Genomic DNA, 144,179 nt, shown 5'->3' on the forward strand with positions numbered 1-144,179 from the left:
GGGGTTCTGGGGAGGTGTTGCTTCCTTGAAAGAATAAGGGACAGATGTGAGTTGAGTTTTGAGTTATACGGAAAGAAAGGTATAATCAGAGTGTAACTTAAGAGGTTGTTCAGTAGTGTAGCCAGTTAGGAAGATACTTATATCAAATGATATTCTTTTCCTCTCCTCTCCTTTCCCTTCTATTTTTTTAAAATTTTTTAATTTTGTATTCACCGATATCATAAGTATGCTTTGTGTATCTGAAGTTTCTAAGTTATATACTCAATGGGGTTGATGCTTCTGGGTTGGAAAGTTCAGGAGCGCTAGTCATTTGTTCATCTTCATCTCTCTCTTTGCTTAGCAGTCAACACACTCTACGCAGAGAACACCTTTTCTTCTTCTTCTTTTTCTTTTTTTATTAAATTCATTTTTATTTATTTATTTACTTGTATTTGCTCGCATTCCTTTGTCTGACTGGGCCAAATGACGGAATGACGCATTAATCTCTGACGCGGATGCTTGACAAGGAAAAGGGGACGGAAAGGAATCCAGCTAAAAATGGAAGAAAATTGAAAGATTCAATGAGAGAGGGGGGATAAATGCTGATCTATTGAATACTACGAGGATTAAGAAATCTATATCAAAATCAAAGAATGGTCTAAAATGACCGCACAAGAAATGTCTCCTACTTAAACTTGTCCTCGATTCGAGCGGGCATTACCTGTCATGACACACATCGAATGGGATAATCCTTGAACTGGGGCCTGCTCTTCTAACCATCACCTTCCTTTATATCCTCACTTTTTTCTTCTTTCTGAACGGAAAAACATCGTTAGCAATTTAGCACGATTATGTTAATTTGAAATTCGATAAACACTTGCTTATCTGCCCCCCCACTCCCCCAAACCAAAAAATTATCATTAGAAATTTAGCATGCCTAAGAGCATTAGCATCAGGTGTGCCAAATGCTACATTTTTAGCATTTGGCACACAAAACACCAAAAAAAACCTCCCACATCAAATGTTCTAAATGTTTAACATTTTAGCATGGATGAATGATACTGTTCCAAATTTGGAATAGGACAAAAATGGAATAATCTTTTTTAAAATTTTTTAAATTCTTCTCTCTCTCTCTCTCTCTCTCTCTCTCTCTCTCATATGTGTTTTTCCCTATTACTCTCAGCCTCTCCTCTCTTCCTTTGCCACTCAGCCTGTCTCTCTCTCTCTCTCTCTCTTCCACCCTCTAAAATGTGCTGGGGCCACCAGTGTCTCTCATCGGGCCGCTGATCTTGCCATTATTTTTTGTAGCAGTTGTTGTATGGATTTTTTTTTTGGTTACTGTGGGATGGATGGGGTAGGTTGCAGTGGGTCTTCGACAGTGGTGGGTTTGCGAATACAGTGAGTTTGGATCTAGTGGTGGGTTCAATCTCTCTCCTCTCTCATTTTTTCTCTAACTCGGTGGTGGGTGGTGGTTTTGGGCTAGGCTTGGCTAGCCATTGGTGGTGGGTTGCATTGCAGTTTGTGGGTTTATGTTTGTAGCTTGGGGTTGGGTTGATTTTGGTGGTGTTTTGTATTTGGGTTGTTTTTGGTGGTTGTGGTGGTGTTTTGCTGGTGGTTATGGGTGGTGATCACGGTGGTTTTGGGTTGTGGTCACGAAGGAGGCTTGGGTGATTGGATTCTAGTTTAGAGAGAGAGAGAGAGAGAGAGAGAGAGAGAGAGAGAGAGAGAGAGAGAGAGAGAGAGGGTTTGGGTTTAGAGAAATTAAATGATTTTTTTTTTCTCTGTTGTTTATATTATTTTAATATGTTGTAATGTTAAAATAGAACATTTGAAGTAAGGTATATTGTAAAATGATGTGGTAAAATAGATGAGAAGATTTTGGTGTGTTAAAGTGCATTTAGTACAACACAGCTAATGCTAGTGTTCTTATGATGAAATTTATAGAATATTTTTGGGTTTTGTATAATGTGTGAAATTCTAGAAAGATGTGCTTTTACTATGATATTTTGGAAGATTCATTAAACCATACCCTGTCATTCACTCTACTCTGTTCTCCTCTTTTCCTCTCTCTCTCTCTCTCTCTCTCTCTCTCTCTCAAATTTGGGGAAATTAAAATGAGAGGTTAGGCGGGGTAGGAATAGATACCCCTCCAAATCCCTTTAAACCATTCCTCATCCCTCTTAAAAAGCATCCAAGCAAGGTTCATTAAACCATACCTCTCCTATTCACTTTACTCTTCTCTCTTCTCCCTCTATCCAAGCAACCCATGGTCATCCGTGTGCATGCTACCAAGACCATCGCAGCCCCACATGGGCACATTGCTTAGGCCATGGCAGCTCCGTGGGCATGCTGCTGCTTGTTCACTCACAAGTGTAGGAGATCATAGCAATATAATTCTCAGAGTACCAATGTCGAACCACAAAGAGCGGAGTGAATTCAAAGACAATGTAATTAAACTACATTTTTTGTAAAGATGAAAAATAATGTTTGCTAGGTGATTGTTAACAATTAAATAACGTCTGATTTAAATTAATATTTTAAATACCAGGGAATAAGTGTGTTTCTCTATATCGATATGAAATTCTTTGTAATTTAAGAAAATATATATTTCATAATTTATTATTCTTAGACAATGAAAAACCTATGATTTAGTTGAACTGAGACAATTCAAGAACACATGATAGCTCAGATTAATAATGTGGTTAAAATAGTTTTCAGAAAAACCTATTCACTTTAAAACCCTAATAAGTATTTAGAACCCTTAAGACAAAGTTTTATGGCTTAATCACTTCTAATACTAAACTAACAACTTAGTCCTAAATACGTGTTTAGCCATGTTTCATATTGCAAGCAAGATTAATTGCAATCTAAAGCATGTAAAGAGCAATATGAAAATACGAAAAATAAAACAAACCACACAAAAACACCAAGACTTGTTTTCGAAGAGAAACCCGATTACCTAGGTGAAAAAATCTCTTTGCTGACCACCCATTGGAAAACTCCACTAACATGAATAGTTGTAGTATATGGATGACTATAAATCCTTCAAGTCTATATTTCTATGTGTACTTGAGCCCTCTAAACTCCTACTAGCAACCAACTTCCCCGAGTCTTTTCTTCATCTAGCTTACTGGAGTGGATAGGTGCAGTACAGAGTACAGAGATCGTGCAACTCGTGACCAGGTCGCGCCTTAAGGTCACGTGGTGTCATGAGGTGCATGACTTCACTCTTACCCAAAACACCTGCCACATGGATCTCATGGCCATCTTGGTCGCCTCCTGGTAGTCTCTTGGTCACGATATCTTTGGTTGATGCATCTTCCAAACTTGAAGGAGATGCTCATTTACTCTACCCCAAATTACATAAAAGCTCAGGAAAAATACATTAAACAATAGAATGTATTACAAACAATTTTTTGTCACTGAATAAAGCCAACATAATAAAATGGACTTCTCTACCATTAATTAATACTTTCACATAAATACTGACTTTGAATCTTTGATGATGTGGAAGTTTAAATGAAAAAAATGTTCTAAAATACACCACATGGCAGAGTCTCATGTTCTCTCACATGAGGTCTATGTATATAATAAATAAATTAGCTTGTAACTTGTGCATATGTACATGATTTTTTATTTATATAACAAATCAATTTCTAATCCTCAAAACCAATTATCAAAGCCCATTAACAAACAACATTTCTGAAGAGGTTGGGAAATAATCCCAAAAGGGGAAAAAAAAATCAAAATTGAAATTCAAAGAAAAATCGAAAGAAATAAATTATTTTTAGAGAGGTGATTGGTAACATACACAAATGCACAAAGAGAATTTGAGGAATAAAATTTGGTGTAGGGGAAGAAATCAGTACCTATGAATTTCTGTCTTGTTTATTCAGATAGAGTCGACCATGTATGTGAAGGCCGTACAAAAAATTTAAGAGCTAAATCATTAAAACGTGAGTGATATAAAATTTAAATAGAATGATGGTTTGTTTTGGAGCAGAGTTAAGAGAAAAATATATAATTATATTGAGTGAACGGTGAATAGTACAAATATAAATACGTTGAAGAAAATGGAGATGTTATAAGTAATAAATTTTCTCATAACAAAAAAAAAAAGCGTAGGAATTTTTCAACAGACTTTTGGATACTTACAAACATGCAAACTAACAACTGTATTCCAATTTCCACCCGCTACTGCACGCAAAATAGGACAAACCTACAAAATTGCAAATAAAATACTGGTTTAAACCAAGTTGTAAGTTAATCAAAGAAACTGACGTGATAAAAAAAAAAATATTAATATCATGTCTTCCGCATGCAAGACAAATCTAAACAATTGAAAAAAAATATTCCAAAACATAATTTTTACTTATTTAGATTAAAAATAGAACAAGAAGAAATCCAAACTCCAAAATTATGACTTTCGGTTTTAAACTGATTAAAAAAAATCCAATTTTAAAAGAGTATGTTACATTGGTTTTGGTCCCCGAGGGTCGTGGATTTATATTGATGGTTAAAGTAGTCACTTATTTGTATAAATACTACTGTTGATGATTGGAAACAATAGTATAGAAGTACAGATGAGATGAATAACGGTATTTTTTATGGTTCTTTTATGTTAAACTCCTTGTCTTTTGCACTAAATAACTCACTTAACATAAAAATTAAAATACTTAAATGGGGTGACACAAAATTAGACTCTAATTGTAGAATCTAATTAATTTTTTTCTCAGTTTTATATATATATATATATATATATGTGTGTATATATTTTTTCTTATTAACTATTCTATGAGAATATATATTGGTTGCTTACTAGTGAGTTTTGTGTGGCCTGATTTATTTGCCTTAATATTCTTTTAAAACCAAAATTTTAGCTTTTAATTTTTTGCTTTTCGTAGCTTTTAACTTTTTGTCACGAGCAAAGTTTTGCTCCAAATTAGTCAAGAGTTATCTTTTTCAATTCATTATGAGAAAATTCATAAGACTATCCATAACTATTATTTAAACAAAGTCATGTGACTAAATTACACATTAATTATCTTTTCAATTGTCACAAATTATTATTTCTTCTACTTTTCCTTCGCTCTTCAAAACACTCACACCAAATTTTCAAAAAATGAATAATATATTCATTAGGAGAAGTTATAGACTTATGGTGTTCTCTATTTTTTGGGGAAGTACTGTAGCTAAATGGTATTTTGTTGTGTTCTATTTTAGAGAACTTAATATGAATGCTTTAGTACCAAATTCAACAAAAGCTTTTACTTGGAGGTTTCCTACATTGCCAATGGGCCTTACGAGAGAGAGAGAGAGAGAGAGAGAGAGAGCTTGTATAAAACCTTATAGTATTTCTAAGATATTAAACCTTATATTATTTCTAAGATATTTAAGGTTTAAATCTCTTCTTCCCATAATAACTACACATTATGAATAAGAAATTGAGTGAAATGGAATATATCACAGCCTTCCTACTCTATTTAAAAATATTTTTAAAATAAATAAAAAAGAAATAATTTTACTGGCAATACACTTCAGATTTGATTTGTCTTTTTCTTGAAACAGAAATAAAATCTATGTTTCCCCTTTTATTTGACTAGAATAAATGAAGTGATTAAAATAGAACGAGCTTTATAAAAATCCCTACCAAGGAAATAAATGGATATCTATTAAAAAATTTATTTCATTACATATTATATATTTACCACTTTTTGCAAATGTATTCAATATTTGCCATTTTTTTGTATGTTTACAATGTAAATTTACATTGAAAATACAATGTAAATATATAAATTTTTTTATTTTTAATGGCAAATGGTAGCTTTTTGAATTAATCAAATATATTTAGAGTAATTATAGTAAACCTATATGTGGTATAGCCCATATTTACGTTACTTCCCCCATGGTTTGAAAGGTGTCACTTTATCCACATGAGATTTATTTTGTTTGTCTACTGTAACCCATCTATGTTAAAAATTAGAGAAAATATGTATTTTTGTTCTTTTTTATGTCTTCCCAAAACAAAAAATACATACAAAAATAAGAGATAACAAGATAATAAAAAAAAATGAAGGGTTTTGTAAAAATCAAGAACTTCCAACCGAAACATTCATCCAACCAAAATTAAAATCGTCCTACCAAGACAATCATGCTCATGAAACACCACATTTTCCCAAGAAACAAAGAGGTTCAACCACCATCAAACCCAAGGAGAGAGAGAGAGAGAGAGAGAGAGAGAGAGAGAGAGAGAGAGAGAGAGAGAGAGAGAGAGAGAGAGAAAAGAGATATTAACAACACCAATAGCAAAGGTGCACGATAGAGTAAAGGCATAAAGTTGGTTTCCAAGGGGATTGCAAGAAATATTGCAGGTGGAGATTGTTAAAACTTGAACTCGAATGTGTAGCCTCCATTACCAAAATGAGAACAACTTAAGTTGTATTGAATGTTGATTAAGCTGCACATGCTTGCATTTTAAGAATAAAATTGAATTTGGCTACACCTGGCATAGCTGATTTCATACAAAAAATACAAGTAGAATACAATTTTCAACCGATAGTGCAACTACTTACAAATTGGTATCTAGCAAGACTAGCATGTCAATATATCATCCTTAGAACCATACAATGTAATTGTACTAGATGGTAAACCATGTTCACAGATTCCTCTCCAACCTCCGCTCCCCCCTTATGCTCCAACTTCCCAAGCGGCACCAACACAACCTTATACCCTTGCAATTTATGCTCGATTCCTGAACAAAATACTGAATTGTTTCAGAAAAGAAAAGGAAAAAAAAAAAAAAAAAACTTTTTTATTAATGACCCAGGTAAGAGAAAGAGGAAGAGACAGAGACACAAGTCAAATAAAGAGAGAATTTTGATTTTTCAGGTTTGTGGGTTTTTTTTGGTTTGGCTTTGAAATATGAATTTTTTGATGTATATAAAATACCTAGGAAGCACGGGTGTGGCTCCAGGGGGAGCCGCACCCGCACCCGACACGCACGAACGTGCTATGCGGTTGTCGACGCGGTTGCACGTGCGTCAGTGGTGAGTCCTTTTTTTTTTTTTTCTCGTTTTTCGATTTAGGTCGAAATACATGTTTAAAAAAATAAAAAATAAATAAATAACCTACAAACCCAGGTCACCACCATGTCACAGGTCGCCATTTTTCTTCTTCTTCGTTTCGCACTGGTCTTTCCCTCTTTTAATTTATGTTTCTACTGTCTTCTTCTTCTTCTTCATTTCGCACTGGTCTTTTCCTCTTTTAATTTATGTTTCTATTGTCTTCTAGAGTCTAGTACTCTTTTTAGGTAGGGATGGCAATTTTTGCTCGACCCGCGGATACCCGGTCCGGCCCGATCCTAATGGGCCGGGTTTTACCCGGTCCGATTAGGAATAGGGTCGGGTATGGGTTTAAAAAAAAATCCGAAGCGGGTTCGGGTCGGGTTCGGGTTTTATTAAAAAACCTGAGACCCGGCCCGAAACCTGACCCGTGTAAAACCCAGTATCCTGAAATTACAAAACTACCCTATATATATACCTATAATCTAACCCTAACTAATCCCTCATTTCTTCACTCTTCACTCTTCAGCAGCCTCCCTCCCTCAGTCTGACAGTCCCTCATGCCTCCCTCCCTCCTTCAGTCCGACCCTCACAAGCCTCCAAAGGAAAACAAGCCACCTAAAGACTACTCCTCCGGCTCCGGCTACCCTCCCTCTGCTCCTGGTTAGGCAGCCCATTCGCGTCTCTGGTATCGTCGGCGTTTCCTCCCGGAACCAATCCGAACGTCGTCGCCTGCTTCAAGATCGCTGATCAGGACGGGAGTGGCTTGATCGACGACAAGGAGTTGCAACACGCATTGTCTTCGTACGATCAGAGCTTCAGCTTAAGGACCGTTCATCACCTACTCCAACCGCAATCACTGAGGATCTTCCAATCTTGGACTTTCGGTTTTAGAGGTGTGAATCTATATCTTCTTCTTCTTCTTCTTTTTTTTCTTTTTTTCTTTTTTTTTTTTAATTTTTTTTTGTGATTTGGATTTTGTCTTATACAGGTTTCTATCAATATTCTTGGGCCAGTATTACAGGATATAAATGGATTTGACAAAGAAATGAGGAATTACGAAACAAAAAATAAAAATCGAATTTTATGTTTAGTTACGGCCATTGGAGAACAGTAGAGTTAAACATTTTTAGCCACTGTGCAGAGGCGATTGTGGTAGAATTTGAAGGAGCATCCAAAAATGTATAGAGAATTAAGTTGGATCCAAAGAAAGAGAATGTCTTGCTATTATTATTATTATTATTCTCTATTCTCTCTTTTGTTTCAAAGGCCAATAAGAGTTTTATCTTGATCAAAAATAAATAATGCTCTTGTACTTTCTGGCCCAATCCCTAAACGGGACCCGCGGGGCCCGTGGCCCCGGAAAAAAACCCAGTATCCTAAATGGGCTGGGTCTGGGTTACGGGTCTTGCCCCGTGGGTCGGGTTCGGGTATTGAAAAACCCGGCCCGAATCCGACCCGTTACCATTCCTATTTTTAGGTTTCAACTTTTAGTCTTTTACAAAGACCACACGTTATTAGTTTTGGAAATGACAAAGAAATTATATTAAAAAAAAAAAAAAAAAAAAAAAAAAAAAAAAAACCTAAGCAAGTGTCAGACTAGGTAGTACATACAGTGGTATATAATATATATTAATGCTTATTTATACGAACAAAAAAGAGGTATTATTATTAGGAGAAGTAATTGTTTACAATATTTTTACAATAAATTATATGTTTAAAGTTTTTATTTGTTCTAATTTGAATTTACAACTAAAATTTAATTTTTTGCCCATCAATATCTACTCATAATAACCTGTCACTTTGAATATGTTATGAAAATATTGTGAACATAATATTTCTCTATTGTTATGCATTCACTTTATTATCTACTATTACTCTTAAATTGGTATATGTTTACCATTATATGAAAAAAATATGTTTAGCAATATATAGAAAATATAAATAATAATATATTTAATATTTTATTAATAACCGTATCCTGCTGCACTTGTACCCTACTTTTTCAAAAATGGCCAAGTCGCCGCACGACACCTACACCCAAACCCAAATCCACACCCATGCTTCCTAGTAAAATACACAAAAAATAAGACCCAATCCAATTGCTATGTGCTAAGATTTATTTTGGGTTTTTCGTTTGATTTTGTTGCATTCTTGTAATTGTTGCTACGAGTTTTGAACATAGGTTTTCAAATATTAATTTTTACAAAACTCTTACTTTTTGATCTTGTTTTCTCTTACGTTTTTATTATTCTTATTATTATTATTATTTTTTTTTTTATAGAGGAGAGAAACATAAAAGAGGTGCAAAAATACATGTTTGCCCATGTTTTTAATAGAGGTGGGTTACGGGAGATAAATGGAGCAAATCTCAAGTAGGTAAAGTAACAACTTTTAAACCACAAGTAGGCAACGAGAATTTGAGCCAAACCACAAGTGGGTTTACTATAATTTACCCAATATATTTCTTGCATCCTCATAGAAGAATAATTGTCAATTGGGATTCTTTTGACCACACTCTCATGGATTATTTTCTAGAACTCCTATTCTAGCTAAACACCAAGGACGGAGCCATTCTTTGGCTTTGGGGGGCAATGGCCCCCCTAAATTATTTATAGTAACTGATCTAGAGACTAGAATCCCAAAATACAAATTAGCAAGTTCAAAAAAATTAGCCCAATCACAAAATGACCAAGAGAAAAGCTAAAGAAAATTTAGCCCAATCAAACAACTTTAGACCCAGCCCTTGAAAAATTTAAACAAAACCAATATGAACTCAATACCACAACAGTATCCCAAAACCATTCCATCAAATTCCAAAAAAAAAAGAAAAAAAAAAAGAGCAGAAAGCTAATCAAAGATGCTTGTGAAGGCGTGACTATGTGAGGAGGCAAAGTGAAAACATCAGCAATTGGTTAGAAATAGGCAAAGTGGGTGACCAATTCAATGGTATGTTGCAACTTGTGAGCTTGCATCTCTCTCTGGTGTCTCTGTTGTTGTTTTCTTTTATTCCCTAGACTTTTCTTTCTCTATTTGAAATTTGATAGCATTTCTTATGTGAGTAATGAGTGGTGGGGCTTTAAAGACTAGAGGGACTCCCAGAGTGTGTCATTGAATATGTGGTGTTAGTGTGTGTGGTGTGTTACGGACTTAAAGCATTCCCATTAAGGATTGCATATGCTAAAAGATGTTTTTTTTAGCATTTATAACCCCAAAAACTTGCTCCATCAAAGATTGCATATGTTAAAAAATTTGCAATCTTGCTACAGTGAGCTCTTATTTTTGAGACCGCATTGTAGCAACATGCTATCATTTTTTATTAATTTCTTTCTCTCTCTCTTCTGTATTTGTCTCCTTCCCAAATCTCTTCTCACTTCTCCTCTGTCACTCCATCTCACTCAAGCTTCTTCCTCTCCCTCTCACCATCTCAGCCAACTCTTTCACCACTACAAATTTTTATTATTTCTTTCTTCCTTTTCACTTTCTCTCGTGCTCTCTGTCCCTCTCTCCTTCTGGTGTCTCTCTCTCTCAAGCAAGCCCTCCATAGCTTGCCAAAACATGCCGCCGTTATTCTCCAAACCCATATGCTTTCTCCTCATCACCATCATCGCTGTTATCTCCATCCCCACTGTCCAATCCGAATACAATTCCTCCACCATCAGATTACCCTCCGATCTCTGCACTAACTCCAGACCCACATGCCACCGCCAATCTCGTGCTCTTTGTCCACTCCTTACTCTTTCTTTCATTTTCTCTCCGCCTCTCTGTTTTCCTTTCTCTCTGCATCTCGACTTTGTGGGTCTTGGGTGTGGCCGGGATGCGATGTTGGATGTGGTTGGGCTGTGGTGGTTTTTCGTGGATCGTGGGTCTCTACCGTGGTTCGTGATGGGTCTCTGTAGTGGTTTGGTGAGTGGGTTTTGCGATTTGATATCAGTAAGTTTTAATTTCAGTGGTTTTGATTAATTTTGGTGGGTTCTTGATTTCGGTGGTTGTGTTTGTGGGTTGATTGGGGTGGCTTTAGGTGCTAGGTGTGGGTTGATTGGGGTGGTTTAGAGATGGGTGTGGGTTGATCGGGGTGGTTTTAGGTCTTTGTTGTGATTTTGTGATTCTTTGATTTGGATGATTCTTTGATGGCTTTGGATGTGGAGTTTTTTTTTTTTTTTTTTTTTTTTTTTTTTTTTTTTTGTGTGCTGTTGTTTTTAGTTGTGGCGATGGTGGGTGTAATGGTGGTTGTGATAGGTGGATATGGTGGCCAGCGGTGCTAGGTTGTGAAAGAGGGACACAGAGAAAGAGAGAGGAAGAATAAAAAATGATAAAGAATGAATATTTAAATGAAGTTAAAAAAAAATAGAAGTTTTGATATAAGGGATATTGTAAAGTAGTGTGTTATATGTTATAAAATTGGGTTTTGAGATGATAAATGCTAAATTTTTTAAAAGTGTTGATAGGAATGCTCTTACAGTGCGTGTGGTGTGTTATAGTGTGTGGGGTTATTTTATTTTATTTATTTTATGGTATTATGTTCAAAAAAGCAAAGTAGCGCTATAGTAGTAGTTATTAAAAAGCAATAAATAATAGTTAGTGAACTTTGTGTTTGGTAGAGTTAAAATCCACTATGGTTATTCATTTTTAATTTTTAACTTAATTAGTTGGTTGATTAGTTAAGAAACTATTGGAATTGTAATGGGATCAACGTTGTTATTCAAGTATGATCAACATAATTACTCAATTAGAATGTGATTTTCTAATGGACTCTTTGATAATGTATATTGAAAGGGAAAGAGAGATGCAAATTTTATATGTGATTTTTGGGATTTAAATAAATGCCGAGTTCCATCATGAAACAGATGACATAGATTGAAGTTCTAATGTATTAATAAAAAAAAAAATTTGAAAAATGGTTATTTTGTATTTTGTATTTTCTCTTTTATTGATATTTTTTTAAATATTGAATGGTAGCTTGGATTTTCATTTATGTAGCTTCTTGTATCTCCCACAATTTAGTGTGCGTTTGACTAGAGCTTATTTTTAGTAGCTTTACTTACAAATAATGTAAAGCAAAAGACTAAAATGACACTAATTACACAATACATGATCAGTAACACTAATTACATTCTTAACTAACTCAACAAAATTCAAAGTCTCCAAAGAGCACCCCACATTAATTTAATTCATATTAAGGACTGTAAAAAGCTTAATTAGAAAGCCACTCCACAATATTATTGGAGTATTGAGTGGAGTACAATACATGAGACAGAAGATTTGAATTTGATTATTACAACCGAACCTCAAAAAATGATTGTCCTATTTTGTACTTTTTATTAAAAAAAAATTAGAAAGATTATTATGTACAACTTGATTAGGCCAAGTGTAACATGGAATCCTTTGACCTCTGTTTCACGCAAATACACACTCTAAAAAAAAAAAAACAAACAAACAAACATACAAACATATATATTGTAGACCCTTGCATTATTGTTCAGACTAGAACTCTAAATTAATTATTGCGTAGTGTCGTAGTTAAAAATTAATATATAAGTATATTGACTTCAGTTTTCATTACTTTTTTATTATTAAGAATGTTAGGACATATGTGAATTACGTTAGGAACATATGTCAGTATAGAATTGGCTAATCCTTTGACAAAACGCATTTTACTTGTAATTGGGTAGATCTAGGATGTGTTTAATACTTCAAGGAATAAGGTTTCAAGTTCAAGTGTTAAAGCCATGCAAGTTTGTCCAAGAATCAAGTGAAGAAGTGTTGGATTTTAAAGCTGGACAGCTAGTATCTATTGAGGTTTAAAAACCTGTTTCAGCTCGATGCACGACAGCTGTTCAACAGATAGGGTATCTATCGAGATTTATGAAAATCAGTTTTTTAGAGCCGATTTCACTCCAATCTGTGAATAGATGTTTGGGCTTTCTTTTCTCACAGCCCTAAACATATAGAATGATTGTTTAAAGGGTCGTCACAGCTAATGCAACTTAATGCAAAAGTTTTTCACAAGCATATTGTGAATCAGAGACATATGCCCTAGTTCATCTTTCTATTCAAGAAGCTGCTGTGTTTGTACATCGTAGGGTTTTGTAACCAAGGAGCTTTGCGATCTTCATCATGTTGTTGAACTGAAAAACTTTGCAGCCAACATTTTTCTCAAGTTGGTGAGTAAGCTACATACTGGGATCCGCGCATCGAATTGGTTAGTCACGTACTGGGAGTCGTGCATTGAAAAGGAGAGATTGTCATTACAGAAGAAGTCCAATTGGGTATTGGAGTAAGGGTTCTTCTGTAGGTTGGTATAAGATACTGAGATTTTTTTACTTGTAACCACTTGTTGTGATAATAGTGAATTCTCGGGAGTGGTGACCTTAAAATCACTCGGTGGGGTTTTTGTCGTGTAGGTTTTTCCCATTCATAAACAAATCACTGTGTCAATTTATTTTTCACTGCATATTAACTTAGTTGGTGATTTGTTTATGCTACCACACTTATTGCATGCTAATTGAATTAATTAATTAACTTGACTAATTAATTGGTTAATTTATCATAAAGGGTCAATACATTCTTGGCTTGTCAAAGAAGACAAAAATTGACATTCTATAATTTTTAATTAGGACAAATTGCAACTTATCTACATGTGGTTTGACCAAAATTTAAGTTACCTACTTGTGATTTGAAATTTGACATTTTACCTACCTAAGGTTAGTTCAGTTAGAGTTCCATATCCCACTTATGTTAAAAACATGACTAAATATGTAATTTTTCTCAGCTTTTAAGTTTCTCTCCTCCAAAAACACAAAAAACATAAAAATACAAGATCAAATGAGATTAAAAAGAATCTAGTAGAAAACTTGCATCATGAGATTTTAAATCACAGGTAGACAACTTAAATTTCGGTCAAATCTCAGGTGGGTAAAGTGTCAAATTTTAAACCATGGGTAGACAATTTAAATTTTGGTCAAACCACAGGCAGGTAAGTTGTAATTTACCCTTATAATTATATATTAATGTTAGTTCTGTAATTAATATTTCAACTGTAATATATATATATATATATATATATATATATCTTTCTAGACATGATTTGGTTTTTTAAAGAAAAAATACAGATTTAATCTCTTATGTGATGCAAGATTTAGTTGAGTATCGTAAGTAAATTAAAGAAATAATTAATTCATTGAAATTAAACAAAAAAATAGATAATAAAATAAAAGGAAAACTTACCTTAAGTTATATGATAGAAGCAAATTGTGTTAGAGAGAGGAATATTTTTTTTTTCTTAAAAATCAAAGATCAAAACTTTAAAAAAATAAATAATACAATTTCTTCAAAATGTTGGTGATAGAGCCTTCATTTGATTAAAGTTCTTGGAATTTTGATGCTAAAGTTTCACCTAGAGCAAATTATCTTAAAAATTCGGTAATCAATATGGATTTTGAAGTGTGTTGAGGTACAAATTTTCAGGCCTTAATTTCATTAGCCCACTCACAAAAATACCCACACAAGCCTATAAATTATTTTGAGCTCACATAAATATTCCCCATATATATTGCCCAAATATTCTCCATATTATTGGGCCTTCACAAATACTCCATACACAAAGCCCATAAATTGCCTTGGGCCCTCTCACAAATATTACCCATTATAGCCCACATATTATCCAACTTGGGTTTTCACAAAAATACTCACTATATTGGGTCACAAAATTATACCATCTCTATAAAAAGCTCAAAAGCATTTACCTTGGGGGAAAATCCAAAAAAAGCCCATTGCTACACGACACTCTTACAAAGCCCGTTGCTAAATGGCACCCTAAAGCCCGTTGCTACATGGCACTCTTACAAAGTCCATTGCTACATGGCACCCTAAAACCCGTTGCTACACGGCACTCTAAAAGCCCGTTGCTATATGGCACTCTTACAAAGCCCGTTGCTACACGACACTTTTACAAAACTCGTTGCTACACGACATCTTTACTAAGTCCGTTACTACACGACAATATTTTTACAAAATCTTACAAAGCCCAAATAATAATTTGGCAACTATTCCTACAAAAGCCCAAATCTATTTTGGCAATTATTTCACAAAGCCCAAAATACTATTTTTGGCAAAAACAATTTCTTTATGCTCAAAGCCCAAATATTAATTTGGCACCTATTTTATAAAGGCCAAAACTATTTTGGCAACTATTTTACAAAGCCCAAAATATTATTGTGGCAAAAACAATTACTTTATGCTCAAGACCCAAATGTTAATTTGGCACTTATTTTATAAAGCCCAAAACTATTTTGGCAACTATTTCACAAAGCTCAAAATACTATTTTTGGCAAAAACATTACTTTATGCTCAAAGTCCAAATTTTAATTTGGCACTTATTTTACAAAGCCCAAATATTAATTTGGCACCTATTTCATGAAGCCAAAATTCTATTTTGGCACATATTTACAAAATGCAAATATTATTTTGACTCTTGTTTTACATATACTAAATCCCACCCTCATGGGAAATATAATTATTCATCCCTCAAGAAATACCTCTCTTACAAGATTTATAAAAGCTCATGAATATCACCCATGGCAAAACTCTTCATTTTGTAGTGATAACCAAGCCCAAAGGAGCTCAACTACAAAACCCAACTGAGCCAGCCCAGCCCACACACAAATCCCAGTCGCTGGAGGTCACGTGAGTTGACCAGAAATTTCAGCAACAACTGAATAGTTGGAGCCCCTTCCCATTAGGTCCCAACTTGTCCAATAAGATCAGAAGAGGACACGTGTCCCTCAAGGGTTGAATCCTTCCTCCACAAGCTGAAATCCCATCATTTCTTATGTGACATAAAGCTGAGAGACACTTTGTGTTTTCAAATCAATATTCTTAATTTCGTTCTATGTTTATTTTTCCTCACATCAATGATTAAACATAAAACTTTAGATTTGCTACTAAATGATTTGTGAGGGAAAAAAGAAGAAGAAGAAGAAGAAGAAGAAAGAATTTAGCTGTGGCTTGGGATGGACGAAGAAGCATTCCGCTGGTTTCTTCAAGGCTTGCATTTGTACTTTGTAAGTCTGTAGAGTTTTCAAACTGGTATAGTGAGATGACTAAATGAGACTAGGAAATATAAAAAGGCGAAAGCATTGGAATGTGGTATCACGTGGGATGGTGGCTGGACTTGGGAGTGGAGAAGCTTCATGATGTATAAAATTATAAATACACCAATATATTTGTTTATTTGGAAGAAAACCCAAATGTGAATAATTTTTTCCTCAATAACCATTCTGATCATCACTTTATTATGATTTTCTTTTTTGAAATATTGTAATAAATAAAATTCATTAAACTATATCATTTGGCTTAATAATAGTCATAAGTAATATCATTGTTTCGGCTATCATCACAAAGATTTCTGGAAAACAATACAAACTGATATTTTAAATACTAATTTTTATTTAATTTTTTGTTGATTGATATTTTCCAAGAAAACATTAATGCTAAAACAAAAAGAAAGTTAGTAATTTAATGTTTCATATTGCAATTTTTAGACTGGAATCTTAATACGTAATCAAAGAGGTTACAAAAGTTTTTTTTTTTTTTTTTTTGAGAGTGAAGAGGTTACAAAAGTTATATTTGTAAAACATTTATATTAAATAATAAGTCATAATCAATAGTTTTCCCAAACATCGTACGGGCTAGCGGCTAGTGTGTGTATATATATATAAAATCAATATGGTGGCAGAGGTGTGGTATAATCACAAACATGAATAGCACTACAAAAGATACAGTTAACAAACTATCACTTGAACTCTATGTACGTCCCATTTTTCACACAATAAACAATCATAAAATAAGATAAAAGAGAATAAATCTCTCGAACTGCATAAATAAGTAGAACTAAATTTCAAAATTTACATTTAGGGCAGCACCATTATAAAGTTATTTTGATGATTTTATTTTTTATTTTTTAATACTAAAATGTTGAATGAGCTGTATCATTTTCCTGATATAACTACAAAACGCGGGGGTATTAGGCCGCGTTTGTAAATATGCTAGCAAGGAAAAATACTTTTTCTCTTATATTGTTGTGGCAGTTATCAATCGTATGTTTTTTTGTTTTAGTGATGCTAGGGATAGTTCTACAAATTTTGTCACTAAACCTTATAAATTCCTATAATAAAATTAAAAAAAAAAAAAAAAGGCTAGTAGTATGCCGGTGCATTTAATTAAAAATTTTATATGAAGGAAAATCATATGTTAAAAATATTTTAAAATTTAAGTGAGCCATTTGAGACTTTAATAAAGTTTTATATTAATTAAATTATTGAAATACAAACATATATTGAGTTATTTGTTCTAAACATGCCATATAATGGATAAGTTTTATTATATTTGAATATAAAATTATGAGTGGGCCAGTTAACTCAATTAGTAAAGTCTCTAATGATGTGTATAAGAAATCTGTGGTTTAATCCCCATCTATACCAAAAACTGATTGGTGTCTTTGTTTGATGATAGAGCTATTTTCAGGAGCGGACATTATAGGTTGAAACTCTCTAAAAAAAAAAAAATTATGATGATTGAAAATTTAATAGCTTTTTATTTGATTAATAATTTGAAAATATTCTTTATGTTATAACATGCATGCCAAATATCATGCCAATTGGACTCTATTTACTATTTAATTCATAAACCCATCTTTGATGCAAAATTTTAAACTATAAAAACTTGAACTTCAAACATTTCATTAACGACATAGTTATTGATTTTTTTTTTTTATTGTTTTGGGAATTTATAGGCACGGATAATATATGAAGATAATGTAATCTAATGGTAAATTTGACAAATTTGCATCCAATAAAAAAATTAAGTGGTGTAATATTGTTTAAAGTTGCACCACCTAATAACTCTTTATTTGATTAATAATTTGAAAATCTCACTGTTGAATTACATATTTTTTATGTTCTTAACCTGTATGTCAAATCTTTTGCCATTCAGAATTTATTTACTATTTAATCCAAAAACTCATATTTGATGCATTATTTTATACTATAAAATCTTGAACTTTAAATGTTACATTGGTAACATATTTATTGAAATTTTATTGCCTTAAAATTTTGCAAATATGAAAAATATATAAAGATAATGTAATCCAACAATGAATTTGTCAAAATTCACAACTAATAAAAGAAATATTAAGTGGTACATTGATTAAAGTTACATCACCTAATAAATTTTTATTTGATTGATAATTTGAAAATCTCACCATTAAATTACATATTCTTAACACGTATGCCAAATTTGATTCCGATCAAACTTTATTTAATATTTAATCTATAAACCCATCTTTGATACATAATTTTAAACTATAAAAACTAGAACTTTCGACATTTCATTGATAACATAATTATTGATCTTTGATTGTCATGATATTTAGCAAGCATGAAGAATTTATGAAGATAATGTAATCTAACGGTGGATTTGTCAAAATTTGCAATCAATACATTATTTTATAATGTGGTATAGTATATAATTTATTATCTAAAATTTATTGAATATAATTTGTTATCCTTAAAAATTGAACTATTTCTAAAAGTATTTTCCATCTCTCTACCACTACAAATATATCATTCTATTGTTTTTTTTTTTTTTTTTTTTTTTTTTTTTTTTTTGAGAAAACTGGGTGTGTTTGATTGATATTTTTCTTTTTTGAAGTGGTTTTTATCATTCAAACTTTTGTTATAGTGTGTTATGTTTTTTTTTTTTTGGGAGGGGGGTGGGGTACAACTAAACTTTTTTCAATTTGAAATTAATTATTCAATTTCCTTATTCTCTTAAGGAGATTATAATCACATTTTTTTGGGAAATAATGTGAGCTAGAAGAATACTCAAAAATAAATGTATAGTTGTAAGCACCAAATTATCCAAATCATACTACATAATAGAATAATATTATATTATTATATACTATATATGTCATAGGATTATAGGATAGCATCTAACAATTAAAAAAAATAACAAATTAAAATACAACTTAATTGCATCAACTAAAAGTAGAGTTCAACACAAATATTTATCAACTGAAAATAGAAATGCAATAAAGAATTAAAATTCTACCAAAAGAAATTAAAAAATAAAAATAAAGAGAGGGAGATAAAGTATTCACCTTTTTGTGTGGGCAAAATATCAATTGAATGGAAGAGAGAATACCAAAATTTTATAGTATATAAAATGGGTAGAAAATGAGTCAAAATAAAAGGAAGATAAAAGGATGAGGGAATTATAACATTAAGGTATAGAGTAGTGGGGAGAAAAAATGTAAAAGTGAAGGGAAATGTAATTGTAAGGTGAGAAATTAATAAGGAGAAAAATAGTTAAAAATGAGAGAGAAAGTGTTAGAAATATGTGGATGATGTGGCCATTTCAATAATAAATACTATGCTTCAGTTTTTAGATATATATATATATATATATATATATATATATATATTAATGGTGAGCTAAAAATCAGACCATCTCCAGTTCGTCCATATAGTTGTCCAGGACCAAAAAGGTTAACCCAACATAAGAAGGTTGTCCACCGCTAGGAGGTTGTCCGTGGGTATAAAGATCGTCCATCAGGGGAACACCTAGACGACCCCTCAACACTTAGAAAATTTTTAGAATGGATTTACGTATAAAAGCTTATAATTTGGACCACGTTCTACTATTTAAAAGTATGAGCAAAATCCTTGTTCATCGTTATAACTTCCCACTAAGTTATTAACTTCTAACAGCAGTTGTAAAAGATAAGATTAAACTTTCTAACTTTTATAGTACTTATGGAAGTTAAGTTTGAGCCTTCTAACTTCCATACACATTGAGGAAGTTACCAAACAAGTAACCACTCCAAAACTCACTATATAAGGATTCATCCACATCAAATGAAAGTAAGTTTCCACGACCCTCAAAGTTGAAATTCTTGAGTTCTAGAGAGAAAACTAACTTAAGTATCGGAGGGTTCTTGGCCGGTTCACTCCAGTCACCTTTGATTTTGTGTTTCTTTCTTTTCAAGCCTTCCAAGTAATCGCTAGCCCATTGAAACCTGGAGCATTCAGTCTACTGATTTTTTGTGTATCATATATATATATATATATATATATATATATATATACACACACACACAGATTATTGTTTTTACTTCAACTATTTAATTAGATAGTTAATGGATGTCCTAAAAGTATTGGTTTAGAAAATAATTTTAGAAACTTTTTATGAAAAAAGAAAAAAAAAACTGACTATTTTATATTTCTCATAAAAATTGTATTAAAACTATTATAAAATAATTTATTAACAAATGGCGAAAAGCAACTATTAACACAACTCTTATATAATATATTATGTATCTTAAGATCAAGGAAGGCAGTAATGAGTAAACGATTTTAATAAGTTCATAATATTATAAACGTTAACAAAAAAAAGAAAAAGAAAAAAGATTTATAATGAACTTGGATGTCTTTATTTTAATGGACCCGTAATAGAATTTTTTTTTTTTTTTTTGGTGTAGTTGATCAAATTTATATTCGTTTTACAATAGAAATTGAAAAAAAAAAAAAGGAAAAAAAGAAAGAAGAAAAGTTGATAACCATAATTAAACTTTAATAAAGGATAAGTTTAATAAGTTCTCTCAAAAAATTTGATAAAGGAAAAAAAAGGAAGAAGAAGTTTATATATACATATATATATATTGAGAAAGAGGGATAAAGGATAAGTAGATAAAAATAATTAAATTATTGTTGCACCAATTTGGTGCAAACAATTGATATGATATGGATTATTATTATTATTAGTTTTTTGTAAGTGAAAAGCATTTTTAGGTCCTTCTGTTGAAAATGTAAAGCATTTTTTTTTTTTTTTGGTATTTAAAATGAAAAAAAAAAAATGGTGGTCATATATTATTATATCCTCAGCCTCGCGCCAAAAATTTCAAAAAAGCAAAATCAAAATTCTCTGAGAGAAGTGAGAAGTGAGAAGCACAGAAATGTTGTTCTGCTACGATTCACAGAAACAACCAGACCTTGAAGAAGAAGAAGAAGAAGCGAATAGAGAAGAATTAGCACAAGTATGCTGTGAAGGTCACCGATCCACACTGAATCTCCAAAGCCAACAAGGCGAAGGAGGAGGATCTATTTGTCTCCTCTGCTTCTCCAACCTCATCTCCAACCCTCTCTCTCCTACTCTCCACGTTTCCTACGCTCTCTCTCAAATCTCTCAATTTCTCATCTCCTCCTCCCATTTTCACTTCCTCGTCTCTCCTCTCCTCAAAGCTCTATCTTCCTTCGACGATCAACCCATAGCCAATCAGCTCATAAATCTCATCCTCAAACTCTCATCCGAATCCGAATCCTTCTCTGCTCATTTCGTTGCTACACTTTCCCACCACCTCGCTTCCCGCGCGTTAGCCTGGACTCGACCCCAACTGTTTACGGTATTTTCAATTTTGCTTTTTACTTGATTATCTGCCTTCTTCTACTCATTGATTCATTGTATAATATAATAATATAACTAGATGCTTACACATAATAGAAAAAAAATTCAATAATAGTAGTGATTTTTATAAAGTTAAATTGGATACATACATGCCTCAAAATTAGACAACAATAATAAACTAATTTGAATTTTGATTGTGCTTCTTTGACTTTAATTATATATATATAATATGATGTGTTGCTTATTATAAAAAAAAAAAAAAAATAAAAAATTATTTGATGTGTTTTAGATGATGTGCTAAAAAAGAATGCAATAAGAAATATAACAAATAAAAATTATGCATTAGGATCTTAAAATAAATTTATCAATGGTTAGGGTTAGAGGAAATGGTAAATGTAATTATTTATCTAGTAATTCTAACACTTTCTCTTGACTCCCCTTCAATTTAAATGAAAGGTAGGATGAAGACAAGGTTTAAATTAAGGATCTCGTGCTTTAATACTATGATAAATTACAGATTGTAAGTTTAAATAGTGTAGAAGAATTGTGGGAATTTAATTATTTAAACATTACTGACTGACCCACACTCCATTTCTATGAATAGCTTCACTGCTTAGGGGTTCTTTTGAACTGTGAGACGAATAATCTGTACGCCCACATCAAAGATAAATATGGCCTTGTTTCCAATCTTGTTGCAGGTCTTCAATTGCCAAGGTAATAAACAAACAAAAAAAGAAAAAAAAAAAAAAGCAGCCTGGAACTGGATTTGTGAGAATTTTTTAGTATTATACTTAAAAAAAAAAAAAAAAAAAAATTCCTTTTTATGACAGTGAGGAGATCCGGGGGGAAATCCTGTTTGCTCTGTACAAAGTTTCTATCTTCCAATATGCATCAGAAGATGGTGATGGAACTGATGTTTTATTAGCCTTTTGTCCTAAGCTCTTGCACCTGGTGGTGGATGCCCTCATCAAGACCCAAGTTGATGACGTCCGATTGAATTGTCTAGGTTTGTCATCTCTTTCTTCGTTTCTTGCACATTCAATTTCTTATTTCCTTTGGGAACTCTAGCTGGAGAGGTAGCAAGATGTGACCAGTCCACCATTTTGGTCAGGATCAAATGCCAAGAGCCTTTTCGATTTTGGTGTTATCACTAAATCATCATGATATTATTAGATGGTGATGTGAAGGTCTTTTTAGTTTTGACATGAATATTTAACATGGCACAAAAGCAATTTTATTTAATTTTTCTTTGACACATTTCAAGTGGGTTTGGGAGGATTTAAACTCTAAATGTCTCCGTTGGAAACACTGGAAAGTGCCATCTTACCTAAAGGTCATTGGCAAGCATTTGATTTAACTGGCTCATAAACAAGTAGTAAGTTTCATCAAAGACATCTTTGAAGCCATAACAACAGGATTATAGGATCTTGTGTATTAAATGTTAACGTGATTTTTGAGATACTAAAATTTTTCAAGCTAGCTCTAAAAACTCGGGTGAACTCCAGAAACTTCTGGTCCATATATTGGACTCAACTATAAGGCAAAACTTGTTGAATACTATATAGCCACAAGCAGCAGTTACTCTTTGACACAAATGAAAAACTCACCAGTCCAGATGCTACTATATCATTGTTGAGTCATGATCATTTCATTTTCATCAATATGATTGTTTCTTTCAACTAACAGTTTTCAAATCATTCTTGCTTAGCACTTTTGACGGTTTTCGCTCAGAGAGGGTTTTTCGCTAAGGTGAATGCAAATGAGGCAAGCAGCATTGTTCTATATGAAGCAGATAACTTCATGCAAGGACCAGAAGATGGAAAAGATGGGCCTCGTTTGAATATCATTTTTGCTGAGGCCATCAAAGGTCCATTGCTTTCGTCAGACAGACAAGTCCAACAGAGCACACTATATTTACTGTTTCATTATTTGTCTTGCGAAGGTGCTTCAAGACAGCAGACCCAAGTCCTGGTGGAAGAAAATATTGCAGATTATGTGTTTGAAATACTTAGATTGTCAGGTGAACTTACATTGCATATTAATTCAAACAAAAAGCAAAAGGTACTCTGCATAATTTAACATGAATTGTTAGAGTAGCTGCTGTAACCAGAGATGCTGCCTTTTAAACAGGCAATGATTGATCAAATCAAATCAATTGTTCAGTTCGTGGAAAATTTTGCATATCCTGTCTAGTCTGCCTCAATATTTCTCATTAAAAAAATTGTTCTTGGAAAACTTGATTCTAATTATATTATTTTCCAAATATCTCCTAGCTAAATGAATTAATGTGTATCAGCCTTGTGCAGTTTGTATACTTTTTAGGTCTCTATATATATATTTTTCAAATTTTAAAATATTAAAAGTGAATTTATTGTCCTGCAAACTCTAGTTTTGTGGTAATGACTTTCTCTATTGACGAACAGAATATAAGGATCCAGTTGTCAGCTCTTGCATTCAGGTACTTGATCTCTTGTCAACAGCAGAGCAAGCTTTCAAACAAAGGCTGCTTGTTGGGTTTGCAACTCTGATTCCAGTAGTACATTATGTAGCTGAAGTTCCTCTTCATCCTGTTCAAAGTCAGACTCTAAAGCTCATATGGAACTATGTTTCTGATTGCCTGGGGATGTTATCCACTTCTCAAATAGAAGAGTTAGTTCTTGCTTTAACAGGGATGCTTAAAAAGCATACCGAGGGGAGGATGGGCATGCTTCCTGAGACATTTATACTGATCTGCTCAGTCTTTGTAGCTCTAATGAAGTTTTCTTCTTCCCACGGGACACCAAATCTGGCAAGACCAGTGCAAGAAGCATCTAAACATGCTGTTTTAGCCTGTCTAGACATCTCTGAAAAACATCCTGGACAACTTTTGCATTCCTTATACCTACTTAAAGAGGCGTATCTGTATGGTCATGAAGAAAGCTTTGCCGAGTCCTGTAACATGGAAATACGAAATTCTGTGGTGGACGTATGCACAACACATTTATTACCTTGGGTTGTAACAGCCATCAATGAAATGGAGGAGGAGATCGTCCTTGGGGTGCTGGAAACTTTTCATTCATTACTGCTTCAGGATTCTGATATCCAAGCAATGGAGCTTGCAAAGACCCTGGTTTCAACATCTTGGTTCAGTTTCTCATTTGGATGTCTAGGCTTATATCCCACGGAAAAAATGAAATGCAGAGTATTTCTGATGCTCAGTTCACTTGTGGACGTTCTTCTGGGAAATGATTCTGGGCAACCCATTAGAGATGCTGCCTTATATCTTCCATCCGATCCTGTAGATATGTTATTTTTACTTGGGCAAAAGAGCTCTCATAATTTGGAATTGTCTTCTTGTCAGTCTGCCATTTTGGTGATATTATATACCAGTTCTTTACATGATGAAAGGTTATTGAGCTCTTGACACTTCATCTCGTTCTTATACTCATATTTGAGGAGGTGGCACCTTATGTAACGGGTATATGCAACGTCTTTATCACATGTATGTGGGGTCCATGAAAGTGGGTTCTATAAGCATGCAAGAGGAGTTTTGCATACATCTGTTGCATAACATATTTCTGTTTTAAGAATATACTTGTCATCTTTCTTTCCTTACATTTTAAGTATCTTCTTTTCCAGACTTGCAGATGAGAAATCGGTTTTAGCTTCACTAGAGCAGTATCTTCTAGTTAATAGTAGTGATTTACAATCTGGGGCTACCAATTCACTGGCACTGATGCGAGTGGTTAATCTTTATGGTCTTTTTCGGGGTCTTGCCAGCATGTCCTCCCAAATTCCATACAGTTTGAAAGCTGAGAGGATCCTATTCCAGCTATTGACTGAAAATGAATGGGATTTGCCTTGTGCAATAGTTCACTCAGTGTCTTTAAAATGGTTGTTTCAACAAGAGAAAATAAGCAAGCAATTGTCTTATCAGGTTCTGCAATTCTGCAGGAGCAATATCTCAAATGGGACTGACATCATCGTCCATGGAAGAAATGATCGAGTTCTAAATGCACAAGCATTTGCAGAGCTAGTAGCATCAGGAGATAACTATGGAGCAACAATTTTGGTTTGCTTGTTGATACAGCTTGCCAAGGATGAAGGCCAAGAGCACGACATAATTTCAGTGGCTAATCTCATGCAGATTATTATTAACATCTTTCCAGCTGCTTCAGACCAATTATGTTTGCATGGCATAGGGAAGGCAATCTACACTCTTTATTATGATTCAAGCTATGCATCTTCCCCAACAATATTAATGGCCACCTCAGTTCTGAGTTTTAACATTTTAAGTTTGGTGCAGCCTGAAATTCTTTCTGATGATGAATATTGGCTTGCAGTGACCATGAAGGTGAATAATTTAACTTTGACCAACTCTAGTTTGCTTGCAGTTGTGTGAAATTAATCAGAAAATACACTTTATTTTGTAGTTAATGGACTACTTTAACCTCTCAGAGGTAGCAGATAGGTGGAATCATCAAAGTCTCTTAGTAATTGGAATATTTTCCCTGATTTTGTACCACTCCACCAATGGGATACTTGTAGAAACTGCAAAAACTATTATGTATAATACTTCTCTGGTCTCTGCAATCAACTGTGCTGCCAGCTTCATAGGGCCTGCATTGGTTGATCATGATGAGGGAACAAGCAAAGGAGAAATTTTGATATTTTTGCTTTTACTAAATTACTTCTCTTTAAGAAGGTCAGTACCTCCCATTTAATACATTAGTATGATTTTATGTTGTTGAAACTAACATTTATTTTTTGGTTGCTCTAGTTTGCCTGTTGTTCTACCAGGGTTTATGGACTGGCAAAAGTTCTTTGATCCACCAAATGGGACACAGCCACTGTCATTCACTGGCATCTGTTGCCATGACCTATGCAGACTCATGCATTTTGGGTCTCCTCTGGTCAAACTTGTTGCTTCCTACAGCCTGTTGGAGTCGCTTACCAGATTATCAGACCAACGATATAAAATGCAGTTGGAAGTGAAATGTACCATGGGGTACCTCAAGTCTGTAATTGCTGTGTTAGAAGGCTTAATTTTTTATAGCGATCTCAGAGTGGCTTTGAACTGTGGCCTCTGCCTATCAATAATTTTGGGGTGGGAAAAGCTGGACATGCAGGAGACAACAATGATTGAAAAGATCAGTTGTAGGCTGATTGTAGAAGAGTTGGCAATGTCTTTGGCGGCTCCATGCTTAGCATCAAAATCTTTTATTAATCATCACAAGCCTGCAATTCATGTGGCTGTGGCATTGCTAAAACTCCAGAAGATTCCTGAGTGGATGAGATCCATTTTTGATGCTACCTGCATATCTGGCATAGTTAAAAACCTTTCAGCTAGTAATCTAAGCACAGAGATTGTATTTTTGTTTCGAGAGCTACTGAATTCAGGGTTCCTGAAGACTGAACAAATTGCTGATCTGCATCGGGTGCTCCAGGTGACAATTCCTTGTTCTATATCATGTTTTTCTGTTCCTTTTGCTTTTCTTTGGGTTGTCTTCTTGGTTCAAAGTGCACTAATCAATATACCAGCAGCAACAACAAAGCCTTAGTCCCAACAGACTAATTGCTGTTGTTCACATGTATTCTTTTCTGCCATTCAATTCTATAGAAATTTTACTCTTTATCTCCTCCTTAATTAACACGTCCCATTCTATGACTTCTACTAGTTTTATTATAGTTCTTCCTCTTTCATTCACTCAATTTGAATCAAATTACTCTTCCTCACTAAGGCATTATTTGCTATCCTTTGCATATGACCAAACTATCTCAAGCGACTCTTTGTTATCTTTTCATCAATGGGAGCCATCCCTATCTTTAATTGATTTCTTCATTTTGCATCTTTTATATATTTTCACCATCTATTGTTTCATTTTCATTTCAGCTATATTTGTTTTATGAAAGTGTTGTTTCTTAGTAGTGGGATTCATTCAAATATAGCTATCGGTCTTATAGCAATCTTGTAAAACTTTCCTTTTTTACATCTATCCTGCTCCTGTCACATGATTCACATGCTTTTATGCTACACACTTATTAATATATCATTGAAACAAAATGATTAGTTGTTCTTTTTGTTTTACCCATAACATTTGTGCATTACCATGGTTTATTTGGTTTAACTGTCACTATTGTCTCGCTGTCATTATACCTTAATTTTAAGACTTGATAGCATTCAACTCCTTGAAAGTTGAGATCAGAAGGAAAAAACAACCAAAGATATTGTAATAAAAAGGATGATAGCTAACAACTCTAATTACATATTTATGATCTTGTTGATATTGCAGGAATGCAGAAAACATAAGTATGCTGACAATACTAAAGATGATCGAGCAGATAAGCATATGAAGAAGATGGCTACCACCCCACATGATTTGGAAGAAGTTTGTGAGTATCTCATTCACTTGATGTCATCCGATTCATCTCTAGATATGGATTCTAGAGGGTTACATTGCGGGAATAAGAGACTTTTAGAAGAGATAGAGTTGTTTTTTAGGACCTTAACATTGGAGGATGACGGCTAATGAAATCGTATTAATCCATTTTGCTTTTACTTGAATGAAGATTTCTCATTTGATCTTTGTGGCACTATAACCTAGGGCACAAAAGGGGTGTAAGGAGCAAGGTGCTAGCCTTTGTGAAGCAAGCCTGCATCTAATAGAGTACTAGCCTCATCACACGTGCTTTGTGCGTGTGATGCAGTTTTTTTTTTTTTTTTTTTTTTTTTTTTTTAATTTAAATTTTAGATAAGTTTGTTTTGAAGACATGGATTAGTAGGAGTGCCCTATTTGTAGGCATTTTAAGTCGAGTTGGAAATATATTTTTACCGAATTGTCCTCAAGATTTAAGAGTATTTCTGAACCATACAATATACAAATTGAATGAATTTTTGGATATCCAACTTATATATATATATATATATATATATATATATATATATATATACATATGTGTGCGTGTGTTTCATCTATTAAAAATTTGCATCTATTTTTATTTTTCAAACAAATAAAAAGGATAAATTTTAGAGATAAGCAATATTTGTACATATATATATATATATATATATATTTTTTTTTTTTTTTTTAACGTGTGTTTGAAAGTGAAGTGATATAAAGAAAAGTTTGGGTAGCAAAAATAAGGTGAACGTGTGGGGGAAAAAATGCTAAATTTTAGAATTTTTTTTTTAATATTTTTAAATTGGAGGTGTTTTACTTTTATTTGAATGAAAAAGAATAAAAGGCTAAATTTTAGGAAATAAAAAGATGAAGGTGAAGGGAATTTTTTTTTTTATTTTAATTTTTTAAATTTTAGGAGTTCTCTTTTTAAATTTAAAATGAAACTTATGATCTTATTTTTAAGAGAAGTTATCCTTCATTAATGAAGGTATTTTTGAACCACGCAAAAGTCTAGTTCAAAGAGGGGAATCCTCTTATATATAGTACTAGACTTATCATAGGCACTTTGCATGTGCAATAATGCTTTATTTATTTATTTGTTTTTATGGTTTAGTGTTATAATGTTTAAAAGTGATATACTGTATTTAATAAATAAATAAAGGTAAGGTAACATAGAATAATGTTTAAAAATGAAATAGAGATAGTGTCTTAAGTTTTAGGCGGAATGAAGAAGATTTAATAAAAAGCCTAAAATATAATTGAAGTATTTGAATTCAAAAGGACAACAAATACAAATAAGAATCAGACAATTGAATACGGGATAAGAATGGGTAGTTTTTATGTGAGATAGTGGGTTTTTTTTTTTTTTTTTTTGGTACGTGAATAGTATTGCTTTTTTAACCTTTTTTGTTTTTTGTAGAAAAAAAATTAAACCAAAAGGTATGTTATTTTAGAATTTGTATGAAGATATTTTGATATACCAAAAATTGAAGACGAAACAGGAGAATTCTCTTATTAGTGTGTGTATATATTTCCCCCTTCGTTTTGGATTAATGGGTTATGGACTTTAGAGATTCAATATAGAACTTATCAAAAACTAATCATTAAAATTATTTTAATTACCCAATTACATTTAAAATTCAAAATTATGTAAGATAAAAATGATATTTATTTGTATGAATCGGTCATTTTGAGATGATTGTGAGTTACAACACAAGTCAATAAGAAATTGACCTTTTTTTTTTTTTTTTTGAGAATCCAATAAGAAATTGACCTATTTATTAATTGTATTAAAATGTGTCAATCTACTTTAATATAAACTCATTTACACTAAACACTAACTCACAATAAACTATGTCGTGTTTGCGAGTCATGTCAAATATTGTCATCCTTATTATATTAATTGAAGCAAACTACTCTTTCAGTCCTAATTTGTTTGCTCTTTATTCCATTTTGGAATGTCTCAAAATATTGTTTTGTTTCTAAAATTAAAAACCATTAATTTACTAATGTTTCTATTATGCCTCTACTTTATTTTCAATTTTTTTTTTTTGATAAATAAATTTAAGAGTAGTTTTGGAAACTTATACATTTTTATACAGCAAACAAGACAATAAATGATGTTTCCTTAAAAAGTTAGATTTTTGAAACAGAACAAATAAATTGGAACGAAGGAATGGTAATTTAGGTTTTTTTTTTTTTTTTTTTTTTTTTTTTTTTTTTTGGAGAAGGTAGTAATTTAGTTGGTTAAGAGCATTGCACCAATAACAAGGTTGCAAGTATAATTTATGATGTTCATAATCATACTCATGCATCTTAAATAAAGTTCCAATTTACAATTCCCTAAGTGCAGCTGGCATAACCAACAATCTGATATTGGCTTCTCTTTTGATGGCCCATAAAATTAGGATTTTTATTTTTTATTTTTTTTTTGTCTTTCCTTAGTTTTCTTTATTTTTGATGGCTAAACAGTAGGCCAACTAAGTTAAAGATCACATAGCCTCCCATTCCATTCCCACTTCCATTCTAGAAATGCGCCTGTGAAAGGCTAACTATTATTTTAGGAATTATTGTGTATGAGAAGTTCAATGCTGGTTATCTGCTAGATTATTGATGTACGACATTTCTACGTGACCACTCCAAATCATAGAATCGCACATCCTACATAGCAAAGTGGTGAATTTTCCTTGGTCTTGACGACCATCAATGTAGGTGCCTCCAATATCACCATTGTACATTAGAATAAAAAGTTTCAACAAAGAATTGTAATGGGAACTATGTTGACCCGACTGTTTTGAGCTAGGTTGATGGGACTATACTTGTCAAAATGTGAACTGTATCGTGAATCACTTTTTAATTTTTTTCTATATCATTATCATATTGTATATTGTAAAATACACAAAAAATACCCAATAAAATTTAATTATATATATTAATTATAAATTTGTAATATATTTAAATTAGGACTAATTAAACCATCACTTATGTAATAATATTTAACAAATATAGCTAAATAACTCAAATTATCACATGTTTGATTATCAAAAAAAAAAAAAAAAAAATTAACACATGTTTATTTTATAACATAAAAATCCAAATTAATTAAACTCAAAATTAATAATATATAACATATGATCCAAAATAATACTTTCTTTTCATCATATTCATCATCTTGCCTAATTTACTCTATCTAAGTCAATGTTATCACCATGTTCATTATCTTGTAAAATTATTTCTTCATTCACATTTTATTCATCAACATTACCATCTCTTCTTGTTCTTTTATTTTAATAATTTTTTCTTTATATTTCTTCCTCGCATTTTAGCTTCTTATAGACTTATAACTATAATATCAAAAATAGAAATAATTATTTTATCATTTAATGCCTTATTCATAGTATAGAAAAAAAATTGTAATTATAGAAGCGAAGAGTGTGTAGTCTAAATTTTGTAGGAGAAAGAAAGAAAGGGGAAGAAACTCATGAACGAGTTATTTTATTGGGTTTGGGTTCAATCAAATAGTACTATAATTTTGTGATAAAAACAAGTCTAATAACTTGTTAGACTCAAATAAAAGCACAAATTAAATAAATTAACAAAAAAAATCATTTTTAAACTCACATGTGTATGTGTCGTATGATACATACGATTTTACGATATGATGTGATTCATACGATACATATGTACCGTACGACTCATGAGCAGTTACGATATAGTAGAGTTTTTTTGTACACGATTCGATATGTTTCACTTATCATACGATACTGACAACTGTAGATGAGACTACTAAATTAAAAGTACAAATTGCTGGGATGTGGGTCTAGATGGGTTGAAACTTATTTTATTGGCCAATGCTCATGTGGCCTAATCAATCCCAATGACCTGATTTTTTTTCTTTAACAGATTGGGTTGATGAAGAATCATGTATCTAGGTTAAAAAAAAAAAATGTAAGGAATAAGAGAGAGAAAGAAAAACATTCTATTAATTAGATATAAATAAAGGTGGAAAGCATTTTTTTTTTTTTAGAAAAGAAAGCAATAAATATTTGATTGTAGTTTTTTTTTTTTTTTTTTTTTTAAATAAAAAAACTGTAAAATCTCTTTTAAAATTACAGTGTAAAAAAACGTGTAATTGCAAAAGTTACCGTAGGGTTAAACTTGACATGAAGATGGGGCTAAGAATGATAAGAATTTTCCATATTTGGTAGGACGAGTTGGCAGGTCCTAGAAAAGCGTTTTGGGCTAAATGTTATGCAAATATTAGGCAGCTGTTAAATAACGTGTTTGGGCGGAGGGTAGAATTTTTCCATTTCAAGTGGGTAGATACTATCTGAATCTGAAATATGTTATAGTAAGTGTTATTATTTTCATAAAAAATTGGGTAAATTACACTCACACCCCTTGAGTTTTGGGCTAATGCTAACTAGGTATATGAGATTTCAAAATTAACCACTTTAATCCCTAAAGACAACTTTGTCCCTAAACATTGTTAGTCATTCGTTAGCATTTCTCTCTTCTCGGTAAATCTCTCCTCCTTCGTCCCTCTCCCTCTTTCTAACCTTATGGCTTGTTTAGAAGTTTAGAGAGGGAGGAGAGTAGAGGGGAGTAGAGGGGAGAAGAGTAGTGGGGAGGAGAGCAGAGAGGAATGATTATCCTCCACCTTATTTGGATGTTTTTAAAATTAGTAAGGGAGAAGTGAGTAATTAGTCTTTCCTCTTGTTTAGATGTTTTAAAAATTAGAGGGAGAGGAGAGGAAATAATTTAAATAGACAAATTTACCCCTATTTGAAAATAGACTTGCAACATTGGTCTATAATTAATTTGTTAGATTAAATAATTATTTAATCAGCATTCTCATCCCATTAAATACCACTAATAATCCTTCTCAAAAAAAAAAAAAAAAAAATACCACTAATAAAATTATAAAACTACTATGAACTATTATAAAATAATTTTTATTACCTCAAAAAAAATTATTATAAAAAATAAAAAACCTCCTCCAATTTCCTCAACTTTCTCGAGAAACAAACAATTTCCACAGTTTCTCACTCCCCAAACACCCATGGCAGCAGCCACCTTCCACCCCAAAACCCAAACCTACACATCCCCAAGACCACCGATTCACCTTGACCAAACAAAATCAAAACTGATAATCAATCAATCATACATATATATGCATGAATAGAGAGAAAAAGAGACTCTTTGAGCCACGCCAGCGCAAGCGAGGGCGAGCTTGCTTTTGAGAACTACGCAATACTCATCGGAATCAACGGCAGCCATCGGAAATTGATTTGACAGCAGATGAAGGAGTTCGTCGAAGTTGTCTAGTTTCGACGAGGATGATTCCACCTGCGTTGAGCTCGTGTGTAAAGGGCCCGAACAATATGATTTGTAGAGAGTGGGTTTGGAAAGGCCTCCCTTTGGGCGCTGAGTTTCGGTATGGTCCCGGTTTCATGAGCGATCATACAAAGATGAGTTTGGACTGTATAGCAGAGCCTTGCATTAATGTAGTTTGAAAAGTTTGACCCCTTGGAATTAGTCCGAGGAGCATTACATTCTCACCATTCCTCCTTTTTCTTCCTTCTTTCTCCGGGGGCCTTCCCCCCTCCCCCCCTTTCTCCTCCTTTTTTTCCCTTTTATACTAGTATTCGATTTCCCTTCTTCATCTACGTGTTAGTTTCTCCTTGTTTGGGGGCAATTACTCGTCCTATCAATTTTCACGTCAGAGTGGTTGGGAAAAGCTGGATAGCATGGTATGGGGTATGGGCTTGTCAGGTGCTGGGCTCCACGTTATGGTGTTGGCAGCTTTTTAGCTTGTACTACTCTTGTACTGAGTTTGTCCTTTTCTTCAGGCGTTTTGTGAGGCGTTGAGCGTGATGTTGTCCTCGGCTATATTATTGGGCCGTCAAGGGGTTCTCCTCATACCTCCTCGGCAATAGGGCTCCTCGGCTTGGGCTTTGGGCCCTTAATGTGAAGTGGGCCGGGATTCCAAATCTCAGGCCCCACAGTGCATATTTATATATCTTTGCAAGCTGCGAGTTCTCTCATGTTCCTTCGCACCCATTGCTGCATTCCAAAGGTCTTCATCAATCAATCAGGTTTTTTTTTTTTGCCGCAATATTGCCAATCATCAGTCCAAATCCATACCCAACCAAAACTATTTTCCAACCAAATTCAACACTTCGTTCAGAAATTGAAGGCGAATGTGGTGAAGAATAAAAAAAAATCCATCGTTTCTTTGATAATGGATTTCCACACAAACCTAAATTTCCTTTTAATGAACTGTTTTTGAATGTGTCAAATTGTTTCCCTTGTGGTATTTATTTTTTTGATAAATATTTCCCTTGTAGTATAAAACCAATGAGATTGTTACGAGAAACATTGAACCATTCAAAGAAAGTAAGTTTTGCTAGTTGCGGTAGAATCTGCTCCTAGAGTCTATTTTGAGAAAGGTCTAATGATTCTAACATTGTAAAATTCCCTAAAGATGGTGGGATATGTCTGTCTAGATATTAGACATCTCTGAAAAACCAGAGCAATAAGCATCCAAACATGTTGTTTTAGCCTGTCTAGATATCTCTGGAAAAACATCCTGAGACAACTTTTGCATTCCTTGTACCTACTTAAAGAGGTCATGAAGAAAACTTTGCCGAGTCCTGTAACATGGAAATACAAAATTTTTTGGTAGACATATGCACAACACATTTATTACCTTGGGTTGTAACAGCCATCAATGAAATGCAGAAGGAGATCATCCTTGGGGTTTTGGAAACTTCTCATTCATTACTGCTTCAGGATTCTGATATCCAAGCGATGGAACTTGAAGAGATCCTGGTTTCATCATCTTGGTTCAGTTTCTCATTTGGATGTATAGACTTGTATCCCACAGAAAGAAGAAGAAGAAAAAAAAAAAAAAAGAATTTCTTATGCTTAGTTCACTTGTGGACGTTCTTCTGGGAAATGATTTTGGGCAACCCATTAGATATGCTGACTTGGATTCAGATCTTCTAGACTTCCTAAGGTACTCCACCAATATATTTCCTTAAATCATAACTGTAAAGTTGTGATTTACAAATATGTATTTTGTTGGCTTTTATTCCGTGCCAAATTTGATTGTAATTTTATTCAATCTTGTGTACCCTGTATTTGTTGTGGGATGTGATTGTAAGGGTTGTGTGTTAGAGAGAGAGAGAGTGTGAAGACTCAAACAAGTGAAGCCAGAAGACTTCTCGCGGGTGTCTCGCGACTAAGCTTTCCGCGAAGTGAAGCATGTGCTTTGCACATGACTGGAATGCGAAGAGTTTGTACAGATGGAGATATCTGTGTTTTGCGAGTATCTTGCGGGTAAGGCCTTCCTGCGAGACACCCGCAAGACATTTTGTTCTGCTAGTCTGTACTGCCTGATACACACTTTCTGTACCCTCATTATATATACCCATATTACCCACAAATGTGATAGAGAGTTTCAGAGAGAAAACCCTATCTAAAACACTTGAGAGTTAGAAATTGTTATACTAACAATTCTCTACACATTTGTTTGTGGAATTTCCTCATCTCCTACCTTTCCATTTCTATATCATTGAGAGGTCAATAGCCCAAACACTTACCACACCTTTTGAGAGTGTCCAGTGAGGTTTTGGTGCTGCTGGGAAACATTGGAAGAAACCAAAGATGACATATACAACATGGAGCTTGTTGCGGGATCCAGAGAGCTAGATAAGACACGGTTCCGAGAAGCCTTGTTGGAGTAGGAGCTTGGAGGGCTTAGATACAGCGGGTAGATTAGGCTTGGAGGGTCTCTTGCTAACCCATGTATTCCAATTGATTGTCTAGTAAATCGATTTCCACTTGGAGGGCGATTGAGAAGTTTTTCGACGAGTTCTTCGGTTTCCTCTTCGATAACACGTCTCGATGTTATCTATGTTTATATCTCTCTTCCCTACTCTTGTTCATTTTATTTTACTGCTGTGTTGCTTGAAATATGGATTAGAGTTGCTCTCGTGTTTATTTGCTTGTGTTTATGCTATTCTGCACTTAGTATTAAGTTAGTGTAAAATCAACCGAGCCATAATTTGAATTGGGGGTCTAAACAAGCTCTTGTGTTTTTACACATTTCGAGCTTTCAATAACCACTCTTTTATGATTTAAGGGTCTAGATTCTGTCATGTCAACATTCTACTAACAATATTTTTAAAATAATAAAATAATGTTGCAAACAAAACAATTAAGATTATTGTTATTGGAATACTGTAATGGGAAAATCTAGACCATTAAATCATTAAAGAATGATTAAAATTTAAGGAAATCTATTTAGTAGAGCACTTTAGGAAATCCAGAGGATCTGAATCCTGTTACCTTATATCTTCCATTTGATCCTGTAGATATGTTATTTTTACTTGAGCAAAAGAGCTCTAAAATAGTTTGTGTTGTTTTGTAGGAACTGGCTTGAAAGTAGAGACCATCTCTTCTTTGTATGTTCTTTCACTAGAAGAGTTTGGGATGACGTGAGGAAGCTATGTGTAGTTTCAAATGCTCAGTGGGAAGATTTTATTGCTTGGGGGCCCATAGAGTTAAAAGTGAATCTAAGTTGAATTACCAAATAATAAAACTACATGTTGGAAAAATTAACCAAATAATTACAGCAACACGCAATGGAATATTTTACGTTTCTCTCTTTGTGCAAATTCAATGGGTTCCAAATAAACTAGCTAAACACAATAATTCAATATAAACAGAAAATTTAGCAATGAAAAAAGATCTCACCAAGTGGGTCTCAACATCTGAGCAAATGGAGAGGAACTTCAAGCACCAACACCAGTCAACACAAAGCTCTCTTCGTCTGGAACAACATACTGAAATTTCATCAAAATTGGAATTGATTTGACCTTCCAATTTCAGCTTCAAAGTAGTTGGTTTGCACAAGAAAATTTCAGGTTCCAAACTCACACACTGATTCTTTTTGTTGTATTGAATAAGGTGTTAGGTGTTGAGGGCCTTGTAGTTGAATCGGCATCTCCCCATGCACAAAGTGCTTGGGGGTTTAGGGCGAAAGCGTTCGAGCTGTGGAGTTAGCACTATATTGTAATTATCTCTAAAAGAAAAAATTATTGTAAAGCCTTTGAGGGAACATTCACTCATTCAGAAATCCTTACAGCCCAGCTTCTCTCCACCACCTTACAACAATACCACAATTAGCTTATCAATACCATTAACAAACCATGGATGACCTGCAAAATATTAATCACTGCCAGTGCCACCCCAACACTTCCAACACCACAATATTCAACATATGCATAACCCTAATGAGACCCGACATAGTCAATGCTGGGCCATCTACATGAAAGGTATGCTGACACTGAAGTTTGCAGAACCATCATACTTACCCTAAGGGATTAAATTAAACAAAGAAAGACAAGCACAGTTAGAAAGCTTCTATTTAATCATTCCGTGTAATCATCAAGAATACAGGAGCATCTCATGAGCTAATGGTTAGTATTAGAGTGAATTTATATACTAATATTCTGCAATAAATTTTGACAAAAGTTACCAGATGGGAAATAAAAAATATCTTCAGTTTGACCCTATTCGACCCAAACAACCTTCCATGCACCATCCCTGACAGCAAACCACACTATGCTACAATCACAGCAGCAAAGATGGTCTACCACAAAGCTTGAACTAGGCTGCTTCCACCGGTAACACATTCCACAAAGCATAGGGCACTATGATGTAGTAGATAGAAACAATTTTAATTTAATTTATTTATTTTTAGAAGTTAATTCCATTTTACTCTTGTTTTATTAGATTTTATTTTTGGTCTTATTAATTAATTAAGTTATTAATATTTTATTTTATTTCTTGATAATTCAATAGTTGGGGAGGAGAATTTGAACATTAGTCGTTTTCCTTTGGAAACACCAAGAATTGCCAATTAAGCTACAAGGCTCTTAGAATTTTTTTTTTGATTTGTTAGAGCTTATTTTTATAATTCAAAAATTAGGTTTTTGACCCAAGACAATTAGGATTAGGTAGGGTATAATTCTAGTAGTATATAAATACTCTATTGTCCTCTAATGGAGAAAAGTTTACAATGAATAAATTTTCAGTTGGAATTTTTTCAATGACTTTGATATTGATTCTAAGTAACCCAAGGTAGTCAAAGGTGAAAGGCAACCTTAAGGTGCAAAGGCCTTGTATTGCCCAAGGTGTGAGGCGACAAAAAGGCGCTAGCCCAAGTAAAGCAAGGCGCTAAAGTCTTAATATATTTATTATACATATAGAACTTAAATCATATGTACCTAGTGTGTTGAGATATTATAATGAAGTGTTTTTCAATGTGTTGCATGAAGAAATTAGGTCTATCAAATTATTTCAAAATAGGGTTATCATGGTTTAGGTTGTATTAGTTATTCTAACAATAGGTTTTATAACGAGCTTCTATATAAATTAATTAATCTAACAAAAAGTTTTACATCAAACTTCTGTAAATTAATCTAACTAACAATAGGGTTTATAACATGCCTTTTTAAAGTAATAATCTAATAATAGGTTTTACAACAACCTTATATAAAAAATTTAAAATTTATAATAAATAATAAATAAATAAATAGAACTGAGGCTCTCGCTTTAGCACCTTTTTCATGGCTTAAGGTGGTCGCCTTGCTAGCCTAGGCTCTAAGGGGAGTGCCTCACTAAAGGCACCTTGCCTCGCCCCAGCGCCTAGGCGAGCGCCCGGCTCACCTTCGACTACAACTAACCTAACCTTAACTGCGATCATAGGTGCTGATTCCCAATGTTATTTAATTTTTTCTATTCATTGTTCTCCTCACCACTCCCTTCTGGCCTGCTTTCCTCCTCCAATCATCCTCATTGAGATTGAAAGTAGTGAAGCATAAATACAATTAAAAAGCTTCTTTCACAAGTGAGCAGTGAATTTTTCCAGGGGCGGTTCTTCCTTGAATCACTGGCATAACTTTTAGAAACAAAAGGGAGGGATATCGTTTCTCAAAAAAAAAGAAAAAAGGGAGGGATATCAAATAGAGAAGCAGAAAGAACTTCTGATAATATTACATCCTGAAGTTAAAAGAAAAGGATTCCAAAGATCAAATTTGAAAGAAACAGCTTAAGAACTATTAAAAAAAAACATTTTACTTGTGAAGTTTCCAATCATCTTTCCCTGAGTCCAATCTCCTTTTCTCATCAAAGTCAGATTTTTTAGGGTAAAAAATCAATCTTACTCGCAGAGATGCATATCACCAATATATATACAAATATAAAAGTAATATCACCGACCATATGATGCAGGACAGCCTAGGCTACACCACCTAAAGGTTGTTTGGAATCACCACCAATGTAAAAGCATTTTCATGAAGAAATCTTTGATTAATAATAATAGTATGACTACAAATAAACCATCTGGAGATTTTATAGAGCTTCCAAGAAAAAAAGAGATAAAGATAACAACTATTCCTAGCTCAATTCAAACTACTAATCCAAACTTATATGAACTCAAGTCTCAAACTGAATAAATAAAAATTAATATTTAAAATAATCCAGTGAAAGTTGGATGAAAATATAAAATAAAATTCTGTAATTATTTTGGTTGTACTCCCGCATCAAAATGCCACCGATCAATTTTATAACATAAGCAAAAATATTTTTTTCTGCTTCTTCAGAAAATTCTTACCTATGGGACAACATTAGTGACATTGGTAGCACAATTTCTCTCATCTTTAACATTACTAGCCAGTTACAATTACAGTGCCAAAAAGACATTGACAAATGAAGGAAAGAATTAATCCATTATGAAGTTTTCTCATGCACCAAATAACATAAGTTGCAAAAAAGTATTCTAGTCCATCAAGGAGAATATTTATCAATTTATCATACAAAAAGCATGCCTCTTTCAGGTCTGATACCTGAACAACTGCACTAATTCTGATAAAGGGATCAGCTAGCATACCTTGGTTTCATTCTACTATGGCTTCCTTCCATTGTATTCTGAGACTAAATCAATGAGGTTATGATAAGTCCATGTTTTCTTTTCTCTAGCTCGAGTTTCAAGGGAGCAGTAGACCTCTTCACATTTTCTAAGGAAACTCCCCTTTCCAAATGCAGTTAGAACCAGAGGATCAGTATTCATTTCCACAACACCATAAAGATGGCCCATCCTTCTCCATGCTTCAATAATCTCAGTTCCATCAAAACCAAAAGTAATTGCATCAAATAGAATTCCAACTGTGACCATATCAGGCTTCACATGATGGGGTGGCAATTGGGAGAGCAATGCTCTCAAACGCGTGAAGTCTTTCATTTTCAAATAAGCTAGCATGATAATATTTGCAACAGTTACATTCCAAGAAACTTTCGCTTCTTGCATCTCCTGAACAATGGAATACATACCTTTTCGGCTTAAAAGACAAGCATGAGAAAGGAGACGCAGACACCAAACAAGATCAGTTGCGCCAAACCTTGATGAAACATTAAGTCCCAAGTCATCTAATCTTGAAAACATATAGTTATCAATATAAATTTCAGCCAATTTCCTTATCAAATCATCTTTTAAAGGGTTTTTTGAGTTCAAAACTCTTCTATAAACCTTTTCCATCTTATCCAAAATCCCAAATCTTGCATAAGCCTCAAGCATTGCAACTAAGGTAGTTGACTGTAAATACATCTTCTTTGAAAGCATTGTTTGACACACTCTTTCCATTCTTTTGAGCAACCCAGCTTGCGAAAACTCTCGGATAAGCAAATTATACGTAATGTGGTCAGGCGAACAACCATCCAATTCCATCTTCTTCACACAAATAGCTATTTCATCATACATTTTATATCTCCCATAAGCTTGAATCAACCCATCATAGCTATCAGTTTCCGGTGCCAAATTATCATCTTTCATCCCATTAAGGTAAAATAAAGCATCATCAAAGTTTCCTTTTTTTGCAAAACCATGAATTATCACATTGTAAGATCCCAAAGAAGGTTTTAGACCATGTCTTTTCATCTCTTGAAATGCTGACAGTGCTTCTTCGAGCATGCCCTCTTCACCTAACAGCCCAATTATCTTATCATAGTAGAATTCATTAATCCGCAATTTCTCAATGTTCTTCCACATATCAAACACCTATTCATATATTTCAAATTTCAATTAGAGATATAAACTACGAATCCCAAAATGAAGAGTACCCCAATTCTTGCATGGCTGCTGAGAAAATGAACGAAAAGAAAGAAAGATATAACATTTTAAAATTGAAATCCTTTATTAAGACCTTAGGAAACAAATTCTCACTTGGTTGAGCCTAATAAAATCATGGATTGAGTAATTTTTCACTTAATAATAAACAAACACAACGAAAATCATAGAACCCAGGTTTTTTTTTTTTTTTTTTTTCATGTCTGCTTTCTCAACTACCAAAGATGAGATACATAAAATCAATAACCCTCAAAACCTCCAGTAGCGAAAATTTCTGAGTCAGTGTGTGTGTGTGTGAGAGAGAGAGAGAGAGAGAGCGAACCTGAAGAACTTCAAGAGATCTAGAGGCATGTATAAGAAATTTGACAACAGCCCAGAACTGGTCTTGAGTCCAATCCCCATAATCTGTGAGTATTTGTAGAGGGCATGAGTTGGTGTTGCTGAGCTTTTCAAGTAAATCTCTAAGCCTCTGGTGCTCATTGTAATTGTACTTTTCAACAAGAAGGGAAGTGGGCCTTGTGCCATTTGAAGGTGGTGGTGGTGATGAGTGGTGGAGAGATGATAAACAAGTTTGATTGGTGACGAATGTGAATTTGAAGGATTGTTTTGTCAGTGTGGTTTTAGGGAAGATGAGGGGACTGTTGTTACCTGAATCAGAATTGGGTCTCCATCTGAACGCTATTTTGCACTGAATATCAAGGGCCATGGTTACCAGCTATCATTGTCTCCCATATCTCAACCTCGTTTACTTCTTTTTTTGCTCTTTGCTTTGGGCCTTTGGCAACGTTTCTATTCGTTTGCAGAGGGTTTTTTTTTTTTTTTTTAAATAACTATAAAACCCATTCTATATTATAAGTTAAACAACGCTTCAAACTTATTTCATTTCTAACAATTCGAGTTCAATGGACTCGATTTACCCAAAAAGCTGACGTGGACAAAATAGGAAACTGAGTTTATTGAACTCAGCGAGTTCATTAAACTCGATTTCTATGTATAGAAACCGAGTTCAATAAACTCGGTTTCTACACATAGAAACCGAGTTCATTGAACTCGATTTCTATGTCTCATCTCATCTGACGGTCACGTGGGTATTGAGTTGGAAATTAAGCCTATTGGACTCGATTTCTATGAATGGTCCCCGGCCCTCCATGTGTTGCCGTGGGTCCCAACTGGGACTTGTTTTCCCTCTTTGTCCGTGTCACTATACACCCTCAAACTCCATACACTCTCAAACTCCACTTTCTCAGTAACTCTTCACTCACTACACTCATCTCACACAACATCTTAGGTATACAATATTGAGATTATTTGCTAGTTTTTTTTTTAAAGAAAAATTTAGAACATATTAGGAAAAGTTATGTTTTTTTTTTTTTGTTAGTGTAAATATTGTGATTAATTTATTTGTTGTAGTGATTAATTTATTTGTTAGTACATAGTGATTAATTTATTTGTTAGTATATTGTGATTAGTTTTTTTTTTTTTTTTTTTTTTTTGAGAGGGTGATTAGTTTATTTGTTAGTATATTTGTTGTAGTGATTAATTTATTTGTTAGTATATAGTGATTAATTTATTTGTTAGTGATTAGTTTATTTGTTAGTATATTGTGATTAATTTATTTGTTAGTGATTAATTTATTTGTTAGTATATTGTGATTAGTTTATTTGTTAGTGATTAATTTATTTGTTAGTATATTGTGATTAGTTTATTTGTTAGTATATTGTGATTAACTTATTTGTTAGTGATTAATTTATTCGTTAGATATTGTGATTAGTTTATTTGTTAGTATATTGTGATTATTTGCTAGTTTTTTTTTTTTTTTTTGAAATTAATATTATGATTAATTATAAAAAGTGTAATCACGTTCATAGTATGACTCATGTTATGTCCAAAAAACTAGTCATATCTTGAAATTGGTTTTGTTCAATCCTTTTATTTTGATAGCTTGCATTTAATCATGACAAGTGAAGCTATTTGAGTTTTGACATTAGTGCTCAATTGAATGATGAACTTGATTACTTACCGCCAAACTAATGTCTAAGTATTTGGACACATTTATATAAGATCATGAATCTACTTAAGAAAAAATATCTATAATGGATATTGTGAGGCCCTTGTGGATATTGTGATGGGAACATTTAGTGCTAAATATTGTGATCAATTGTTAGGAATATTTAGTACTTTTAGGTCTTTATCATTGATATGAAATGGATTATGAGTTTGATACCTAAGATAGTATTTGTAGTCTTTTTACCATAAATTATTTCAAGATATATTTATTTAAGATTTGTAACAAAGATTTCAATGGATAGCTGGTTGGTATATAATATTTTTGTTCATCAGAACTTATTTGAATGGGTTTTGAAAGTCATGCCCCTAGAATGATTTGGAATTTTAAAAGAATATGAAATTGGTAATGACTATTTTTGTATGTGACCTGAGGTGAGTATATACAAATTTGGTTGAGATTAGTATTGTTGGAATTTCATACGCAAAGTTTTGTGATTGATGTTGATTGAGCGGTATAAATTTGTCACTAACACCATTGCACTTGATGATCTATAGGTTGACAATGATCCATATAAATATATACTACGGTGGACCCCTTAGCAATGCCAACCCTTATGACGGATTGATGTTTCAAGGTCCGGGTATCCAGTGCTACTATATGATGATACGCCGTAAGCTAAAGACCCTGAATGATTTAAAAGTAAAAATTATGGAAGAGTTGCAAGTGAACCTTGCTTTGCATGACATACATATTACTTTCCATTCTCCACATAAAGTTCTCAATCAATGCATTAATTACAGATATATGGCAATAACGGAGGACAAACATGTGAAATTCATGTTTAGTAAGATGCAAAAATGGGAAAATGTAGCAGATTTTGAGTGTGCGTCAGTTTGCAGCCGCGTGCGGAAGTCGGCGTAGAGGAAATTGTACAAACAACTACATCTCTACAGTTTGCAGTCCTAGATGATCGATGCACCACATTGGGAGGCTATACACCCTCTTTTCAAGAGACACCAACAACAATTAAGAGCGAACCTGGAAATAGATATGAAGATCAATTTTGTACACATTGAGGCGAATCCTCTACAGTTCCAGTAGTTGAAGATGAAGACAAAGACTGTATTGGGGAAGATCTTGACGATAGAGATGAGTACGAAGAGAGGATTGAGGGAGGCGACTTTGACAGGGGTGTTGATGACCATGAAATTACTCTCATTCCTCATGTTAATGATATAAGTGAATGTGATGAAGATGATGCAGACGCTACTGTTAGAGTTTAGCATGTTACAAATGCAACCCCCGTTTATGAACCTCCTGCCTCATCATTTTATGAAAATACTTGGGAAAATATGGTTGATCCTAAAGTTGCTCAACAAGCATTTGGTTCTTCTTGGAATGCGGACATGAATTTTGCGAAAGGGTTGATTTTTGCGAATAAAGAGGCGGTGAAACGTGTATTAACAATTTACGCCGCAAAGCATAACAGAAACGTTATGACTAGTAGGTCGACCAGAAGTAGATTGTCTGTGAAATGCGTCGATGAGTCATGCATGTGGTACGTTGGGGCAGTTGCGAAGCCTGAACATGGACTATGGATGGTCACATCTTATAGGGGTCCTCACAGTTGTATACCCCTTGCCACGGCCCTTGATGGTAGAATGATGGATTGTAATTTTCTTGCAGTAGAATTTGTTTCATTGTTGCAAGAAAAACACACGGTAACAATTTATCACCTCAGAGATTTCATTAAAGGGAAGTATTATGGGCATAAGCTTTCTTACTATAAGATATGGGATGCAAAACAATGAGCTATTGCAAAGATATTTGGGGATTGGAAAGAGTCTTACCAAAGGTTGAGAAAGTTATTGTTGGCATACTTGGATCAAGAAACTGGCACGCGGTACTGGTGGCACACCATACCCAGGGACGAGTTCGGTGATACAATATTGCGCTATGTATTTTGGGCTTTCGCTCCATGCATTGAAGGATTCAGACATTGTAAGCTAGTGATCAATATTGATGGGACTCATTTGTATGGTAAATATCGAGGGGTGTTGTTGATTCCAATGGCCACTGATGCCAACAACAAGGTTTTGCCTCTTGCCTTTGCCGTTGTGGACAAAGAGTCAGGGCCTAGTTGGGGGTGGTTTTTAGAACGCCTCAGGATCTCACTGGAAGATGTGATAGCAGATAAGGACATTTGCATAATTTCTGACCGACATAAGGGTATTCAAAACGCAATTGCAAATTGGCCTAGAGATGATGATGGATGACTATGAGTAGTTCACAGATATTGCCTTCGACTTGTTGCTAGCAACTTCAACACGCATTTTCAAGACGCCACTTTAAAGTCATTGGCCTTGAAAGCAGGGTATGCTACTCAGGAAGCTAAGTTTGAGTTGTACATGCAACCTATCAAGGAAGCTGAGATCGAGGCCCTTAGGAAGAAACAGAGAACCGAGCGGCAGGAAAGTGAACCCGACTCATCCATCATGCCATACACATATCTAATGAAAGAGGATCTAGACATGTGGACCCAGCTACATGATGGTGGATACCGTTATGGGGCTATGACAACCAATGTCTCGGAGTGCTTCAATGGAGTACTCAAAGGTGCCCATGGCCTACCAATTGCTGCAATGGTTGAATTCACTCATTGCAAACTTGTGGCGTATTTTTATGATCGACACAAAGAAATTACTTATGATCTCTCACAGGGCAAGGTATGGAGTAAATATGCCTTAAAAATCTATGGACAAAACCTACAAAAATCTCTTAGCCACCAAAACCTACAAAAATCTCTTAGCCACCAAATAAATGCGTTTAATTATTTGAATGGTATATATCAAGTAATTACTGCATACAACATCCATAGCTTTGGAGGGGGACACCATAGTCATGAAGTAAACCTAATGGCCAGAACATGTCGTTGTGGAAAGTGGCAAAATCGAAAGATCCCTTGTTCACATGCAATTAAAGCTCTTTAGCACTTGGGGCAAGATGCAACTACATATATTGACCCATGTTATAGTTTGGACAATGCCATTCGCACCTACTCACATGCATTTGTGGTGCCAAAGTCAGAGTCATTGTGGAGGGATGTGGAAGGTCCAAAGTGGGTGCCTGACCCAAACTTGTTGCGGGCCAAAGGTCGACTTGTGGCGTCTAGGATACGGAATGAGATGGATGGGGTCCGGCGAGAACCAGGAAGCCGAAGGCCAGATTTTGATTTGAGGGAGATTCAACAAAAGCAGAGTTGTGGACTGTGTCATCAACATGGGCATAACCGTAGAAGATGTCCACTTTCTCGTGGGGTTTCGACAAGCAGTAATGATCCAAACTAGGTAAGTGATGCTTTTATATAAAATGCCATGATTGTATCAATTGGCCAAGTTGCGTAGATTAGTACGTATGTTTTGGCTTTTGGTATTTAACGACAATATTTGAATTTTTGTCAGGCATGCAGATACTTGATTTTGGAATGGCATTGTAGATGTAAATTGGGGTTCTCTTTATTGTGTATTTGAACTTACTACTGGATTGTATTGGCATTGACCTTTATTTTGTTTATCACTGAATGAACTTGTAATCGAAGTATTTTATATCCAATGTAGCTGTTTCTAGATTGTGATATTATGAATGTTTAATTTTGTCTTTCAATTAGTTGTTAATTATTTCCATTCTAGCTAGAGACTACATAGATGGCAATCCCAAAGAAATGGACATGTATTTTAACACAAGTAGCTTAAGCTTGAAGGTGCCAGAGGGTTCAAAAGAAGTGTTGGTGAAGAACCTTTACTTATCCTGTGATCCTTACATGCGAGGCATTAAGGCCAAAATCCCAGATCGCCTTTTTTATTCCTTTGCTCCCCATTCAGTAAGCTCATGCTCATAGCTCACTGACTCATTGTCTTTCTCTTGCATATATGTTGTATAACTCTCTTGCTTGACATGGCAATGGATACACCTTTAAAGGCACGAAATTATGTATTACTAGCAGAACAATAAAAATAATTGTACAAAAAAGAGCTGATGTTCTTCTATAAGCCTCGAGGAATCGATGCAAGTGATGACAAAGATTCAAGAACAAATATGCAAGGCACATCAATATGGAATTAAAATGAGATGGTTGATCAATCGATATGGTTATAATTGGCAAAATATCTCGAAATATTGCATTAATTAAGCACAAGGATGTGAGACTTGTTAAAGGCACAGGCCAATTCCAATAACTCCAGTAGTAGAAGTAGAACTAAGTTCCATAATTAAATCTTGGCCATTCAGAGGATTGGCAATCAGTTTAATAGGAAAAGTAAGGGCTACTTCAAGGAAAAGAAATAGCTTTGTTATAGCAGCAATAAACTATATCACTAAGTGACTAGAGGGAAAAGCATATCATCATCATGATATAAATGAAAATGTGATTTTTTTTTTTTTTTTTTTTTTAAAAGTTAAAAACTTAAACTACATAGCTCTTAATGAAGATGTGATTTAGTTCCAAAGAAGAAATGATCATATATTACTTTGGTCTACCACAAACTGTAACTGATGATAATGGCTTGGCTTTCAATTGGACGAGAGTACAAACGTTTACCCAAGAACGTGAGATTACAACAATTATTTCTATTCCATATTATGTATTCTTAAGCCAATGGTCAGGTGGATCAACAAACAAAATTATAAAATTCAGCAAAAAAAGAATAAAACAAAATTATAAATAATAATATAAGGAAAGTTATAGACAACATTTGAACCAAAATTGGCTTTTGTCAGAAGTTATTAGGGTTTATCTCACGTCAAAGCAATTGTGTATAAATATTGCAGGCTCCTACTCCAGCATTTTGAGGAGGTCTGCCCCCAACATTTTTGGTCTTGCTCAGTGGGTTTCTTTATTGCATCAGGGTGGCCAAGACTACATACAAATGTCAATCTACCATTTGAACATTACCAGGACTACACAAATGTCAATCTACCATTTGAACATGGTAATGTTCACCATCTAGCCACTTCAGTACCTCAGAAATTACGAAGAAAAGTTTGAGGACCGCAATGATTTATATGGCAAGAACCAAGCTTCTAAAGACGGCCTACAGAGAGACAGCTAAATGCAGGAGTGTTGATTCTGAGCCAAAGGTCATACAACGAGAGAAAAGAATGCATGAATTAACATATTGCTAGTGAACACTTGAAAGTGCAGAAATATGTAAAAAGGGGCAAAAATGAGCATGTTCTGTAAAGATACACATATTTATCGTGAACACATACAAGCCTATCTTTAACTTGTACCACAATTTACAACATCGATTTTAAGTGGTCAGCCTCTCATTTCCTCCCAATGTAGATTTTTCTCTGTTAGCTTTCTGATATGCAACTAGTGTGCTTGTGTTGTATGGGAATGAGTGGAAATAATGAGCTTGGTGGTAGATAAATCAGAAAACTCCTTATGCAAGCCTTGTCACCTTCCCTCTTCATCCATGGTATAAACAGGTATTTGCCACGATTTGGTGTTCTTCTTTGGGTCATCAGTGAGGCTGAGTACAGTTTCATCCTCCTTGAATGTTTTAATGGATGTTTTGGCTCCCATTATGATAACCCTCTCAACAATGAACAACTGGTAGTTGTTCTTAATCAAAGGATCCAGAATCCAGCTATAGTTTGATGAATATGGCCATTTGTACCTGCAAACACGGATCAACAGGAATCAAGGTCAGCAGGTCTTGACATGACAATTTGAAGCCTCAAGAAATCTGATTTTGAGCCAGAAGTACCGCCAAATAACTTCAGACAAAGACTAACAGTACAGGATAACAAAAAGTAAAATTAACACCCCCCCCACCCCCCCCAAATTTCACTATTTCCCCCCCATGACAATAAAGAAAAAAGAATCTAAAACCCCAGAATTCAGTTAAAAATAAAAATAGAACATGCTTTTTCCTTCTATATATATTGATAGGTTTTTAATATATATATATAGGACAATGTTTATATTCAAACCAGTTTGGAGGAATACCTCCAAACTGGATTATGTGGCTCCTTATGAATATATGCTGTCAATAGTAGAATTACTGAGCATGATTTTACATGGCCAATCTCAGATATATAGTTAAGGTTGGACCACGAATTCACAGGGAGAAAATATACGTGATGTTAATGCATAAGAAAAAATTATGATGAAAGGTGCATCATACATGGTTTCTAGAACACCAGGGCAGGCTTAAAGGTGTTCGTCTTAAAAAAGGAAAGACTTATCACATTTGTGTAACGAAAGCCTAGTCAATCTTATCCACCTACGAAGGCAATATATTGTGATTTATTTCTACTGCCACAACTCTGCCAGATCCTCCAAGATGAACTGCCTCAAGATATCACATAACATCAATGATTGGATTTATGTTTAGGACAGAACATATTCTCTGCAGTGAAAACTCTTCAAGACCTTAATGTGCTTGAGAGACAGAGTGGGGGGCACACTGTTTACCTGACAGAGAGAGGGGAAAAAAATCCACGAGTCCTCTCATTGGAAGCAATAAAAATAGTTCGTCCAGGTGGGATCCCCTTTTTAATTCTACGTTAGATAAACTCAGGACGTGTATCCCTATCCAGATGGGGATGCAGGCTTCTTTCAACTCCAAATCTGTCCTTGCTGTTTTTTATTTTATCACCACGACGAGCATGGCATATTTTAAGACATGTACTTTTCAATTCTAACACTTCATATGGAAGACAGGGAATGGCGAAATCAAATAGCCTGAATTAATCTCAGGTGAATGTACTGAACAAGATACTGCACATTTCAAAAAGCAGTTAGCAGTGACATCAAATTGCTCAGATGTATATACATCAAGGAAGACCCAATCAAGTTTGATATTTAATACCCAGACAATGTTTGAGAAGAAAAGGAAAAAAATTTCCATCAAGGGGGAAAAAAAGTCAACTCACCATGAAAGACAGCTTGCAGTTCGGTTTATGAGCAAGAGATTTGAGTAGTGACTGTCCTCTTTAAGATCAACACGATTAATTCCTTCCACGTGGGCAACTCCCCTAGGTCCTAGCTTCATACTCGTAGATAGTACTTGATACCATAGTTTTGAATTGTCTAAAATTACAGGTACAGTATCAGATATGAGGTCCATATCATACAAAGAGTCCATGGCACAAGAGCTTGCTGCCCACCTACCAAATTAAAGGAAGCCAGTTCAGATTGTAGATCGATTTACTTTTCTGATTGATAATTACTGTATACATTAATAGAAATTAAAGGCAAACTGCATGTACAAAACCAAACCTAGAAGGCATCTTTTCCAGAACCTTCCAAATTCAAAGCAGATAGAAAAAAGAAAAAAAAAAAAAAGAAAAAAAGAAAAAAGCAGGGACAATTACATTCATTTTATAATTCATTTGTTACAAAAAGTGGGGGTAGGAGGATCCTCCTCATAAAGAAGACCAGACAATGCCTCTAAGCTACAAGGCTCTTGGCAGCAGGGAAGATAACATATTGATAACAGCAAAGCATTTTCTTCTGAAACCAAAAGACAAAAGAAGTCTCATTGAACTCACCTTTCCTTTGAACTTCTGTTATCGGAATGATGAAGGATTCCTTTCTTGTTATGTATAGGATTGATGCACATCCTAGAAGGCATGACAAAAGTTCTGCAACAAGAAACAGAGGTGAACAATTCGGCAACATTACATGAAATTACTATATTCCCACATCATAAATATCAAGTTAGTGAAGAATTCCATGATAAACGACTCAGTACATCGAGAACTACATAGCATAGGAATGTACAAAATTGCAGCAAACTATTAAAATCAGAATAACAACTATGATAATATATGCTGCCGTTTGCAGGACACTCAACACTACCAAATTCCAAGAATGAAATTCCCAGAAAACTTGTCCTAATTAACCATAATGACAGCATATCTTGTAAAACCAGCTAGGACAAAGTCTGCAACTATACGAAACTCAATTTGGATGGGTAAAGTAGATTCATTTACATGATACAACTAACCAACCAGGCAAAATGTAGGTACAGTTTTTTTTTTTGATAAGTATAGGCACAGTTTTTAGTTGCAGTAGCTTAGGTTCCCCAATTGAATTCAATCACATGGTTGTATAGAACAATACAAAGAAAAGAAAAAAATCAATATTATCTTTGCCAATGCAACTACATGGTTGAATTAAATTGGAGAACCTATGCAACTGTAACTAAGATTTATCCTAACCAAAATTGACTCTGTTCAAATTATTTTCTAAACACATTGAACTCATCCAAATTAGAAAGGCTCATACACTTTTTACTGTTAATTTACCTAAAGATGAACAATTTACCACAGCAAAGCTAACATACTTACATACTCAAAGAAAATTTTAGCATAAAAGTGTGTTTTCCCACATCATAACAGTCTCTTTCGCCACATTTTCTCAGGAATCAAACAGGTCATAGAACCCCAAACCCAGCAATAAAACACAAAACAAAGACAAACCCAAGAACCAAAACACTCAAAAGCACACACCTTTTAAGAAACATGGCTTCCTCAAGGGCACATCTGAGGCTGGACTCCTGGTGACCCAGACCTTCGCAGGACCAACTGCAAGACCAACAGCAATCAGGATGCCTAACAACTTTTGTGCCCCATTTCTGCAAAAACACGTGCCAAAGAAAGCAGGATTCATTACACTAGAAGTCACATAGCCAAATCACAATTGAAGGATAGTTGATTTTTAGAAAGTAACAAGGCAAGGATGTGCAGCTTATAATTTTATGTACGGGTGTGTTTGGATAGAACTTATTTTGCTGAAACTGAAAACTGAAAACTGAAAACACTGTAGCAAAATAATTTTTAAATATGTGAATAGTACTGTGGGACCCATTTTTAATGAAAAAATTGATAAAAAATGAAATTTGTGGGTCCATGAACAGTGCATATGTGCACTGTTCACGGCAGAAAGTCCACTTTTGCGGTTACTGTTCATTGAACAGTAACCGCAATACTCAAAACGCGTGAAAACCAAAAAAAAAAAAAAAAAAAAAAAAAAAAAGAGGAAAACGCAGCAAACGCAGGAAAACGTGGATCCAAACATACACTACGTACATTTACATTTCAAATACAGAATCCAACAAGAGTTGAAATTTGTGACATTAATTTCTTGGTGGAGACAGCATCTAAATCTGAATACAAATCTCATTTTCCTTGAGAAGAGCAAAGATCCACTATTTCTTTAACTAAGAAGACAATGGTCCCAAAAGAATCAAGGAAACACAAGACCACAAGCATTTTGACTAATGTCACTCAGTAAATCTAAAAATTAAACAAAGACTGGACCAAAACAGCCCTAATCTGCTAGGGAACATCATTAGACTTTAAGACTTGCCCATTAATGGTGGATACTAAAATGTTGAAGTGGTAATTGGCATAAAGAAACATTATAGCCCTCTTGTAAGTTAACCCAAGTTTTAATTGGCCCCCTCAAGCTTTAAATTGATAATCAAGCAACTAAATTTTTACAATTGTTTCAGGTACATTGAAACTAAGTATAGTGGATTAGTAAAGGGTTCCAATTTAAACTTAATATAGTAATTCTCAAAAATAGGGAAACATAAAGCTCTTAGAGCAAAGTTTTAATTGACTGCTACAACTTCGTGCAGAAAAAACTGCTTACAATGAGAGAGAAAGAGGGAAGGGGGAAGGGGGGTGGGGGGTCCTTCATAGTTTAGGGCTGGATTTGAAGTAAATACTGAATTTAAAAAAAATTTAATTACAACCCTAAACTTCCTAAATTGTTTCACTTTGCCTCCTCAGTGAGTCACTATTAACTAAAAGTAATGGAAACTCAAGTGAACTAGCCTTGAAAATTATCAGGATACTAAAAAATCTGAAACATAAAACACCGAAAGGCGAAAGTATTTTAGTGCCAGAAAACCACTCACAAGAAAATGGTTTCTTTATTAAAATGTGTCTCTTTATTAAGGTTTTTTAAAGTTGCTTCGATACATATTTTGGTCGTAGAATACAATCAAATATTCATATGAAGCAAACTTGAAGTCTAAATAGGTTGTAAACACAGATTGCATGAATTTCTTTTATTTTTAGTTTAATGAGACATACTAATGGTCAAAATTGCAAAAATTTAATGGCATAAGTTAGGAATTGGTGCAATTGAAAATTTAAGGTTTAAACAGCAAGGTCAAACTTTGGGGGTTTTCATGTAATTATTTCACAAAAATTTCTCAAAACTTACAAGAGGGCACGATCCTCGCAGAAACTGTTGTCCACTTCAATGAACTTGGACCCAGCCAAGAGTTGCATCACTAGCCTAGAAGTCACAATAGGTGTATTTCCAAGCTCCATCACAGTCCCACGGATTGATGCAAGAATAACACGCATCACAATAGGTGTATTTCTGCTACCCCAAGAACCCGCATGATACACTTCATTATATATTGATTCTCCTCGGACTCTGGAAATTTGAAGGCATTAAATAGGTTGATCATCAGCTCAACAAAAAATGGAGCAACGTCATTTGCAGTATACCTAGATCTTCCCCCCTCATCCTTGACCAGCAACAGTTTCTCAATACAACTTGCAGCATAAGAATGAACTAAATTTGATTCCGCAACAAGGAACCGAACCAAATCTTGGAAAATCTGAACTATAACATCCTTTGATATTTGATTCCTGAACATTGTAAAGAATTTCAGTGCACCTGCCTTAAGCATTGGAAACCCATTCACATCCTGACCCTTGACAACACCGGCACAATAATTGAAGCAAAAAAACTCTGAACATCAACAAGATCTGTCGAGACCAAACTACCCCCAGCCTTCTTAGTAGCAAGGGAGACAACTAAGTATATGGCACAGTCCTTATCCTTCCAATTTGTAACTGGGTTTGCAGCAAGCGAAGTTAACAAATGCTGAATCTGTGCAGAAACTATCTCGGTGACCTGTTGCTTATAATTGGTCGCAATCCCTTTAAGAAGCTCACACGCAATTCTCCTCCTAGTATCAAGATCACTACCCTCAATATCCCTCCGAATGAACTCAACATAATTCATTTCCAAAGAGTTCCTCGTCCTCCTCCCTCAACCTCACCTTTGGTACCACAATACTCTGACAAATCTGCTGTATCACTCCCTCACCTGCATACAAAGCATGGTGCACACTCGTGCTCACTGTGGTCAAAAACTTAATCACATTCATATAATGTTGTTTCTGCAACTGTTTTTAATATTTTAACTTATACATTTTCAAATTAGAAAACCCAAATTTTATTTTGTTACAATGAATAACAAGGTCCTATAAAAAAAAAAAAAAAAAAATGAATAACAAGGTCCTTTCGCTTATCAAAGAGACAGAGACACATTACCAGGAGCTTGAGAAAAACCTTTTGGTACATTTGATGCCCTTTCGATGTAATTTAACCACTATATATTTAAAATCATTTACCATTATATCTTTGAAAAGGGCATCAAACATACCAAACGGTCTTCCTCAAGCTCCTGGTAATGTGTCTCTGTCTCTTTCATAAGAGAAAGGACCTTGTCATTCATTATAACTTAATGGGCCTTGAAATTTGAAAAAGTATAATTTAAAATATTAAAAACAGTGGCAGAAATAACATTATATAAAAGTAGAACTTCATAGTGGGCTTCTTCAGCGTACCAAGTATATTGGAAATCTTACACAATTGATCTATTTTACTGCCCATTCTATCATAATGTTATAAGGTCTCAATTCATAAGTGATTCTTTTGGTAACCCAAGTGCAGATTCAACACCCCCAAGCATGCCCGCCTTCACCCTCTCTACTGTTGCATTTGGGATGTTTTCTTGATAATAAAAATTGTTCAATAAAGTTACCCAAAATAAATCCGCATATACCTAAAAATATGGACAGTTGCATACATGATTCAACAAGATACACAAGCATAGAAAAAGTTTTACACAATTTCTTGCTTCTAAAATTTTAGAAATATGGTAAAAACCATTTAGGCATTTACTGTTTTATTATGCATGGCAGAATTTATAAGACTTGCAAGTGATGTGAAGCAATATATTATAAAATCAATAGTATAAAGCGACATATTATGGGAATTTAACTGACAACATTTTAAATGGGTTTATATGTAAAAATTGGGTCTCCATAAGCATCAATCTCTACAATTTACTTTAAAAGGGGATAATTACAATCACCACTCACAGAGGTACCACGTGGAGTCTCAGATTTTATTTTCGAAGTTTGAATTTCTGATTTTTCTAGATTTCACTTTGGAATTCTAGTTTGCTCAATTCAGATTTCAGCAACAAAACAAGATTATAACAAAGAAAATATAATAGGATTAAATTTGTAATAAGCAGACATCAATTTCTAAGCTCAAAGAGCTCAAAAAAATTTAGATATCAAATATCATAAAGTAGATGAGCAAAGGTTGCCTACAATGACTCAAAGAACTGTTAGTAACCCTAGAATCCTAATTCCCAAGTCTTTATATTTTATCTAACAATTAAATCATAATCATAATCACATGACCCAAGGAACAGACAGATGTATATTATCAAAAATCCAATCACAAACTTCAATGAGATACATAAACCCAAGGAACTTCCCTAAAATCCAACCAACAAGTATATTATCAACATAGGGCCCAATTTATTTTCTAGATGAGTTCGGAGTTGGTGCTATGGTCCATGAAGACTATATCTCTCCAAAAGTAGCAACAAAATTTCCATTATACATAGGCATATAAAAAACTTGATTCTCATTAAATCATATATAAAATATAATACACAATATCACAAGAACGCAGTGTAAAAATCACTAAAGGGGGAAAAAACCCACAATCCCATAAAATCTGTCGAAGATGGTAATGGTGCAGGAGGAATTACCTCTATTAACGGCGCATCAATATTTTCGGCCTCTTTAGGCATTGCATACAACTTGATTCTCATTAAATCATATATATACAATAGATAGTGTGTATCTTTTCTGGCATATCTGTGATCATAAGAAGGCAATTAGATGATGATAGAAGTAAAAAAAAAAAAAAAAAAAAAAAACCTTTGCTTGCCTAAAAATATATGATAAAGAAAAGAATTCTAAACTTAGGAAACCACAACCTCTCCCCAACCCCTTTCTTATTGAACAAACACACTCATCACCAAATTATACAAACAGAAACTAAACTTTATCACAAAATGGATGTTCAAATTTTATTAAACCCATCAGCTAAACCACCCAGTTCATATTCCTAGATCCAAATTATGGCATAACATACCCAATTACCTATAATCCAACTTACCCAAATTATGGCACAACATACCCAAGTCATCCAATATATTACATATAGCCTAAAATAAACAAATTGAAAACCCAATAACAAAATTCACATACACATTCAGGTGGGGTGTTGATCCTAATGCATTTTATGCTTATGCTGTCTCGTATAGTGTCTGGTATGTGGGGGATGGGGTATTGCATTTCCTTGGTGAGGCTCCTTGCGTTGCTGCAAAGATGGAGTTACAACCAAACAATGGATTACATGAATTCCAATACCAACCATAACAGTAGTTACTCAATATTCATTACATTAAATGACTTGTCATACCATGGGGCCAGCCTTGTGTCCTACTTTGTGACCACCTATCCCACAAGGAGATGCTTTTGTTGTGCGTTTAGATCGACCTTGTGTGGGTGACTGTAACCCAACTACCTACTCATTCTTAACATGCACAACTGGCTGTTTTGCTTGACTCCCAATAACTGAAGATCCTACAACTGCGGGGGAGGATGGTGTAGCAAATGAAATGTGAGTGAGGCCCGTAGTCATGGGATCTATATGCAGTCTAGGAGTGGGCATGAATGACATGGAGTGACTATGGGGTGGTACATGGTCTATATGACCAATGTTGTACGAGGGGGATTGAGTGTGCATGACATGAGGGGTCTGACTAAAATCAGGGCTGAGATCAAAGGATGGCGGAGTAAATGAAAGATGAGCGGGGTCAAAAAATGTACGTGGGGTGTGTGAAGGGATCTCGGGGGTGAAAAGATGCATGAGCAGTGGGTAGAGGGATCTTTAGGTTAGAAACTGCATGAGCAGTACATGGAGGGATTTTTAGGGAAGGAGATGCATGTGGAGGTGGAGGGAACTTTGGGGTAGGAGATGCATGTGGGGGTGGAGGGGGATCCGACCTACTGACAACCTGATGGGATGCAGCACGCTGACCATGGCTATGGCTGGCACAAGTTGAGCTCGTGCTTGGTCGTCCAGTATCTTTTGGTGCTTCTGGATTTGCCCCATTGGTCTTTCCAACGTTGGGCAGTTATACAGTGAAGGCGTTCCACTGTCTTAAGTACAGTTGAAATATGCTTGTACTCAGGACTGCCTACTGTATAACGTGTCAATAGCTGCTTGTGACTGGTAACCTGAAAGTAAATAAATACAATTAGTACATCTTACTCAAGTTCCTGATACGCAACAAAAATTGAAAAGAAAGGTTGAAGCAATTACTATAATAAGAAGTGAAGCCGTAATGTGGTCGACGAACCTTTAAGTCACCCTACTGTACCAATCGAAGTATGGATGAGTAGGCGACATATCACCCTCTAGTCGTGCTCCATGACATAGAGATCGTGCTCAACTATTCCATACTTGGATATGACCATAATGTTTGTCTCTCCAATTCACCGCCATCTTCCCCCTCAGGTCTATGGCATGAAAGGCTTCGTCAGTATCAACATTTGGGGGGATTTCTTGTACCATCCCGAACTGACGAACAACACGGTCTAGTGTATGTTTCTCTACTAGCCAGAAACATACAAGCGGTACCCTCGCCGTCCATACATCCCTTCCTGCGACATAGAACACAGGCAGGCGGACTAATTCAGCTTCATATGGTTGCCACACCACCTAAAATAGCCAAATAAAAGGGCAGCACATTATGCAATGTTCCATATCTATGAACTCTTTTACATTTATAAATACAATAGTCATAAACAATAGAAGAAACACAATTTCGGTACCTGCTTCGAATGCATACAATCTAAAAGCTGACGGTACCGAACCAGACAGATTTCAGCGGGGCTATTCAAGGTGCTCACAACCCACACGGTCCTACAATTAGGAAAGAGAGAGTCAATACTTGGAATTGAGAATTTGAAGTAATCAACAACAATAAATGATGGGCAATCGTAAATTTAATATTACATACCACTAAGTTTATACTAATAAATGATTATCTAAACATATGATTAGTGGTGGAGTTAGAAATTAATAACACTTATATTATACATCAATCATAACATATGACCTCAGTGGTTGTAAAACGATATATAAAAAAATAGATAAAAATCCTATTAATGAGTCAAAATTTGAAGAATATCAAGGTTAAAATTTTATTTTCTATGTCTAACAATGTGTTTAAAATTATGGATCTATTTCCAATAGAGAATCGGTCAAGGAATAGACTTACTTAATGGACAGTGGAGAAGGTGCAAATGGTGGGCCATATGCACCATCTGGTGGGAGGTCCATCCTTGGGCACAAAAAAGGGAATCTGACCCATGCCCAATACTGAACTAGCAACAAGGCCCCACCAATCTGACTGGCACCTCTGTCGGTTGCCCTGCATAACTCTCTATACAACCATGCAAGGCAAGCGCTCTCCCAACTGTACTGAGGTGGATTGCGAAGGTCCCTCAACATCTGCAACCACATCGTATGCACCCTATCGCCAGACTTGTCGGTGAAAATTGTGTCTGCCAGGAGTGCTAGAATATAACACCGTGCATATTGATGCACAACCACCTCTGCTGCACCATCGGGCAACCCTTGGTCAATTTTTTCTAGTAGCTTCTTAATTTGGATCCTTTGTCCTTTAAGCACAGTATCATTAGTAGCAATTCCAAGCATACTCTGACATTCAGCAGCCCATGTCAAGTCAGTTGTTCCAACAATTGCCTCACCATTGATTGGAATCCCCAAAAGAACCTCCACATCTTGTAATGTGATTGTTGTCTCACTATGTGGCAGGTGGAAGGTGTGGGTTTTAGGCCGCCATCGCTGAACGAAGGCCGTTATCAAGTTATGATCAATCTCTCTAAATGGGGTCCTATACAGCCCCTCTAATCCAACTCTCTTGACAATGTCGACGATGCGATCATCCACCACTATCCGGCGCCGTTTTTGGAACTCGTCATTACGACCGCGGCATTTCAGTGGCCCCGGATCCTGCACATGATAGAACTATGGTGATGAGATGCAATATGCCATAACCTTTGTATATATGATTGTAGCTATTGATCCCAAAAAACAAAAATAAAGCGGTTATCAAGGGAAATTAAAATATCATCCCAAAAAAAAAAAAAAAAAAGCAACAACGGGAGAAAAATAAAAGGATGCAATGCACTTGATACATTTGTCTAGTAATGAAAGGCTTCCCATGTGAACAGCCTATTGCTGCCTCTGAACCAGGAAAAGTTAGATGAAAAATAAACAACCTAAATAGGGGAAGGTAAAAGAAACTAGATGCAAAGGCTAGCATTCTCAATAATAACAAGAAAAATTACTGCAAAAACCACAACCTGAACAACTTCTTACCAAGCAACAATAAAATTATCACAAGTCACATTGCTTCAAACAAAAATAACTCTTATGAACCTAGGATTGCTTTGTTCATCAACTTGTTTTCAATTACAAAAAAATAAAAGGCTAAAGAGATGCTTACTATAGATGAACTTCAATAATTTTCCCTTCCAAATAAGGTAATATATTCATCAGTGAACTAAAATGGAGGCAAAACTTCTTGAATGCTTGCATAGAAAAATTATCCAACTCAATGAGTGCTTATATATGTTTATAGAAAACATTAGAACAAAATGTTGTAACTTGAAGACAAATATAAACACTCAAAGCACTCACTGTAAGAATGAACTCATCAACAACTAGAGAACTAAAATATTCCATATAACAAAGAAGGGAAAAGGGAAAACCAATGGACGGCATATGGTATGACAGATGGCACCTAAAGGTACCAATATTGCAGACTTATAATGATCTTTTGTCATATGTAAAGTGCATCTTAAGTATCTCATACCACCCTCCCACAATTGATATTGAACTATAACGTAGACAAAAGTTGTGAAACTTTTAAGGAATCTTTATTAATAGTATAAATGAATTTTTCTTTCGAAAAGCATGTGTGAGTACCAATTTACTGCTGCCATTAAGTCATTTTCTTAATAACCTCTTAATGAAAATTTAGTTAATTATTGTCAGAAAATAACTTTTAGCGTAAACGTTTGTGTACTGAACGTTAATGACAGAAAAACTAGGGTTTTCATTCACTTTTCTGCCCCCCTCCAATAAAAAAAGAATTAAAAAAAAAAAAGATTAATGTTATGCATCAATTTCGCTGATGCACTTTGATATTGAATAACTTAATTTTGCAGATACGCTTTCTCTTGGCTGTTAGAATTTTAGTTTGTGGGTTGAAGCAGTTAATGAATTTTCAATATATATATATATATATATATATATACTTGTGTGTGTCTATCCGAACGCTTGATATTCCGTTGTTGTGTTTCCTTCTTACCGTCGTTGGCGCCACCCTAGTCGTAAAGTGAATTCCTAGAACCTAACTGTAAGGCCCGTTTGAGCCAAGAGAGGGCGTGTAGGGTATGAGAGGTATAAGGTTGGTTAGGGTATGTGTTACGAAAATAAATAACTTACAACACTACCACCGGCCAGAAAAGAGTGGCTCTGATACCATAAAGGGGGAAGGGGACGCACAGTTGATGGGAAGAGACAGAAGCACAGAAGAGACAGAAGCACAGAAGAGACAGAAGCACAGTAATATTGTAAAGAAAATAATGTAAGTAACTTGAAAAGTAAATAACTTGAAAGTAAGAACAATAAATAGTTTGAAAATAAGAACAATTATAAGGCGGTAGAACCAGCCAAGTATATATGAAAATAACTCAAAGTAAATGAGAACAATAGTTCAAAGTAAATGAAAGCAATTTAGAACCATCCGGTATGGTGGTAATCCGTCCAAGGTGACGGTAGCAATAAGTAGAATAATGAACATAGAACTGAAAATACTTGTTATTGAAAGTAAGATAAACACTTACAGTAGTAGTGAATACAAGATCTCAATAGTTACAGGTTAACAGTTACAAAACTTGAACTAGTCCTAGTTACAAGGTTTGTAGGATTACAAAGTTTGTAGTGAACAAGGATGAACAAGGTAGTAGTAGTGGAAGTAGGGTGAGTTCTCTCTCTAAGAAAGGTAGTTCTAAGGGAAGAGAAATCAGAACTAAAACTTGACTTGAAAAACTCTGAAATTTAAGGGACAACCCCCCTTAAATAGGCAAAATTTCGGAGTGAACAGTGTCATGAACAGTAAAAGTGAATAGTGTCAGTGAACAGTAATCTGTGAACAGTAATCCATGAACAGTAAAGTGAATAGTGTTTTTTTTTTTTTTTCACTTTTTAAATTAAAAACTTCTGAACTTTTTGTCTTTTACTTGGTTCAACATTGTCAGAAGAAGCATGGCAAAAGGGCAAAAGGAAAATCATGCATGCCACCAAGTACGTAGATTCTCATTTCTTTTCTTAAAAGACTTCAAATGTGACATTTTTTGTTGGCATAAATGAAGCCTTTGTCAGAGCATCTTCTCGTCTCTACCATCATGGCTTGTGGCTTTTTAGACTCATTTTAAATATTGTAATAGTTTTGGCCGTTGTGCAGGCTAGACAAATTGTGGAATCAAAATCTTCCGCAAAATCCGGAGTATCAGTTCCGGATTTTTCGCAACATATTTGAAGGACAATAGAATATTTTGGCTTTTGTGCAAGCCGGACAAATAAAGTAGCACCAGTCTTGTAACAATAGTGACCTCATCAATCAGTAGAGGGAGCATCAGATAGATAACCATCAAAAGGATCAAAAGGACCTTGTGGAGAATCACATGCATGCTCATGGTAAATAGCGTATTGGTTACAGAATCCACAATATAAAATTGGCTCAAATGTTGGAGTTTTACCCGGGATGAGAAGACTCCTTGGATTACAATGATCAGCAATTCGCAAATGAGCAATGGCATCAGAATATTATATATATATATATATATAACTGATTTAATATTGTTTCATTTTTTTCCTTCGAGTCAGAAATGGCATTATGAACGGATAGATGGCAAGGTTGGTGGCGCTGAAAGACAAATAAAATAGACCGATTTAATGCCAAAAATTCTTCCAGATTTTGCTTTCTGCTTTCAATCAGAGCTGGTGGCTTAGGGATAAACCTTGCAACTGCTGACACTGTTATCATATATGACAGGTGAAAAGTTTACACTGACATTTGTTTTCTTTTTTCATGTGATTTCTAGCGCAAGTTGTTGATCAATTTATAAATATTTGGTAATGTTAGAGATATATATTAGACATATTAGCCCAATGTAATAGGCCCAAGCCCATTCCTGCTTGTACTAGTAGTCTAGGGTTTAGTCGCCTATATATACTCATGTTAGGGTTCATTGTAACACAGGAAGTTATTGTACTACACTCTCATATAATTAAGATGTAGCCCTTAAGGGATTCCTCCGTGGATGTAGGCCGTAAGGCTGAACCACGTAACCCTCGTGTTCTCAGTGTTCCTCCTCTATGCTTCCTCTTCCGCATCCACTCTAGCATACACAACATGATATAACACATCTCTATGCTAATATTTAACATGGTATCAGAGCCAAACTCCGTTCTTGGCATCAAACAAACATCTCTACACAGCAAAGAAGATTCACACGTGCATACCACCATCTGAAGTCACACATATTTCTCTGCCGGATCTAGACTCCACGGCATCTCGCAGCCACCATGGCTCTGTGCTGTGTCAAAATCCAACAAACTCAAGCAAACCCGTGACATCAATATCAGATCTATGCACATCAAGCCTTCGCCTGATGAAACCAACAAGACATACGTGCTCCACGGCATATCGCGACCAAAACCCAGAAACCCGACCTCCAACGGCAGCCGCACGCGCCACCACGCGCGACCAATGGCTCCTGGAACTCTCACACGCGCCGCCGAAGATTCTCGACTCCCAACTCGGATCTCAGTCACACGCGCCGCCAAGCCGGCCTTGTCGTCCATCGATCCACTTGGCCTGAGAATCTGGTGGTCATACGACTCTGCACGCGCCACCACGCGCTAGCCCAGTTTTTAGCGACTTCTCCATGCGCCGCCGCCGATTTCACAGGGTCAGATTCTCCTATGGTTACACGCGCCGCCATGACGGACTCGTAGCTCGCCGATCTGCCAAACCACCGAAGTCCGAGCATCAATCTCCCTTGCACGCGCCTCCACGCGCCTTCGGAAGTTCCAGACACGCACCGGTGGAATAGAACACGCGCCGAAGAGCTGCTGCTAATGACGTGTGACGTCACCGGATGACGTCACCTATCCACGTCAGCATGCCACATCAGCCCTAGTCCACGTCAGCGACACGTCATCAGCCACGTCAGCAGTGTCGTCTCGTCAGCACCACGTCACCTAGCTGACCGTTGACCCGGACCACCCGGATCTGACCCATGAGCACTTTGACTGTTGACTTTGACCTGGACCAGTTGACTTTGACTTTTTGCGTTGACCTTTGACCAAAAGTCAAAATTTCCAAAAAGGGCCTATCTTGCTCAGTTTTTCGCGTAGATTCCGATTTTGGCCTCCGTTTCTTCATTTGAAACTTCGAAATTGGACAATTGGCACATTATTCATTGTGGTTTCTTCAAAGGCATTCTACAAGGCATATTCAAGTGATCTTCTCATACTTATCCAACCTCAATCCTTCATCGAGCTTCCGCCTTGAGTTTGAGGGAGGGTGTTAGAGATATATATTAGACATATTAACCCAATGTAATAGGCCCAAGCCCATTCCTGCTTGTACTAGTAGTCTAGGGTTTAGTCGCCTATATATACTCATGTTAGGGTTCATTGTAACACAGGAAGTTATTGTACTACACTCTCATATAATTAAGATGTAGCCCTTAGGGGATTCCTCCGTGGATGTAGGCCGTAAGGCTGAACCACGTAACCCTCGTGTTCTCAGTGTTCCTCCTCTATGCTTCCTCTTCCGCATCCACTCTAGCATACACAACATGATATAACACATCTCTATGCTAATATTTAACAGGTAATGTATGAAGTGAGGAAACTCATTGGTTGGTGAACCTAGAGTTTAGGAAAGCAATAAGAAGTGTTTTGAAGATATTATGTGGTAGTTCCTGACTTCATACGAGAACCCTTTGTGCTTGAAGATATTGCTAATAATCCCCTAGAAGTTTGGTTGAAGGATCATGGAACGGTCGGTTCTAAATTTTAATTTTTTCCTGGAAATTGTTTAAAGTTTGTTTTTTACTTATCAAAAAGAAAATGTTTTTGTCACAGTGACCCTTTTGTGAAACTTGAATGTATTGCTACATTTTCATTTGAGATTATATTCTGAAGGCCTCCATTGTGGAGTTTGGGTATTTTGCATATTAGGCTGTCTAAATATATGTGTCAATTCAGCTGCACAATTGCTTTATTGTTATTGCTGTAAGTAAAAAATAGTTCATACTTCATAAATTATTGAACTAGCTGGCTGTGTCCACCTTTTGCGACCTTGGTGGTGACCCACTGACCCTAATATTGCAGTTTTCTACTAATTACTATGCAATTTTCAGTTTGCACTAATAGTATCATAATTATTTCTATAGGATAAAGGATTTGAGGAGACAAAGTCAATAATTGAAACTTTGAAAAGTAAATGTGCTTCTTCAATAGGGGCTGCAAGCTTTTGCTGGGGTGGTGAGTTTTTTCTCTATTAATTCTTCTTTTCTTTCTTTTTGAGTATCTTTATACAGCATTTTATTGCTTTAAAAAAAATGCTGACATTTGAAATTTTACATTCTTCTTACTTCTCAGGTAAGGTTGTGGTTGAACTTTCAAAAGTTGAACTTATCCAAGCTGCAGTGATATTACATCCTGCATGGGTAACAGTGGATGATATCAAGGGTATGGATTTGAATGGATCCCATTGTATAACTTTTTCAAGAGCTTTATATTAGTTTCACTAGATTGTTAGTTTGCAATTTCAGAGTGTAAAAGCGTTTTTTGAAGAACTTTCAAGAAAAAACTTCATGCTCTTATTATACTCTAGCAATTAAAATATTGGAAGTAACTAGTAAACACAAGTACTTGACTTTATAAGTTTCCTTCTTTCCTTTCTCTTGAGGTCAAAGTATATTTGTTTGCTTTTAGCATGCAGATTTAAAATGATTTAATCTTACTAAACTCCTTCTCTATCATAATTTTGCATTTTCCCTGGATGTTGGAAATCAATTCTTGTTCCAATATTTTTTTTTCTACCTTCAAGTTGCTTGCAGACCAGGACTTGCTAAATTTATCTATTTTCTAGTAAGAGTACAAGTACAAGGAAGAAAAAAAATTAACAATTTTGTGTCATAGTTAACTGGTATTTGGTGATTGATTTCAGGTGTTAAGGTTCCCATTGCAGTACTAGGAGCTGAGATTGACAACATTGCTCCACCCGAACTCTTAAAACAATATGATGAGGCCTTAACTTCTCAATCTAAGGTAGGAAGATCAAATCCTTGTCTAGTTTTATTTTTAATTTTTTTTTATATCCATTTTTATATGCTTCTTTACAGTGCTTAGCTGTTACATTATTTTATTATATATCTCAACCTTTTCTGGTTATGATTTCTTCTTCTTCTTAGATAATAAGTAATAACATTCTGGTAATAATGCTGGTTCATCATTCTTTTATTGAGGGTTGACTGGCTGCATTTAATTTTTTACGTATTGGAATATTTGGAACATAACTATGATCCTTTTAGCCTAAATTTCATACTTTTAGCATTAGTTTCATCTCAGAGTATTTTTCTTGGTTTTCTTGACGAAAGAGTGAATGGTAGCAGAGTGTATACCCACACTAACAGTCAACCAATCTAACTTAACCCAACTAATGGGTATGACCATGCATTCAAAGCTAGTAATACCATTGACAAACTTAGAATTTCAGAAATGGGAAGAAAAAAAAAAATCAACATAATGTAAAAGGATAAGAAGAGAATATTCAGCAAGTGGTTGGTTTTAATTTTACCTTGCCTTCCCAAACAGCACACGCTCGATGTTTTTTTACAGACCTTAACATCGAATCCTCAATGGGCCCAGGACCGAACTCATTAGGGATTTGAGCAGGAACAGCAGCCATACTGCACGAAGTTTAGGGAGTCAAGAGTAATATAAGCACATGTTAAATTGGCAAGGATCTCAATGTATAGCCTAATTTATTGCACAAACGATAATTATGACAATCAACCACAAGGAATAAACATACATATAAAAAACTCAATATGTTGTCAAAAAACTCAGTATGAGCTAATTAATTAAGCCTTTTACATTTCTCCATTTTCATTCAATGTGTTCTGAGGAGTTAGAGCAATGCTCCGACAAATCAGAACATTACAGTTTTTTGGTTTTCATAACAATCTGTATTTAAAAACACTTCATAGAAAGGAGAAAGTAAAATGGTAATGTGGATAAAGTCTAGGGAGGGGAACAGAAAAAAGAAGAGTATGTTTAAACTTTAAAGGTGCTGCTATGTACATTTTAATAAATTTTGCATAGATTGAAAATTTTTCAAAATTACACTTAAGACTTGATTTCCAAATAATATTTTAAAAATTGGAAATTATGTTTTATACACTTAAATCATGTTTTGAAAACACAATCTAAAGACTAAATGTGGTATCATATTTTTAATGAGTTTAGTAGTTATTGATTTAGGTGGGTGTAACATTAAATGATTTTCCATAGATTTCAAAATTTGCACTGAACTTTTATGTGGATATACAATTTAAGTGCAACATTTGAAATTTAGAAATTTTGTGTTTTACATTTAAATCGTGTTTTGGAAAAATGAGTTTAGTGTAAATTTTGAAACACAAACTTTCAAAATTTGCAGTAAACTTTCAAGGCAAATGTGTTTACACTAGACTTGTGCCAAGAGCCTTAATAGTTTAATTGGTACTTTTTAGTATTTATAACGAAGATATTTAGGATCCAGTTTTTTTTCACCCTCAACTTTCGATATATTTAAAAAAGAAATTATGTTTTCAAACACAATATTAATGCAAAATGTAAATGTATATAGAAACCATGCATGGGTATATAGATTTTAATATAGATGATCATAGGGAAGACTATCACCATATGCAAACATATAGTTCTGTTCATTGTTTGTGTTGCTATCAAGTACAATTCATACCAATAGAAAATCATCTATTACCAATAAACCCAGAAAAAAGGAGTAATCAAAGCAAACCCATATATCAGTTGCAAGGAATAGAGAGAGAGTCCTTACTTTTGTGATAGACTACCAGCGGAGCCAACCCAGAAAGTTGTTAATCCAACTCAGACAAGAGATTGAAATTAATTTCTGTTTGAAAGCAAAAAAAAATATTTAGATACCACCTATATTAAAAATTACATAACAAAACCCAGAAACTCTACTCAATACCACCATCAACAAGTACCAAAATATAATTCAGACGATCAATTGAAACTGAGAATTCTGCTCATATCAATTTCTTTCTTCTTAAAAAAGCATACCATTCCAAATTTTCTTCCTATAAAGAAAATGGATATAACAGTATCAATGCTAGTACCTATTTACTGGTAAGCATAACTTGTGCATATCAAGTTTCATACTCAATTCAAATCACAAAAATATATAATAATATTAATAATAATAAACATTTTATAAAAATAAAAATCCAAAAACCCATTAATCTCTGATTCAGAAACTCAACTCAATTCACATTACACTCCCAAAAAAAAAAAAAAAACAAAAAACAAAAGAAACAGTAAATAAGCAAAACCAACAACAACAACCCATTTCTCTAAACACAAAGACAATCCAAACAATCATTCATACAATGATATAAAACCCAAAAACCACATAGAAGAGATCAAATGAGAATGAAACCCTGCGGTTGTTGGGACGGTGACAGCGACGGAGCGGAGGGGCGATGGCATCAAAGCGGAGGGGCGACGGCGACGGAGTAGAGGGGCGACGGTGATGGAGCTGCAGGAGAGGGAATGAGAGTGAGAGAGACGGAATGCGACGGAGTGAGAGGGAATGAGAGTGAGAGACCGGAGCGAGAGGGAATGAGAGTGAGACAGAGCGAGATGGAATGAGAGTGAGAGTGAGAGTGAGAGTGAGACAGAGATTGAGAGTGGGAGGGAATGAGAGAGACTGTGAGTTTTGAAAGTTTGAGTACGATCTGCAGGACACGTGGAGGGCCAAAAAGAAATCGAGTCCAATGGACTCAATTTCAATGTATATAAACCGAGTCCACTAGACTCAGTTTATATGTACAAAAACCAAGTTCACTAAACTCGGTTTTTGTACATAGAAATCGAGTCCATTGGACACGATTTCTATGTACAAAAACCAACTCTATTGGACTTGGTTTCTATGTATAAAAACCGAGTCCAATGAACTCGATTTCTGTGCATACGTGGACCATTTGTCCACCTCAGCTACTAGCAAAATAGGAAACTCGAGTATAATATACTCAATTTATAACCAAAAAATCGAGTCCACTAAACTCGAATTGTTAGAAATGCAATATGTTTGAAATGTTGCCTAACTTATAATATAGTTTGGGTTTTATAGTTATTTTTTAGAAAAATCCGTTTGCACATGACATTTTTAGGGTTTTTTATTTTTTTGAAAAAATGAGTTGAAGAAAAATTATCTTTGGTTAACATAATAAGTATGACTTATTTTTAAAAATTGTTTTCTACTAAATTATTTTAGAAAACAACTCTAACTCATAGCAAGCTAAATAAGAGAAGTTAGAATTTTTTTTTTCAACTCATTTAATATTGTTACCTAAGAGCATCCACAGCAGTGGAGCTAAAAATATAGTTATTTGGCATCACAAAAAGTTATTTTATTTATTTTACTTATTCACTTTACAAAACATCCAGCAGCAGTGGATCTATTTTAGCTTTCAACACAATAAAATAATATAAACATCACAATAAAATAATATATCTACTACAATAAACAACAATCACAACCACCGCAACCGCTACCGCTGCTACTACCGTCGCACCACCACCACCGCCACCACATAATAGTAAATAATTGTTTAGTGTTAACAAGTGATTTTTTTAACCCCAAATTATACTTATACATTATTTTTTTACTAAAACAATTTCTCAATCATCATGATAGCAAATAATCATTTAGTGTAACAATAATATTTTGTTTTAACCCCAAATTATATATATACAAATTTATCTTTTGACTAAAAAAAATTTCTCAATCGTCATGATAGCCTATTATCATCTAGTATAACAACATTATTTTTTTTTAAAACCAAATTATATATATACAAATTTATCTTTGACTAAAACAATCGTCTCAATTGTTTGGAAGCAATCTTGGAACAATGTGAACTATGAAATGGAGGAACTTTATAAGAAAACATATAAAATAGAACACATATTATAGTTGGAATAATGTAGTCCTTAGATTACTCACATACATAACTCAAACCAAATTACAATAAAACTCACACACTCGCACAAGTTCCTATCACTCATGCTTCTCAACATATAAAAAAGGAAGTTTCTATGACTCGCCTTGAAATTGCCATAAATGTTTAATGAGGTCCAACTGGAGTTGAGAATGAATTTCTCGGTCTCTAATGCGTCCATAACTCTCAATGTATGCCATAAATCCGTCACTTTGTTCACGTAACACTTGCATAGGAGGATTATCCACTCCATCAATTTGTTCATAATCCAAGTCTACCACTTTATCATCATCCCGCTCATCTTCAACAATCATGTTATGGAGAATTATGCATGCTTTCATGATCTTTTGGAGTGTTTCAAGATGGAAAAATCGTGCAAGACCACGGACAATTGCGAATTGTGAAACGTGCTTGAAGTACTCCAAATGCACGCTCAACATCCTTCCTATACGCCTCTTGGGCTGCTGCAAATAATTTTTGCTTTTGTCCTTGTGGAGATGGGATTGTTTTCACAAATGTTGCCCACTTTGGATATATGCCATTAGCAAGGTAATATCCCATTGTGTAGTCATGACCATTGATTGAGTAATGTATTGCAGGAGCACGTCCTTCAGCAAGATCATTAAATATATGAGACAGCTCTAACACATTAATGTCATTATTTGACTCAAGTAACCCAAAAAATGCATGCCATATCCAAAGATCATATGATGCTACTGTCTCCAAAATAATAGTAGGCTCACGAATATGACCACAATATTGACCTTTCCATGCAGCTAGACAATTTTTCCACTTCCAATGCATGCAATCAATCAATTGAACCTAACATACCTGGAAAACCTTGGTGTTCACCATGAGCTGATAGTCTAGTGATGTCTTCATTGTTTGGCTTTCTCAAGTATTCCTTAGAGAAAACATTAATTATCGCAGTAACAAATTTTTTCAAACTTTCTAATGCAGTAGTTTCTCCAATCTGCACATATTCATCCATCAAATCACCCAATACTCCATACACAAGCATTCTAAGTGCAGCAGTAATCTTTTGTAATGAAGATAAACCAAGTTTGTTGGCATTATTTCTTTTTTGGACAAAGTAAGAATCATGAGCTTCTACCTTAGATTGAATACGGAGAAAAAGAGAACGCTTCATCCGAAATCTCCTATGAAATAAAGCGGGTGGATATATTGGTGTGGGAGCAAAAGAGTCAAGAAAAAGCCTCTCATGGCCTGCCAAATGATTACGTCGGATATAGCGATGACGTTTAGGTTGTGATGTTTCCATAACAAGTTCTTTGATTATCTCATCCTCATCTGAGTCATTAAGAAGCAACTTGCAAAACAAAGAGCAATTCATGGATGCAACCTTCAAGACAATTGAAAGCAATTATTACTATAGATGCAAGAAACATAACCAATTCATGCTTTTAGTGCCATAAGCAATCATTATACCCACAAGCACACATGCACAAGTTACAACACAAACAAGATGAACAATAAATTTAAAGGTTTATACATAATCATTATACCCATAAACCACTTTCTATTATTGTTGAAACTTGAACCTTATTAGGCCCGTAAGGAATAGCTGCTCATTAGACTCAACCCCATGGTTGTTCCCAAGGGACTTTAAAAAAAAATGACGTGGACGTGCTGCAACACAAGCTCAAATCATTAACCATTGCTAATCTTGACTTGAACAAATATGCAGAATAAGAAAGTTTTCCACATTACATTCAAATTTGAGATAATGTAGACTAGGCATCAAGATTGGTTGAAAGAGGGTGACAAGAATACTAAAGTTCTTTTATGCTAAAGTAAACAAAAAGATCAAAGCCGAACAAGAGGAAATTAATCCCTCCCTTTTCCATTCCTCCACATCAACCAAACAATGATATCCTATCCTTTCTTTCATCTGCTTATTGCTATAGATGCAAGAAACATGACCAATCCATGCTTTTAGTGCCAAAAGCAATCATTATACCCACAAGCACACACACACAAGTCACAACAAAAACAAGATGAACAATAATCATTATACATAGTTTAAGATTAAAGTGAAGTGACATAAGCCACTACTAAATACATGAAAGCCTCTCATAAGTTACTACCAAAATACATAAAGGCCTACATAAGCCACTACAAAATACATAAAGGCCTAAGCTACATCCAAATTGCAATCAAACCCATTAATTACATGAACTTTGTCTTGCCATGATTTCCTCTTGGAGTTGTTCATAAAAAGCTTTTTGTGCTCCGGTCAAGGCACTTGTATCTTTCATCATGATTCTCTCCTCCTCTAACATATATTGCATCTCAAAATTTTTCCTCTCAATCATGACTCTTTCCTTCTCAATCTTAGGTTTTTTCTTCATCTCTTTCCTTCTCAATCCTAAGTTTTTCCCTCTCAATAAACATTTTTTCCTCTTCCAATCGAGTTATCTCCTTATCCCTCAACTATCCCAAGCGCAACTTCTCTACTTTGATAAGAAGACTCTCTTTGTCATGTTCTTGTGATTCCTCAATAAATTTCAATTTCTTGGTCAAATTTTCCCCTACATCTTTTCTGGTGGATTTGTTCTTTCGGTTGGCCTTTTCGGCCTTCCTACCAATTGGCCTCTCAAAATTGGAAGTGTCACCAAGTCCAGACCCACAATCTCCTTCGCCAATAGATGTTGACTCCGGAGTTGGAGGCACGGATGCTCTTGATCTTCCATTAGGATCGGCCCACTTTGGTTGGTCCTTTAATATGAGCCAACAATGTTCAAGAAGAAATGGTTTCTTGAAGGTCTCTTTATACAAAGCCTTCGCATTGGTAATCTAAAGAAATTAAAAGAAATATATTATGATTAGTATCTTTAAACTATTGGTGAATGGGTATGTTAACATTATTGCAATATAATTTATACCTTATCTTGTTCGGTTATACCACTTTGATGACGTGTGTTAACTTTAGCCATGCACCCACAAAACTTATTTGTCTTTTCATTAATCGTTCCCCAACAACTTATCAAGGAGATAGCAGTACATGTGGTACTAGATGTATTGTACTGCGTGAAGTATTCCCAAACTTTTTGACAAAATGTATTTTGTGTTTATTCATTACTGTGTATGGCATCAACACTAATATTAAGCCATGTTGACACTAGGAGTGATCTTCCTCTACACTAAAGTTAGAGCCCTGTTTTCCTTTTGTAGAAGAGGCATTTTCAACTTGAGGTGGAGAATTAGAAACTGACACAGGAGTATTTTGAGATGTTCCCAAAAGTTGTGAGTCAATATCTATATCCCTGTTCATGATACCCGTGTAATATGTTAGGTCTCTATGTGACTTCATAAAATTAGAAACAACAATATACTTCCAAGCAAACTGAAAGTAAAGACCAATACTGTATAAATTAGAAAAAAAAAATGTAAACTTCCCTGCACACAGAAAATACCTAAACTAACATTTATATCAAAACTTAAAATACTTAGAAGTATAACAACAGAACATGATTATGCATAAATACTTAATTTGACATGTAGTTTAATCCCACTGATAAAGAAAACAACAAATTCATTTTTAAGCATCTCAAAACCAAACTAACAATTTCTCAACAAACAGAAAATCAGCAAGAAACAAAAAAAATTGTGGCCTTCCCTGCACATAGAAAATTCCCAAATTAACATTTAAAAACAAAAACATAAATTCTTGCAAGCAGAAAATTCCCAATACATTCCAATCCTCAACGATTTATCATTAGATTCAACAAATATTATAAATTTATCATTCCAATTAAATTGAGTAACTCACAACTCACAACAAATATTATATGAATCAAAACTGAGTAACTCACAACTTTGAAATAAGGCATGAAGCAAAAAAATAAAAATAAGGCAGTAAGCAAGTTTCAAATCCAAATCAAAACGAATGGATGCTTTGAATTTACTACTCTATTCTGACCATTCATCAATTCAACTTACCAAAGCATGGATAAGTTTGTTGAGATCAAATGACAGAAATTTTCATTGAACAAGAACAACAAAAAAATTATTGTATCTAAAATTTATTTATTCTATATTTATAGATACACACACATACCCAAATCAAAAATCCCAAGCTTGTAGATGAAGAAGACAGAGACAACTCACTTAAAGGCGAGTCGGGTTGGAGGCGTGGATCGGAGGCGTGGATCAGTGGCGACGGGATAGAGAGGTGACAGTTTAGAGTGAGAGTTTGAGAGAATGCATTTGAGAGAGTTAAGAGCAACAGAGAAGGCCAAGATGGGTCAGAGGTGTGGGTTTGAGGTGTGGATTGGCGGCTTAGGAGTTCGACAAAGTGGGTTGGCTCGTGGGTCGGTGACGTCGAGCTTTTGTGGGCCAGTGATGTTGAGGATCGAGTTGAGCCGGCAGTGGTGAGATAGAGAGGTGAGATTTTGAGAGAGTGAGCTTGAGAGAAGGTTTTGAGAGAAGGTGAGACAGAGAGGTGAGAGTTTGAGAGAGAAGGTTTTGTCTTCATAGAGCACAATTTGGAGAATAAAAGAATAGAAAAAAAACAAAACAAATATTATTTTAAACTGGATGGAGAATAAAAAATCAATTTTTTTAATTATTTTTTTAACTCTCAGCTACAGTGCATAGCCATATATAGCTGTGCAATGTAGCAATGAAGGTAAAAATTTTACCTTTAGCTCCACTATTGCAACCCTCTTTTTTATGTGGTGTGTGAGAGACCGCCAAAATTGGGGTGCCTCTCAAAAAAGAGAGATTTTTTGAGTATGCTTTTTGGACACCTCTCTTTTTGGGTAAGTGGTATGGAGTCACAACTTATTTTTTTATACAAAAAATAAGAAAAACTAAATACATGACTGAATCATTCTTTTCATTGATTGAATAAAAAAATTACATATTTGATAAACTTGAAAATTACATAGCTTTGGGTCCTAGTTACAATTTACCAAAATACATGGCTTTTTGTCCTAGTTACATTCTACCCAAAATAAAAAGTAAAGACAGGACTAGATCTACTTAACCAAAAACCTAAATCCAGAGGCTAGGTTACAGAATGAGAAGGTGTTAGGCACCCATTCCGCACAGATAGAGTCTAGTCTTCTAGACTCTTGTGACCAATGTACCTTTTTATGCATGTCATGAATGATATGTTGATCATGTGAATTAAAAACTAAATCGCATAAATTCATTTATGAATGAAGTCTCTTCTTTTATTAAAAAAAATTTAGATTTGTTTTGATTGGTAAAAAAAAATTGATTTTGATTTGTCAAAATACCAAATTTGTTTTTTAGTATGTAGAAAAAATGATTGTTGGAGATAAAAATTTAGATTTGTGTTTATATCACAAAAATAAAGTCTTTTGATTTGAAAAAGCATTAGATCTGTTTTTGAAAGAACTAAAAAAAATGTTTTTTGGAAAAGATTTTTTTTAAGAAGAGAGCTTCACTCATAATATACATTTATGCAATATGAATTAATCAAAACAAACACAAACACAATCATGCTTGACCATTTTCTTTATTTCAAAAATCTGCATGTATTAAAAAATTCAGGTTTGTATCTAAGGAAGATACAAATCAGTTTTGATTAAAGAAAATTCAGATTTACATCTAAGGAAGATGCAGATCTATTTTATTTTGAAGAAAAATTCAGATCTGCATCCAAGGAAGATGTAGATCCGTTTTATTTTAAAGAAAAATTTAGATTTGCATCTAAGGAAGATGCAGATCTGTTTTATTGTGAAGAAAAATTTAGATCTACATCTAAGGAAGATGTAGATCCGAATTATTTTGAAGAAAAATTCAAATATGCATCTAAGGAAGATGCAGATCTGTTTGTTGTGAAAAAAAAAATTCAGATCTACATCTAAAGAAGATGCAGATCTGTTTTTATTTTAAGAAAAATAGTTGTTCACATGCAGATTATTGATATTCAAGAAAGAGACTATAACAATTACATAGAAACAATCATGCTTTAAACAAAACAATGATTAATAATTCATAGATAAAAAAAAAAAAAAAACATTCATCATTATAAACAAGAAGCATAAGAAAAAGATAGGAAGAAGGAAACAACCTCTTGCATGAGCACTCTTTGTTCTTGAGAGGATGTTTTAGGGTTCAAAGAAACTTATTCAATTATCTTTGAAACCTAAAAACCCTAATTTAAGCAGCAAATCTCAGAGAGGATCAGCAAGTATCAGCAATTTGAGAGCCTCAAAATGTGTGCCTTTCAGAGCGTAGAAAAAGGGTGGCTTTCTCTAGAGGGTCAAAAGTGTGCTGAATTATGAGATGCATCCTCTATTTATAAAGGTTGGAATTCTGAAAAAAATAAGCAAAAAAACGTATGGGGGAAAATCCTAAAAAAAGGAGATTTGGATAAGAGTAAGCTGATTTTTCAGATCAGAACCAGTTTCGTATTTTGATCATATATCTTTGTTCAAAATTATGATTAAGCTGAAATTTTGAAAGCTGAAGGGAAATTCGATTCGCTACAACTTTTCCAGAAATAGCCTAGTCTGAATTTTGAGTTCTACTATGCCAAAAGTGCCTCAGAACGTGAATTTGAAATCTGTTACTTGATTAGCACGTTTTTGAGGTGTTTTCCAACTCTAAGACTGTATTTGGACGAATTTCAGAATTATTTTCATGATAAACCTCATTCCAAAGTGATAATTATGACTTTTAAAATAATTATTTTGAATATAATTATCCCAAAAGCCTAATTATCCACAATCTTTAAATATTATTAGCTTATTTTTTTTAATCACATGCAACAAATCTCACTTTAAGAAAAATACTCCACCAATCACATAAATTCATTTAATTACTCTTAATCATTAACCAATAAAAATTAATTTCAATTAATCACACATGATCGGCTTCACCTCATACAATGTATGCAAACCGTGCAAACTTGATCACTCGATATCTTCTAATCTGACGGTCCAATTTGGGAATCGAAAATACCGTCGTGACCGTTAGAACCTCAAGATCATTTTTATGATATGTGTTAGGTTCTGAGACTTTAGGAACTAAATGTATTAGAACTTCAATTTGTAATGTATTGGCAAACCATGATCAAAACTTAGAGTCTAGATTTAGGCTGCTCAAAGTGCGTTTATTTGTAAAGTTGGAATTGAGTGACTACAAGATTTATTGGACTAAATCTGCAAGGCTCGATCGATCGAAAATTAGACTCGATCGATCGAACCTTGTGTAGATTATTTTTTCTGCAAAATTTCCAACTTAGCCCAAGCCCGATTTGACGTGTAGGGTTTTATGTTTTACTCTAAGTATAAAAAAGAAAACCCTAGCTACGTTTTAGAAGTTTTTGGTGTGCTGTGTGTTGAATCTCTTGTGAGATCTAGAGGTTTTACCTTCATATACACTTAGGCTTATCAAGATCAAGATTATGTCAAGAACTTGGTGATTGCTTTATTTGCTGCATAAAGAATTTAAAGAAGATCTGAAACCTTTGAGTGGAGTCTCAAAGTCACAAGTGAGAGTACTTGTGGTTGCAATGGATCAAGGAAAGAAGTAGTCTGTGAACTCGGAACTGTCACATGGTCGTGGTAGTAAGTTTTCTAAATGAGGTAGCAATAGGATGTTAGTGGTCTAAGTACTATTGTAAAAATTTCAATTCTTTCATAGTGGATCTTTTTTACCTTGAGGATAGCTAGGTTAGATCCTCCTCAGGTTTTTTACCGGTTTGGTTTTCCTGGGTTATCATATCGTGTGTTCTTTATATTTCCGCATTACTTACATGATATGATTTGATTATTTTAACCTAGATCTGAATAATTTATCTAAGTAATCACTTGGCTAAATAACTAGGTTAAACAACTTGTGTTTTAAGGGGTCTAAAAACGTTCAATATGCAATGAATGAATTAATGCATGTAATGCAAGAACAAATTGATGTATGTATTGCAAGAACAAATTGATGCACGTAATGCAATCATGATTTTTTGGGGTACGTGGATGGTCATTCAAGTCATTCTCCTTGATTAAATCATGGGTGCAAAATTGAGTGTCTACATAGTGGTGCTAAAAAGTGAGATAGTTTTATAGAAAATAATTTTTGAAAAATGACACATTTTTAAAAAAACATTAATGCCGAAACAAAAAAAGTTTTCAAAATGATCAAAAATTGTGATTTAAAAACTGTATTTTGAATACTTGTAATGCCAAAAAAAAAAAAAAAAAAATTATTAAGTGTTTGGTACCTTGTTTCTCTAGGGTCTGACTCCTTTCATTCAAAATCCTCCCATTCTCTCCCATTTTTTATTCTGATCGAAGACATGTGGCAAATTAAACATCTAAGGCTTCGTTTGGAAGTTCATAAGGGAATGGAATGGAATAGAATGGATTTATTAGGGAATGGAATGTAATGAAATTAAAAAATCTTGTTTAGATGTTTTAAAATAAATGAATGTAAAGGAATGTAACATTGTTTGGAAGTGACATTGGAAGGAATGAAACGAAATTATTTTATAATAACATTACTATTATATCCCTTATTTTAAAGGACATAAAAAATGATTCTATTTCAAGGGAAATTTTTTTTATTGTAGCTAAATGTCAAGTTATGTATATTTCTAAGTTGTAAAGCAATTCATGCATCACATATTTATTTTCAACAAAATAAACATAGTAAAAAAATGCAAACAAATATCTTTTTAAAAAAATTCCTGTAATGAGTCTTGCCAAAAAAAAAAAAAAAAAACAAAATAAAGCAAATCTAAAGTTGGCCAAGAAATTTGACACTTTTAATTTTAAGCCTAGACATCAGTGTCAATAGGACACATTTGCGCTCATGATTTGGGCAACCAAAGAACATCTCCTTATACATTAGATTTTCCGTAAAAAATATGTAGGCCTCAGTCTTTGATATTGGATCCAAGACTAATGTACGAACCGTACCGAAGTATAGTTGGACAAGAACGAGGTCGAACCCACAGGGACTTGTATGAATGTAGGAAAATTAATTAAACCTTAACCAAATTAATCCTAATCTAGTTTAAATAAAAATTGGTTGGTTACAATAAAATAAACTAAGCAATTAATAAAATTAAGCAAATAGTTAAACTAAGAAAAATATATAAAGCAATAAAAAGATGTAAACAATCAAGAGAAAGAAATTAAGGTTTTGGAATCCGCCTTGTAAGTCATATCAGCATATATTTATGATCATTAATTTTTCCCAACTCACTACATGATAATCTAGAAATCAATCTTGTTATCATGGAAAATATCATCATTTAAACCCTTATTTTAAAAATCAAAAGCATGTTCTTCTTCGCTTCTTAAGTATAAAATCAAATCATAAATTGTATCCGTAGTCAAACAAATCTCAAGATATATCCGATTTTATAATCAAGAATTAATAAACCAAGCATTCAATTAATTAAGACAAATCCTAAATCATGAGAAAAACATGATTGAACTCATATCTAGAATCCCATTTTAGTCAATTGATATGAAGAAGAACAATTTAAATCATTAAAGAACAATTATTGTGAGAAAAATCAAATCACATAAATATTACTAATAATCCTTAACAAGGTTTCATCCTCAATCCTAATTATAAATTTAGCTACTCATAGTAATTGAAAGAAAATATAAAAATAAAATACTAACCATTAAATTAAACAAATAGAATAGAGAAAGAAATAGTCACAGTGTTAGAGAAAAGCCACAGACAAAAAGAACACGTTCTGCTCCTACGCACCAGTCCTAGCCGCAGCCTCTATATGTTCAGTCCTCTTATTTTTCTGTTTTGCTCTTATTTATACCACACAAAGACCGACCTATACCACTTAAAAGAGAGAAGCTGCCTGACACATTCCTAGTACAAGTCGGACAATGACTTTATTTATTATTAGTTGTAGGCCACACATCTAGGACATTAGAATTGGGCTTCACTTCACATTCTCTAACTTTCAATCTTTCTTTTCTTTTATTCTTTCTACACATCACGCCTGGATTGGGCCTTCTTTCATTCTTCTCTTTTCTTTTATTCTTTACTTCACTGGATCTCTTCAAAGTTTGGCTTGACTTTGGGCCCATCTTGTAGCATTTAACTTCCACGTGAATTGCTTCTTCAATGATTTTTCTATTTCTTCTCTTTCATTAATTCCCTTTATCATGTAAAACCTTTATCACCTATAAAACAAGGATTTTTTATAATTAGTCACGAGATAGCTTAAAAGTATGGCCAAAAATGCAAATATGAGAGTATTTTATTATATAAATTTCATGCACATCAACTAATATGCCCAAAGTTGCGTGAACTTTTACTCTATATGACTTTGAAAAGCACTTTACCATAACCTCAGTTGCCCTATCAATTGTCATTGATACATTATCAAATGACTTGCAAATTACATTCCCAAGTTCATCATCTTTTGCCAGCCTTCTTTTCTTGCTTTTAGAAGACATTGCATCTTGTGATGTCACTCAAGAGCATACAAAATAAATTTTTGGTGACCTCTAATCATCTTCGACTCCAAAGTTCTCCAAAGAAACTTCATTTTGAGATACCAAATTATCAATCTCATCAATAGTGGTCGATGCAGCATACCTAACACGTTTCTCCTTTGTAGTTTCAGCATGATCACCTTTGCTCTATCTTTAGCCCAAAGTTGTGCCATCTTAGAGTAGTTAGGCATGGGTGTTGTCATCCACTTCCTAGTCATAGGTTTAAACTGTTACAAACCAAGAAAAATGGTTATACAAAAGATATAATTAAAAATACAAAATTAAACTCACAAAAAATGGTAATTTACCACTATGAGTGGCTCCCAAACTTCTTGTTTAGCTGTCTACATGTTTAAAGAATCATTACATCCAAAATCACTCAATCCATCTTTAATATGTCCTAGCAATCATGAAAATTCTTCTTCAGTGTCATTTGTTGATTTTTCACCTTATCCTTATTAATCTCCATGTGAAATTTTTCAACCAACTCTTTCACTCTGTCATCATATGCCTTAGAGGTAAAAGTTCCATTAACTCTACCACCTCTAATCACTTGATGTAAAAAAGCATCTGTAGACACTCAATTTTGCACCCATAATTTAATCTTGGAAGATGACTGAAATGATCGTTCTGAATACCCAAAAATCATAATTGCATTTCATGCATTAAATAATTCATCACATATCATAAAAATAATCTTGAGATTCTAAGATCGTGACAGTATGCTCGATTTCCAAATTGAACCATCAGATTGAAAGATATCATAAGATCAAGTTTTCATGATTTGCATGTGGGTGAAGCTGATCACGTGTGATTAATTGAAATTAATTTGATTGGTTAATAATTAAAATTAATTAAGTAATTTATGTGATTGATTGTTGGATTTGATAAAAAATAAGCTTGGTTGCATAGGAATAAAATGGATAATCAGATAATAAGGGAGTTGTTGATAATTGAGTTTTTTTTAATAATTATCTTTCAGATAATTATTATTTTAAGGACGTGATTATCAAATTAAGATGGATTTATTTTAGAATACAAGTTCAAAAGACGTCTAAGTGCAATTCCTGACTTAGAAAATCTCTATAAAAGAGAAGCAACACTTTAGCAAAATCCATGCCTTTTGATGTGGGAAAGTAGTATTTAAAGCTGAACACTCACTAATTGGAGGTCCTGGCTTCTTAAGGGTAGTCTATTGCAATGAACCTGACTACTTTGAGGCCAGTGTCCTCAATTATGGCAGCAATTTTCTGACTGTGTCTACTTACTAGTGAGTGTACAAATGGTGCTCTTATGAGTTGTGACATGATTAGATTCCTCTCTAGCCCTTTCTATTTTAATGCTCAGACTAGGCAACAATTTTTTTTTTGGGTGGATTTATTAGATCATGTTTGTAACTAGTTCACTAGATTGGAATATTATGAATTCTATTTTTTGCATTTCTTATGGTTGCTTAACTCTATAGATGGGTAAAAACACCACTTCCAACTCCGAGGCGAAAAAGGCTAGAGCATTACGGGGAGATCCAAGTTGGACAACTACTTTTTGTATCCTTTGTGTGGAACAGATTGAAGCCGGGAATAGAACAAAAGGTGTTGCCTTTAGTCCCAAAGGTTGGATCAATTTGGTGACCAAATTTTATGATGAGACCGGTCTAAACTATGATAAGGACCAATTAAAAAGTAGTTGGGATGTATTAAAACTTGATTGGAGAATGTGGGAAAAATTGAAGAGTCTTGACACAAGTTTAGGTTGGGATGCAGTGAAGGGAGCAATTGATGCTAGTGATGATTAGTGGGACCGGAAGTTAAAGGTGAGTTGAGTATTTTATTAATATGTAGTTAGTTGTAGATAGTTTTTTATATTATTGTAATATGAGTGAAATGAGAATTACATTTTGTAGGAAGTACCCAAAGCTACAAAAATTTCGACAGAAAGGTCCACAAAATCTAGAACAACTTGATAGAATGTTTAGGGATGTTGCAGCAACTGGAGTAGTTGCATGGACCCCTTCTTCAAATATACTCCCTCCAACAATGCCACAGGAGGGTGTTGGTAATTCATCTGGTAGCTCCGAATTTAAGGGCAATCAATGTGACATGAGGTTATCATCTTTTTACGTTTTTATGTAGTACAATTTAAACTTGGGTTATTAGTATGTACTTTATCATCTTTTTACATTTTTATGCAGTACAATTTAAACTTGGATTATTGGTGTGTATTTTATCATCTTTTTACATTTTCATTTTGTGCTTCATGATGATGATGAAAATGATTTAGATTTAATTAATATTGATAAGATGTCATTAATGGTAATAACAAATAATTAAGATACTTAAAAGAAAAATTGCCCAAACATTATTAAAATAATACCAATAATATATTTTATTATTACTATTATTATTATTAATTAGTTTTTTTAGTAAGTATTTGAAGTAGTTGATTTAAGTATGCAATAAACTCCCTTATACATTGTCCTTTTTGGTAATTTATCCCTCACTGCCACTTTAACAAGTACTAGCCAAACACTCAGTTTTTTCAAAAAACACTTCTAAATAGTTTTTACCAAACACTTAGCTTTTTCAAAAAACACTTTTTCATACTGCAATTTTTGAAAACCCTATTTTTTCAAAAAGCCCAATTTTAAAAAGCTGAACCAAACTCACCTTTACATGTACAATTTTGGATAATGCCTTTGAGAGGGCTACTGATGTATGCAAGAAACAATGCCTCTAGGTAGGACTTACATGTACAATTCTGGATGTCACCTTTAAAAGGGCTGCTAATGTATGCAAGAAACAATGCCTCTGGGTAGGACTTACATGCAAAACTTTAGATAAATCGCCTTTGAGATGGCTGCTGATGCATGTGGAAAATAATGCCTCTGATTAGGACTTACATGCATAACTCTAGAAACTGCCTTTGAGAGGGTTGCTGATGTGTACAAAAGACAATGCCTTTGATTAGGACTTACATGCATAACTCTAGATAATGCCTTTGAGAGGGCTGCTGATGTATGCAAGAAACAATGCCTCTGGGTAGGACTTATATGTACAATTCTAGATGCTGCTTTTAAAAGGGCTGCTGATGTATGCAAGAAACAATGCTTCTGGGTAGGACTTACATGTACAATTTTGGATAATGCCTTTGAGAGGGCTGTTGATGTATGCAAGAAACAATGCCTCTAGGTAGGACTTCCATGTACAATTCTGGATGTCGCCTTTAAAAGGGCTACTGATGTATGCAAGAAACAATTCCTTTGGGTAGGACTTACATGCATAGCTCTAGATAAATTGCCTTTGATAGGGCTGCTGATGTATGTGGAAAACAATGCCTCTAATTAGGACTTACATGCATAACTTTGGAAACTGCCTTTGAGAGGGTTGCTGATGTGTGTAAAAGACAATGCCTCTGATTAGGACTTACATGCATAACTCTAGATAATGCCTTTAAGAGGGCTGCTGATGTATGTAAGAAACAATGCCTCTGGGTAGGACTTACATGTATAATTCTAGATGTCGCCTTTAAAAGTCCTGCTGATGTATGCAAAAAATAATGCCTCTGGTAGGACTTACATGTACAATTCTAGATAATGTCTTTGAGAGGGTTGCTGATGTATGCTGGAAACAATGCCTTTGGGTAGGACTTACATGTACAATTCTAGATGTCGCCTTTAAAAGGGCTACTGATAGGGACGAACGCAGGATTTTAAGTCAGGGGGGGGGGGTGGGGCAGAGATAAGCGAAAAAAAAAATTTCAAATACGCATCCATATAGTATTAATAAACTATCAACCAAGACAAATACCCAAAAATCATTATTTCTTAATATATTAAGATACAATCTACTAACAAAAACAAAAGACACGAAACACTATTGTTTCTTTATACAATCATCTATGAAAAGGGAACTCGACGCTCTTTCAAATCTTCAAAATCATCTACTATTGAATCCAAACTAAATGTCGAAGCTATATCCTTTTCAATGTATAACATCAAAAAGTCATTCAAAAAATCATTTTCCATTTTGTTTCGAAGGTCAGTTTTGACAACTTTCATAGCTGAAAATGCTCGCTCTGTAGTAGCAGTAGAAACTGGAAGAGTAAGCACAAGTCTCATTCTATAAACAAGTTTGTAGTATTCTGAATTTCCAGTTCTCACTAACCATTGAGACAACTTAGATAAACTTTTCAATTTTTTGAACTCTGGATCTTGGACTACATTATGCTCAAAATGATAAATCTCCTTCTCCAACACTTGTTTGTCATAATCTGTGAAATCTTGTGGATACAAATTCTTTACCAACAAACAAAGATCACTAATTCTGAAAGATTTTAATGCCTCTCGAGGTTCTAAAGCTGAGCTAAGCCTAAGTAACTCCATTGCATCTTCATTAAATCGATAATTTAGTTCCTGTAGTTGAGAATCTATTGTAGCATAAAAAATATTTACTCGATAATGATGCTCATTTGTAACGTTATCTTGCTGATTATGAGCTCGACCTCGCCTCACAACATAACGAGCATTCATATCCAGGACATCAATGCAATGCTTCTCACAAAATGATATCACAGTGGTGAGTAAGCCATCCCATCCATCATCTCTAAATTTTTGGATAAGTGCTTTAGTAGATGAAACTAAATGCATGGCATTTAAAATGTCTTGAGATTGGCTTTGCAAAGCTTGAAAAAGTTTATCGGTGATCTCCATAGTTTCCTTCTCAAGATGCAAGATGCAAGATGAAGACAAATTCAAATGAAGTTAAACCATCATAAGTTGACTCTCCTTCTACCTGATGTTTTCCATCAATTGCATCATCAATTATATTTTGTAAAACTTCAACAGTTGAAGTAAACATCCTTAATAAGCTAGAAACTGATCTAAAATGTGAACTCCAACGTGTTTCTACAGGTCGTTGTAAAGTGTCAATTTGATTAAGTCCACTTCTAGTCTCAAGCTCTTCAAGATCAATCAAATGTGCTATTTCATTAGCATTGGCAACTTTCAATTGCTCATTGCACTTGCATGAAGCATTAACAATTTTGATCAGAAAAAGCAATGTAAGAAAAAAAATGACTAATGGGAACAACTTGTTTTGATGCTTTTACTAATGCCAATTGTAAGCGATGTGCAAAATAATAGATGTAGTAAGCATATGAGCAATCATTCAAAATCAAAGCTTGTAATCCATTCCACATACCTTGCATGTTGCTCGCTCCATCATATCCTTGCCCTCGAATATTTTGTATATCTAAGCAACATTGAGATAACAAAGAATATATCCCCTTCTTTAGAGTCAAAGCCGCAGTGTCAACAACATGAATAAGCCCAAAAAAACGTTCTTTCACAAGGCCTTCTGCATCAACATATCTAAAAACCACAGCCATTTGCTCTTTCATGGACTCATCACGAGCTTCATCAACCATTATGCAAAACTTTGCATCACCAATTTCTTCTCGAATGGCCTTCTTCACTTTGGCTGAGAAAACATGTAGAATTTCCTTTTGAATCCTAGGTGATGTGTAGGTTGCATTTTTGGGAGCCTTTTCTTTTATTTCAACAACCTTCTCATTCCAAAAAGTCACAATACCCAATGATTCATGAAAGTTCCCACGATTTAATGAACTAAAACTTTCATTTCGACCTCTAAAAGCTATAGCCTGAAAGGCAAGATATCGGACAATAAAAATTGTGGCCTTCAGTTGCAACCGATTATTTGCAATTTGTTCAATAGTGAAATGATCAACTACCCTTTGCAAATGCTGCGATTGGTTCATCAAATCCTTACACATTTGCTCAGCAACTTTATGAGTTGAGTTAGGATCTTTTCCTATATGACCTTGAAAATAACAATCTTTGCCCCCAACCTTTTTCCAATTTCTAAATCCACCAACAATGAATGTATTTTGTCCCACTACCACATTTGGATTATGAAAGAAAAAGTAAGGTAGACAATAAGCTGCATCTGTTGTAGGAGAATATTCAAGCCATTTTGAATTATTTCTATACCAAGAAGCTTGAAAGCTACGATTGCGCTTTCCACTTTTTTTGAATGTCTCTAGAGGAGGTTGGTGTGGACCTTTTTTAATGTAAGCCCATCAAATTTCATCACGTTGATTAACATGATATTCCCATATTTGTTTGCGTGTTCCGGGATCATAATCCAAAGAATCAAGGTCAATTCTTTGAAATTGTGTTTGAGAGATTGGAACATCCGCATTTTCCGGAATTGGAACATCCACATTTTTCGGAATTGGAGCATCCACATTTTCTAGAATTGGAATAGCAACATTAGTTGTTGGCGATTCCATATTGACTTCGGAAGAATTTGAAGTTGAATCTTTTCTTTTGAAAAAATCAAGCATTGTAGTTGATTTTTTCATGATCTACAAATAAAATAAAAATCATATAAGAATCATCGTTATTTTCTTAAATTTGTGTGATAATTTTTTATATTATATGATTTATTTTTTTCTTTTTGTGTTTGGTCTGCCTTTATGTATGTCTCTATGTTGTCTCTTCCTTTATTTATGTCTTTTGTGTCTTTGTGTTGTCTCCATCTTTCTAATTCTAACCCACTAACCCAAATACCCAATAAATCCCACTACAGACACTACTAACAAAAACTTTTCTTAACTTTACCTTTTTTTTTTTCTGTCACTTGTCCGTTACCCAACTCCACTTTTCCCTATTATTATGCCCAACTACCAGTCAACAAAGAAAAAACTATTTGACTATCTCTACAAACTCTACTCTCTCTATCCATCTCTTTTATCTATATAATGCAAGAGTCACAAACATAGAGTGACAGAGTCACAAAGCCAAAAAGCCCAAAAAAGAAAAGAAAAAACACCACAGGTAGTAGTCGCAACACAGATTCAATTCACAATCACCAAATTAGTTCAGTTCAACACTCATCAGTAAAAACACAAACATGAAACACCACAAGTCCACAAGGCACAAGCATAGTTTCTTTGATTCTTAGATCACAAGGTTTTCAAGGAAAAGATAAGAGTAAATACCTGTGAACTGTGAAGGCTCGAAGCTGGGCTGGCTAGGCAGATCAAGCAATGGCAACCGGCGGTAGCAGCGGCAAGTGGGTCTTGTCTCGCGTGGTGGCGTGGGTCTTGCTCTCGCCAGCATGGGTACTGCCGTACTGGACTGGGTTTCGCACTCTCTTGCTCTCGTCTCGCTCTCTGTCTCTATCCCTCATGGCGAATGGCTCTCTGTCTCTCTCCGTCACGGTGACATGGGCCTTTGAATCTGATCAAGATGGGTCTTTATACTCTCTATCTCTATCTTTATCTCTGTCTCGCAGCTCTCGCTTCTCACTTTCCTTTCTTTTTTTTTTTTTTGCTTTCTCCATTTGGTTTTGGACTGCTAAGAGCTGAGTTTTTTTTTTTTTTTTTTTTTTTAGATTGACATGGGTCATGGGCTCTGCTCTGATTTGGCCGGATGATGGGCTAGGGGAAGGGGTTCATGATTTTTGGGAGGGGGGCCGGAGCTAAAATCTCAGAGGGGCCCAAGCCCTTTTTTTTTTTTTTTTTGAGAAAATTTTACTTGCTAATTTTTTTTTTTTTAGGCCCAAGGGGGGCCCGGGCCCCCTTAGCCTTCTTCCTGGGTCCATCCCTGGCTGCTGATGTATTCAAAAAATAATGCCTCTAGGTAGGACTTGCATGTATATCTCTAGAAAATAGCCTTTGAGAGGGTTGCTAATGTATGCATGCACTATCATATTTTCATCATGGATGGTGGTTTTGAAACAGCTTGTATCACATTTATTTGTATTGCACCGCAGTTTCACTAGTTTGTCAGTAGCTTTTGAACAATGATCGTCCCGTTAAAAGGAGAGAAAGTGGAGAAATCACGTGAAATAAACTGCCCTAGTTTAGGGTTTCATGTGATTCTCGACATGAAAGACACATCCTCAGTGGGACAGACCCATTCTTGTATATTGGACAAAGGAGAAGAGAACCACGCAAAATAAACTGCCCCTGTTTAGGGTTTTGCAGGGTTTCGAGCCTGCAGACTGGCTGAAAGTGTCCTCGACTTTGTAGACCATACCATAATGCTGATAATAAATGCAGACACTCCGAATGAGATCTCCTTAAACACGCCATGAGGCGATATGCACTTGTCACTTCTGTTATTACTTGAGCGGGCTAAAAATCCAAGGATGAGTTTCTTGAGGCAATATTGTGAGAAACAATTCCCTCTATCTTCCCAATAGGCTAAAAAAGCTGCTGGATGGCTGAGGATAGGCTCCTGCATTTTTCTGTTGCAAATTCTAACTACTGAGGTTGAACCGACCCTTGAATCGGGTGAACTGAGCTTTGAGGATGAGGTTCAAGACATTTGGAAGTGTTGAAAAAGACGCACAAATATAAACTATCCTAGTGTAGGATTTGTGCAGCCTCAGATGCTTGAGTGAGAGTGTCTAGCAATCTAGTTTACTACTAGGCTAACCGCGCACTACGACAAGTGCTAAAATGAGGGAATCTTCGCTCTAAGGTGATAAAAAACAAGACAAATAGGGGGTAGTGCTCAAAATACATGGGGGTTTGTGCCTAAGGGGCTGTCAGGGATAGAGATTGCTACTGTAGGGAGCTAGTTGATACCCTCATGGAGGATATTGAGGAGATAAGCGGTGCACATGAGAGTGAGCTCGTTGCTCTTAGGGCGGAGCTTGATCGAAGGGGGCCTACCCCTCTAGGCACAGAGGAAGAGTGTGTTCAGTTAAGATCCCGGGTTACAGGTTTGGAGGACAAGCTTCTAGCTCTTACTCGGAGGTTTACCACTGTGGATTATACTTGGGATGAAGAGAGGGCCACATTGGAGGCTGGGAAGGCCGAGGCTTGCAGTAAGACCAATGGCTTAGTATTGGAGCTAGTACAGGCGAGATCTTACATTCACTCCACTTTGAGCATGAAGTACGGGCGAGAGGGCGATGAGCCTAGCAAGCCATAGCTGGCTTTCTGTCACCTTCAGACTAAGTTGGCCGAGAGAGAGGAGGCCTTGAGAGTTGCTACTGCAGAGGTGGACACCTTGCAAGCTTTGCTAGAGACTGTGAGGCAGGGCTCTACTTCTGATTCCACAATGAAGAGGGAGCTAGTACGTCTTCGGCATTCCCATGACAGACTTAGAGAGATTGCCAGAGACCTGGGCTTTGACGCAGCTGGATTGCTTCGCACTCATGCTCAAGATGACCCGATTCTCTGCACTGGTTTTGGAAGGTTGTGCCAGGCCGTGTCTGATCGCTTGGAACATGATTGAATGGCTGGCATTCTTTTCTGTTTACTTTGTTTCTACACATGAGCTATGTAGTTAGTATCCCACCATGTATGGAAAGGTCCTTCGTAAATTGCTAGGCAATTGTGTAAGGCCTTTCACTTTTTGTTTTAGTTCTTAAAGCATTGTCTAGTCTGTTAGGTATGCTTAGAAATTGAGAGATGGTGGAAAGAGATGTTTATGATGATATTCAGGATATATTTATGAGATGAGATTTCATGTTTTGATACCAGAATGTATGAAAGAAATAGAATGGAACAATACAGGCATGTTAATGAATATGCGGGCAAATGCTTTGAAAATACAAGATTATACAAATAAGTGATGTATGTAAAATCCATGCATATCAATATCTTATTTTTTTCAAGGATACATCCTATTCTAGATGGATCTTTTCCTTTTCCAATCGGGGTACATTTCCCATCGGTATAAGCCAAAACATCTTGATTAGACCATTGGGTCGTGGTAGTGATGTAGACAGAGAACGATCTTAGAGGTGTCTTCATATCTTGTTGGATTCTAGATCCATCTAATTTTCTGATCTTGATCATATATCCGAGGGAATTCAAATGACTAGTTTTTCTTTAAAGATGTGACCAAACCAAGATGGCTGCCTACGTACCTCCACGAGGAATGATTAGGTCATCACATAGTTCAACTGACTTTTGATTGCCTTAAGTTTTTCCTAGACTGCCCTTTCGGGTTTTTAATCTAGCAGGCTCTCTCACGCTCTTTTTTTTTGCTCTCCTTTTGCGTAGACCACCCTTTTAGGTTTTCAATCTACCCTTTGTATATATATATATATATATATATATATATTTATATATATATTTTTGACACAAAAATGTAGAAATGAGGTGCACTAATAGGTTCTTTCATGCAAAGTACCATATGCCGGCATCAAAATTGGTGGGCATATTGAAGTCATGCCAGTCCATGTCGGCTAGAATCAAGGCTCCTCTAGAAAAGGCCTTCTTTACCATATATGGGCCTTCGTAAGTCGGGGCAAACTTTCCTCTGTGATCAGGCATGGCCTGGTTGCGCTTCTTCAAGACTAGATCGCCTTCTTCAAAGACCCTGGGTCTAACTTTCTTGTTGGATGCTCACTCGATGCGGCGTTGGTACAACTGTCTGTGGCATATTGCAGTCATGTGCTTCTCATCTATCATATTCAGTTGTTCATATCGGGAGCAGGCCCATTCAGCTTCTGACAGCTCTGTCTGAGATAAAATCTTGAGAGACGAGATTTCTACCTCTGCAGGGAGGATTGGCACGAGTACTTGCCATGCCATATACCAATAAATATGGGGTCGCACCTGTGGAAGTACGAACAGAAGTGCAATATGCGCACAAAGGAAATGGCAAGTACTCATGCCAATCCTTTTATGTTTCTTTCATCTTCACCAAGATTTTCTTTATGTTCTTGTTGCCGGCTTCCACTGCACCACTCATTTGAGGTCGATAAGGAACTAAATTTCTGTGCTCGATCTTGAACTGTTGGCAGAGTTGCTGGATCATTTTCCCATTTATGTTTGTCCCATTATCTGTAATAAGCTGTCCTAGCACGCCGTAGCGGTAAATAATGTTGTGTTTTAAGAACCAGGCTACCATTGCTTGAGTGACGCTCTTGTATGTAGCAGCTTCCACCCATTTGTGAAATAATCAATGGCCACCAAGATGTACTCTTGATTGTTTGTGGCTTTTGGAATCACGGGTTTGATGACATCCATACCTTAGGCTGAGAAGGGCCATGGTGCTACCAAAGAATGCAAAGGCTGAGGATGAGCGTTCTTCCTGTCTTGATAGGCTTGGCAACGGTGGCATATCCTCATGTGTTTAATGCAATCATTTTCCATGGTGAACCAGTAGTAACCAGCTCTCATAATCTTACAGGCCAACAGAAGTCCATTGGCGTAAGCCCTATGTAAGCCTCCGTGCATCTCTTCCATCAGGTGATTAGCCTCAGAGGCATCTATGCATTGGAGCAAGGTAGAATCGTGGTTCCTTTTGTACAAGACTTCTCCACTCAAGAAAAATTGGCAAGCCATGCACCAAATAAACCTCTTTTCACTGTCTGTTGCACTGAACGAGTATTCACTATTCTTGATATAAGCCTTGATGTCATGGTACCATGGCTTTCTGTTAGCTTTGACTTTGACACTCATGCAATAGGATGGAACGCCATGGACTTTTATGCACAATTGTCGTATATCATCCCCTTCTGATAACTTGACCATGCTAGCCAGGGCATCTGCAAACTGGTTGTGTGCTTGGGGCAAATAGGCAAATGTGATGTTTTGGAATTTCGGAATCAAGCGGTTGACGCATTTTTGATATGGAATCAACTTAGTGTCTCGAGCTTGCCATTTTCCTTCGATTTGGGAGATGATCAACAGGGAATCTCCAAAGACGCTCAAGTTATAGGCGCCGAAATCTAGGGCCACTTACAGGCCGACTATGCATGCTTCATATTCTGTGATGTTGTTGGTGCAATCAAAATTCAGCTTGACTAAAATAGGGATTTGCTGGCCCCTAGGAGAAACTAAGACTGCTCCTACTCAATTTTCTGTAGAATTGGCAGCTCCATAAAAAAAAAAAAAGCTTCCAACACCACAGTTCCACACTATCTAGATCTGGCTTTAGTGCCATGACATCCTCATCAGGGAAGAGGGATTCTAAAAGTTCTAGATCATTTAACGGCTAGTCCGCTAGGTAAATTTGCCAACGGGAGATCTTTCCCGTAAGGGCTGGCTTTTCAAAGATGTACTTAATGGGATTCATACGGGAAATGAGTAGCATGGTGTAGTAGAGCATATACTGCTGCAACTTGCGCGATGCCCACACTAGGGCACAACATGTCTTTTCAATGGCGATGTAGTTGATCTTACAACTGGTGAACTTCTTGCTTAAGTAGTAAATTGCCCTTTCTTTCTGATCAAGCTTAGTTAGTTGGCATAACATGCAACCCATGGAGGTTTCTTGTATTGCTAGATAAAGGATCAACGGATATCTCGGTGTCAGGGGAACCAGAATAGGAGGGTTCAACAAATATTGCTCGATCTTGTCAAAGGTCGCTTGGTACTTATTTGTCCATTCTATCCTTGTGTCCTACTTCAAGAGCTTGAATAACGGATCACATGTGGCGGTCAACTGCACTATGAAGCGAGCTATGTAATTGACCTTGCCTAAGAAGCTATGAATCTGTTTCTCGATTTGCGATGTCGGCATATCCCAGATGGCTTGGACTTTGGCTGGGTCCACTTCAAATGCTATTTGGTTGACTATAAAGCCAAGCAGTTTCGTTGAACTAGCTCCTAAGATGCACTTGTTAGAGTTTAGTCTCAATCTGTACTTGATAAAGCACTTGAATGGGTTTCTCAAATCTACCAAATAATCTTGGCAGTGCGGGATTTGGCAATCATGTCGTCTACTTAGACTTCAATCTCTTTGTGCATCATATCATGGAACAAGGTTATAGCTCATTGATAGGTTCCCCAATGAGTGGTGAATGTTGTCTTGGCTTTGTCCTCCTCGGCCATCTTGATCTATATATAGCTTGAGAATCTGTCCATAAAGGAGAAGAACCTGTTGGTAGCGGTATTATCGACCATGGTATCGATATGTGGCAATGGGAAGTTATCCATGGGGCTAGCTTGGTTTAAATCCCTGTAATCAACGCACATGCGTACTTTCCCATCTTTCTTAGGCACGAGAATAATGTTGGTGACCCAATCTGAGTAGGCTATCATGGTAAGGAAACCGGCTTTCAACTGCTTTCCCACTTCTTTGATCTTCAAAATAATTTTAGATTTCATCCTCCGAAGGGCTTGTCGCACTAGGGGGGCACTCAGATTTGATTGGAATGTTGTGCACGACAATCTCAGTATCTAACCCTGGCATATCTTGGTAAGACCAAGCGAAGATCTCTCTGAATTCCTTGAGTAGTGTTATAAGCTCATGTTTCAAGTCCTTAGGAAAGTTTACCCCAATCTTGACGGGTTTTTCATTCTCACCTTCGTCAGCAAGGTTAGCCACTTCTGTCTCTTCTATATTGGGCTTGGACCCTTCGCTCTCTCTATTTAGAGCTTCCAAAATATCATGAGGCAGACTCAGAATCTCCTCTAACCCTTCAATATCATGTTCCAACTCTATTGTTTCATTCGTGTCATCAATATCCTCGTTATAGCAACAGGATGATATACCCACTTGGAAACATTTTTTTTTTTTTTTTTGGGAAAATAAACTGGAAAATGCAAGCAAGAAATGCAGGAAATAGGAAATAAACAAGCAAAACGAACTAGATATGCTATTCCAACTCTTTTGGGCAATTGGAGGACCGAACTGCACGATAATGGAATACTCCTAACTCAGCCAGTGCAACCACAAAGTAGGGCTTGCGGTCCAATGGCCTACTGTCTCGCCTGGCACACAGGGCTTAGTAGTAGAAGTCAGATCATCCCTTGGGGATATAACGACATTCACAGAGAATTCTTCTGGAAAAAGATGGATGAGACAAGCTAAATTTGATTCCTCCTCGCATGATTCCTACACTACTTCTAATCTGATGACCTCGGCCGGAGCTAGAAAAGTGACCCTAATTTGGGGAATACACATCCCTAGGCCAATGCACTTCCTTTTCCTTCCCCTGGAAGCTTGAAAAAGTTCATCGTTAGAGGGGTCGTAGCCCAGACTGAAACCTCCTTTGTTGTCTGAGACTTCAACCAAAGAAGTCTTCCCATGTCCTATAGCACTGAGGCCTTGGCCTAACTGATAGCCAAATTTGAGCATCTCCTTGGCAGTCATTAAAGTAGCAGAGGGCCATGCTGACTCAAAACTATGAAAAGTTGCCTCTGGAATGGCATTAGCACCAATATAGGGGACAAAAGTCTCTTTGAAGAAAGTCAGGGGTTCCTCAGCCATAATAGTGATCATTAGATCCTTGGATGGGAACTTGAGTCTCCGATGAAGGGTAGAAGCAACTGCGCCCACAGTGCATAGCCAAGGCCTCCCTAGGAGCATATTTTAAGGGGAATCCACCTTGATAACTTGGAAGTTGACCATGGAAAACATGGGGCCAACTCCAATGGCTAATTCAATTTCACCTTGCACCTCCAGGAGAGTGCCATCAAAAGCTCTAATGATCATAGTGGTAGGGTGGATAAGAGAGGTATCCACATTCAAAAGCTCTAAAGTGGACATCGGGCAAACATTCAGAGTTGACCCATTGTCAATCAGTACTCCAGCAATGATCACATCTTCACACTTTACTATAATATGCATGAGCAAAGTATGCTCTTTACCTTCTAGTGGTAGTTCATCATCCAGAAAGGAAATCTGGTTGGTGGCCAACATTGTTGAGACCATGCCTTCAAAGGCGGACTCTATAGCACTTGTAGGAACACATGTCTCTTTCAAGACTTTCAAGAGAGCCCTGTGGTGGACATCAGAGGATAGCAATAGCACCAAGATGGAGATCTGAGTTGGTGACTTGTTTAGCTGCTGAATCACGTTGTACTTTGAGTTTCTGATAATTTTCAAGAATTCTTCGGCCTCTTTGGTCGTGACCTTGTCCCTGACGGGCTTGGCTGTACCCTTGCCGATCTCTTTTCTATCTCTTCGGGAGTATAATAGCAGCCACTCCTAGTGAGCCCAGATAAACCTGAAGAGATATTGGAACAGACCTCCTCTTTTCCGGTTCTAGTGGAGATCAAGGACACATAATATTTCAAGGGGACGCAATGACTATCTTCATAAGGGAACGACTTCGGCATGTGAAAGATAACACCCTCATGAGTTTGCAAATTGGGCACTATAGAGAATGGCTTTAGATTAATGACCATTGGACCTAGCAGAACGGCTTCAAGGGCCTTTAAACCGGATACCCTAGAGATTCCTGAGGCAGGCTTTGGAAAAATAAGAGGAACGAAACTTCAGATAGCGGGAATGATGGCGGCCCCCTCCAGTACTGACAATGAAGCTGGCCTTGTGACTGCTGGCAATGCAAGAACTAGAGGAACGAATCCTCCAATGGCAGGCGAGACTTGCCCTTTCCCTTAATCTGATGACCCCAGATTCGTAGGCGTTTCTACGATCTCCTCAATGACTACTGAAGAGGAAGGTGCTAAAGTAACCTAGCCAAGGCGTTTTAGTAAATATTTGTCCCAATCCTTCCTTGATCCAACTAATATAGCATTGCAGCTGGTTCTTGACTAGGTGATTGGAGGACACAAGCTGGCGGCCATACAATCACCTTTTCACATAATTTCCCTTTCAATCCAAATGATACCATGTTCAGCTAGACTCTGCACTTATGCTCGGAGCACTTTACAGTCAAACAGGGCATGAATGTCTTCACTATCACAGAATGAGTAGATTCCCTAATCAAATATTGGGGTTCTCATACCTTTGAGATCAAGGTGGCTTTCTTGCACCAAGGCTCAAAGCATAGCCTTCCATAGGAATGACGATGAAGAGAAATCCGAAACCTTTTCTTCCATTGTGATGATGGCCTTCACATTCCCATCCTGGTGAGGAGGCAAAGGGTTGGTGATGATATTTGGAGTAGCTACATTATCGAACTATATCAATTTGGACACGGTCCCTCAAATGGTAACATTCTTCAAGGGTATGCCCCTCAGCCCCAAAATGGTGTTTGCACTTCTTGGACGGATCAAAATTGGGCTATGGAGGGCCTTCTCTGGGCCTCTGAAACATTGGCATCACTAGCTTCCTTTCCAATAGTTAAGTATAAAGATCTGCCATGGGCATGGGTAACAGAGTGTACTTCTGGTTTTCCCTCTAAAAGGGACGAGGTGGGTCTGGCCTCCTTCTTTGATTAAAGCCTTGGTTAGGTGCTTGAGTAGACTGACCCTTTCTAATGCATTATCGACCATATGCATATCGGCTTCCTTAGTCTTACGACTGGTCATTCTCTTAACTTGTTGTTCAACCATAGAACTCAAAGACTCGGCATCCATGATCTTCTTGCTCCTAATACCCTCGTCAATGCACTCCCCAATGGAGATGAGGCTAGCAAAATGAGTGACTTGGGTGCTAATCATCTTCTCATAGTAAGGAGGCTTGAGGTTGTCTATGAATAACTTGATCGTCTCATTTTCCATCATGGGGGGTTGCACCTGTGCGGCTAGTTCACACCACCTCTGGGCATACTCATGAAAGGATTCCCCACTCTTTTTTTTCTATCCTCTGAAGAACTGTACGGTTGGGAGCTATCTTGATGTTGAACTTCTAGTATTCCAGGAAAGAGTTGGCCATTTCCCTCTAACTAGAGGTCTTTTCCAATCTTGCATACCATGTGGTCACGAGGCCGATCAAGCTATCAGGGAAAATCTGGCAAAGCAAAGGGTGATTATTCCCATAGGGAGCCATCTTCCTACAGAACATGCACAAGTGCGCGCAAGGGTCTTCTGTACCATCATACTTTACAAACTCTGGTGCTTTAAACTTGGGAGGCATAATGACCTGAAGGAAGTTGGTTAGACTGTCTAGGTCAATATTTCCATGGGCGTTGGAGCCCTCCATGATACAAAACTTCTTAGCTAGAGTTTCCACTTGGCTCTTGACTTGGCCATACCCAGATTCAAGATTCTTGTCCTTAGAAGGATTTGTTTCCTGGTCATTGCCCTGGGGTGGTACAATGTGGCCTTGGTCCTATACTAGCAGAGGCTAATTTTCGTTCTCGGTTTAGGGGCCTCCTTGACAATGACCAGAAGAGTTTAGTCCTCCTCCCACAACCAGTTGTCACACCATGCGCATCAGTTCTGACACTTGCTCTTTCAGAACAGTGACTTCTTGGACATTTTCCTCATGGGGAGAAGTACCACTTGTGGACATCTTTCTTGCGTGAGACCTAGTGACAATGGGATCATGGTGTGGGGATAGCTTAGCCTATTTCTTTTTAGCAATCTTTTGATCCTTGTGAAGAATAGGAGGTGAAAGAAATGAGGTGCATTTGAAAAGGTGGAAACACAACACCAAAATCAAGTTAGTTTATGTCCTTTCTATTTAACATGTACCTACCATTTTCAAGTTAGTTTATGTTCTTGGGAGAATTCTTGAACTCTTGATGCTTTGGAATTCTTAACAGCTTTTTGGTAGCATTTCCTCCTAACTGGAGTTTCAGATACTTGCCACAAATTTTATCTTTGCACAATTAGGTGATGCAACCAATTAATGTATGCATGAATGCCCTTGTAGGGTTGTAAACCCTTAGGGATAGGGTATGATCTAGCATGTACAAGCAACGGGGTTGATTTTCCTAGGGGTTTAATCATGGATGTTGTGCAAGTAGGATAGAAGGAACCTGGAGTAGAGCATAATTTCTTTGGCGCAAGCAAAGAAGGCATACCTGTTACAAGACACTTTCCCTTAACCTCTAGCCCTATAAGGGTGTTCTTTCCTAGGCTTGGATGTTTATTCTTTAGGTTTCACATAGCCCTGATGGGCTCTAGGCTTGATCTAGTCCTCACGGGACATAACTAGGCCAACTATATGCAAAGGCTTAACTGGTAGGTTGTTCCTGTCCTAAAGTACTCAATCGCCATACTCCTCCCTTCATGGGAGTTATGGGGTAGGAAGGACAGAGGGGGCCTTTTCAACTACTCTTGTCCACCCATGGACCTAGAAGTGCCTACAACATCAGCCTCGAATCTAACTATGGGTGACACTGCTTATGTTTCAGTTTGGGCATCTACAGATGGGGTGATGAAATCCCCAAAGAAATGTGACTACGCCAGCAGTGCGGAGCCCAAGCTCAACTTAAAAAGGGTGTATATGTCATGCAATTCTTAATGAAGGGGAAAGACTCTTTCAAAGCACAACATATATATATATATTTATATGAAAGCGGATAAAGGTGTAATGGAAATTAAATTTTGCCACCTTATGTTTGCATGTGAAGGAAAGTTGTAAAGCATGTGAGGACAGCAGTAAAGCATATGAGGAAAGTGGTAAAGCCCTATATGAAAATACCTCAAAGCCACCCTTTTGGAAAAGAATTTTTCTGGAAAAATATTTTTGATCTTCTGAAAATAGTCTACTAGGATATAGTAGAAGCCTTTTTCAAAAGGAAAGCCCCGGAGGCCAATGCAAATTTATGTGTTTTTTAAAGCCAATTCCAAAGATTATGGTTTTATCAAAAGCTCTAAAGGCTAAACTCTCATTGATCCCCAGTGGAGTGACCAGTCTGTCGACGCCTGGCCTCGATCGGAATGGGGCGGAAAAACCACTGCTGTTGATGCGGGCCCTCGTTCGACCACCCGCCATGGCGATAGCTCCTGCGAGAGCGGGGCCCTGTTGGAGGGCCCCTCTCAATATGTGATGGTGTGGTTCACGTAAGGTTTCGGGTACTCTTTCTCTCTCAGTGGAGGAGGGTATTTGTCTACCTTTGGTTTTATGGCAAGAATCTAGGCCAAATTTTAAGGGAATTAAGTGGAGTCGCCACTAATCATTGGGTTTTTCTAAGGTGTGATTGGTCATTTGTTTCTAGTAGATTTTATTACCGATCCTAGGTTAAGAAAAATGGCATTTTTCCTAATCTAATGTGGATTGCAAAAAATCTTGATTCTTAGGTCCGAAAGTTTGGTTATGTGTGGGGAAGTTGTTAAGCACCCCACAATGCCTGTCCAAGAACAGTCCTTTGTTTTGATAAAACCTTAATTTTTGGAAATTGGCAGTAAAAAAATGATTTTGGCATTGGCTTTCGGGGCTTTGCATACATGGGGACTTTGAGGTTTGGCTTTTGAAAGGGCATGGTCCCAATCTATGCTTTCCTGTGGCATTCGAGTCGAGTACCAAATTTCCACGACGAAAATCCGGCGACGTATCACCTAACTTTCGTAGCAAAAATTAGACATCGCTTTGCCTTTGGTGACATGGACTATGGCAATCACACTGGAAGAGGCGAGCAGGTATATATCTACATACATCATGCACAATGCAAGCACATAGAGCAGGAGAGTAAATGCCTACATCCCTAGAGCATGGCCTAAAATATAGGTGTAGGATAAACAGGGGTCGCCATACTCTAGAGATGAGGATGAATGGTACAAGGAATGATATACCTAATACAAACCATCTAAAAGATGCAAAGAGTATATGAGAAGGGAGGAGGAAGTAAGGGGTTTAAAAGAGTACATAACCAAAGGGAAAGGCTAAACTCCTAAACCTTCTGAACACAGCCACTTGGCTTATCTACATGCTTGCGTCTGCGCCCTTTTTGCTTGTGCCTTGGAAACTGTGCCCCAGCTTCATGCGTCCTCTCTCCATATGTGTACATGTAAAGGCAAAGACAAGAAACCAACAAACATGCAATGGAAGGAAAGATGCAAAGAGTATATGAAAAGACATAAAAAAAGATGAGTGTGATAGACATGGCAAGCATAACAGGAAAGCAAGCAAACAAGCGAAAAACAAACAAGCAAGAAAACAAACAAAAGGTGGTGTCTGCAAGGGACAAATGTAGGTTTGGATCGAATTTCCATAACTTCATAGTGTGGAAGCATGGACGACATACTAGCAAGCAAGACTCATGCATGGACATGTAAGCAAGAGTGTAAAGATGCATATAAAGCCAACGGGTGGCACAAACAAGCATGGCAAGCATATCATCACACGGAACGGAAAAGGGGAAAGGTATGCATGAAGCAACCGACATCATGGCGATGCGTCCTAAGTGGTTACATCTAAATAGGGCCTCATGGGCATCGGATGTAACCACACAACCACACGCCTGCTAAGGGCGTCAAGCGTGGCAAAGCCTAGAACAAGAGAGACTATCACAAGCATAAAGCATAGAAGCAAGCAAGCAGAGACATGCAAAATGAGTGATCCAAACCCTTTGATATGGGCTAAGGTGTATGGACGATGACGAAGACCATAAGGTCTAGATCAAGTCCAAACCAATAGGCCAAAACACAAGAAAGAAAGATAAAGTGACAAAAGGGCTACAATAACACATGGCATGACAAAAATAGCCTAGGTCTAGGCACACGAACATGGCATAGAGGGCACAAGCACATGGAAAATAACATGAAACATGTAGAGAGCATAGATCCAAACACACAAGCATATGGAAGCATAGATATAGGCATATAGGCATAGAAACATGCATGTAAACATATAGAAATTTAGCACATAGACATGGAAGGACATGAATAGGCATAGGAGCATAGAACAGACATACAAACATGTAGATCTAAGCAAGACATAACCATAGGCATGATATCAAGCATGTGAGCATGTAACCCTAACATCAACATAGAGCAAAAAAAGGAACAAAACATAGAAAAACATAGCATAAAACCCTAAGCATGTAGATCTAAACATATGACCATGAGGGAACATAGATCTAAGCACAAAACATGGCATAAGACATAACAACAAAGAGATTTAAGCTAGAAACACAAATAAAGCAAGAAACATGCTAAAGAAAGCAATAAATCATGTTATTCAAGCAAAAAGAGCAAGATAAATGCAAGGAAAAGATTTAGATGGTTAGGGGCGTGGATGATAGCTAAAAAGCTACATCCACACCCTTAAACCCCAAATCCAAAGTGTAGAGCCAAGGAAAGGAAGATTGGGTATAAGAACAATACCTTGTGTTGTTGGTGAAGAGAGAAGAATCAAGAGGCTTTGACGTGTTTTTCGGGTGTTTTGTGTGTTTTTTTGGTGTTTGGAAGAGAGAAAAATGTGTAGAGAAACCAAGCAAAGAGCAGAAAATCAAAAAAGAAGAAGAAGTGTTTCTTCTTAGTCTGAGGGGTGCTTAGGGCTATTTATAGCCCTGGTGCGTTTTTCGAGGCAATAGCCCTTTAAGGACTGTCGTCCTCAAAAGGCCTCTAATTGGATTGATCTTGAATCCCTTGGAAATATTTTGACTTCCTATTTCTGAAAAGGTATGGATCTTGAAAATCCAATGGTTGGATAAAAAGTCGTGGCTCTCGGAAGTTTGCGGTGCATCGATCGGTGTATCGTCCTGATTTTCATGATATCTCGGTCGTTCTAACTCCAATTTCAACCTATGAATAGTCATTGGAACGAGAATATGATAATCTCTGCAATGGTGCTAATTTCAACCCGTTCTAACAGCCGAATCAGAATTAGGGTTTTTAGGCCCACCCAAGATCGACTTTAAGTCAAACTTGGTCAAAGTTCTCAAAATTATCCGAGAAGCTTGAGTTTGGTGTAAAACTATAAAAAATGTTGTTTTTGTGAGGGTTTTGACCTTGTTTGTCATTTGGTCAAACCAAGGGCTAACCAAGGGCATTTCGGTCATTTTAGATGAAAAAGGCACTTTGGGTGCTTTGGTGCTCGAACAGGTTGCGCCAAGTTGTTCTGGATGTTTCCGCGGCCCTGTGAAGAGAAAATGATTTTTTTTGGATTTTTGGGGTTCGTTACACAAATCGAGGGCGGACAAAATACGGTATCAATAGGAGCGAAAACTTAAAGTGATGGATTAAAACACTTACTTATTTAGGAAATTTTGTCAAGTTGTCAGGCCTCTAGGGTTGGGACCAATCCACCACAATAGGCATGCAAAGTGTCAAGACTGATGAACCTTTTCCAGGATCTCCACGTCAAAGGGATGGCTAGCACTCAGCCAATAAAATCCTCTTGCTCCAAACTAATCATCGGCAAGTCCTTAGTTGGAAATAACATAATCCAACGAGGGTAAGAAACCGACGAAACGATAGAAGTGACGAACGACCTACCAGACTTATTTAAAATTCCTCAAGCATGATCATAAAAATCACCCACAGTGTCCAATTCATCAAGTTTGCACACCTAATTAACCCCTTAGACATTGAAAAGTCTACTTTTCCACGTATGATTAAAGTCTGACATTCCAGACACCAGCCTCAAAGTAGCCCGACGACACACGAAGTTATAGAAACCTCGTGATGCGGCTATCTCCTATGGTTTATAACAATAGAAAAACTCCTCAAGGGTTAAGGAACAGTTGCCCCAACTTAGCTGTCCCCACAACACCTCGGCACCTATAAAAATTCTCCAGGCATTAGGAGCTATCTGATAGACAAATATGCCCAAATAATCTGCTAACTAGCGGTAGAGATGGCTAAGAGGCAACCTCAACCCTGTAATGAATGCCACCTCATAAAAGCCAACCTTGGGCGGCCATCTTATGTAGCACTTCTCCCCTTTGTTTGCCTTCCTAATGGGAACATCGTCAGATGTCTAGAAACGAGCCTAAGCCTACTGAAAACCTCCTTTGTCATGGTCACTAGGAAATTGACTGACCATATGCTGGATGTGGTGGGCTTTTTTTTTTTACGTCTTGGGCTGGATTGCTTTTGCCGTACTGTAGCCCTATGATTCTGGGGTAGGAGAGTCAAGACTAGCCTAATTGAAACACTCCTTAGGCCAGCTTGTGTGCAAGTTAGAGCCCTGGCAGAAATCTTGGGTGTGTCAAGTGCCCACGGCAGGAATACTGTTACAAAACGTTATAGCAGGAAAAATATAATACAACAGGATAACTAAAATACTTTAACTAAAATATTTTCTACTGACAACAATAATACTTTAACAATTCCACAAAGGAGAAGTGTGATAACGTGATTATAGTAGGAATAGATTAATAATAGGAAGGTTATGTTATTCCTTAATCAAACATGAGAAAAGAAAGGAAGACTAATCTGCTAAAGGAACAGACTTGACTCCTTAGCAGATTCAAGTCCAAGAAAGGAACCAATCTCTAATATGGGTAACCTCAGAGGAGAATCCTACCGTAGAAGTTACTCACTTTGGAAAATGAACCAAAGTGGCTTGATCTCAAATTCTTGACTTGCTAGACAATGGGCTATTGAGAGGGAGAGAAGTGGGTAGTCTATAGGTACATGTTTTTCCCCTATCACTCATATTTTCTTCCTTACTCTATGTTTCCACATTTTCTCTATTTCCTTGTTTTCCTTATTTTCTTTCTTTTTCCTCTCTTTTTTCCGTGTTCCTTAGTTGTTATTTACTGTGCACGTCTATGGCCTTTTATATTGCCTATTGTGACAAGATTTACCATTTTTACCCCTTAACTACTTTTGGCTTGTTATGGGTGTCCTTCCAAGACTGCCCACTGGTCTGCCAGCTGCTTAGCCACCACCAATACACTGTGTTGGTCGTGCCATGTCTCATTCCCAAATAAAAGCAGTTTTTGTTTTGTTTTCTACTTCCTTTTACACTCCCATCCGGATAAGGGCTGGGCTTCTCTTTTACCAACCCCTATAGCATGCACCTAGCGATTCTAGCTCATGTTTTCCTCTTTTGGGTGGTATGTCATTCTAGCAAGACATTTCCCTGAAAATAATTTGAGTGGGAACCCCAAAATAGGCTCCCCCTTTCTTCCCATCGCCAGACTACACCCTCTCTTACCTCAGACCCGTGTCCCACCTCCCCTATATTAGTTAGGTACAAGTAGGTGGTGCTTGAGCCTTGTGTGCATTCTCCACTTCCATATGAGTCCATTGCTTTCTTGGTGTTCATGCGTTTGCCATTGCCTATAGGTTTGTCTGACTCTGCTGCACGCTTTGGTGCTTGTTTAACTCTTAGGCGTGGGTGAGTTCTTAGGTCTTCATTCTTTGCATCTCATTTCTTCTTTGGGTTGAGCATTGTGTGGGCTTTCTCTTCTTTAATTCTACCTATGTCTCCTTTCATCCCTTGTCTGTGGGCTGGCTAGTGCTCCTGCTATGCCACTGCATTGTTCCTGCTATGATATCTTATACCCTTGTTTGCTTTACTACTTTTGGGCTTGCAAGATGAAGTGTCTACCATGCCAGTTTCACACATTATTCCTTCCCAGCATTCCTACTGGGTTAATTCATATAGCATTAGGCTTCCCCAGCCTATTTTATTCTTTAGGCATCCTCGGCCCGTTTCATTCTTTGGGCATCCTTGGCCCATTTTATTCTTTCCTACTTCTTACATTCCCATGGGTTCTTTCTAAATCTTTTGGGCTTCCCTGGCCCAATTACCACATCTTTTACATTTGGGTTTATTGGCATTTGAACCAACCCCATTTACCAATTCCTTTCTTTGGGCTCCTCCGGCCCCTTTTTGCTTTCTTTTTATTTCTCACAATTCCCATGGCTTAATACTTCATTCTTTAGGGCTTCCTTGGCCCGTTTGCTTTCTCTAGGGCCACTTTACTATTTTGTAGGCCTATGGACCATTATTCCTGCCATTCTGGCCCAATGGTCATTAGTTTGTTGTTTTCTTTCTCTACCTTTTTCATATTGTTGGGCTTCTTCTACCATTGGGCCCTTTTGCCAAAAATGGGCATTAACAGCCCTTTGAGCATATGAAATACTCCTGCAATTCATATACTAATAAAATAAAAAGGTCTCTCCTTTTTTTCTTTTTCTTTTTTTTTCACGAGTTTTTTAAACAGTGGGCCCTGCCTTATTTTATTTCTTGCTGTGAACAATGTTGTCTCTGTGAATTTTCAAGTTTAGCAGTTATTTTGAAACACAACTTCTGCTTCATTAATACGATGGCTTCTTCTAACGGCTTATCCATTGCATCCTTTCATGTCATCTTTATTGTCATTACTACTTCAACTTATTCCCTTTCCCATCATTCACTTAGAACGCCTTTTCCATTCCCTTCTCTTCACCTTGTATTCTTTTCCAAATCCTCTCCACCAATCTTTTCAATCAAATAACCTATTATGATGCCAGTGAAAGACAAGGGTCCTTCCCTCCATAAAGGAAAGGAAGTTGCCGCCGATGATCCTCTTGCCAAAATCGTGGGCGAAGAGGCTCCCCTCTCCGAATTGAACCGTTCCAAGGAGGAAGAAGGAGGTTGCAACCCAAATAGCAAGTGCCCTCCCTTCTTCGATTTGTGGTACAATGCCCACATTCATTTTCCTGTGGCGCCCAGCGATTATCTATCGTCGGTGGGCTGTGTGTGGCTCTTCATTTGCCGTCACGATATGGAGGTGTCTTGGGCCCCTTTGGCTTCTTCCATTTCCGATCTTGACATATGCCAAAGGACATCGCTTTCCATGCCTATCCTCTTTGAATTTAGGTTAAGTACCTCTTTGGGTTAAAAGGAGTGGGTAGACAAGGAGTTGTCCAATACGGGTTTCATAACGGTATTACAGCAAGCCGGCGTGTTGAAGGCCATCATTTCATCTCATTGCTTGTCAAACTATAAGGACTTGTTCAACCTTCATCATTTGATCTGTTGATGGTGTAGCGCCACCCATACCTTCTTCCTTTCTTGCGATGAGATCACCGTGACCTTGGAGGATGTGGCAAACTAACTATTATTGCCCATTCTTGGCGATGTAGACCTGAGCAATATTGAGCTTTCCACCGAGGAAGAGGCCGTGAAGGCTGAGTTAAAGAAAGGGATGAGTGGCGACGCAAAGTTGCCGCATTGGGTTGGGGCTTTCTCCAAAACTTCTAATGTAGTCCGTTGTGCGGCCTTCGTTGCATTTTGGCTCTCACCCTCATTATGTTGTAAAACCTTTCTACTTCCAATTAGCCATAAAGATTTCTACTAGGGTGAGTCTGCCATTGGCCCCTTTGTTTCTAGTGTTGGAAAAACACATGTTTGTATTGCATACAGAATATACGCAGTGGAAAATTAACGAATCTACTTCATTTGCAATTGATAACATGTACTATGTAAATTTCAAAATATAAGAACAAGAGAGTGTACCTTAGTACTATGAAATTCAAAACCAAAGATTAGAAGTACTTGGGAACACTTTTAATTTTCACTCCAATTCCACTTGTGCCCAAGAAGTGTGGTCTCTCAATCAATTTATGTGTGTGTGTTTAAGGGAGAATAAGAGAGGGTCCTACACTCACATACAAAACTTTTCATTCTCATACAAAATTCTGTATGTTTCTCTCCTTATAACTGATTATCTAATTGGGCTAGCCTTTTGAGTCATTCCAATTGGGCTTTAGTATGTGGCTAGGAGTAGGACCAAAAAGGAACAAATAATACTCTTGCTCCAAAGGGCCTTGGGCTTTTCTATCAACTCTTGACAAGTCCAAAGTTACCATTAATTATATTTAATACCACTATATAAATATAATTGCACTCTAGGCCTTATTAATAAATTATATCCCAAAACTTTATTATACATGCAACCCCTTCATAAAATATTCATAGTAATACAATGTTATGAAAGTAGACTATCACTTTGAAGATTACTACATCTTAATCCTTGAGTACCCGGTTTAATCATTTAAGTTATTCATCATATATTTATGAAATCCAATGTCATAAATATATACTATAGTAACTCCTTACTAAAGTAGTTAGGCCTAACATTCTGAATAACTAAACCCATTAAACTTATCTTAAGGGAATATTTTATATCTCCGTTAAGAGATTATGAATTCCATCTTGAGAATATATGTTCCATCAACACTAAATGTGGTTGCCCAACATACTAAGGTTTTGTTCGTGACTTTAGATCTCACTCCTTATATATCAAAGCAACCTACACTTCATGATCAGGTCTATTATTCTCTCAGAATTAAGAGTTCATGTAAATAGAAGTCGTGAGATTTATTATTCTTTTGACGTTCATTAGGAGAATAATAAATCTCACAGTGGTCCAGTTCAATATGTCTTAACTCTTAAAACATATCAACTAGAAGTCTCCACTTCCATGATCAAGACAAATCATCTTAGTTGATATGTTATAGTCTTCACAGATGAAATGCCCAATTTCATCAACGACTACGAATTAAAATTCTAAGTTTACAAAGAACTTGTGATTTATATTTTCTATGACTAAATCACATACTATGCATCTTATGGACTATATGATAATGTCCAAATATTCATGTTAACATTATTTTAGATAATAATAAAACAACTTTATTAATCATAACATTAAGTCATACATAACATCATACAATAGGATTTAAGGGCACTGATCCTAACATCTAGGTCATCTGTATGTGCAGTTAGATATTCTGTAGAGTGATGAGAGGTAGGCAGGCTCCTGCCACATAGTTATACTTCTGCCCATAATACGATTTTGCTGCATTTGTTGTGGGAACGTTGTGCTAGGCACTTGGCTAAGTGCAAGTCTGTCTGCTTTGCCAAAGAGAAGTGTCATTCTTGTCCGAAGGTTATTACCGATTTATATGGTTGTTTTGTATCTGACTTTCCGTAGACTTACCACTGGATTGAGTTGAAGCCGTTTGGGCATCTTGCCATTCAATTTTTTGATAAAGGAGTTGGCTTTTGTTATAGGGCATATAGGAATTTGGGCACTAGCTTCACATGTGCTAATTCGGTTATGGGCCCCTTTACTGACACTCTTAGGACCACCACCTCGTTGACTGCCTTTAATGAGAGGGGGATTACATATCTGGTAGCCACTAATACTAGGTGGCTGCCTTACCTTATTGATGAGGGTGTTCACTTTGTTCACAATTCTACCAACAGAGTGAAGAGGTAGTTTGGGTTGGATCAGAACATACATGATGATTTCTTTGCTATTCTAGAGTCCATTACTTTCGTCCAACCATTTCTACGGCCGGGTGCTTTTCAGTTTTGGAATAAGCATTTCACAACAGTCACCATTCCGAGTTCACAGAAAGAGGATCTTTATACAGCTGCAATGCATAGGTATTGGCAGGCTGTGATAACTTCATTTGGGCAGGAGTTGTTGGGTAGCCATGGATTTTCTCTCAATCCTCTTGATGGTCGTCATGCCATCATTTTTGCCAACCCGCAGTTGTTGCTTCCCACCAAGTCCATCATGGCATATGCTAGGAAATAGAGTAGGTCTGCCATATTTGAGTGGCAGACAAAGGAGAAAGGGTGGTATTTATATGCTGGTGAGTATCCTACGGGTTGGGAGAAGAAGGTGAAGGTGGTGAACCTTCTGGCTCCTACAAAGAAGGGTTCGATGTCTTGGTCCGCTAAGCCTAAGTCTACCAAGAGAGGGGATGATTCTTCTGAGACTTGTTCTGACATCGTTCCCTAAAAGGGTGGCCTTCCTCCCATTGGTAACATAGTCCTCGAGGGTTCTCCTCCTCCCTCAGCTCGTACCCGTTCCAGTAGGCGCTCTACCACAAGCAAGCCCAAGCCTTCTCCAAGGCCATCCATGGATGCCTCTCCTTCTAGCAGGACCCACGGCAGCAAGAGAAAGACATCTCCACCAGCTCTATTGGCCACTACCAAGAGGTGAGTATGTTATCTCTAAACCTTGCCTTTTCTTTACTTATTCATGGGGCTTTCCTGCTGCTAACTCCATATGCATACTCATTCATCTCTCTCCTTTTTCTTTTTCTTTTTTGGCAGTCTAAGTACAAGGAGGACACTTCTACCACCCGCTTCATATTACTTGATGAGCTTGAGTTGGAGGTACATTCCTTCCCTTTGCATGCATTTTCATTGCCACATGTTGCTATGTGTTTTCTCTTCCCCCCCCCCCCCCCCCTTTTTGCACGTTTATTATTTCTTTTGCCCTAACATCTACCTTTTTTTTTTTTTTCTTTTTCTTTTTCTCTTCTCCCTTTTTTTCTTTTAGGCTGACCCCGAGCCCCTTTTTGTTTATCACCCCATGAACGGGGGGATTCCTGCTGCTATGGGCATGCCTATGGAGGGCTTTTTTGATGGGGCAGATGTCATGGTTGAAGCCATGGCCTCTGCTTCTGTTGTTGCACAGGGAGCTCTTGCTAAGGCTCCAATTTCTCCTCCAAAGCTTGTTTCTGTTAAGGAAAGTACCCAAACCGAAAGGGTTGGTGAGTTTGTTCCTATTCTTACCGAGGTTCCTACTCCCCAAAAGGAAGTCACTCCCGCATGTGCATCTTAGACTGGGAGCACTTCTTCTGCTACTTCTCTTATCATCTCTGCCAGTGATCCTTTTATTGCTCTCTCCCATGCTGTAAAGGGTGGCTCCTCATTGGTGGTCACTCCTTCATCCATTCCTAGTTCTGCCACCTAAGGGCCTTATGCAGATTTATCTTCCGATGAGGGATCCGAGGAAGTCCTTAAGGATTTCGAGGACGAACCTGTCATAAGGACTAGGGTTTTTGATTCTAATGAGGACAGTGGCGGTGGTGAGCATGAGACCAGGGCTATGGTTATGTATCTCTTGTCCTTAACAGATCTTCTCTTTCTTTTCTTCCTGTAATTTCCTAGTACAATCCTTTGACTATTCCATACATCAATTTTCTTAGCCACAGACATTCCTGAGGAGCCTAAGACTACAACAGACATGGCAATTTCTATAGCCCTTACTTTTGCCACGCCCCACTCCTACGTGTCCTCCTAGTAATTTTCTTTCTCTTACATCTTCTTTAATCTTCACTGTTGGATTTGTCCTTTCCCTTTATCTATCCCTTGTGAACTCATGTTCTACCTCATACTTCTTCCCAAGTCCGACTTTTGTTGAGGTGGTGATATTCTCTTAGTTTGAGATTGGTAGTAGTTCTGCCACAGTTCCTAATCCAGCAAGTAAAGTTGTTGCCTTCTTCATCTGATTTAACCAGCTTGAGACCAATGATCTTGATCCTGCGGACTTCTGGGGTGCTAAACCCCCCTAATGTTGACTTTCATGGTTTTTGGGTTCCTTAGGAGTGTTTCTCCTATTTAGAGGTAGTCTACAACAGCCGTGGGGACTTCATGCAAGGGTTTCTTTTTAGTCGATCCACGAGTGAGCACTTCCTTAAGCTACTAGGGAGTGTGATAAATGAAATTGAGCATAACTTTGTTGAAACTATGTCTGCTGAGAGGATTTTGCATTGGAGGGCTGCGGTTCAGGAGTTGATCAGGGTCGGATTTGCTGTGGAGTTTCTGCTGGATCATTTGCAAGAGATTGCTTGAGCCTTCTTTTTGAAGAAGGTTCAACCTGTTGTGGACGCCATAGATGCTTGCATTGAGGCTTTGAAAAGGAGGTGGTAGACCTAGAAGCACGTCGTGAGTGTCTCCTTTCTAGTGTTGTTGGCCTTAGCCACTTTGGAGACCAGACCCTTATTTTAGACCTTTGATCTGACTATTACATTATGTAGTTTTCTTGGTTGTTTCCTTCCCCTATGTTTATTTTCTTTCCCTTTTCGTCCTACCCAATGCACTTCCTTATTTCTCTAGCATTTATTTGAAAAGTCTGACATGACTTATATATTTTGGGGTTTGTAATCTATTATGCTACATTTGCTATAACTATTACTATGATTATGAAACAGTGTGTTTTACTAATACTCCATAGTTTTCATTACTTATTACAAATGAGAACATACTACAATACTTTCTTGTGACATTATCCCTTGCAAGGGTGGTCAATTGGAGGAAAGAAAACTAAACAAGGAATAAATACATAATGTTTCCTAAGCATAATAACACTTTAACCATTTGCTGTTAATGGGGTCCTTTAAATCTTTTCCATTCATCTGGGCCAAACGGTAATACCCACTTGCATGTGCTTCCCATACTACAAAGGGTCCCTCCCATTTTGGTGAAAATTTAGATGGTCTTACCATACCTCGCTTGGCGTGCTCTACCATCTTCAACACAAGTTGTCCTTTTACGAACACCCTTTCTTTAGTTATCCTGCCATAAGCTTTGGTCATCTTTTGTCAGTATTTGTGGCTACGCTTTTGGGCCTCCTCCTTTTTCTCATCTAATCCTTCTAGGTCCTTGCATCTTTTTACTGTGAAGACTTCCTTCTCTTTTTCCTTCTTTCGTGCCAATATAACCTTTAAGGAAGGCATCATTACTTCTGCTGGGCTCATTACCTCTGTTCTGTAGGCTAAAGAGAATGGTGAAAATCTTGTGCCAGACTTTGGTGAACTTCAGTAGGCCCAAAGGGCATCTGGCATATGCATTACACATCCTCTAGTGTATTCCTGGCTCATCTTGCTGATAATCTTGATGAGGGTTTTGTTTGTCGCTTCTGCTTGCCCATTCCCTTGGGGGTAATAAGGCGATGACCGATGGTGTTTGATTTGATAAAATTCCAGCATCTTTCTTACCTCACTATTGACAAATGGAGTGCCATTATCACTTATGATCCTATAAGGTACGCCAAATCTGACAATTATGTTCTCCTTGATAAAATTTGCCACAACTCCTCCTATGGCCTTACGTAGTGGTATGGCTTCTGCCCATTTGGTAAAGTATTCTGTAGCTACAAGGATCCATATGTACCTATGAGAAGGTGGGTTAATTGGTCCCATTAATTCAAATCCTCAGGTATGGAAGGGCCATGGAGTAACTATGATTTGTAAACTTTGTGGGTGGGTGTGAATCAAAATGGCCTGCACTTGGTATCTATGGCATTTCTTCACAAATATTTTCATATCCTTCTTTATAGTGGGCCAATAATAACCCATCTACAACATACACCGATATAGCTTTTTCTTCCCTTAGTGCTCTCTGCATTCCCCTGCATGCACTTCCTTTATTATTTCCCCAGCTTCTTCAAGACCCAAACATTGTAATGGGTCCCCATCATATTCCTTCTTAAAAAGGATTTCGTCATGTAAAAAGTAGCGTGTTGCCAGCTTCTTGAACTTATATCTTTCACTATGCTTTTGTGGCAGGACATCTTATTCCAGGTATTGCACGAATGAGCTTCTCCAATTCTCACTAGTGAACACAGCATAACTTTCTTCTCTATCCATAGCCAAATGGCAGGCCTCACACAGGGTTTGGACTAGGTCCGCATCCTTACCCATGCTTGGCCAATAAAAACCCGTTCTCTGGAGCCTGCAGTAAAGGCTAATCTCGCCACAGAACCCGCAGGTTCTGCCATGCACCTCTTTCAGTTTTCTTCAGGCCTCTTTGTGCCCTACACATCTTGACAAAATCCCTCTTGGCATTCTACGATACAATTCCCCTTTCATTAGGACAGTCTTTTAACATTTTCAAGTCTACCAGGTCTCTTTCTTTTAACAAGGCTTCCTTATTGGGAACCCTCCAATCCTTTTCACACTCTTGCTTTTCCTGAAACCTTTCTTGCAGTATTTCAACAATAGATTCCCTTTGCTTGTTAACTTCAACTCTAGTACTACTTCCTTTGAAGGCTATCTACGAGCCTAATGCGGCCAGCGTGTCTGCATACCGATTCTTGCTTCTCTGAGTGTGCTCTATCTTGAACATAGAAAACCTTTCTTCCATTTTGGGCCAATGTCCAGTACGGAGCCAAACTTGGTTCCTTTAAAGAGAAACTCCCTTTGGCCTGGCAAACCACCAAGTTCAAGTTGCTTATCACCTTTCCCCATCTCGAGGGCTGTGGCTAGCCCATTAAGATAGGCCTCGTATTTTGTGATATTGTTTGAACATGGAAACTCCAACTTGAATGAGAGTGCTGTGATCTCTCCTTCTTCGTGATAAAGGACCACTCTTGCACCCCCCTGAGTTTGCTATGGAAGAGCCATTGAATTTCATGACCCATTGCTCTTCGATTACTTCTACCATTGTCACTTCCCCTGGAACTTCGTCATCCAGTGGGAATTCCTCTTCTCTTGAAAATTGTGCTAGCAAGTCTGCTATGGCCTAACTCTTTACGGCCTTGGGTGTTCCTGACTTTAAGTTATATTATGACAATTGTAACAACCACTGAGATATCCTTCCAAAGAGGATAGGTTGCCAGAGAAAGGCTTTGGTTGAGTGGGACTTTGTCATCAGGTGTATCTCGTAGGCCAAGAAATAATGACGCAACCTTTGCGATGCATAGATTGTTGCCAGGCATGCCATTAGTGCCCTGGTTAGCAGGTCTATGTATCCCTTAGAGTGCAACTTACATAATAAACTGGCTATTCAATACCACCTCCATCTTCTTGGGCTATCAAAGCACCTATTGCAGATGGGCTTGAGGCCAGATAAAGCAGCAGTGGCTATTTGCAGATTGGGGCTTGCACCGTAAGGAGGTTTGTCATGATCTGCTATAGCCTTCGAAAGGCTGCCAGTTGCACCTCTCCCCACTCAAAACCTTGCCCTTTCTTGAGCAATTTGGTAAAAGCTGAGGTGATTGATGCCAAACTAGGGATGAACTTCTAGATGTAGGAAACCTTCCTTAGGAAACTCTTTAACTCCTTCACTGTGGCTGGTGGCTTCATGGTTACTATGGCCGTAGCTTTGGCTAGGTCCACGTCTATTCCCCTGCTATGGACCAGGAATCACAAAAATTTCCCGGTTGACACTCCGAAAGCACATTTTAGTGGATTCATTCTCAACTTGAATAGTCTGCATCTTTCAAAAACCTTTCTTAACACCTTAGTGTGGTCTCCTCTCCTCCTCGACTTCACGACTATGTCATCCACATAGTCTTCTAACTTGCGGTGCATCATGTAGTGGAATATGGTGGTCATTGTGCACTAGTAAGTTGCACTTGCATTTTTCAACCCAAAGGGCATCACAGTGTAGTAGAAATTACCTATGGGTGTTCTGAAAGCAGTTTCTCCACTTCTTTTGGCACCATTCAAATGTGGTTATACCCACTAAACCCGTCCATGAAGGAAAACATGGCATTTTTGGCTACGGAATCTATTAATAGATCCATGTTGGGCAACGAGAATTCATCTTTGGGGCATACCTGATTAAGGTTCCTGAAGCCCACACAACATCTTATCTACTCATTTTTCTTCTTCACTCGTCAATGTTGGACAACCATCGCAGGTGCTGGATGGTGTGAAATACTCTGGTAGGCTGGGCCACTGGCTTAGCCTGGGGATCTACATTGAACGTGTGTACCACCAATCCTGGGTCTAACCTAGGCATCTCACTGTAGTCCAATGAAAAAACATCTCTGAACCCTTTCAGCAGCAGGATCAACTCTCTACCTTTTCACCTTTTGACAATTTTGAACTTATTGAAATAGGTCTTGGCTTCTGCAGGTCTATATCCAAATCAACTTCTTCCAACTTCTCTTCTGTCGTTACTGTAGAAATTGAAACTCCAATAAATAAATCAAAACCCTATTGTAACTAAAGAAATCAAAAAACTGCAATATGATTAAAGCACCTCACTTGTGCGAACTGGGGCTGGAACTCAATGCTTCGATGACTTGGGTTGAGATCTTGTCATGGCTATGGTGGGTGATGGTAGCTATGGCAGTGGCGGTGTGGCATGGGTGGGACGTGGGAGAGAGAAGGCAATTGAGTTTTGGGAGGTTTCGTATATAACAAGTAATTGGGTTTTTAAAGACATCGTGATGTAGTTGTAGAAATTAAATGATAATTGAATTATTTTTAAAATAAACTTAAAATTAAACGAATATTAATGACTTGTAAATTTGTGGAGGCTCTAAATATTAGTCAGAGGTTCCAATTTTATAGTCTCTTCTATCTATATTATTAATAAAAGGGTTCCCCTATTTTGTTTTCAATTTTTGGTGTACCAAAATATCTTTATACAAATTTTGAAATAACATATCATTTAATTTAATTTTTTTTTCCTACAAAAAGGTTAAAACAGTAACACTATCTCACGTACAAAAAAAAAAAAAAAAAAAAAAAAAAAAAAAAAAAAAAAAAACCATTACTTCACGTAAAAATTACTCATTCATGTCTCGAAATTTATATGGTTTTTTTTTTTTTTAATTCTTTAAAACATTCCAAATTTTTTTATCCATATTCTATACAGTTATCACAAATCCTCATCCATTCACACTAACGTATATAATCTTTCTTTTGTTCAAATCTCAAAAAAAAAAAAAAAAAAAAAATCACTTATCACAATTCTTATCCCAATCAATAAATTCAAATGTCCCATTAGGTTTCAACTTCTTACGGTTCTCTATCTCATTTTTAAATATAATTCCACATTACCTTACCTCCTTCTTTGAAAAAAAAAAAAAAAACACACACACACACACACACGGTTATTTATATATCACTTTTAAGCATTATAACACTAAGCCAAAAAAAAAAAAACAAATAAATAAATAAGAGCATTATTGCACGCGCAAAGCACGTGTGATGAGCCCAGTCTATACTATATATAAGAGGATTCTCGGCTTTTAACTAGACTTTTTTATGGTTCAAAAATATGCTTATTAATGAAAGGTAACTTTATTTAGAAATAGGATCATAAATGTTAAATAACAAATTAAATTTTGAATTCAAAAAGAGAATTTCTAAAATTTAGGATTTTTTTTTCCTTTCACCTTTAAAAAAGAAATTACAGTTAATCTCTAAAGTATATATTTCTAAATTATAATAAATACAAATTATTAACCTTTACCCAAAAAAATAGAAGAGCATTTGAGCACGGGCTTATATTGATAAGAGGATTCTCCACTTTAGACTGGACTTTTATATGGTTCAAAAATACCCCTAAACCTTACATTTAACTGGAAAAAAAACTTGAGAACAGCCTGGTAAAAATATTTCTCCAACTTTACTTAAAATGCCTACAAAATAGGGCACGTTCCTACTAATCCATATCTTTAAAACAAACTTATCCAAAAATTTTATAAATAAAAAATAATAATAATAATGACACTAGACCAAGAAAAAAAAAAAAACCTCATCGCAAGCGCAAAGCACGTGTGATGAGGCTAGTTATTAATAAGCCAAATCCGAAAGAAACTAACCATAGACTAATAAGAATGATGGTAATATTTTCTATGATATACATTGCAAATGGCCCTCATCAATATTCAATTTTATCCACACAAAATTAATGACAAAAAGACCATAATCTTAGCCTTAGTCAATTCACATCGAACAACTTATTTTCCGTAGTCATTATAGGCAAATGAGATCATGATGCTAAGTACTACAAACTGCTATGAGCTCTTCCTTCTCAAGCTTCCATTCCCCCACCCCCAAAAAAGGGGATTACAAACATTTTTTGTGAATTCAAAAATATGATACACTTACAACCGAGTGATCAGCCAGAATGATAAAACCGGTTTATTCTAGATGAAAGTAGCAAATATTTTCGAGTAACAGAGTATACTCCTATAATAGTCAACATAACAAAACTACTTGCTAGATTCTTTACTCAGTAGCGGTCGTGGAATGAACTCAACAGGTTCACGTCCTCACATTAGGATGCATAATAAAAAATAAAAAAATCCTACTCAGTGCACAAAACTCCCAATTTTGTGAGGTCTGGGAGAGGTCATGATAGACAGCCTTGTCCCTAACATTTTTTAGAAAAGCTAATTCCCAGACTTGAACCCATGACCTGTCACATCGTAATACATGATAAAATAAAATAAATAAATAAAAGAACCAAAAAAAAAAAAAAAAAGGGCTACTTTCTTACCCAATCAAGGGAGTTTTCTGAGATATATTTTTGAAGCTGTGATTCCCACTCCTTTGCCTTTCTTTTGTGGCTTAAATTTACTCTTGGAGACGAGCAACAAGATAGCTGTCTCAAGTGTGGTTTCCGCTCAATCTTGCTCATCTTTCTCTCACTCTGTGAGTGTTCTTTCAGCACGCTTTTCAGGTCAATCTCACCCAGTAAGCCTCCCGGTAGATTTTTTTTCTTCTTCTGCAATCCGAACTTGGCAAAAATACCTGCAACCTTCTTTCTCCACCGTGGCTTTTCGACTACAACATCACCACTTCTTAAGTCAAATAATGGCCTGCAAGTCCTTCGCTCATAATCATTTAAAGCATCATCAAAATATTGGTCAGTTGCAGCTTTTGGATTCTTCATGTTTGCTTTCTTATCCTGGGATGATGTATAGGAATCAGTTGGTGCTAAAGCATCAGCATCAGCATCAACATCCGATAGTGCATTTTGTTGGGAGGAGAAACCTGTTTGTCAATCAAAAACGAGCAAATATACTAATTTTAACGAGAGCATTGTTATTTCAGACTAAGTAATCTGTGCAATGTTAGCATGTATTGGTGCCTAATGTTTTATAGCGTTTATAGGATCGGAGTTGACAGAATCCAGTGGTTTATGTGCAGCCTTAGCTAGCTGCTGTTCTTGTACATAATGTATATATATATATATATATATATATATATATATGTGCGTGTGTGTGTGTAATTCTCACATGGATACAAAAATAAAAATAAAAAATATAATGAGGATACTGTATGTCATCACTGATCATTGGGCAGAAGAATTTGCTAAGACTTTAAAAAATTAATAAGACAAGTAGATGACTGAATAACTTCTTAGATACAGATTATTTGCAAAATGACTCTATATATTTCCAAAATCACATGAAGAATAATAGTTGAAACTAAATTGTCATAGCTTCTTTCATCAAAAATAAATAAATAATTTGTCCTAGCTCCTAGCCTGTTATTCCCAATTAAAACTTCAACAAGCAAGAGAAGACTTCACATAAGAGCTTCCTGTAAATTCTAATTTTATGATGAGATTTCTCTGTTTTTGCCAGGAGATATTATGAGTCCATTCAAACTGATGTAGTAAACGAACAATATGAACTGTCTATTACACACGTGCACACACACATACACATAGGGGGTGGACAAACTATGATTTGACGGTTTTCCAACATTAATTGATGAGGACTCACCTCTTTACGTATATTCATCATATTATTTATAAATCTATTTTCATGTGTCAGTACGATAGCTGCTTAACCTCTTAAATGGATTAAATTATAAATTTATAATAATAATAATAAAAGGTGTGGCCCCATTATATATGTGCATCCGCATGTGCACTCGCAAATGTGCGTATGCGTGTTTGTTAATTTTAACTAAATATTTGCGCACCTGCACACATACACATTTGGTTTTGAAATAAGATTTCTCCTTGTGGGGGTTCTAAAAGTACTGTTAGTGATAGGAAGATAATGCAAGGCACTTGGTCATTAGCAATTTGTTCCAATTATAAGTTTTGAAAGGATTTCTTCTTATTTCCCTATGGTTGGGCAAAGGGGCGAGTGAAATACGATAAGGCTTACTTTAAAGAAACATTCCAATGGAAAATTTAGGTTGATAAAGGTCCTACTTTATGCAGAAGAAAGATGTAAATCATTCACTGAACAGATCAAAAGTTGTCTTTCAAACTATCAATCAGGCAATTTGCTTAAATACCAATCTGTTAAAAAAAATTGTTCTCACCTTCATATCCAGAAGACTCATAACTATTGCCAATGACAGCTGTAGCGTTTTGAGAGGAAGATTCACCTTCAACTTGAAAATTCAAAATGTCTTTCAAAGTCAATTTTTGTGAAGTATTTTGTAATAATTCAGCAGCACCAGCATGGCTTAATTTAGCTGCCGTACTGCTTTCCTCAGCACACTCTTCCTGTATCTCACAGTTTTCATAGAACTCAAATTCTTCTATTCTTTCCTGAAAATAATTGTTCTGGGGATTCTCTTTACTAGAACCAGTTTCTCTTATATTCCCCAAATGTTTTGATCCAGTTGTCTGTAAGTTTCTTGCAGAATCACATTTTCCATCCTCAATTTCAGAAAGAGAACTTTTGTAATGGTATGGCTCAGTTTGCCCCAAGTTTCTTTTAGATTCAATCATTTCATCCTCCATAAGAACCTCAATTTCCGAAACAGAACTTGTGTAATGCTTTGGTTCAGTTTGTCCCAAGTTTCTTGCAGATTCACTTTCAGAGAGGGGAATTTTGTATGCCTCTATAGATCCTTTCTTGCTTTCACTTCCAGCTATATTACATTTTTCAATATTATTTTTCTCATAATCACTAGCATTGTCACCTCCAACCAATTTGGTTCTTTGATTAAATGTAGCATTTTCAAGCAATAAGTTTGGTGATATAGCTCCTTCCTTGCTTTCGTTTTTGGCTGAGTCATATTTTTCAATCTTATCCCTTTCATGATCACCAGGATTGTCACCTCCAATAAATTTGGTTGTCTGATTATTAACCTCAACATCCACCGGACCAAAACTAGACTCCCTGACCAATGTAGCATTTTCTAGCACTAAGTTTGGTGGTATAGCTTCTTCCTTGCTTTCATATTTAGCTAAATCATATTTTCCAGTTTTAATCTCTTCATGATCACGAGCATTGTCTTCTTCAGTCAATTCCATTATTTGATTAACCTCGGCATCGTCATGAACAAAAGTAGTAGTATTTGTGACCATCCCAGCATTTGCATTGTGAGAATCATAAGGTTTTTGCGTTTCAGGAGAGCAAAGTTCATAACTTGTTGAGAAAGAAACCTCGTTTTTCCCTTTTAAATTTTTTGGCTCATACCCTTCAATTTTTCCACAAACTTTCTTGTGTGCTCGCCTCTGTTTTGCACTTGGATGAGGATTCGGAAAAGGCCGACCACACTTGAAGCAAATGTGCTTTCCACAATACCCCCCCTCTGCATAAACAAGGCATTAAACTGTATCAAAGTAGTTTGCTGAAATTTTTTGGACAACTAGGAAACAAATTTTCAATTTTTCCATACATACATTGATACAAAAATATAAATGTAACTATATAATTCTGTTCAATATAAGCATTTAACACATAAAGATCAATGCAATAATAAAATCGAATTGGAAATGGATAAGGCAAAAGCACCATATTAGACTAGTTGAGTTTCATCTGCCGCCCATTCCAACATAATAATGAGAGAGAGAGAGAGAGAGAGAGAGAGAGAGAGAAAAAAAAAAAAAAAAAAAGGTGCAAGAAAACAAATTAACAGATAGATTCGATCCCATTAACTATAATTTAAATTTTTATTAAAAAATTTTAAAAATCATTCTGGTTCTCTTTTCCCACTTTTTTTTTTCTTCTAGTAAACCCAAGTTCAGGCAATGCTCATATAAACCACTTCTTCTTTGAGGATGAGGCTTCCATCCAATACACTAGAATATTGGACTAAACATGGGGTTGACATATGACCATTTTAGAACATACATGTCATGGCTGATTTGCCTCAGGCAAGGGCGGAGGGAGGGGGGTTATGACCACCCTTGACTTTTCAAAAATCCCTACTCCCTCTTATATTTTCGGTAAGAAAATATAGTTTTAGTTATATTTTAGATGAATAACTGGATTATTTTTCCCCTCTAGCTAGTCACTCTTATATTATAATTAACTCATTAAATCAAAGTTTGTTTAATGTATACTTTTTATAAAAATAGATAAACTATTAATGCAATTCTTTTTCCCTCTAATTGCTCTTATACCATATATTTAGGAAATATGTTCCTAAAAATAAATAATTAAATCTCTTTAAGAAAAACTCATTTTTTTCAATTTCTTTTATTATTCATTTAGAAAATTAGAGATATGAATGTATTATTATTATTATTATTTTTTTATTTTTTTACTTTTAGAAAATTTGAGAATTGTGGATTTCATAGTTAAGAGTTAAAAGTCCTTTAGTTTTATATTTTTATTAAAAATATTTTATTATATAAGAAAATATCATATGTTAAATCAAAATTACAATCATAGTGCCAACAAGGGCTTGGCTCAACTGGTAAGGTTCGTTTTCTCCGCCTAACCAGCCCAGGTTCGATTCCCGCTGCTAACGGGCTCTTGTTGGTGGGCTGCTGTGTGAGGGATTTAAGGGGAACACAGGTTCGAGCCTTGGCGGGTACCTCGGTGGTCCTTGTGGGTCCTGTCCCTCATATGGTCTATACTAACCCGGGTGGCATAATACAACCATAAAGGCCCCCATTTTTGCTTATCAAAAAAATTACAATCATAGTTTATTTATAAACAATATATATAGGTGTTCACCAAACCGCACAAAGCACAAAAATCGCACCAAAACCGCCTGCAAAATGACATAACCGCACTATACCGTAAGTAACAATGCACTGCACCGCATGATGCAGTGCAATTTGCGGTTTTATAATAAGAAAACTATACAAACTGCACTGCATTGCACCCTCTCTATATATTAATATATTTATTTATTTTTAAAATTAAATATATTATTAATAGTTGAATAACCCTACCTATCGATTCTCAAAAAAAAGAATAACCCTACCTATCAAAAAAAAAAAAAAAGTTGAATAACCCTAATTTTCAAAAAAAAAAAAAAAAGTTTAATAATCCTAGCAAATGTTGATTAGGAAAGTCAAACTAAAATAAAGAAAAATTAGCTCAATAATTTAAAATGACCAAAAACCACACCGCACCACAAACACCCCTTATCTATATAGCTTTGCTCCCTAAAAAAAAAAAAATTCAACTCTGCCACTGGCCTCGGGTGCATACCGAAGGAGAGCCAAACCCTTTCACCAATTCTAAGAACAACCATCCTATTCATACTTGAAACGAAAGCAAAACAAATCTGAAAGAAAAAGAAAATGTCTATAAAAGCAATAAACATACGCTAAACAAACCCCAAAAGAAGAAGAGGAAAAAAAAAAAGATTTACTTAAATAAAAATAAAAAAGTTCATCCACATACCTGCAGGAGTCACCTTCTTCTTCTGATCCGAATGGGTTTGAACAAAAGTCATGCTTCCTATGTCCAAAATACAAAATGTTGTTATTGTGATTTTTGGAAAAACTTTGTCTCGATCACACAATTACAAAGAAGAGAGGGTTGACATATATATGTGGGATTTGAATTCCTTAATTTCCAGCAAATCATATATTGACACGTGGAATTTTCCTTTGGAGGTTTCCCTCGGCTAGCTGTTGTATTTTCCATTGAAAATAATATAACAGTGGAGCTCCTCAAGTTTCCTATTTCAGAGATGTAGTACAATTTACAATTTATGAATAATGGCACAATACAAACGATTTTTTACATTATAGCCCCCACATACAATACAATGCAATACTGTTGCCTTCTCCATACAACACCCACTTTCTTTTTCCTTTTTTTTTTTTTTTTTTTTTTTTTTTTTTTGCTGTTTCAGACATAAAACACTATAATTCAATAAATAAATAAAAAGACATAAAACACTATAATTACCTGTAGTTTTACATAAGATAAGAACTTGGACTAAGCTACATGTCATACTGTACAAAGCTTGCAGCAAATGAACCAGTGCTGAACTTGCAAAAGCCTTCATCTTTGACACTTTGTACCAATATGTTATAGTTAACAATGCAATAAAAATTCTGTCTTCTCTACACCCAAAAAAGAAAAAGAAAGAGGTTAATGCACATGCTTGCCCTCAAGGTTATGTTGGTGTTGCTGCCAACTGTGGATGGAAATTCCACATGCTTCTTCATCAAAATTGATCTTTCAAATGGCCAATTCCTTAGTGACATCTTGATCACCATGTTCATGCACTTCTCTTTAATGAGCAACTCCATGTGCATAAAGGTTATTTCTTCATAGATTAGCCCTCCTTCAATGCCATCCCTAAGAAATTCGGTCCTTAAGAATGTTTGGGATCTTGAGCAACTTCTATCTTGTGTGTCATCGTCCGGCCTTGATCAGGGTGGAAAACCGCCGTCATGGGCCTTTTGTTCGACCACCCGCCATGGTGATGCTCTAGTGCGTGCGGGGCCCCGTTAAAGGGCCCTCCCTCTCTTGGAATGGTGCGAGTGTGCGCGTGTGTATTGTGTGGTGTGATTTGCACGGGGCTTCAAGTGCTCCCTCTCTCTCTCTCTCTCTCTCGGTGGAGGAAGGTAGTTCTACCTTTGGCATTATGGCAGGAAGCTGGGCCGAATATTAAGGGATTACCAAAGGTAAGTGGAGTCGCCACCAATCATTGTGTTTTTCTAAGGTGTGATTGGTCACCTATTTCTAGTTGATTTTATTACCGATCTTAGGCTAAGAAAAAAGGTATTTTTTCCTAATCTAATGTGGATGGTAAAAAATCTTCATTCTTGAGCTCGGAAGTTTGATTACGTGTGGGGAAGATGTTAGGCACCCCACAACGCCTATCCAAGGACAGTCCTTTGTTTTGATAAAATCTTAATTTTCGGAGATTGGCAGTATGATTTTAGCATTTGCTTTCGGGGCTTTGCACGCATGGGGGGCTTTGAGGTTTGGCTTTTGAATAGGTGTGGTCCCAATCTATGCTTTCCTAAGGTGTTCAAGCAAAGTGCCAGATTTCCATGGCAAAAATCTGGCGACATGTCACCTTACTTTCGTAGCGGAAATTAGGCATTGCTTACCTTAGGTGACACAGATTGTGACAATCACACCGAAAGGGGAAGCAGATATATATATCATGCACAATGCAACACACAGAGCATGAAAGTAAATGCCTACATCCCTAGAGCATGGCCCAAAATATATAAGTGTAGGAAAATAAACAGGAGTCGTCATACTCTAGAGATGAGGATGAATGGTATATGGCATGATATACCTAATACAAACCATCTAAGAGAGAAAGAGAAGAGGAAGGAAGGGGTTTAAAAGAGTACCTAACCAAGGGAAATGCTAAACTCCTAAATCCACTGAACATTGCCGCTGGGCTTAACCACATGCTTGCATCCATGCCCTTTTTGCTTGTGCCTGGGAGACTGTGCCCTAGCTCCAAGCGTCCTCGCTCCATGTGTGTACATGCAAAGGCAAAGACAAGAAACTAGCAGACAAGCAATGGAAGGAAAAGATGCAAAGAGCATATGAAAAGGCATAAAGCAAATAAGCATGGTAAGTAAAGAAGCCAGAAAGCAAGCAAACAAGCAAAAAGGCAAACAAGTGAAAAAGCAAACAAAAGGTGGTGTCCACAGGGGAAAAATGTAGGTTTGGATCGGATGTCCATAGGTTCATTATGTTGAAGCATGGACAACACACTAGCAAGCAAGACTCATGCATGGACATGTAAGAAAGCGTGTAAAGATGCTTAGAAAGCCAACGGGTGGCACAAGCAAGCATGGTAAGCATATCATTGCATGGAGTGGAAAAGGGGAAAGGTATGCACAAAGCAACCGGCATCGTGGTGATGCATCCCAAATGGTTACATCCAAACAAGGCCTCATATGCATTGGATGTAATCACACAACCACAAACCCGCTAAAGGTGTCAAGCGTGGCAAAGCCTAGAACTAGAGAGGCTAACACAGGCATAAAGCATAGAAGCAAGCAAGCATAGACATGCAAATAAGGATGATCCAAACTCTTTGATCTGGGCCTCAATGTATGGACGATGACTGTTGCGACTTAAATAATGCTCCCAAGTGCAGGATTGTCGCGAAGTAATAACTCGGTAAGTCTGAGGTTGAATCCACAGGGAAAAGGGAATTGATTAGCAAACCACAAGAGAATAAAACTAAAATAATAAAGTTTAATTGAAGAGATTTTTAATAGTTTAGTGAAAGTAATTTAAATTGAGTGAAAATAACAATATATTAAGGTGCTAAGGTTTAGGGATCCACACACAAAACATCTATTAGTAGTCTTAACAATATTCATTTTATAACTCAACTAAAATTCATACGAAGGATGATTTTAGTCGGATGATTTAACAATAAAAACTCGAGAATTAATTGTCTAAGGTAGTTTCATGCAATTGATTGATTTTTGGCAAAACAAAACTAGTGAATTAGTTCGCAAGGAATACTAAGCATTTAACGTGCCCGAAGTCTACGATAAATCAAAGAATTATACAGAACTAAACACTTTTCTAGATAAGTAAAACAATCAAAAACATAAAAACATAAGCATTAAAACCAATAAATAATTGTTAAGAACATACCAATAAATGGTTGGGTTTCTTGCTAAGTCATAACACAAATAAAACTCTAAAAACTGTAAAGAAACTTTGAGAAAACCTAAATTATGTTCTACAGCAGCTCTCTTCTCAATTTTGCCCTAAAGAGCCTTTAAATAGGTCAAGAAATCCTATTACAAGTTGAATTCCCGTTTGGAGAAAATCCCAGGTTTTTAGGCTTCACTTAACCGACGTTTTTTGGCCCATTTAACTTCCTAATTCGGACTTTTGGTGAACTACAAAGTTGTAGCCCTTTAAGTTAGCTTTCCAGCCCAACTTGAATCGTCCCGATTGGACATATGAGCCGAACGTTATGCTCCAAATACTAAGTGGTGTGCAAGCTGGAATCCTAATCCGAATTGGACTTGGATTAGGTGCAAATTTCCTTTGATTCCTTGCTCCAATTGGACTTGAATTTAATTGGGTTGGCATTATTTAACTTCATCTTGGCTCTTGTAAAATTAAAGTCCATTAGCTTTTTTCTTTGCACAAATCCACTTATTTAATTTCATTATCCTACAAAAGACAAATTCATGCATTAAAATTCAATTAAGCACACAATTGATTATTCAGCATTATTCCAAAACCAATTATAAAATGCATGAATTAACTCAAAATAAGTATGATAATGCTTTCTAATAATGATATAAATATGCAAAATTAAGTTATTATCAATGACAAAGACCATAGGGTCTAGATCATGTCCTAACCATTAAGCCAAAGCACAAGAAATAAAAACAAATCGACGAAAGGGCTACAGTAGCATATGGCATGACAAACATAGCCTAGATCTAGGCACACAAACATGGCATGGAGCACACAAGCACATAGACGATAGCATAAAGAATGTAGAGAACATAGATCCAAGCACACCAGCATGTGGAAACATAGATCTAAACATATAGACGTGGAAGTATGCATGTAAATATGTAGAAACTTAACATATAGGCATGGAAGAACATGGATCCAAGCGAATAAGCATGTGAAGACAAGGATCTAACCATATAGCATGGAAATAAACACATAAAACACATAGATCCAATCAAGGCATAGCCAACAATATCATACAAGCATGTGAGCATGTAACCCTAACATCGACCTAATAGGCACAAAACATAGGAAAACATGGCATAAAGCCTAAAGCATGTAGATCTAAACATATAAGCAAGTAAGGACATAGATATAAGCATGAAACATGGCAAAAAGCATAAAATCAAAGAGATTTAAGCTAGAAACGCAAATAAGGCAAGAAACACACTAAAGAAGGGAATAAATCATGTTATTAAGGCAAAAGAGAAAAATAAATGCTAGAAAAAGATTTAGAAGGTTAGGGGTGTGGATGGTAGCTAAAAAAATCTACATCCACACCCCTAAACCCCAAATCCAAAGTGTAGAACCAAGGAAAAAAAGATTGGGTATAAGAACAATACCATGTGTTTTTCGTGAAGAGAGAAGAATCAAGAAGTTTTGATGTGTTTTTGAGTGTTTTTTTGTGTGTTTTTTGAGAGAGGGGAAAACGTGTAGAAAAACCAAGCAGAGAGCAAAACTTAGAAAAATAATGATCCCCCTCTGGTCTGAGGGGTGCCTGGGCTTTTTATAGCCTTAGTGCGAGTTTCGAGGCAGTGGCCCTTCAAGGGCCACCAACCTCAAACCTCCTCTAATTGGGTTGATCTTGACACCCTTGGAAAGATCTTGACTTCCTATTTCTGAAAAGGTATGGAACTTGAAAATCCAACAGTCGGATCAAAAGTTATGGCTCTCAGAAATTAATGGTGCATCGATCGGTGCATCATCCTAGTTTTTGTGATATCTCGGCAGTTCTAACTCCGATTTCAACCCATGAACAGTTGTTGGAATGAGAATTTGATAATGTTCATAATGGCGTTGGTTTCAACCCGTTCTGACAGCCGAATCAAAATTAAGGTTTTTGGGCCCACCCAAGATCAACTTTGGGTCAAACTTGGTCAAAGTTGTTAAAAATCTCTAAGAAGCTCGGGTTTGATGTAAACCATAAAAAATGTTTTTTTGTGAGGGCTTTGACCTCATTTGACTTTTGGTCAAACCTAGGGTTGACCAGAGGCATTTTGGTCATTTTAGCTGAAAAAGGCACTTTGGGTGCTCTAGTGTCCGATCGGGCCGCGTCACGTCATTCTGGATGTTCTCATGGCCCCATGGAGAAAAAAAAAAAATATTTTTGGATTTTTCAGAGTCCAGCACGCAAATTGAGGGTGGACAAAATACGATATCAATAGTGTGCCATAACTACTAACCATGCATTAGATTCTTGAATTGTTGTTGATTCCTTAAGTACGAGGCTTGTTTGGTTGGAAGGATAGAAAAGATTTTAGTTTATTTACCATGTATATTTTGTATAGATGATGGAAAAGTAGAAGGATGGAAAAATAATGATAAATTTCATTTATTTGGTAGAGAAGAAAAATGAGATGATGGAAAAATAGTAATTTATATGAGTTGACTATTATGCCCTTTACATGGTATATAAGAAGTATTTTCTATATCTTATAACACTCTGTTTGTTTCAACAATGATATTTTCTAGAAAACGAGTCATTTTTCAAGAAGCAATTTCTATAAAACTATCTTATTTTCCAATGTTTGGTATCAACTTTAAATAAGTTGAAAAGCAACCTCCTAACTTCCCTTATTTAGTTTGCTGTGAGTAGACATGGCAAAACGGGCGGGTCAGATCGGGTTCAGGTTGGGTACATCGGGTTGCGAATAAAAAATGGGTCATTTTAAGTGGGTTAAAAATGGGTTCAGGTCAATCGGGTTGCGGGTCAGGTTGACCCATATTTTTCACATGAATTTTTTTTTTTTAATAAAGAAAACAACATGTATTTGCCATTTGGAAAGTCATGCAACAAATTACTTGATGTAAAATGCATTACTTTGAATTCACCACTTATATCAAGAATGAACTCAATTAAACTTATTAATACTTATTCAATAATTTTAAAATTATACAAATCCTAACATTGCTATCTAAAACCAAATAACACAAAAATAAGTAAAACAAATGCACAAGTTTTATTTTTACAAAATATCAACATCCCAAAATATAAAACAAAATTACAAATGACTTATTGGATAACTCATTTGACAAACAATAAAAACATATAAGAAATTTACAATCTTGAAAATTAATTTTATAATCTATTATCAATTGTGGTTGGCACTCTATTTCAATTTGAGATATACATTAAAATTTGATTGTTTACTTATTTATACATGGTCTCTTTTATGAATATCATATCATTGTTAAGCAACATACACTCTAGGAAATATCATAATTTATTTTGAAAGCCATTTATTTTGGACATAAATTGTTAAAAAAAAAGGTCTAAGCATTCATAATTTATGCTAATTTGATACTTTGGCTTCACTATTTTCACACTTATGAATGTTTCTCACACATATCTATAATTTTAAATCTATGTTTTTAACTCTATTGTAACAAGATTATCTTGGCATGTACTTTGCTATTTGATATCTAAAAGTCTTTACTCATTGCAGAATGTTTAACCATTCATCTTTCAATTAATTTGCATGCAGTTATGTAAATGTCTTAACTGTTTCCTTAAAGCTCACAACAAACAATTAAACCAATATTGTCTTAATTTTATTATTTTTTTACCAAAAAAAAAGTTTTAAAAAATGGTTCGGGTTCGGGTCATGTCGTGGGTAGAGTCGGGTTGACCCGCAAAAAACACAGGTCGGGTCATGGGTCAACCCTTTTTGCTTTTGGTCGAAAAAATTGAGTTCAGGTGAAGTATTTTTCAGTTCGGGTCAGAAAATTCTAACCCATTTTGCCATGTCTAGCTGTGAGATAGAGTTGTTTTCCAAAAAAATTTAATAGAAGACAATCTCTAAAGATAAGTCATACTTTTTATGTTGACAAAAAATAGTTTTCCTTTAGCTCATCTTTTTTTATGCTATCAAACACTAGACAATAAGAAAAAATATCTCTTTATACAAGGTTTTTCATCGAAACAAACGGAGTGTAAAAGTTAACTCATCACACTTGAAAACATAAATAATTCTTACATTATAAAATTTTCTTCTATCTATAGAACAAGAGTTGAAAGAATTTGAGTTTTTTAGTGTAAAGTAATGTGGTGGGACTTTTGTGTTGTTGGGTTTTAATCTCTCTTGCTGTACTGTGGCCCGTGGGTCTGAGGTAAGAAAGTTGGGGTTGGCCTAAATGAAATACACTTTAGGCCAGTTTGTGCACAAGTCGAGTTGTCCCAATATAGATGTGTTCTACAGAGGCATTGAGTGTACGGTGTGCCCACAGCAGAAACAACTATTATAGATGTTATAGCAGGAATACAATATAGTAGAATAAGTATAATACTAACAGATGACACTAACACCGAAATAAAGGAAAGTAGCTCAATAAGGTTATGGCAGAATAATACAACAAATAGAGATAACGCTACAACAGATAGTTCAATAGTTGAAAGGTAAACTAATCACCCAGCAATCATAAAAGAAAAACTTGTCTGCTAGAACAATAGGCTTAGCAGATGCAAGCCCAAGAAGGGAACCAATCCCCAACGTGTGTAACCTCAAAGAAGGCTTCTACCACAGAAGTTACACACTTTGGAAAAATAGCGTAAATGGTTTAAGCTTCAATTCTCAATCTCTTAGAGAGTGGGTTTGTCGAGAGGGAGAGAAAAAGGTATTCTATAGATGCACGCCTCTATTCCTACCACTTATGACTCTCTGATTTTTGTATATTCTTTTCTTTTCTCTCTTTTCTTTCTTGTTCTACCTCTTCTTCTTTCATTCCTTCCATGTCCCTCTTTTATTATTCACAGCTACCACTATTACACTATCAGCCATGGTGAGATTTACCATTTTTACCCCTCAACTACTTTTGGCTCTTTATGGGTGTCCTTCCGAGACTGCCCACTGGCCTGCTAGCTACTCAAACACTATCATTGCTCTGAATGTGTTGGTTGCACCACTCCCCATTCCTAGACAAAATTGCTTGTCTTGTTTCTTACGTCTCTTTGTTTTTCACTACCCCCATCTGGATAAGGATCAAGCATCTCCATTACCTACCTCTATGGAATGCATCAAGTGGTCCCAGCCTACACTTAACCTTTTGGGTGAGATTCCATCCCAGCAAGACATCTCTCCCCAAAGAAGTTTGAGTGGAAACCCCAAAATAGACCCCCTTTTTCTTCCAACTGCTAAACCACACCCTCTAAATACCTTGACCTATGGCTCACCTCCCATGTATTGGCTGGGTACAAGTAGGTGGTGCCCTATCCCTTTGTGCATGCTCCACTCCGTCTGAATTTGTTTATTTCTAGCCTTCACACCATTTCTGCTGCCTCCGTGTTTATTTTATTCAGTTGTGCATTCTGGTTGGTGTTTATCTTTTGTGGCATGAAGGATGTGAGGGCTTTTAGGCTCATGTTCCCTACCTTTTATCCCTTCTTCGACTGGGCATTACTTGGGCAAAGGCCCTCATCTTCCTATCGAGCCCATGTTTTTCTTTCTTGCATCCGTGGGCCTCTTGGCTATTGATTGTACCATATTGCTTCATCGTGACTGCTATAACTTTACTTTCCTTTTTCATTTCATGATACCCTGTTAAATTTGTGGGCTGATGTTCCTACCATGCCAACCCACCTCTTCAACAGTCTTTTTCTTAAGGCTCCCTAGGCCCACTTTTCACATCTTTACCTCTTTTGGGCTTTGTTGGCTAACATTCCTGCTGTGCCAGCCTATTTCATTCCTTGAGCTTCCTCAGGCTATTTACTTCCTCGAGTCGTTTACTTCCTCTTTACCTCTTTTACTCCCATGGGTTTTTTACTAGATCCTTTGGGCTTCCTCAGGCCAATTACCACGTCTTTACCTCTTATTACCTTTTGGGCTTGTTGGCCTTTAGGCTGACCCATTGAGTTTACTAATTCATTTCTCAGGCTTCCCTGACCCATTTGCCTCTTCTTTATCTCCTTTTATTCCCATGAGCTTATTACTTCATTCTTTGTGCTTCCTCGTCCCATTTACTTCTTCTTTACTTCTTTTTTATTCTTGTTGGTTTGCCAACCATCAATCCTGCCATTTTAGTTTGCTGGGCTTATTTTCTCATTTCTTTATTGTTTTCCCTTCCCACCTTCTCTATATTGTTAGGCTTCTTCTGTTGTTAGGCCCTTTGTCAAAAACAGGCATCAACATTCAACTTCCTGAGCATATGGATTGCTCCTACAATTCATATGCAAATACTCATGTAATTAATTTTTTTTTTTCACAAGTTTTTTAAACAATGGACCCCACCTTGTTTCCTTTTCTGTCAATCTTGTCCGAAGGTGATTACCAATTTTTGTGGTCGTTTTATCTCTGATTTTTTGTTAGCTTATCATTAGGTTAGGTTGAAGCCATTTGGGTACCCTATCGTAGAGTTCTTTGATAAGGGGTTGGGCTTTTCTTGGAGAGCTTATAGATATTTGAGTAGTGGATTTACTTGTGCTGATTCGACCATAAGCCTTTTTATGGCCACTACTGGGACCACCACCCCATTGACTGCTTTTGATGAGAGGGGGATTACATCTTTGGTAACCACCAATGCTGAGTGGTTGCCTTATCTAGCTGATAAGGGCATCTGCTATGTTCATTATTCTACCAATAGAGTAAAGATGTAGTTTGGGTTTGATCAGGACATACCCGATGAATTCACTACCATCTTGGAGTCTACTACTTCTGTCCACCCTTTCTTACGCCTTAGTGCCTTTGAGTTTTGGAGCAAACACTTCACAACAGTCACTATTCTGAGTTCACAAAGAGAAGGCCTTTATACTACTCAAATGCACTAGTATTGGCAGGCCATAATGATCTCTTTTGGCCTAGAGTTGTTAGATGACCATGGGTTTTATCTTATCCCTCCTAAGGGCCTTCATACTATTATTTTCGCTAACCCGCGGTTGTTGCTTCCCACGAAGTCTGTGGTGGTATTTGCTAGGAAGCAAAGCAGGTCTACTATATTTGAGTGGCAGGAGAAGGAGAGGGGATGGTACCTGTATGCTGGTGAGTTCCTTCCGGGTTGGGAAAAGAAGGTAAATGTGGGGAACCTTCCTGCACCTATGAAGAAGGGCTCAATGTCTCAAACCACCAAGCCTAAGTCCGTTAATAGGGGTGATGATTCTTCCGAGACTTGCTCTGATCTCGTCCCATATAAAGGAGGCCTTCCCCCTATCGACAACATAGTTCTCGAGGGCTCTCCTCCTCCCTCTACTTGTACTCGTTCCAGTAGGAATTCTAATGCAGGCAAGCCTAAGCCTTCCGCTCCGAAGCCATCCATGGATGCTCCTCCTTCCAGCAGGACCTGTGGCAATAAAAGGAAGACGTCTCCACTAGCCTAACTGCCACTACCAAGAGGAGAGTATGTTATCTCTAAATTTTTTTTGTTTCTTTACTTTAGTTATCTATTGGGCTTTCCTGCGGCTACCTTTGTACATGTGTTTCTTCTCTTCCATTGGCAGTCCAAGTAAAAGAAGGATACTTCAGCCACTCGCCTTATATTGCTTTATGAGCCCAAGTTTGATGTACGCTCCTTTCCTTTTCCTTATTTGTGCATGCATCCTCATTCCTTGTTATTGTCACATGTTATCATATACTATCTTTCCTCTCTCTCTCTCTCTCTCTCTCTCTCTCTCTCTCCCTCTTTGGCATGTTTGTTTAACACCCTTTCCTTAGGTTAATCCCGAGCCCATCTCTGTTTATCACCCTACGAGTGAGGAAGTTCCTACTACTGCTAGCAAACCTATGAAGGGCTTCTTTGATGGGGCAAATGCTGTGGCTGAGGCCATGGCTTCTGCTTCTGTTGCTGCTGCACAGGGAGCTCTTGTCAAGGCTCTAGTTCCTCCATCTGAGCCTATTTCTACCGAGAAGAGTACCCAGGATGAAAGAGTTATTACTGGTGAGCCCGCTCCTATTCCTACTGAGATCCCCACTCCTCAAAAGGGATTTACTCCTGCAATGGCATCCCAGACTGAGAGCATCTCTCCTGCTACTCCTCTTATTATATCTATCAATGATCCTTTCATTGCCCTCTCCCAAGCCATGAAGGATGGTTCTTCTTTGGTGGTCACCCCATCTTCTATCCCCAGTTCTACCACTCGAGGGCTTGATGCAGACTTGTCTTCAGATAAGGGGTCGAAGGAGGTTTTGAGGACTCCAAGAATGAACCTATCATGAAGACATAAGTCTCTAATTCAGACGAGGACAATGATGGTGATGAGCAGGAGGCCAAGGCCATAGGTATGTGTCCTTTACTTCTACTAGGTCTTCTTTTTCTTCTCTTTCTGTTATTTCTCAGCGTATCCTTTATTTACTTCGTATGTTATTCTTGCCTTGTAGTCACGGACATGCCTAAGGGGCCCAAGACTGTAGCAGACCCCACAATGCCTTTAGCCCCTATTTCTGCAATACCTACAACCCCCACTCCTGTGGGTCTTGGTAATTTCCTTACCCTCGTACTATCTTCAATTAAAACTTTCATCATTGCATTCATCTCTTTCCTTTGTATATTCCTTATGGGCTTATGCTATGCCTTGTTTTCCTTTTCAGGCCCGTCTTCTGTCGAGGTGGCTCCGACCTCTCAATTTGAGATTGGTAGTAGGTCTGCCACCATTCCTTATCTTGTAAGTGAGGTTGCTGCCTTCTTCACCCGTTTTGACCAAGTTAAGACCAACGACCTTGACCTATCAGGTTTCTGGGGTGCTGGATCTCCTTATGTTGATTTCCATGGCTTTTAGGTACCTGAGGAGTGTATCACTTGTTTAGAGGCGGTCTACAACAGCCATAGAGATTTTATGCAGGGATTACTTTTTGGTTGTTCTGCGAGGGAACATTTCCTCAAGTTGTTGGGGAGCATGATGAATGACATTGAGCATAACTTCATCAACACAATTTTTGTGGAGAGGATCTTGCAATGGAGGGCTGCAGTTCAAGAGCTGATTAGAGTGTGGAGTTTCTGTTGTACCATTTGCGAGAGATTGCTTAGGCCTTCTTCATGAAAAAGGTCCAGCCTGCTATGGATGCTATTGACACTCGCATCGAGAGTTTGAAGAAGGAAGTGGCAGACTTAGAGGCACGTCGTGAGCGCCTTCTTTCTGGTGTTACTGGCTCCAACCGCTTTGAGGATCAGACCCTTATTTCAGGCCTTTGATTGGAAATTTATCCTTATGTAGCTTTATTTCCTTCCCTTATGTTTACTTCTTTCCCCCCTTCTCTACACAATACACTTTATTTCTCTAACACTTATGACTTATTTTGATAAGTTTGATATGACTTATACATTTTGGTTTGTAATCTATTATGCTAAATCTGCTACAGCTACTATTATGCTTTATGATACAGTATGTTTTGCTAATACATCATTCATGATCTTCATTACTTTCTGCTTTTGCTTTAAGTCATGAGTTACAGGTAAAGCATGCTACAATGCTTTGGTAAGCCTATAGTGCGTCTAGTAGATGTGTTGCCCAACCTCCACTGTACTCCTAGCTCATCTTGTTGAAGATCTTACTGAAGGTTTTGTTTGTTGCTTTTGCCTACCCATTCCCTTGCGAGTAATAAGGTGATGACCGGTGATGCTTCACCTGATAGAACTCTAGCATCTTCCTCACTTCTCTGTTGACAAATGGGGTACCATTGTCGCTTATGATTCTGTGAGGTACCCCAAATCGAACAATTACGTTATCTTCAATGAAATTTGCCATAGCTCAGTGGCTTTATGGAGTGGTATGGCCTCTGCCCACTTGGTGAAATATTCTGTAGCCACAAGGATCCATATGTACCCATGGGAAGGTGGATTGACTGGTCCTACCAAATCAAGCACCCAGGTATGGAAGGATCATGGAGTGACCATGCTCTGCAAGCTTTATGGGTGAGTGTGGATCAAATTGGCTTGCACTTGACTACTGTGGCACTTCTTTACAAATTCTGCTGCATCCTTCTTCATAGTGGGACAATAGTAGCCCATCTACTGTATACACCAATACAGCTTCTTCTTTCCCTAATGCTCTTTGCATTCTCTTGCATGCATTTCTTTTAACATCTCGCCAGCTTCTTCTAGACCCAAACACTATAGTGGGTCCCCATCATATCCCTTCTTAAAAAAGAATTCCCTCGTGTAGGAAGTAGCGAGTTACCAACTTCCTGAGTTTATACCTTTCTCCATGCTTTTGTGGCAGGATGCCTTTTGTCAAGTATTCTATGAACGTGCTTCTCCAATCCTCTGTGGTAAACACAACATAGCTTTCTTCCCCGTCTAAGGCAGGCAGTAGGCTTCGCACTGAGTTTGGGTCAAGTCTGGGTCCTTGCCCATACTTGGCCAATAAAAACCCATTCTCTGCAACCTTCGGTATAGGCTGATCTCACCATAGAACCCACAAGTTCTGTTGTGCACTTCTTTCAACTTTCTTTGGGCCTCTTTGTGCCCCATACATCTTGATAGAATTCCTTCTGGCATTCTGCAGTATGGTTCTCCCTTTATCAAGACATTGTCCTTTAGTGTCTTCAATCCTACCATGTCTTCTTCTTTTAACAGGGCTTTCTTGATGGGAGCCCTCCAGTCCTCCTTGCATCCTTGCTTCTCCTAAAACCTTTCCTAGAGTATTTCAATTATGGATTCCCTTTACTTATCAATCTCAACTCTACTTCTGCTCCCTTCAAAGGCTATTTGTGAGCCCAACGCATCTGCATATCTATTCTCACTCCTCTGAATGTGATCTATTTCAAATGTACAAAACTTTTCCTCCATCCTTTGGGCTAGTGTCCTGTATAAGGCTAGATTTGTTTCCTTTAAAGAAAAGCTCCCCTTAGCCTGGCAAACTACCAAATTAAAGTCTCCTACCGCCTTTAAGTGTTTGATCCCCATTTCAAAGGCTGTTGCCAACCCTATCAGGTAGGCCTCGTATTCCGCTGTATTGTTTGAACATGGAAATTCCAACTTGAATGAGAGTGCCACAATCTCTTCACCATTGTGATAAAGGACCATTCTCGCACCTCCTAAGTTTTCTACAGAGGAACTATCAAACTTCATGATCCACTGTTCTTTGGCCACTTCTGCCATAGCTACTTCTCCTAGTACCTCATCATCTAGCGTGAACTCCTCTTCTCCTAGAAATTGAGCCAACAGGTCTACTATGGCCTAGCTTTTCACTACCTTGGGTGTTCCCGCCTTCAAGTCATACTATGATAGCTGTAATAGTCATTGAGATATTCTGCCGAATAGAATAGGTTGTTGAAGAAGAGCTTTGATCGCATGGAATTTCATCATCAAATGTACCTCATAAGCCAAGAAGTAATGGCATAGTCTTTGCTATGCATAGACGATTGCTAAGCATAACCTTTCCGCCCTGGGATAGTGGGTCTCAACATCCCTCAAGGCACGGCTTATGTAGTAGATCGGTTGCTCAATGCCACTTTCATCTTCTTAGGCTATCAAAGCCCCGATGGCAGACGAGCTGGAGGCTAGGTAAAGTAGCGACGATTTCTTGCAAACTAGGGCTTGCACTGTGGGGAGGTTCAACATAATCTGTTGTAGCTTTTGAAAAGCTATCTGCTATGTTTCCCCCCACTCAAAGTCTTGTCCTTTCTTTAATAACTTCGTAAAAGCCGAAGTGATTGATGCTAAACTTGGGAAAAACCTTCTAATGTAGGAGACTTTGCCTAGGAAACTTTTCAACCCCTTGACTATGGCTGGTGGCTCATGATTGATATTGCCATTGCTTGGCTAGATCCACGTTTATCCCTTTGTTGTGGACCAGAAATCCCAGAAATTCCCAGCAAACACTCCAAAGGCACACTTTAGTGGGTTCATTCTTAGCTTGAAAATTCAACATCTTTCGAATACCTTTCTTAACACCTTCACATGATCTTCTCACCTTCTCGATTTCACCACTATGTCGTCCACATAGTCCTCCAGTTCTCGATGCATCATGTCATGAAATATGGTAGTCATTGTGCACTAATAGGTTGCATCTGCATTTTTTTAGCTTGAAGGCATCATTGTGTATTAAAAATTCCCGATAGGCGTTCTAAAAGCAGTCTTTTCCACATCCTTCAGTGCCATTCAAATCTGTTTGTACCCGCTGAATCTGTTCATAAAAGAAAACATGGCATTTCCCGCAGCAGAATTTATTAGCAGGTCCATGTTGGGCAATGGGAACTCGTCTTTGGGGCAGACTCGATTAATATTTCTGAAATCAACACAACATTGTGTCTACCCGTTTTTCTTTTTCACAGGTACAATGTTGGACAACCACTATGGGTGTTGAATTGGTTTAATGAACTTGGCCGCTAATAATTTTTGCACCTCCTTCACTATCTGCTTCTCTATTTTGGTGTGGAACACCCTAGCAAGTTGACCACCTGGCTTGGCCTCAAGATCCACATTGAGTGTGTGTACCACTAACCCTGGGTCTAGTCGAGGCATCTAGCTATAATCCCAAGCAAAAAGTCTCTAAACTCCTTTAGTAGTAGGATCAATTCTGCCTTTTATTCTTCCAACAACTTTAAGCTTATTGAAATTGGTCTCGGCTTTTTTGGGCCTGTGCCTAGTTCAATCTCTTCTAGCTTTTCTTCTGCCATTACTTACATGTCTTTTTCTACCGCAATCTCCTTTTCACTTTTCGTGTCACTTTCTTCCCCCAAACCATCTTGAGCCACACAGCATACTAGGGTCTTATGTTGTGGCTTTCCTCTGGGACCCCTTTACATACTACAGGTGGGCCCCACACACCTTTATAATTTATATGCTATCCTGCTATTAGGTGTTCGAATCTTGACACATCATGGCATACTACCTAGCTCCAAAGTTGTCTCTTTTTTCCTTTTCCTCTTTCACATCAACAACTCTCTTAAGTTAGGCTCTAGGTCGTCCTAGATGTCCTCCCACCTAGGGACGTAGGTGCCTTACAGCTTAGATACTAAACTCTCTCTGGATGGCACTCATTTGTCGTAGAACATGATCTCAACCAAATGTGCCTCTACCTGCTCGAATGGGGATAGGTTTGCTGCTATTCATATCATCTTACCACTCAATCTCCCTTTCACACACTAGTGATAAGTGGATGGAATTAGGTAATGTTTGTGCAGCCATGGCCTTCCCAACAGTATATGATAGGAAACTTTTGTCTTTACCACATGAAAACAGGCCAAGGAGGCTATCAGGCCCACCTTTAGCCATAGTTGTATTTGACTTGCGGTATACTCATCTCTTCCTTCGAACCCAATCACTTCCATTGGACATCCTTCAATCTTGCTTTCCGGTATTCCTGCTGCTTGCAACATGTTGAGTGGGATGAGATTTACTGAAGCGCCCATGTCAACCAGAGCTCTCTTAATGACAATTTGGTTTATGGAAGTTGCTAGGTAAAGGGGCCTTCTGTGGTTTAAGTACCCCACCACCATGTTTTTATTGCTGAAAGTAATCTCATTAGTGTCTTACAGGAAAGCTTTGTCAGCCTTGGCTTCCACAGCAAGACATTCTACTCCCGCTCCTGAGGCAATTCTTACCAAAGCCTCTGTGGCCATCCTTTGTTCATTTGCTATGAGCTCCAGTTGGTTAAACAAGTTCTTCAACCGGGAGTTCTTGCGTAAGGTAGTAATGGTTGCAGCAAATGACGACTGCTGCTACCCCCTTTCCTTTATGATTGGGGAATGGGTTTCTTTGCACCTCTGGTTGGGAAAACTCAAGGGTTCCTTCTCTGATTCTACGATGCACTAGTCTGTGAAGTGTCCAACATTTTGCGGCGGCACTACACATAGTTATGCAGAAGGCAGAAATGTGGGTCCCTCCATTCTTCTTCAGTGGGCTCTCTGGAGACTTGATTGGGTTTAAAACTCCATTTGTAATCCATTTGTTTAGGAGCACATCTAACTCCTTTGGTGTGCATGCTATTGGCCAAGGGCTCTCGTACTCCCTTCCTTCTGACTTCCATTTCTTCTTGTTGGTGGACACTATCATGGCCTGCAGTGTGGATTTCCTCTCCTTGGGCTTGTCAGAGCTAGGCCTGACTGATTGGGCGATCTTCCTAGCCTTTTGCAATAGCTACGCAAACTGTGAAATTTCCAAGTTTTCCAGAACGGCTCTAAACTCCATGATCATATTTCCCATGCACATTTTCACTAGCGTCTTCTCTTCACAGTGGTCATAGCAATTGAGGGCTATGTCCCTAAACCTTTTAATGTACTCCATCAGGTCTTCACCATTTTTCTGCTTAGTACCTTACAAAGTTACGAGCGTTACCGTTTCTTCTCCATGGAAATACTTGGTGCAAAACACATCTACCATATCATCTCACGTTGGGATTGATCTTGGCTTCAAGCCAGTGTACCAGGTATATACCTGGTCATATAATGACTTTGAAAACTCTCAGAGGCAAAGGTCCTCATTTGCTGCGTAAGGACCAAGGATGTCAATAAACTTACTTACATGCTCAACAGTTCTTCCCCTTCTTCCATCATATTGTGCAAAGGTTCGCGGCTCATATCTCTCGGGATACGACTTGCTGATCATCCTCAATGGATAGGGAGGTCTCCATGCATAGAATCTTTCATTGGGCGCATTGGCCCTTTCTTGCTCTAACAGTGCTGCAACGTTAGCCTTCATGACAAAACACTGCTCTGTGTTCTACGGGCCACCACACACAAGGGTTTCTTCCTTGTCTATTATGTGCTCGAGGTCATGTTGGCTCCCCTTTTTCTTAGTCTTGTCTGCCTTCAGCTGGTGCATTTCTTCCATCAGTTACTGTTGGGAATGCTGTACAGATTGCAACACTTCAATGAAGAAGTTAGTATTGTCAGCGGGGTTCCTTTGTTGCTACTGTGGCCCAGCCCCCACTCCATTAGCACCCTCTGCTTGATTAGGTCAGTGCGGCGTGGCTGGCCTTGACTCTACCTACGATAGCACGACACTCATATTTTTTGTCGTCTTTGATCCTGGGGGCATAATTTGCAAGGGATCTATTTTCTTTCCCTGTCTTTTTCCTAACTCCCTAGTGGAGTTGCTAATTTAAATGAGGTGGGCCTTTTGTGTTGGGCTTTGATTTCTCCTGCTGTACTGCGGCCCATGGGTCTGAGGTAAAAGAATTGGGGTTGGCCTAAATGAAATACACTTTAGGCCAGTTTGTGCACAAGTCGAGCCGTCCCAATATAGACGCGTTCTAGCAGAGGCATTAAGTGTACAATGTGCCCACAACAAGAACAATTGTTACAGATGTTATAGCAAGAATACAGTATGGCAGAATAACTATAATACTAATAGATGAAACTAACACCAAAATAAAGGGAAGTAGCTCAATAAGGTTATGGCAAAATAATAAAACAAATAGCTGTGCATGTAAGTCTAAAAGTGGCTATATGTGAGTGTGCACTGCATAATTGATGGTAGTTAGTTAGTTACTGTTAGTTGGATAGAGTTGGTTAGTTAGTTAGAGACTTTGATGTATAAGATAAGTGTGGATGGTTACAGATTCATTCATTGAGTAATAACACCAGATTGAATATCTCTCTCTCTCTCTCTCTCTCTCTCTCTCTCTCTCTCTCTCTCTCTCTCTCTCTCTCTCTCTCTCTCTTAATTCTTTACATTTCTTCTTATACTCTGTCAATGGAAGCCTAGATCCCCTCGAAGTGATCTACCACTAAATTCCCTTTACTTCCTAAATCCTAACATTGGTATCAGAGCTTTGTTGATCCCAATTCACCACCATGACTGAATCACGATCCAATTCCCAGAATACTGAGAAAATTACAATGATGTCTAAGGTCCTTGATTGCCATGAACAGGCATTAAAAGAAATTCAAAAACAATTGCAACCCCTCAACTCGTTTATGCAAAGAATAGTTAAAAATGAAGAGAAGTGTCTTCATTCTCCCATTAATGGGTCACGAGCTTTTCAAATTGGGAATGCCAACAATTTAGAGTCTTTTTTAGTGTGTCCCATCAAGAACTTGAAATTGGAATTCCCTCGGTTCCAAGGTGAAGATCCAACTTACTAGATCTATAAGACCAACCAGTTCTTTTCATACCATAGTACACCTGAACATCGAAAGATAATCATGGCTTCATATCACCTTGATGGGGAAGCTTTGATTTGGTTTCAAGATGCTGAACAAGTAGGTGGCTTTGCTAGCTGGGAGGTCTTTATCAAAGCTTTGCAAACTCATTTTGGTACCTCAGCCTATGATGATCCAATGGAAGCACTCACTAGGCTAAAGCAGACTACCATTGCGGTATCCTATAAAAGTAACTTTGAAATTCTTTCTAACAAAATCAAGGGGTTGTCTGAATCTCACAAACTGAGTTGCTTTTTGAGTGGTCTAAAAGATGAAATTAGATTACCAGTAAAGATGTTAGTTCCTAAGTCCCTTAATGATGCCTTTGGGTTAGCTAAGATTCAAGAAGAGTACTTAATAAGTAATAGGAAGACTTTCAAACCAATATCAGATATTAGTAAACCTTCTATCTTAGGATTACCTAAGTTGGAGGGCGGAAATGATTCAAAGGTTAAGCTTCCATTGCAAAAGCAAACTAATGCTCAAATGGAGGAGAGAAGAAAACAAGGCTTGTGTTATAACTGTGATGAGAAATGGCATTTAGGACATAAGTGTAAAGGGGCAAAGTTGTTTTTACTGAAGAGTTGGGATGTGGAAGTTGGGCCTAATTTTGGTGCTCAATTAGTAGAGTTGGAGGAGGATGGGGTGGTGTTGGGACCTCAAGAGAATGTGCATTTAGCTAACAGTGTAGGTGCACCTGCTGAAATCACTTTGTATGCTTTGGTGGGAAATCCATCTGCTCAGACTATGAGGGTGAAAGGTAGGATCAAGAATCATGAAATGGTGTCTCTCATTGATTCTGGGAGCACACACAATTTCTTGGATGCTGCTAAGCTGCATACTCTAAACTTACCATTGGATACTTCTCAAATTTTAGAAGTTAAAGTGGTTGATGGCAACATTATCAAGACTTTGGGGTTTTGTCATGGAGTGCTAGTCATAATCCAAGGGTATAAATTTGTAGTGGATTTTAATGTGTTGCATTTGGGGGGGGGGGGGGGGGGGGGGGGCAGTGGTCCTTGGCACTCAGTGGCTGTGTACATTAGGTGAAATTGTATGGGATTTCAAACTTTTGACCATGAGATTTTGTTATATGGGTAAAGAAGTGTTCTTGCAGGGCTTGCATATGTCACCTTAACCTTTTCAAAGGTAGATAAATTGTTTTCTAGTACTGAAAAGAAAGGCTTGGTCCTCTATATTTCAGCTGTCAAAAATGCTGGTTTTGATGTTCAGCCCTTGTTACCTGCTGCCCTGTCAAACTTGCTAGCTTAGCTCTCGAAGGTGTTTAAAGTTCCTATAGGATTACCTCCAATCCAAGGGCATGAACATTAGATTGTTCTCAAAGATGGCACACCACCAGTCTATGAAAGACCCTACAGGTACCCCTATTTCCAAAAGTCAAAAATTGTAAATGAATTACTAGAACTTAGTTCAATACAGCCTAGCCAAAGTCCTTTTTCCTCACTTGTTTTACTTGTTAGAAAGGCTGATGGAAGTTGGAGGATGTGCATTGATTATAGAGCACTCAACAAGGCCACCATTAAGGATAAATTTCCAATTCTTGTGGTGGATGAATTGCTAGATGAACTTGCAGGTTCCACCATCTTTTCTAAGTTGGATTTGAGGTCAGGGTGTCATGAAATTCGTATGAAACCTGAGGATGTTCCTAAAATGGCCTTTAGGACTCATGGGGGTCACTATGAGTTCCTTGTGATGCCATTTGGCTTGACAAATGCTCCTTCAACATTTCAAGCTCTCATGAATGCTATTTTTAGGCCTTATTTGAGGAAATTTGTGATGGTCTTATTTGATGATATTTTGGTCTTCGGTTCAAATTTGTATGATCACTTTTCTCACTTGAAAATTGTGTTAGGGATTCTCTAGTCTCATCAATTGTATGCTAAGCAATCTAAATGTGTGTTTGGTTATGCTGAGGTTGAATATTTGGGCCATATCATATCTGGGGAAGGGGTGAAAGCTAATCCTAAGAAGACTTTGGTTATGCAACAATGGCCAATTCCCTAAAATGCTAAGACTTTGAGAGGGTTTTTCGGTCTTACAGGATGCTATAGGAAATTTATTCAAGGTTATGGGGCTATTGCTCAACCTTTGACTAACCTCCTCAAGAAAGATAGGTTCCATTGGTTAGACAAAGCTCTTATTTCTTTTAATGAGCTCAAGGCTGCAGTAGCTCAACCTCCAATTTTGGCTCTTCTTGATTTTACAAAGCCTTTCATCATTGACTGTGATGCTTCAGGATATGGGTTAGGGGATGTTCTAATGCAAGAGCATAGGCCCATTGCTTATCATAGTCAGGCCTTGAAGGGGAAACATCTCCATTTGTCTGCTTATAAGACTAAGTTGCTTTCTTTGGCCACTGCAGTCAAGAAATGGAGGCCTTATTTGTTGGGCAGACCCTTCATTGTGAGGACAAACCATCAAAGTTTGAAGTTCTTGTTGGAGCAAAGAATTGCCACCCCAGCTCAGCAAAAGTGGTTGGCTAAGTTACTGAGGTATGCCTTTGTAGTTGAATACAAGAAAGGTGTTGAAAACAAAGTGGCAAATGCACTTTCAAGGAGGTCTGATTACATTCCTATGTCATGTCAGCAAGATGAGTCTTCTAAGGCTAGTTGTCTGCTGCTTCTTTCAATTCCTGATCCTACCTGGTTGCATATCCTCAGAGATAGCTACTCTCAAGACCAATATATGCAGTAACTTATTTAATCCATTCAAGTTGGTATTGCTCCTATTGGGTTCACTTGGAAAAATAATCTAGTTTTCTACAAGGGCAGATTCTTCCTGGGTCCTCAATGCCCTTTGAAGTCTCAAGTTTTGCAGTTGCTTCATAGCAACCCTATGGCTAGTCACTCAAGTTTTCTCAAGTCCTATCAGAGGGCTAAGAGAGAATTCTTTTGGCAAGGGATGAAGGCAAATATTAAAGCTTTTGTGAGGGAGTGTGATGTGTGCCAAAGAATTGAGTCTAAGACTTCTACTCCAGCTGCTTTGCTTCAACCTTTGGAAATTCCTACCACTCCTTGGACAGATGTAAGCTTGGATTTTGTTGAAGGTCTACCTAAGTCCCAAGGGTATGAGGTAATTCTGGTCGTGGTAGATAGGTTG

At 36.7% G+C, this 144,179-nt stretch overlaps 9 protein-coding genes across 14 annotated transcripts in view; 4 read left to right on the forward strand and 5 right to left on the reverse strand.

Annotated features, from left to right (window-relative positions):
• The window catches only part of LOC126733405 (protein transport protein SEC23), a 14,651-nt gene extending 14,485 nt beyond the window's left edge, over positions 1-166 (forward strand). Inside the window, exon 12 of the mRNA XM_050436704.1 lies at positions 1-166. This exon is cut by the window's left edge and continues 337 nt beyond it. The gene's annotated coding sequence lies outside the window, so the exon portion shown is untranslated.
• Positions 167-21,020: 20,854 nt separating this feature from the next.
• Positions 21,021-28,384, forward strand: LOC126733406 (protein PUTATIVE RECOMBINATION INITIATION DEFECT 1). 3 transcript variants are annotated; one of them, XM_050436705.1, is made up of 9 exons: positions 21,021-21,501; positions 22,108-22,217; positions 22,334-22,509; positions 23,212-23,523; positions 23,927-24,890; positions 25,122-25,836; positions 25,916-26,187; positions 26,263-26,929; positions 27,776-28,384. In XM_050436705.1, the coding sequence occupies exons 1-9, from the start codon at positions 21,055-21,057 to the stop codon at positions 28,010-28,012; spliced, it is 3,900 nt and encodes a 1,299-aa protein (XP_050292662.1). In that variant the 5' UTR covers positions 21,021-21,054; the 3' UTR covers positions 28,013-28,384. The 3 variants fall into 3 exon arrangements, with proteins under 3 accessions (XP_050292662.1, XP_050292663.1, XP_050292664.1); XM_050436706.1 differs by having other exon boundaries at positions 25,437-25,836; XM_050436707.1 differs by having other exon boundaries at positions 21,353-21,501; positions 22,429-22,509.
• A 5,892-nt stretch (positions 28,385-34,276) lies between these two features.
• Positions 34,277-41,885, reverse strand: LOC126733407 (pentatricopeptide repeat-containing protein At4g14190, chloroplastic). Of its 3 annotated transcripts, XR_007659690.1 has the most exons (4): positions 41,401-41,885; positions 39,846-41,009; positions 36,647-37,056; positions 34,277-34,714 (listed from the first exon to the last, which is right to left on the reverse strand). XR_007659690.1 is itself a non-coding variant. In XM_050436710.1 (3 exons), the coding sequence occupies exons 1-2, from the start codon at positions 41,782-41,784 to the stop codon at positions 39,861-39,863; spliced, it is 1,533 nt and encodes a 510-aa protein (XP_050292667.1). In that variant the 5' UTR covers positions 41,785-41,885; the 3' UTR covers positions 36,520-37,056; positions 39,846-39,860. The 3 variants fall into 3 exon arrangements, 2 of the variants coding, with proteins under 2 accessions (XP_050292667.1, XP_050292666.1); XM_050436710.1 differs by lacking the exon at positions 34,277-34,714 and having other exon boundaries at positions 36,520-37,056; XM_050436709.1 differs by lacking the exons at positions 34,277-34,714; positions 36,647-37,056 and having other exon boundaries at positions 39,587-41,009.
• Positions 41,886-48,232: 6,347 nt separating this feature from the next.
• Positions 48,233-54,475, reverse strand: LOC126733408 (uncharacterized). Of its 2 annotated transcripts, none has more exons than XM_050436711.1 (6): positions 53,629-54,358; positions 53,336-53,554; positions 51,610-51,734; positions 50,647-50,739; positions 50,029-50,262; positions 48,233-48,767 (listed from the first exon to the last, which is right to left on the reverse strand). In XM_050436711.1, exons 3-6 carry the CDS (start codon positions 51,621-51,623, stop codon positions 48,545-48,547), a joined length of 564 nt encoding a protein of 187 aa, XP_050292668.1. In that variant the 5' UTR covers positions 51,624-51,734; positions 53,336-53,554; positions 53,629-54,358; the 3' UTR covers positions 48,233-48,544. The 2 variants fall into 2 exon arrangements, 1 of the variants encoding a protein (XP_050292668.1); XR_007659691.1 differs by adding an exon at positions 49,568-49,873 and having other exon boundaries at positions 48,575-48,767; positions 53,336-54,475.
• A 2,851-nt stretch (positions 54,476-57,326) lies between these two features.
• On the reverse strand, positions 57,327-60,060 carry LOC126690053 (serine/threonine-protein phosphatase 7 long form homolog). Its single transcript, XM_050385189.1, has 5 exons — positions 60,016-60,060; positions 58,568-59,325; positions 58,119-58,209; positions 57,748-58,005; positions 57,327-57,521 (listed from the first exon to the last, which is right to left on the reverse strand). Exons 1-5 carry the CDS (start codon positions 60,058-60,060, stop codon positions 57,327-57,329), a joined length of 1,347 nt encoding a protein of 448 aa, XP_050241146.1.
• A 2,230-nt stretch (positions 60,061-62,290) lies between these two features.
• Positions 62,291-65,826, forward strand: LOC126690054 (endo-1,3;1,4-beta-D-glucanase-like). The gene is made up of 6 exons (XM_050385190.1): positions 62,291-62,298; positions 62,381-62,437; positions 64,360-64,456; positions 64,851-64,941; positions 65,059-65,148; positions 65,630-65,826. Exons 1-6 carry the CDS (start codon positions 62,291-62,293, stop codon positions 65,809-65,811), a joined length of 525 nt encoding a protein of 174 aa, XP_050241147.1. The 3' UTR covers positions 65,812-65,826.
• A 15,821-nt stretch (positions 65,827-81,647) lies between these two features.
• On the forward strand, positions 81,648-81,977 carry LOC126690055 (L10-interacting MYB domain-containing protein-like). Its single transcript, XM_050385191.1, has one exon. The coding sequence runs from the start codon at positions 81,648-81,650 to the stop codon at positions 81,975-81,977; it is 330 nt and encodes a 109-aa protein (XP_050241148.1).
• Positions 81,978-84,077: 2,100 nt separating this feature from the next.
• Positions 84,078-84,890, reverse strand: LOC126690056 (uncharacterized). The gene has a single exon (XM_050385192.1). It carries the CDS (start codon positions 84,888-84,890, stop codon positions 84,078-84,080), a length of 813 nt encoding a protein of 270 aa, XP_050241149.1.
• A 50,743-nt stretch (positions 84,891-135,633) lies between these two features.
• LOC126690057 (uncharacterized) lies at positions 135,634-136,071 on the reverse strand. Its single transcript, XM_050385193.1, has one exon. The coding sequence runs from the start codon at positions 136,069-136,071 to the stop codon at positions 135,634-135,636; it is 438 nt and encodes a 145-aa protein (XP_050241150.1).
• Positions 136,072-144,179: the final 8,108 nt, after the last annotated feature.

This window comes from Quercus robur, chromosome 6, assembly GCF_932294415.1.
Source record: "Quercus robur chromosome 6, dhQueRobu3.1, whole genome shotgun sequence".
Taxonomy (NCBI): Eukaryota; Viridiplantae; Streptophyta; class Magnoliopsida; order Fagales; family Fagaceae; genus Quercus; species Quercus robur.

Coding starts and splice junctions, on each gene's coding strand:
- LOC126733408 (XM_050436711.1), bottom strand. Junction 50,263..50,646: donor AACAGAAGTTCAAAGGAAAG/GTGAGTTCAATG, acceptor TTAATTTGGTAG/GTGGGCAGCAAGCTCTTGTG. Junction 48,768..50,028: donor ACTGCAAGCTGTCTTTCATG/GTGAGTTGACTT, acceptor CCGTGTTTGCAG/GTACAAATGGCCATATTCAT.
- LOC126690054 (XM_050385190.1), top strand. Junction 62,438..64,359: donor ACTGTTATCATATATGACAG/GTGAAAAGTTTA, acceptor AGTGTTTTGAAG/ATATTATGTGGTAGTTCCTG. Junction 65,149..65,629: donor AACAGTGGATGATATCAAGG/GTATGGATTTGA, acceptor GATTGATTTCAG/GTGTTAAGGTTCCCATTGCA.
- LOC126690055 (XM_050385191.1), top strand. CDS start 81,648: ATGGGTAAAAACACCACTTCCAACTCCGAGGCGAAAAAGGCTAGAGCA.
- LOC126733407 (XM_050436710.1), bottom strand. CDS start 41,784: ATGGCCCTTGATATTCAGTGCAAAATAGCGTTCAGATGGAGACCCAAT. Junction 41,010..41,400: donor GATCTCTTGAAGTTCTTCAG/GTTCGCTCTCTC, acceptor ATATATGAATAG/GTGTTTGATATGTGGAAGAA.
- LOC126690056 (XM_050385192.1), bottom strand. CDS start 84,890: ATGGAGATCACCGATAAACTTTTTCAAGCTTTGCAAAGCCAATCTCAA.
- LOC126733406 (XM_050436705.1), top strand. CDS start 21,055: ATGTTGTTCTGCTACGATTCACAGAAACAACCAGACCTTGAAGAAGAA. Junction 21,502..22,107: donor CTCGACCCCAACTGTTTACG/GTATTTTCAATT, acceptor TTCTATGAATAG/CTTCACTGCTTAGGGGTTCT. Junction 23,524..23,926: donor TGAAATACTTAGATTGTCAG/GTGAACTTACAT, acceptor ATTGACGAACAG/AATATAAGGATCCAGTTGTC.
- LOC126690053 (XM_050385189.1), bottom strand. CDS start 60,060: ATGGAATATTTTAGTTCTCTAGTTGTTGATGAGTTCATTCTTACA. Junction 59,326..60,015: donor TTGATGAGTTCATTCTTACA/GTGAGTGCTTTG, acceptor TATCATGTGCAG/GATCCGGGGCCACTGAAATG. Junction 58,006..58,118: donor ATTGTATGCATTCGAAGCAG/GTACCGAAATTG, acceptor TGGCTATTTTAG/GTGGTGTGGCAACCATATGA.
- LOC126690057 (XM_050385193.1), bottom strand. CDS start 136,071: ATGGCAGAAGTGGCCAAAGAACAGTGGATCATGAAGTTTGATAGTTCC.